Source organism: Pseudochaenichthys georgianus, chromosome 23 (assembly GCF_902827115.2).
Source record: "Pseudochaenichthys georgianus chromosome 23, fPseGeo1.2, whole genome shotgun sequence".
NCBI classification, from domain to species: Eukaryota; Metazoa; Chordata; class Actinopteri; order Perciformes; family Channichthyidae; genus Pseudochaenichthys; species Pseudochaenichthys georgianus.
The window spans coordinates 17,194,367-17,338,545 of NC_047525.1; the positions used below are offsets into that span (position 1 = coordinate 17,194,367).

The window sequence follows — 144,179 nt, forward strand, 5'->3', positions numbered from 1 at the left end:
TAAAATAAAAAGAGATTTGCAAATATCATAGTATGTCGAAATGATCAGAAAAGACAACATGGTATATGTATGTAGAAAAAAAGGTTTAGTATAGTATGTTTTTACATGATTAACTGTGTCATAAAGAAGTCATAGTATGTTGAAATATCATGACAATGGTAAGTCGCATAATAGCCATCTCAGTATGCTGAAAAAAATAAAATTGAAATTTAAGTAAACATAGAAAAATGATAAGAAAAACTGAATGAAGTATTAATATGTGCATTATAATATATGACAATACATATCTAGAAAATAGAAGTAAGAAATATGTCAAAACATGTTCTCTACACAATATACAAAAGTATTAGAATTGCACAGTAGAAATTCACTCAATGTTCAAAATATTTTATTGAAAAGCAAATAAATAAATGGATACAACTGTTAAATAGCCTACAATATCAGATATTAAACCAACTGTAGTCCATTCCACCAGACTCCATGCCTGTGTTTGCGCATGTCACTCTCTCCACCTTTAAAAGCATCAGAATCAGAAAGGGAGGCGACCGCACAAATACAATGATCTCAGAAACTGGGAACGACAATCTGAAGGAAGACTATCTCCAATCGGAAGCGAGCTATTACCCAGAATCCCCCGTCTCCTCTTCTCCGGAAGCCGGGCAGCTGAGCAGGAGGCGGGACACCCTGACCAGCAGCGGCAGCATCATCCCGGAGGAGAGCGGCTCCATCCAGCGTCTGGTCTCCTCAGCCGCGGCCGCCTCCAGCATCATGACATCGGGGGAGTTCATGCAGACCGCTCCCCTGCTGGCGCACAAATCCAAAAGGAGCCTGATGTACAAGGCGCTGTGTTTCCTCCTGCTCGTCTTCCAGGGCGGCATCCTGGACTTCTACCTCATCATATTCACCGACCTGTACTGGTGCTCATGGATCGCCACGGATCTGGTGGTGATCTCGGGCTGGGGGATTTTCTTCATGAAGAACGCGCGGAGCAAGAGGGAGCGGGCCTGCGGCTTCCACCAGAAGAGCTCCATCTTCGGCTGTAACCTCGGGGAGTTCACCTACGCCTACCTGGCCTGGCTCATTTATGTCATCGCCTGCACTCCCAAGGTGGTGCTCATCCTGGAGACGTCTATCCTGGACTTGATCGAGCTCAAAGTGCCGTGCGGAGTGACCGGCTTAAAGATCATCATGCTGCTGTCCGTGCCGCTGCTCTTCTGCCTCATCAACTCCATCATCGAGGATCTGAACGGGGCGACACGGCACCGATCCCAGAGCTGCTTCCTGAGCACTTGCCTGGACCTGCTGGACAGCTTCACGCTGGTGGAAATGCTGCTGAGGAGCGAGATCCCCACGCTGTACCTGAAGTACACCGTCATCTCGGTGTATTTCGTGGCTCTGGCCGTGCCGACGATCTGGCTTTACGAGCTCACCGCGTCCGAGCTGCGCTTCCGGTGGCTGTGGGCCCGCTTCTGTGCGAGCCTGGTGGTCAACGCCCCCCTGCTGGTAGTCAGGTGTTTCCAGGTCTACGTCTACGGGATGCCGGTGTCGGTGTTTATGTTCAAAAACATGTTCTTCTTAGTGTGTAGGTTCTTGGAGCTGGTGGAGCAGTGTGTGGCGGTTCGCGGGGTCCGGAAGCTGGCCGGAGGCGGCAACCCGGCCCAGTTCTCCCACTGCGTGTCCGAGAACGACATGTGTCCGCACGGATACGTCAACACCCTGGCTGTCACCCAGTCCTAGAGCCCGGCCTGGGGCCTGTAGCTGCCTGCGTTCAAGACAAAGCTGCAAATAGGAAAATCCACTTTCAAACTCCTTCTTCCAGATAGACAATAAGGATATCACAATAAACCTAGCCTACTTGAAAGGCAGCCTATTTAGATTGATCATTACACGAAACAGGAATAGGGTACTTTGAAAAATAATAATAAAACAAAAGGAAAAAGTAGAACTATTAATCCATAGGCTATACTTAAAGAGTCACTTTATCCCAGTTACAAAAATAATTATTTTCTTATATATATCCAGGGGCCAACATAGTAGTGAAAAGAAAATGTTAGTACCACTCACAATATAAAAAATGGCATTTGTCCTCGCACAATTTTCGTTGTCAGTGTTCATTACAAAGAAATAGTCTAATTTCTGAAAAGAGATGTGGCTTTTTCGACATATTTCATTATAATTTATTTCATATTTCTCAACAGATATACTATACTCAGCTTTTTGACATATGAAACCTCAAAATGCACCCATTCTTATATATTCAGTATAAAATAACACCATATAGTATGTTGGAAGGCTCCCAAGATACCCTAATGCATGTACACTAGCACTGAAAAATAGTTATTCATGATATGAGCCCTTTAAATGCAAGGCCGAATGAACCATACAGCCATGCAGAAAAAATATGACATGGCTTGTAGCTGCAGCCCTATATAAGATTTTACATCAAATGACCACAAAGTAAAGCAACCGATAGGACCTAAGGTGTTCAAGGACTCTAATAATCCCACCCAATAACCACATTGTAGTTATGATGAATACACAGATTAATAACAACAGGAAAAACTCTTTTTTCAAAGCAGTTGGATTTTGTTGACAGGGTTTTTTGCCACACTGAAATATTGGATAACTTCCTCTTTGACTGATCTTTTTTGAAATTTCTACTTGGAACATTTCACATGACAGGAGAATGGATTTTCCGATTTTTGGACATGTCTGGAACACATGATCTGTACCAGCCTTACAATGCTCTCCTTCCATAATCTACAGGTGCTACAGTCAAACCAAACACCTGCAACAGCCTACAACAAACAGAAGAGCAACTGTAGTGAATTGGACCTTGTTGAGTTGTGTGTTTTCTGTCTGTGAGTTTCACCGCTGCACTTGAATGGAGACGGCAGATGGACTTGGTGTCGTGTTCTGACGTAAAGTGCAATTTTTTGAATCTTCTGGACTGATTGACCAGGACTCTACTCCCTCCTTGTACACCAGTGTTTTCTATTGGTAGAAGTATTACTGAGAGTAGACACATATGTTAGATCCGACAGTGCCATGACAAACAGGTTTTCTACGGCTTTTTCAAATTGACCCCTGGCCAGCAGGACCTTCTGTTGGCCTCACTGGCTGTGCTACTGTTTTAAAACTGTTTTCATTTCTGGGATCAGAAGTCCTCAAAGATCACTGTATTCAACAGCCCTCATTTAAAGAGCCTCAGTTCTCTGGGTCACCTCAGCTCTTAATTTCTTTTTAAACACACCTGTGAGTCATGTCTGGAACTATAGATATTAGTATTCCTGTTTTAGAACTATATGGAATCCCATTTCTCCCAAAATATGTTACAAGTAATAGGAAATTGGTGATGATAAAATATTGTGCTTATGTCTGTAGAGATGATCATTATTGTAACTTTTCTCGAATCCCTCTTTTTTTCATGTCCAGTTCCAGTACCTCCAGACTAGACGAAGTAAAGTACTCCTTTGTAATTGTCATGTACATTGTTGGTGAATGTTTTATAATTTACACAATGTCTGCCAGTGAACCAGCTACCTGCTCGATTGTGTGCGTTGAAATGAACGCAGTAGGAAGTCATTTGGTGTTTTTAGGGGGGTTCAGTGTCAAGAGTTTGAGATTTCCAGTCATAAATGGTAGAATTTAAGCAGTCCAAATCTTAAGTCATTCTTTTTTTCTACAATCTTTTGTTGTCAAAGGTGCCAACACTGCTAATAGTGCAACCATATATTCAATGTTTATTTAGGTAAACTTAAGAAGAAGATACGTTGGAGTTGACACATGCTTGTGTGCAGTGGGTGACTGCATGCACTGAGACAAAACATCTAGACTGTTCCAAATCTGATTATGGAAGCCCTGAGAAGCCTGACTGGTGATCTATTGAACACGTTTTTTAGTTGCTTGTTTTTTTCAGACTTTACCTTAACATTATCGCATAGATACAATCTATATATAACAACCAATATAGGCCTATGAACTTTTGGTTTAGAGAGCTTGAAGAAATGCATACCCACTTGGAGGAAAACATTAATTCCATAAATCCTATAGTGGTGTCTCTCGTGGCTCAAATGACTATTACAACAACACACTAATCTAAAATGTTACCGACATTTTACAAACAAAAACGATACAAATTTAGATAAGACCTTTAAAATGGATCACCAGATTGTTTTGTTCTCACTTGTCTTGCGTCTGAGGGCTTCCTTAAATAATCAATTGAATCGAGTAAAAAGCGACAACATGCTGTAGCCAACCGGTTGTGTTTATCCACCTTGATGTGTCGACGTGTGAACGTTTACCTCATTATGAGTTGAGACAATCTGCTTCCAAGTGTTTGACGGGAACAGCACGCTTGAAGAATGACTGTGGGTACACTATGTGCTAGTGGCAGTGGTAATGTACATAACAAACATGGCAGATTAAAGTATATTATATAATCAAAAAGATGTGACGTGAAGACAGGTGCAATATGGGTCAGAGGAGTCGGAACAGATTTTAGTGCCTATTATTTTGGAGGTCATAGTTTGTGAGTCCCGGAAGTGAGGTAGCATTTTTGCTCTTCAAGTTCCCTCATCTTGAAGTCAATGGGTTTTCTGAATGGAGTTTTGGTTATATGCCTGAAATAAGGCGTGTGATTAACACAAGCTTCAAAGAGTTTTGAGGCTTTTGCATTTTTTTAAAAGAGGGTGTTGCTAGCTAGCGGTTAAATGAGGCTAACGAGTTCATCACCACTAAGATACTGCAGTGCTTGGTGTAGTATGATTATAGCTAGATTGTTATGCTTACAAAACATACAGTGGTGTTCATTTGATAAGTTTATTTAAGTATATTTAACTTGTGTTTCCCACATAACTTGTTTTTTGCATCATGAATCAAAGGAACTAGCGAATGCTAACTTTCGGGTTGTTTTCAAAATGTACATCACCCCTGCAGCACAGTTTTGAGGGGTATCACAGTGAGGGTATACAGGGGTATCACAGTGAGGGTATGTGTGATTTATTTGCCTCTCTGTGAGGGATCAGGTATGCAGGTCAGAGGTTGTGCCTTGTGAGCAGTGCGGCTGCTGAGGGGTCAAGACTGAGGCGGAGGAATGTCCATCATAAAGGAACTGACCAGTGTTGTCAAGTCGTATCCCCTTCAGTACAAATCACAAATAGTTTCAGGTCTCTGCAGGGAATTCTCATGCCGTGTTGAGATCAGTGGATATCTAGGGAAAAGCTAACTTAAAACATGCTCAGAAGTGTGAGACAACAACAACAACTTATTTATAGATGTAACTAATCTAACTTCACTCTTTTTCACACAAAATCAGGCAATTCTCCTTTAAAAGGTCCTGACAAACTAAATTGCTCATGAACAATCCGAAATCTTGTTGCATTTGTTATTTTAAACAATAATAATGGCCATATTTTCGACCAATGAAATGGAGTGATATACACAATTGACAACCTAATCTCAATATAGCTTTTCCCAGAGTTCAGAATGAGCCTTCACTCTTAACACATATATAATGTTAGATGGATAACGTTGGCTGCTGTTATGCATATGATACGAGGTTATCCTGACTTACAGCTTCTATTTGTTTGTTGCTTATCATATATTGCCAAAGTATTTCAGAAATGTTATATTTTATACAATTTTGTGTTATTTCCTTGTTCCAGTAATCTGCAATGCCTTTGCAAATGTATCCTACACGGTTTGTTACAATCTTTTTTGGATTTGCACATGAAGCTCATCACTCAGTTATTATTATGGAGCTCTAAACTGAAGTATGTTTGACCTTTAACCTGCATGGACGAGCACAGTGCAAAGCTACACTGGAACAACCAAAGGCTTTAATAGACGGATATTCAAAAGAAGCCAATCATGCTACTCAGATTTCTATTTCATTCTTTAGCCGAGGTGCAATGAAAAACACTCTCTTGTCTTACATTATATGGGCTTTCTTTTTGATCCTAATTTGTTTACAGGGAAATACCATTGCTGTTGTTTACAGATAGGATTCTACCTGTACTGTAAAGTTGTGTAGTGTATATCTGTACTGATATAATCTATGTACCGTAGATGTAAGACAGAGTATTATGTGGTCGAAACCTGAAATAAATCGGAGGAAAGTGTAAAAAGTGATTTGTGTGGGATGTTTATTATTGATCAGTTGATAACAGATTAAAAGGACCGACCATGAAACCAAGATAAAGGCTTTTTAGAGACCAACTTAATGATTGTTATTACCAAGCAACTTCTCCCGAAGGATAGATTCATTTACTCTCCTTTTGTATTGTGAATGTAATATTGGTGGTAACTTGATTAAGTCAATTCTATACTATGTAAGCACAAAAAATAATAAGTCTTAAAACTGTTGTTAACACAATCTATAAAGCAGTGATTGTACCAGAAAGAAAGTAGAGCTTTCAGACTACCCTTCAGATTTTAAATTTGATAACATTTTTTAAAACATGAATAGATGTTTCTCATATATCCACATGTAAATATAACAACCAGTCGAGGCTGCTGTGAGCGTGCACACAAGAATTATGAAAAAAAGGTATCTTGCGTTTTTAAAAAGACTTTGTGTGTGTGTGTGTGTTATTTCAAAGCTCTCTTTGTGAAGTAGTGCCTCCACGAAGTGAGACAGACATGGCACATGTTTTCAATCCCTAACCAATCACAGACTCTCAAGTGATTTCCCTGCTTTAAATATTGACCAATCAGAATCGTCCCAACTGATTGGAAGGAGTTCAAGAAGATGGAACAGAAATGAGAAAACTGCAACAAAAAAAAGTAATCTTTCTTCTTCCATCTCTTGACTTAGGTTTATAATGTTCTGGTCTCAGCAAACCTGGATCAAACAACACACAATTTATTGGATATGAACAGATCTACATGTATGTCCAAGTGTCCACTTATTTGTCCCTTCAAGGCATGACCTTGTTCAATTGTCTTCATTTGTTATGATCAAACAACATATAAACCCAATTGGTTATTGTGATCAGAAAATCATCAGCAAACATAGGATTTGTAACATGCCCCACACCCCAGAAATACCTCTGTCTCCGGCACGCCCACACCCTCCTACGTTGTGATTGTGCACGTGGTGTCGGTTAAAATCAGTGAGGATTTTGTACTTTTAACTTTGAACTGAGAGCGTAAGTCCTCTTCAGGAATCTATGTCAGGGTATCCCAAATCAAACAGCTGCTCCTGCAGTCTTCTCAGGGCCTCCATTGGATCCTCTTTTAAAGCTGATTCGTTCTGGGAGGACATCTTGGAGATGTAGCCCTGATCAGACCCACTGTTAGGACCCTTTCCTGCGGGCTCCAGAACCTCGTCTTCCTCCTTCTCCACTGGCTGCGAGAGGACGGCTTCAGACGGAGGGAAATGTACACTCTGCATGCTGGTACAAGAGGAGTCTTGAGGTTTTATAACCAGGGAGTTCTGTAAGGCCACACTTCTCTGGTCCGAATGAGAGGAGGGTTGGCTTATGGGTAGCAGGTAATCCCCTTCCTCATCCTCAGTGGGATTTTGACTGAAGGGTTTTTCCTCGAGGGAGACCCAGTTCTGCCTTGGCGGTTGTGGATTGTTCACAACTGGCTCAACTGTGTAGACAGATTCTGGCCAGGGGCTGCGAGGGTACATGTGATCCATCGACTCTTCATCCAGGGTTGACAGACGCCTGCACTCAGGGTTAACTACTGGTGTAAGTTCTGCCACTGACCAAATCTGGCGTTGTGGGTTCAGTTGAGGTGTAAGGACATGAACACCTACTCCATTTGCATTGATTTCTACCTCATTGATGAAGACAGGGAGCCCATCTCTTATTAGAGGAACACACTCGAGGACAGGAGGGATCTGCAGCTGGTCGATGAGCAGGCTGGCCTCAGTTATCACCTCCTCCTCATCGTCCACACATTCCTTCTCAAACCAATCAGGGTTGTCCAACTGGTAGGCCTGGAAGGTTTCAACGGCACACTTCAGATCCCTACCCGAGGGACAGTCAGAGTAATCGTCCGCCCCGATGCCCTTGATGTGGCAGACCTGATCCGGCTGATATTTCTCAACGTCTAAGATGCGGAAGTACAGCTCCTCGAAATGCTTCATCAACTTGTACTTGACGCCGATGTCAAAAACCGACGGTACGTCTTGCTCCCCGCTGATGTCATCGAAGTACGCCACCATGTACTTGCCCAGCATGCCTGTGTGATGCATGTCAGGCAGGAAGAGGTTGAGGAAAGGAGTGAGCATGTCGTCGGTGGGGGACAGAACGTCTTCCCTCAGTTTCACCGGACCTTGGCCGCACATGGCCCTCCACTTGGCCTGAACGCCTCGCGAGCACAGCACCAGGATTTTGTCGGAAGGATTTTTGAGCTGTTGTCGCTGCCACTCGAGCCAGCGAATGCGCCCGACCACGCCAATGGAGGTGGTGTCCAGCAGGTCCACCAGCACCTCGGTGCCACACTGGGCCTGGAGGAAGGCGCACAGTTTCAGCACCACGTCCCTGTAGAGGCGGTGGTCTTGGGAGTAGATGACCAGCACCTTGGGACGTTGTTTAATTTGCTGTGGTTGACGTATTTCATCTCCCACAGGTGGCACGATAACAGCAGGTTTCCCTGAGAGCATAGATAAATGCCATTTGCAAATTAAAAGTAGTTTTTAAACCCATGACATCGAATGCTCAAAAATCAATGTTTAAATGAAGAACTAATGCTTTTAAAGGGGCCCTATTACGCTAGTTTTCAGGTTCATATGTGTATTTTGTTTACATGCTTTAATGATCAAAAAGGTTTTTATTACTCTCATACTGCCTGTGCTGCAGCAGCTCTTTTCACCCTCTGTCTGAAACCAGAGCCCAGTCTGTTCTGATTGGTTAGCTGGACGGCTCTGTTGTGATTGGTCAAACTCAATGTCCTGCCACTTAACCTATCAAGTACAATGTGTTGGATCGCTAGCCAATAGAAGCACAAGTGTTACATACTAGTGATGTCATTATGTTTCAGAAGTAAACAAAGGAGTCCAATTGTGGCGTTTCAGGCAGGAGGGGAGTGTGTTGGAGAGAAACTCCCTCTTGTGTGAGCTTTGGTATTTTAGCCTTAACCGATAGAAAATAACCTCTATAACACACTACTGGAAAGGGAAGTCTCTAAAAAGCATAATGAGGTCTCTTTAAAATGTTCTGTATATGCGACTTACTTGGCTTCCTACAGAGGAGGCACATCATAACGGTCAGCACGACACAGAAAAAGACCACTCCCACAGCGACAAATGTGTACACTTGGACATTGGGGGCTTCTGTTGGCTTCACTGTGGAAATGAAAACACAGATCACTGATTAGCATTTCCTTTGAGGTGCAGTCGCGATGGCTATTGTATTAACTGCCATGGCAAATGTGTACATGTATAGCCCTTTGGTGCCACTAGTTGGTAGAAGGTACCAGTATGGAGTTACAGTATGGTTCATTCAATCTGATTTACTTTAAGTTTAGCCCATAATGGCTCATGATTTAGGTCCAGATTTCACCTAGATGTAGTCTAATTTGTAAATGACATCACATTTTATATCTTGATGAAAACTGGCGTTGTATTTACACAATGCCCAAAACTCACCTTCATATTGTATTAAAGTATGTAGGGTAAAGTTCACATACTTCTTTTTACATACATCCTCATTCCTCACATTCAAGGTAACAAGGAAGAGAAAAAGGAATTGAGAAAACACATATTTGTTAGCTGCATTTCCTTGTATAAGGTGATTAATAACTGTACAAGATGTATGAAAAACACGGTGTGTTGATGAAGGGAGAGTCTATCTATCACCACTTATCTCTCCTGGTTGTTATTCAATATGTATTGCCTTTTTTCAAAGGCTTCGTACCTGCCGAAGGACCAGGACAAATATCCACATTTCTCCTTTTACGGGCACAGTCCGTACCACATTGTAGGAATATAGGTTTGATCTGCAGGCAAGAATAAAGACATGTTAACACATTTGATTATAGAGGGTGCAGAGTCCTACCAGCTGGAAAAAGACAGTTAAGTAAAACATTACCATCACTCAGCAAAACAGATTTGAAAAGATTTACCTCAATGACAAACTGGCAGCAAGTTTTCGGCCAATTGTCAAGTTTGAATGTTGCATTCAGGGTCGTCTGATTTCCCTGGGGAACAGAGAGTGGTGATTGAGGCACGGCATTTAAGAATAGTGAACAAGAAGAAGATGCTATAAGAACACTTAGAGGCAAATGTAAACTCAAAATGTTGATTTGCCTTTAATTTGATTAGGGTGCACCTGATTAAGACTAATGGAGTGTGATCCAACTTCTCTTCAACAAATTCCACCCCCCTATGTATACAATAGACTTTAATCTGTAATACAGACTACAGTTCAGAGGCAGACAATATTATTTGTAACTAATTATCCTCAGAATGCATGTGTTTTACAGGACAATAATGTTTAATATATAAAAGTGTAAACCATTATGACAGTATGTTTCATTATTTTCTCTCGTCTTGGGCGCAGAACCAATCGCTGATCGTTGCTACCAGAAATTTGATTCATAGTTAACCACACTGAAGATTATGGACGTATACCACACTACTCACACAGCTGACAACTATTTCTGTGTGACAATGCACTACTCCGTCTGTAAGAGATGTCATTAAATAACTAGGCTACATCGAGCCAATTTTGATGATTCTTTTGAGGAGTTTTTTTGTAAGGTCAGTACTAAACAGTCAGCAGCCTTTGTAAGCCCTTCTACAACCAGTCAGTGAAAACCCCCCTGCAGTGCCAGTCAGATACTTTGAATCTGTTGATTAGTCTTCTAATACATATATGTTTTTCTTTAAAATTCAAGAGTTGGGTGGTTTGTGTTTTGAAGAAGATAAAACGTACTTTATTTATACAGTATCCCTAGAAAGGACCGATGGAGAACTGCAGCTAATGCCTCAGTGGCTTGCAAATATAATGAGCAGCCTTTTGTACAATAGGCAGAAAATAGGACACACAATTTCCTGTACTGAAAAAAAACTGGGGTGAAAAGTAGGCTAAGGTACAAAACACAGGATGTGGTATTGAGCACAAAGCCAGATACAGTAATCTTCTGGGTCAAATCGCATGTCATCTTCCATGTGAGCTACCCTACTACACATAGTTAGAGAGGCTTGACGTGACCTTACCTTGTATGTATGGGTATCGATAATGATACTGGAGCTGCTAACAATGACTATGTACTCCTCACAGAGTGGGTCAGGAGTGAAGCGCACAGCCAGTGTAGATTCTCCGCTGACTGCAGTGATGCCAGGCCTCCACAGACTTCCTGTAGTACAGCAACAAGACAACAAGTTAGAGGTCATTTATATTATTTATTAACTTCTACTGGTCTTTAGAATATCAGGGACTTACCCCTCTCGATGCAAAAACGGGTAATCTGCATTATAGCATCTTCACATCCTAAAGAAACCATAAAATGTCATCAAAGTCGAGATCTCAAACATTTCCGTTTCACATTTCACCTAAAACATCAAAGTTTAGGAAAAGTGTTCTTGCATCTAAAACTGCTATGGTGAGGTTTTATCAGATATTTCTGTACATATTCTGCATAATCTTCTGGTCCTCAAGGCTCAGTTTAGGGCCCTACACTTTTTTATCGGTTTATGCCTCCACCCGGAGCGTCTTTTAGGAGACACGTCATACGTTTCCATAGTTATGCCAATGACACACAGCTCTAAATTCCTGTTCTTTTGATGACTCAGGACCAATGGATTCCCATCTTAACTGTATTTTAGAAATCGAGTTACGGACGACGGAGAGTTTCCTTAATCTCAACCAGGGCAGCGAGAGAAACTATGTTCAAAACTGAAATGAGGTTTTGACTTCAACTCACCAGGAACGACCACTATTTTGCTGACGTCGTAGTTGCTATGGTTTATCTCTGGTTTGGGGATGTTGAAGACGGAGACCTGGTATGTCTGACCCGGGTCCAGCACCAGCATGTTAGCTGAGAACGACCACTGAAAACATCAATAATAATGTCTGTCAGAACATGTATATTAATCATATTATGTATCTGTTCAAGCAAATAAAAAATTGTCATCATAAATAAAAGTGTTGCTGGGCTAAAAGTATACAAACATTGGTTTTGAGATCATAAAGCAAGGGGAATTAAAGTAAAAATAAATAAAACACAAAAGAACAGGTGATGTCATTTAGACAAACAGATCATTAACTCATACAAAGCAGATACAATGTCAATACACCTCTTCAACTTAAAAACAGAAGCAAATAATTTGGAGCTTGATACAAAAAAACAATAAAAAAAGTCCAATAAAAAAAAGCAAGTTAAGATAATATCTTAGTTGTTGTGAGCCACACACCTTTTCCCCTGATGGACTTCTCATTGGCAGTTGTTTTTTTAAAGAATATCGCACACACACGTTAGCGTTGGTTGACCACATCATAACATTAAGCTCGGTGGCGTTGAGGTCACGAATACCACCTGAGGAGAAACACAGCAGAGGTCACTTCCTGTCTTCAAAATGTCACATCAAGAGAAGCTTCATCTGGCTTATCATTGAATCTTCATTATACTGCTGCTTATTGCATCATTTCTGTGTAAAAGAACAATAGTTACCATCATCCTTCAACTTCCAGCTGGCCTCCAGCACAGGCTGCAGGTGTCCTGACCCGTCCCCCCTGATGTCCACAGAGACCTGCAGGTCCTCTGGATGACTGGGAGTGTACTTATACACTTTCAGCCAGCCCTTGTCCAGACAGTCAACTGCTGAACACAAGCGCTGAATGTCAGAGGGCTGAGAAGTCTAACAACACATCTGATTTTTCATGCATGATCCATCATTTTATTAAACTGCGAGAAGCATCCCAAACAAAGTTAGTTTGGTGTAACATTTAGAAAATTCCAATGTTTACATTTTAAGATTTTGAGAAATTGAGGTGCTTGTAATTTCTTTTCATTGCAAATTATACTTCTATTGCACTCAAATTCAATGAGAAATATTGTACTTTTTGTTTGACTATATTTATTTTACAGCTCAAATAACAAGTTACTTTAAATGAAAGGATTTTTGAGAGTTAAAAAAATGTAAATGTATTTTTATATAGCTTTTGTCATAAATTAAACTAGCCAACTAATTAATTATCGTTAAAATGATTTCCAATAAAAAAATGTGGGGTGTTATTTTATTTCTTTACAATTATCTGAATTCTGTACTTCTACATTTTATACCTTAAGTACATATTGCTGATTCTACTTAATTTTACTTACATTTTCAATGGAGGGCTTTTACTTACGTATTTTTACAGATGTGAATATTTCTACAACTTGCTGACAACATATGTCTGAACATTAGGTTACAGAATAGAAAAGAGCAATCGGCTTTCTCCCTATCCCAATGATGCAATATAGAAGAATTGAATATACTCACAAATGGTGACTTTACACTCCAAACCCTGCGTCAGGAAAAAAAGAGTAAAGTATATTGAAATGAGTTTTTATCAATCTTGTAAATAGAAACTCGACTTGCTTGCCAACTCTTTACAGATAAGGCCATTAACAAAATTAAACATCAACATAGACCAGGTTAATATGTAATGACGAGTTATTAATAATTAAACAGGCTATGCAGTTGTTGAATAGTTGTTGTACCATTAGATAGAAATAATGATTTACATCACATCTCAGTCAGCGAAACCAGTGTGTGTCGCTGTGAACGTTTCTGTGAAAGGAACAGAGCTGATTTTTAGGTTTTAAATCTTGGCATCAATATGCTGTCATATAGCCACGGCCATTGCTTTTTCAAAATGTGTTTTTGTTACCACAGTTTTACAATATATGAAATGACTCAATAGGTTGACAGTTGAACTTTAAGTGGTGTAATTTCCAGATGTTGTTACTTCATGTTACCATATCAATATATAAAATCTGACATTATTATCCGAGCATGCAATGTCTTTTAAGTCATAATACTGGCAACCAACAGTGATGATACAAAACGGAAGATTTTTCAAAAACACATTAAAATAACTTCTTATTGCACATTTAACTTTGACTTCTTATGTTTGTATAAATATTTCATTCAATGTATTGGGCTTTTTTCTTAACCTTTTTATGTTTATATACATTTTGTTATTTTAACTTCTTATGTTTGTATACATATTGTATTACATTTTTGTATCTTGTATTTCATTTTAACATGGAGGAACTATCACCTAACCCACGTTTTCTTTCAAATAAATAAATAAATACTTTTGATTCTGATTAATTAATAAGCAGAATTAATTAATCAGAATCAAAAGTATTTTTTTGGAAATTGTTGTTTATTTATTTAAACCCTTTAAGTCCGCTGGTGGTCAGGATATCACCTGTGTAATTGAAGCTAACCTTGCTAGCTGCTAACAGTGAGCCGTGCTATCTTACCTGTTGAGAGCAGATGAATGGCCCTGCTACACTCCACGCAGCGACACACAGCGACAAACACCCTAACACCAGAACTAGTCGAATAATCATTTTGAAGAAGGAATATCATCAGTCCATGTCTCAGTCTTTAGAAACATTTGAGACGAAGTTTGAAAACGTCTAAACAAAGGCGAGAACTCAACGTCACTGACGCTGAGGAAATTAATGAGAAACTTCCTGCTCTCTATGTAAATCACCGTTCCGTTTACAGTAAGTTACACTGTGCTGCCTTCACGTGGCATGGGAATTTAGTGTACTATTCAATTGATATTGCCTGCTTTTATATTTATTAGATAATGACATTTTCAACAAATTCAGCAAATATGCGTGTAATGTAATGCCATTCGGAATTCAGAGTTCACTTTATAAAATATTAAAATGATAAATGTGTTCGTATTTATCAACAGAGTTTTACATTACTTAAAAACAGGTACACCAGCACAACAGTGTGTGGGGAGTTACATTTCCCTTCCTTTTCAGGGCTGCACATACACACCATAAATAGTATCCATTAAAAATAACATCGGCATATATTATATCATGTATATTCTGGGAGGAAGAAGATCAACAAAGAAGGTAGCATCTGCCAGGAAGTTTTTAACAACATGATTTTCCTGTGGAGTTTGAATGCAACATGAATAATAACACGGATCTCTTCCTTGTGTCGGCTCAGGCAGCTTCAACATGACACATAACAGCTTGAGTTTTTCTCAATAAATGAAGCCATCATATATTTCACCACCTACACCAACAGCATCGCCCACACTATTTTTTTGTTTAATTTACACTTTCTGAATAAATCACAAACAAATAAAGTCAGGCAGTATTGGCAGTGGTGTAAAGTAACTAAGTAGATATACTGTACTTAGCTCAATTTTGAGGTAGCCTATACTTGTACTGTACTTGAATATTTTAATTGGTAGCTACTTTGTACTTCTACTCCAATACATTCAGAGGTGAATTGTGTACTTTTTTTGATTTGTGTAATGTCTGCATAATAAGTTATTCAATTTACTTTAAGTATACTTGTAGGCTATGCTAATACTGTTGTACTTTTACTTGAGTAACTTTTGGATTGCATGACTTTTACTTGTAAGCGAGTAGTCCTACACTCTAGTACTTCTACTTTTACTTAAGTACAAGATCTGAATACTTCTCACATCTGCCTAGTTGTGTAGATTTCAACTTAAAGTGTGGGCCTATACAACAGTGTATTGTTATTATATGGCACATTATAACCATTTTGACTTCCACACATTCACCACCAGAAGGCACCACAAGACTGCAGCATCAGAACACTGTGTGTGTGTGTGTGTGTGTGTGTGTGTGTGTGTGTGTGTGTGTGTGTGTGTGTGTGTGTGTGTGTGTGTGTGTGTGTGTGTGTGTGTGTGTGTGTGTGTGTGTGTGTGTGTGTGTGTGTGTGTGTGTGTGTGTGTGTGTGTGTGTGTGTGTGTGTGTGTGTGTGTGTGTGTGTGTGTGTGTGTGTGTGTGTGTGTGTGTGTGTGTGTGTGTGTGTGTGTGTACAGCTGCAGTCTGTGCATAGGACTCACTGAACAGTGGGATCATGTGCACTTATCTATCATTATTTCATTTAAATCAACAAGGTGAATTCTTAATGCAGAGTCAAAGGAGTAAAGACATCTTACATTTCTTGTCTGGTGCTATGTAGGAACGGTCTGTGACTGAAAAGGCAGTTCACCCCAAAATAAACAAAAACAAACAAACATGTTCCTCTAACCGGCATTTATCAATTTAGATTGTTTTTGATTTATTATATTTGTGTTAGTTGCAGAGGTTAAGAATATCCGCTGTATAGATGTCTGACTCAAATATGATGGAGATATATGGTGCCTGGTCTGTGGTGCTCAAACCTCCTCAAATACATTTGAAAAGGTCAACATTTGTTCCAGAAATCAAGTTTCAATTATTCAAAAACTATCCACAAATTATCATGTTCATTGGAGCCATTAACAATAGAGTCTGTGACACACTTACACTTGACTGCTCGAACTTATCCCACGTTATTTTCCTTTGAATCCATTTAAGACGTGGAAAAACATCTTAACATGTAAAGTAAAGTTACAATTACAACCTTTAGAGTGGTTTGCAAGGGCCCACAGGTATGAAATAAGATTGATAATAACACTATAAAAATGTCAGTTCTTCAAAAAAAGCTGATGGTGTTGTTTGTAAAATATGCCGGAGTTAAAATATACTTAACTTAAATTGTCATACACTGAAATGCAATTAATTTGAACCATTGTTCTTTCTTTGTTGTATATTTAACATATCTTACCTTTTATTTATTTTTAAATGCTCAGATCTATTAAACAAATGTTGTGGGACCATTTAGTTAGGGTAGATTAGTTTAAGATTTAAGGTATTCTGTAATTGTTTTTTCATTTTATAATCACTATCTCCAATTCTAGATGTGTGTAACATATATTTTTCTGTCTTGTGTCTTGTACCTTATTCTCAAGCTTCGGATATTTTGTTGGGGTGTCCCATTATGTCTTATTATTGTACTTAATTTAAATGAGATTCTCAAAGACTCAAAGACCATTTGGGCACAATCACTTTCATTTTAACTACTAAATAAAGTGCATTTTACAACCTGAAGTAATGATTTGGTTCCAACTTGTCTCATCATCTTACTTCTCGGGTGTCTTGACCTTTTAGACAAAACTATGTAAATAAGCCCCATCTTTTTATCTTCTGGAACAAACCTTAAGTATCCTCTTTGAAATATTCTGTCAGCTTCACTAAACCAATGAAGCAGCAGTCCCTCATTTCTCATCCCTGACAGTTTAATGTGCCATGCCTGAATGAACCCCCCCCCACCAGCCTTCAGAGACAGTGTGGTTGGATCAGTGGGGCCCCTCCATGGGGGCCGGGCTGCCTTCAGTGAGTCCAGGTGTGTGTAAGGCAGAGATTAGACCTGCCACAGATAAGATAAAGCTTCTTTACTGGGCTGACAGACAGGATCCTTCAGCACAAGTCTATACTACCACTATACCCTGGTGTCCACATGGGATCAAAACATTTCGAAATAAATCTGTGTGTATTAGTATGTGGGTGTCTTTGCTCTGATCGGATCAAAATTGACAACTTTTTTTCAAATAGAAAACGTTTTGAGATATTGCAAGGACACCCTAATCCTGTTTTACCCTTATATAAAAACATATACAGTACATTTGTACATAATGTACTAAAAACAAATGATTAGATCCAGTTTGAAAACTCTCTCTGTGTTTCCGAATGTTACTCCACCTCCCGATGACCAACTGTATTTGAAGAAGCCGTGAAAAGGTGAGTTTTCCATAATGCTCCCCCCTTTAAATAAGCCAGAATTCAACAAAAACGCCTATTATTAAATAGACTATGAAGGAGGGTCCATTTCACAAGAGATCAATTGGTTACATTTGTCTGTTTTAGCCGAATAAAACAAGAGATTTTATTGTAGAGCCTAAAGTACTTTTGTCTGTGATGTGCGTGGGGGTCAGAAATAAACAACTCACAGTTATCAATCTAAATATAGTTTGTAACAAACCGTTAGAGTGAAAGCTGACCCCAAGGTGGATCATTCGCATCAGCATGGACACTGTTCTCTGAAAGAAATGTTTCTATTTCAAATCTAATTTTCAATGTTTTAAGCACAACAGACTTTCTTCTATTTTCTATAGGAAAACCTTGACACATGAAACCAAAAATATCTGAATGGAAAGATACAGCTAGCGGTGTGATAAAAAGTTTTTTTGGTAAAGAGTAAACTAACACTATAAAAGTGAGGAAGTGAGGGATTAAGATACTTGCTTTATGTTTAGTGAACAGAGCAAATCTGTCTTCATTCCCCTCTCGACCTTTTGAGGTCCCACACAGAGGGCTAATGTCACCGTAATGATGTGCTTTCTCCTGTTGCATAATCAGCCGCTTTTCATCATTATTTACTCTCACTCTGTGACTACTGTTTTTAAGATATCTACAGGATTTCCAGACCTTTCCTTTAATAGCATAGAAGTCAGCTGCCATCCATCAGGGTTGACCCACATCTGCAGGCCTCGGCCTCCGGCTGTCCTCCCTACAGTCAGCTAATGGAGAGGAATGGAGCGCTACCACAGTCTTCACGTTACCTTAAACACTAAACTAGAGCACGGTTATCACATCGATAACAAACAGTGTAAGGGGTGAACAAACAAGACTTTGGTGATGCTGTCCAGCCCTAAAACTGCACATGAGACTTTGTATACACGAAGAAAGTGGATTCAACTTAAACGTCTGTGTATTTCTGTAGCAATCTACAAATCATGCACATGCAACATTCTGGGAAACCAATCATGCTAAATGCTACAGGCCAACCCTTCAATATGACATCATCTGCCTCCACGATAAACAATGATCTTCATAATCTGATAGTGTCAAGGGAAACAGGAAGGACAATAGATAGAAATAACCTCATATCTCACTGCTTATGTGCTCCCTTTAAACTAAAAATGTCATAGCAAAAACCTGCCATAAATGTTACAAAGTTATTAATGGGAAAACTGACCAAGTGCAGAGGGTTTGGCCCCTTACATGGTGCTTAGGAGCAGCGAGCATATATTTTACATTGACCAGAACACATTATTTTTGACAGACTGTGTCATATCTCTTTTAGCCAGATGTAAACTCGACTTATTTACGTCACAAAACTGCTTTACATTCCATGATAAGGTGTGTAATAGTCAGTACACATGGCAGTGATAATGTCATCATTCGTCCTCCGTATCAGCCCACATCATCACACTTGCTTTTATTAGCAGTAACCTGTGAAATGTGTTTGTGTGGGAGCTGCTGGCTGACGTCTTCTTTCGTTTTATACCGCTGATTCACTTGCATTTTCAAACCCCCAAATAGAGAGTGCTTGTGTATTGTTGTTTTGTTTTTAATTGTGTAAAATTGCAGATATACAATATATTCGGAAACATTCTCCATTCACGTGTTGAAGAAGTGAAGTGATCTGTAAAGCCACACACTGCAGGGAAAGGGAATCAAATGCTACAGTTCAAACATGTTGCCTTTATCAGCATATTATATAAGATCAGGATTTACAGCTTTCTAAAATAGGGCTACCAGAGAGGCCTCAGAAATAAGCAATTATGAAGCTGGTTTATATTGAATCCAGATTCACTAAATCACACCTGGACAGGAAAATGATCAACTTGAAATGTTGTAAATGTAACACTTCAGGAAAGATCGAGGAGATTTGTTTGTGCAGGGGAACGAACAAGATTGTTTTCTAATTGAAATGTAGTAAATGACTTTGAATATAATATAGAGAATATGGGTCTATGTTAACCAGTGATGAGCACACATTTGAATGTCAGTCATGTGTAACTTGGCTTTTTTTAAAGAGAGACATGCTGCCAAGGAAAAAGGTGACCCACCAAACTAAACTTCTCACAAATTTACATTTTATAGGGGATACCCTTATCAAAAAAGTGACATTTTATATAAGGGGGGACCCTTATCAACATTTTGTTATAAAAGGGGTAGTATAGTTTGACAGTACAATGTACATGTCATTTTCAAACACTATTGCTCATGAGTCATCTTCGTGGCAGAATAAAAACCCAATTTGTCACGTTAAAACTGACACACACACATATGGGAACACAACAGATTCATCTCAATTCAAACTAATGCACAAGCACTTACAATGGCATAGCTTTAATAAGGGGAATGTGGACTTCTGCTGATTTTTGGTATCTTCATAGTTCTTAAAACTTATTTTAGGTCTCTTTGGATAAAAGCATCAGTTGAGTGAAATGGGTTTTAGGGTCATTTGTTAAAAATAATCCCTGGATCTTTTGGGGGCTTGACTACCACAAGGTACATTGAAAAAAAGAGAAATATGCTGTAAATGAAAAAATGAAATGAGGCTATGACTGAAAAAAAGATTCTGGATGGAGGACACGCCCCCCGCTCTCCTCCGGTGTCACGCCGCTGTGGGAGGGCCGCCCCCCGGCCAGCCTGTAGCGGATGACGCGGGGCAGCACCGGGGCTCCAGGCAGCCCATCAGCTCTGCGGACCCCGGCTCTGACACACAGGTTCGCCTCCTCAGCTCTCCAAAGCATGCCATCTGAGCGATAGGCTGCTTCTGTACGGGAGAAGTCTTGTTTCTACCGCCGACATGAATGAGATCAAGGTTGCTGTGCTGGGCAGTGAAGGGGTCGGGAAATCAGGTAGGAGAGCCGGGCAGCAGGTCACTGCACCTCGGAGGTAAACAAGGGCTCGCTTCTGACTAACCTGTCTGCATGTCTGTATGTCTGTATGTCTTCAGCTCTCATCGTCCGGTTCCTCACCAGACGATTTATTGGGGAGTACGCCTCATCTTCAGGTAATGAGACTGTGGTGCGAACACTAATGAGAAACTGACTTTCACTGTTAAATCGTTACTCCTGATTCACATCTCTGTACACTTTCTACTCATTACACCTGTAAAACCACCAATAATTATATATCTGACACATGTATGGCACCATAGCCTATGAGTGAGACATACAGTAGGATACTTTTTTATACATGATACACTAAGTATTTGACACTAAAATATGTTTTATCTTTGCGATCTCCAGTACTGTATGTCAAATGCAGTTCTGTGCATTGGTTTCAACAAAGTTTGGCTGTGCACAGACTAATGTAGTTAAATGGAAGCAGATTTCTGTGTGTTCAGCCTCTTTTTAACAATTTTGCAGAGCTACAACGTAGCCAGACAAATAGTATTTTGTAGGCTAAATCTTCATGCAAAACAATTGGTTCGTTGCAGCCCAATCAACCAGTCATTTAACTTACATTCTACATCATATTGCTGTTTCAATTACCACACCTCAAACAAAAATGTTGACAAAAATAAAAATGAATATTACGGAGAGGGATGGGGCAAAAAACTGGACATCAGTGGCCTGTCAATGTCCCTATAGGTCAGATACAAATTGCCTCCATGTCTGAAGCAAAACTTTGATTATATTCTGATATCACGCTTTAGTCAAAGTGCACAATTGGATCAGCCCTACTATAACTAAACCTTTACCAAACATTGGCATCAAATGTTAAGATTCATAATATTGTCTCCAATTCATTGATCAGATATTTCAAGGTTTAAATCCTGTTTATTTCACTAAATGTATTCTGTAACTTTCTTATATTGTCATATGCCAACATTCAGTCTGGCTGTTTATATCCCTATCAGAAGCCCTATTCATTTGGAATGTCTGTTATCAGTCTGCTGGTTTCTAGTTTCTATAAACTGTTTATCTTTCTATCCAAGTCCTCTTATCTCATATACTTGTATCGTCTATTGTAATGTATGGTGAAGCCAGCTGGCAAGCCTTTACCTACAGATGGCACATATTCTGTCACATTTAAGAGCATGGCTGAATATTTGAGAGATTCTTAAGATTGTTAGTCAGAATGTGGTCTGAACAGCCATTCTGTTTGATACAATTCTGCAGGGAGAATGACTCACATTAGTCTCTGATAGTGGCTCAATAGGCTATTGTTTCCCTGAGAATAATCGAGTTTCATATGAGCTTGTTTACTTCTGCACTCTCAATGAGTGAAGCAAGGACACTGCCTGAGGTGTGAAAGGAACACGTGCACACAGAGAGAGAGAAATGTGTCCCAGTATTGACAAATACAGTTTTAGAAGTATGAATCCACTGTTTTCAGATACAATTTGAACTCATAATTATTGTCTTTTTGATGATTTTCGTCTTGTTTTCCTGCTGCTGTCTTCCACAGAGTGCATATACCGAAAGCGTCTATCAGTGGATGGGAAACCGATCAATCTCCAGCTCTATGACCCCTGCTCTCAGGTGAGGTTACAGATGGAGCAAATATAACAAAATGCACTATTATTGTATTTTGTTCACCAAAAAATAGGTGGCACAGGGGCAGGGTGCTAGTCGGCATATCAACCAGTCGCACTTATCATCTTGTAAACCAATTGATCGCTACTGTCCATTTGTAAAATCAGAATCACAAACATGGACTCCACACAACACAATGGAGATAAACGCAGTAGGGAATATGCCAAACAAAGCAACCCATACCAAAGTAACAAGGCTACATCTACACTGAACAAAAATATAAATGCAACACTTTTGTTTTTGCTCCCATTTTTCATGAGATGAACTCAAAGATCTAAAACATTTTCTATATACACACAAAATAACCATTTCTCTCAAATATTGTTCACGAATCTGAAAATCTGTGATAGTGAGCACTTCTCCTTTGTCGAGGTAATCCATCCCACCTCACAGGTGTGGTATATCAAGATGCTGATTAGACAGCATGATTATTGTACAGGTGTGCCTTAGGCTGGCCACAATAAAAGGCCACTCTGAAACGTGCAGTTTTGCTTTATTGGGGGGGTCTGGGGGGGGGGTCCGAAAACCAGTCAGTATCTGGTGTGACCACCATTTGCCTCACGCAGTGCAACACATCTTCTTCGCATAGAGTTGATCAGGTTGTTGATTGTGGCCTGTGGAATGTTGGTCCACTCCTCTTCAATGGCTGTGCGAAGTTGCTGGATATTGGCAGGAACTGGAACACGCTGTCGTATACGCCGATCCAGAGCATCCCAAACATGCTCAATGGGTGACATGTCCGGTGAGTATGCTGGCCATGCAAGAACTGGGATGTTTTCAGCCTCCAGGAATTGTGCACAGATCCTTGCAACATGGGGCCGTGCATTATCATGCTGCAACATGAGGTGATGGTTGTGGATGAATGGCACAACAATGGGCCTCAGTATCTCGTCACGGTATCTCTGTGCATTCACAATGCCATCAATAAAATGCACCTGTGTTCGTCGTCCATAACATACGCCTGCCCATACCATAACCCCACCACCACCATGGGCCCCTCGATTCACAACATTGACATCAGAAAACCGCTCACCCACACAACGCCACACACGCTGTCTGCCATCTGCCCTGAACAGTGAAAACCGGGATTCATCCGTGAAGAGAACACCTCTCCAACGTGCCAGACGCTATCGAATGTGAGCGTTTGCCCACTCAAGTCGGTCGAGACCCCGATGAGGACGACGAGCATGCAGATGAGCTTCCCTGAGACGGTTTCTGACAGTTTGTGCAGAAAGTCTTTGGTTATGCAAACCGATTGTTGCAGCAGCTGTCCGAGTGGCTGGTCTCAGGCGATCTTGGAGGTGAACATGCTGGATGTGGAGGTCCTGGGCTGGTGTGGTTACACGTGGTCTGCGGTTGTGAGGCCGGTTGGATGTACTGCCAAATTCTCTGAAACGCCTTTGGAGACGGCTTATGGTAGAGAAATTAACATTCAATTCACGGGCAACAGCTCTGGTGGACATTCCTGCTGTCAGCATGCCAATTGCACGCTCCCTCAAAAGTTGCGACATCTGTGGCATTGTGCTATGTGATAAAACTGAACATTTTAGAGTGGCCTTTTATTGTGGCCAGCCTAAGGCACACCTGTGCAATAATCATGCTGTCTAATCAGCATCTTGATATGCCACACCTGTGAGGTGGGATGGATTATCTCGGCAAAGGAGAAGTGCTCACTATCACAGATCTCTTCAGATTTGTGAACAATATTTGAGAGAAATGGTTATTTTGTGTATATAGAAAATGTTTTAGATCTTTGAGTTCATCTCATGAAAAATGGGAGCAAAAACAAAAGTGTTGCATTTATATTTTTGTTCAGTGTAAATTATAATTACGTGCAAAATTAGCAAACATTAAATATAACTCAAACAGCTTAAACCAAAGCAACCCAAAATATAACTGTAATAAATCAAAAAGAGGGTGACAGGCTGCAGCCTTACACTTGCACGTATAATTTTTAACTACAACATGTATATCTTTTATGTGATGTCTTTAAAAAATCTGTTTTTCAGGCATATGAGGGAAGGTCTACTATAAACGAGCAGATCCAATGGGCTCATGGTTTCATCGTGGTCTACGATATCAGCGACCGCTCCTCCTTCCTCACCGCCAAAGCCATAGTACACCTCATCAGAGAGCTACGCCTGGGAACTGGCAAAAGGTATGGCTAAGATCATCGCACGATAATAATGGCCACCATGCAAAACCACCCCGGTGAAAGTCAATTATTGTTGTGCTTTCTGACCCACAGGAACGTGGACTCGCTCATATTTCTGGTGGGCAACAAGCAGGACCTGTGCCACATGAGAGAGGTGCGGCGTGAGGAAGCTCAGTGTCTCGCTGCCGAGTGTCGCTGCCAGTTCTACGAGCTGTCAGCCGCTGAGCACCACCAGGAAGTGGCGCTCATATTCTTCAAGATGGTGCAAAATGCTAACGTGGGCAGCAAGGCTAAGGAGCGCAGGAGACGCCCCAGCGGCTCCATGGCCAAACTCATCAACAACGTCTTCGGAAAGAGGAGGAAATCAGTGTGACGGGGCAAATACATGGATAGCTGTCAGTCAAGGCTGGATCAGTGGCTTGGCTTTGTGTTTCCAATTGTGTTGGGTGAGATGTTAATCAAACTGATGTCTATAAGTGTTATTGTGAGTAGAAGACATCATGCTCAGTGAGTCTGCTTGCTGATTCATGATTTTGCGATTTCCTTTCCTGTAGTATGTTATATAGGTTTCTGTGCATTTAAATTCTCCAATACATTGTACGTGAAAGTGCGGGACATTTCTAAGCGGTTGATCACAACAGAGCCGGCAAGCTAACCAATCAAAGCAGACTGGATCTAACCTTAGGAAATGTTTGAAAAGTTGTTGACTTTTAATCAAAGACAAACAAATTACTTAAAAACTGTGCTGTACTACTTCACAGTCAGCACTCCAAAATATGATGTTCCAATACAACAGTGGTCATTTGTCCATTAGAGCCTTTTCTGCTTTTTTGACAGACCTTTTGAACAACCTGCGATTTCTGACTAAAAGCAGCCGTAAACTCACGTAATCTGGGTTTACTTAATCTGGTTAACTTTGCTGAGAAAAACATCCAGGTCAGATAAATGTATGTTCCAGATTTGAGGTTGCGCTGGGTTTCATTCACCAGATAACTTGGTGAACCTGATAGCTGGAACAGGCCCCGCGGTCATGAAGGACCCTCAATGAAAATGTGTTAAAGTGCCTGAGAGAGAGAAGGCAAACCACTCCTGCTGCAGCCTCCAGAGTTACAGAGAGGCAGGTACCAGTCAATACAATAACTACAGAAAACTGATGTCTATATGGCACTCCATTCATGCAACCACTTCTATTGTGTTTCTGGAAAAGACAATTCAATGCTATTTTCTTTCCTAAGCAGGACAATTCTACACAGCCAATGGTTGAGGCTCATTTCAACCAAATAATAAAAGCAAACAAACATATGTTTTCATTTATCTCCAGTGTTATTTTTGGGTTTTATATGTCCAGATTTTCATATATTATATGCCTTTAGGGATTACTAAACACCTTTTTTGGAACACAATGGAGGTCAATGTAGCTCACTGTGAATTTTTTTTGGTATGAAATAGCACATTTTGCAGGTTTACTAAACTGCAGGACCGTCAGTATCATTATTTCCCACTGAAGACTAAAACAGAAATACTCCTTTTTAAAGAGTCCTGAAATCCACATTGGTATCCTTCTCCAAATACTTTAAGGGTGAATAAATAAACTAAAAGAAAATCATTTGCAGGAGTTAATTATAAGATGTACTTTATCGGTAATCCAGTGACTTAAAATACATTTAAATTTCTGCACATAATGTACACTAATCGTTTGCATTCATTCTCATGGGTCTGTGCTTCAAGATGAAACGTTTGTCGAATTGATAAAATCGTCAGAGAAAAAAAACATTGACTATGAGCCACAAATGAATGAATGTCTAAATCCTCTGTTGAACTTAAGAAGTATTAAATGTTATTTATCCATTTACAATAACTAGGTTTTAGAAGCTGCAGTTCTCGGTTGTTTCTTTGGTCAACATCAATGACTGAATTGTATTGCAGGTCTTTACATGCTGAACATATCTAAAACCTGGCCGGATCTATCAGAAGGGCTCGGATCTGTTTGATGTAGCTCGCAGCATGATGGCTAACATGTGGCTCTGGTTGGGGTTTGTTGAGCATTGAAACAGTAGAGACCACCAGAGGGCCGCCTCAGGCTGATCCCTCTGTAATATGACATGGGAGTTAACATCAGCGCAGCGCAGTGCATGGAGGCTCCTAATCCGTTCCATCCATTAGAAATCCCTCCAACTTGATCTCACATTACTCTGCAGATCAGCCTGACTGGCAGCTCAATGAAAAGCACCTTTAGCTTACATGGATTCATTGTTCACCTCTGTGGCTGAACATGAAATCCTCAGTGGGATTGAAATAGCAACATGAGGGTGTCTGCAAAGTCTCAGTCACTTCTCAATGTGTGGTTTATACAAATATGTAATATACGTGTGGGAAGAGAGAAAAAAAGGGTAGTTTTAGTGGAGCTGACTAACTAAATATAATTCTGAATTAATTGAGTTGCTGTTATTTGTCATGAATCTTCAATTGGGTCAGTGAAAACAATACAGGTGTGTTTCCGTCCCCCTTCGAAACAAAGAAGAGTGAAATCTATGGATGTATTATGTACGGTGGCTGACAGGTGCCAACGCGCTACAACAACAGCCCAGAACATTTCTGTGAGAGGAAACCCGCTGCAGTTTCAAAAACAAAGCAAATAAAAAACACAAAAACAAATGAAGAAACATCTTCACCAACTTGACAAGACATGCGCAGCGTATACTAAACTTAGCCGACAGTTAGCCAACTTTATATTTTTTTTATATCCCAACATCAACATCAAAGGCGCTCTGGTCCTAGCTGTGTGCATCACTTTTAAGTAACCCATTGTTCCATTGTGTTTTGATCTATAAAACATATAATATATACAAGTACAATTTTAAATGTCATTCAATTGTCCCTCCGAGCTCCCTTACAGTCAAGATGGTGGCGAATAATACCAATCAGTGAATTAAGATGCATGCTTTGAATATTAAACAACAGACAAAACACAACATGACTAAAGGAGGACAGTCGATAGGGTAGCGGAGCGTCCACACTACAGCTTCAAAAAAAGCTTGGAGCTGGGCGTGTCTGAAGCTTGGGGATTTTATTCGAGAAACGCGACCAACAACCAATCACATGAATCTCCCGCCCCCGACATACAAAGCAAAAAACCCCGGGGATTTTATGTGAGCAATATATATATATATATATATAAACTCCCCAAACAGGCAAAAACCTACCAGTTTCCCCCACTGTCTCTGCCACCTCCCTCCATGCCTGGTTCCTCCGGTTTGTATCCCGGTAGGTGAAGAGGGTCTGGTCATACAAAACCGGGTGATTTGCTACGGCGATAATTAGTTTCTCCTCCAACTTTTTTTGAAATATAGAAATGAACGGCGGGATATCTCTCCCAGCTTAGACGCGGTTTGATTGGCTAAGGCTTGAGCTGTCAGATTTTCAGAAACGGGATTTGATTGGCTGACGCCGGAGACGGACCGCTATGCTACCCACAATTCAGTTCGGCGAAAAGCGAGGCAACGTGACGTCACCCCATTCAAAGTGAATGGGCAGACACGTTGGAAACCGTTTTTGAAGCTGTCGAAGCTGTAGTGTGGACGGGCCGTAATCGATAAGTACAGCGCAAGAACATAGACCTATAGCTGAAGATCCAACTTCAGAAGTCTGAAAAGGTGCAGATATAAAAGCTTTTCTTTATCCAGACAGGTAAATATATAACCAGCCTTCTCCTCATCCCCTACAGTCCAGATATCTCAGTATTTCTTAAAACACCTGAACCCTGTGACCTCTGCCATGCAGCTGCCCCTCAGAGCCTCCACACAGTCGCTCTCTGACAGTAGAGATAAGAGCTCCATTCAGAGCGGTGCGGGGGGGCACACTGCCAGCATTCCTGCAGCTCTCAGGAGGCAGACACCTGCGAGGGGCCGGCATGTCAAGAATGTACCAGAGGACATGGGATGGAGAGACCTGCAGGAGGACGGGGGGGCAGACTTAAGTCTATAATTGATACGCTAATAAAGCCAATGAGAGGAGCATGTGTCAAACTCAAATACACAGTGGGCCAAAATGTAAAAATGGGTACTGGTCGAGGGCCGGACTGGTTCAATATTTATTTCAAAACTTATTGAAATGAACTTATTGCACATATTAAACCTGGAACTAACAATGCTTAAATTATTGCCTATAAAAACAACATTAAATAATCAGTTGTATTCATTTCTTATGGCTCTATCTGCAGCTTATCCAGAGTCATTTCTTATGATTACATTTTTCCACAGGCCAACAACAGCTTCAAAAAAGAAAAAACCAAACATGCCCTGTTGTTGCAAGAAAGAAAGTGCAGAAGGAAACATCCATGTAAACTCAGTGTGCTGCTCTGTGATGATAGTTCAAGCCAGATACTTGGCATCTCATCCTGGGTGCAAGTTCATCAATGTTTGGGCTCAGGCTCTGAGCGGAGGAAACCCTCAGGATTGAGTGAAGGTGTGCGTGCAATATACCGGCGGGCCAGATCTAAAAGTAATTACAAATTATCCTTCGGGCCGAAATTAAATCCACCAAGGGCCTGATTTGGCCCCCGGGCCTTGGGTTTGACACATGTGATGGAGGCATTCGCAGCAATATCATGTTCTGTTAAAGGTTCATATTTGTATTTTGTGCCCCTACTGTGACAGGTCTCTATGCTTTGATGTTCAAAAAGGTATTTTCTCATACCGCCTGTGCTGCAGCACCTCTTTTCACCCTCTGTCTGAAAAGTATTTGGACTTTTATTTTTGCCATTTATCCTCAATTATCTTTCAGGAAAATGTGTCTAACCTAAAGGTTTGTTCCTACCCGTTTCTTCCTCTCACTGCTTGTGATGTCAAGGGTTCCAACAGCTGTTCAAGTTTTAAGAACATTGTTATTTGTTAGAGTTCTCCTCTTATGCATTTCTCTCATCTGTAATGTTTGTAACCATGTTGTAAAGACTAAATAATATTAATGATGAGGAGAAGACGTTAATAATGATATGCAACATTTTTCTAAGCATGGTGGGGTTATGAAAGCAGATCACATGTCCACACTGAGAAACAATCCTGTGTGCATTCGGATGCTTTGAACTCCCACACACATGGAGCCGCTTTATGATTTGCTCATCTGAAGCCTTTGAAGTCAGGAAGTGCAGCTTCATTACTTGTATTCAATTAGGCATCATTAGAATTCAAAAGGCTCCTGTGATACCCGGCTCTGATGATGAGGAAGAGAGCATCCCCTGATCCTCTCTGTGGAGTCAGTACGCAGATCAAACAACCTGTGTGTAATCGCAGGAAACTGAATCAACTTTTTTTACAACCTCCCAGTGTTCAGAGTTCCTCCAGCCCCACAGACTCCGAGGGCCACAGATCGTAAAGGGCCCCCTGCTCTGGGATCAGACTGTCAAAAGTCATTAAGGACGTCACCATTTTCTAAAGTCTGCCACCCATCAAACTGACAGATCTCAGTCTCAGATCCAGAATAGCTTTTTTAACCCCCCGGGGGAAATGTGGTTTTGTACTCCCCTTCTGAATAATATAAAATAAAAGATAAATTAATAAAAAATAGAATAAAACAGTTAATAAAGTTCAAGTACGCAATAAAAAGATAACATAATAATATTTATATAAACATGAAGTATAACGCCCAATTTAAGATACATTGAAATGAAGAAAAAATATTAAATTAAATATTAAATTAAAAACAACATTGTTTTCGTGACAGACGCTTCATTTTAGACAAAAATAGAAGATAAATGAATAGAAAAATATCTGTATGAAAATAAGAATTTCAAGCAGAAATGTGTAATAAAAAGATTTTAACAATAGTTTTGTATAACAGGAAGTTAAACTAAAGTAAAAGATATATATCAAATATAATTATTCACATAATACGTTGTTGTTGTTGTTGTTGTTGTTGTTGTTGTTGTTGGTGCTAACTTCAAGTTATTTAAATACTAGTGGGCTATTTTATATCTTTTATAAATAAAATGTTATATATTTAAAAGGCTCAGACAAGACACACGGATACAGATCAAGACTGCAAACAAAACTCGCCCCCCACAGCGTCACGAGGTGGTGTGTTCAGGGACCCTATTGCAGAGATAATAAAGGGTATTAATCATATTGAGAATAAATAGAAGCTGCAATCACCCCCCCACCTGTTTATGTAATACCTTAATAATGGTCATTTAAAGTCGACAGGAGGGCCATTTTGGGTCTTTCAAATGACTGGCATGCATCACTAAGTGCGTCCAATAGATGTAAAAACACAAGGGCGTCTAATCTCTGTGATGATGAAATGGTAGCTAATGACATGAATAACACGTCACAGGCAGCGATACACTGAGAAAAAGAAGGTAAAAACAAGAAGAGCTGGGTATTTAAATAAATGAGTCCAGTTGCTTTTAGTAATACAAGAGATATTTTCGAAATAGGTCAGTAGAGAAACATATGATGCTATGCTATTACAGACACTTTTGAAGATGGTATTTACTGTAGTCACGCTGCTTGTAGAAAATGACGCAGTAGCACATTTACGTTATTACTTTAAAACCTATTTCTAGCAGATTTTGCCAGCAAATTAGACATGCGTGCTTCTTTAAAAAACAAAATGTCAGACATGGTTGACTTCTCCGTTCTGAGCAGGCGGTCTTCACCTTGTACCCAGATAGATGTAATCCAGACATGTCTGGTCTCAGCAGGGCTCACAGGCTCCACATGATGCAGTGACACTGAATAATGTGACTACTTTAACACAGAGAGGAAGCACTGAGGATACACCTGAAGATCTGAGCAAGCAGGACCAAGAATGTACGAACACACACGATGTAATGATGAAAATGTCAGACACGCACCTGTTGAAGGAAAGTCAGATGTCACAGGTCAGGGACAGCAGCTTTTGTCTCCATCTAGTGTTATAAAGCGGTACTGCAGTATGAAGACACCCATCAGTGTGAACAGTTTTACAGAATATGGGTCATCCAGGAATCTTTCTTTAAACGTTAGCCTACTCTTCTCTATTCTCTGCAGTCGGCACTCTCTAAGTCTTAAAATAAAAAGAAGTCTTGTAGCATGTGATAATGATATACTTTTCGATTTGTGAATCCCTTTTACAACATGTTGACCTTAACTTCTGTCATCACGTTTCCTTGTTCCCTCTGGATTGTTACTCAGGGTCGGTCTCCCTTATTTTTCGAGTACATTTGATCAAATATTATCTTTCTTTTTTCTATATTTGAGTGCACTTGTTTCCTAATTTGTTATATTTATCCTGTTTCCTCCTCCCAAGTTTTAAAAATAGTTGTAATTAGTTTTACTTGGAGGGTACACGTTTTGTCACTATCCTTCAGCTCAGCATGGAAACAGTATTGGGACTGTAACGGAGGTGATCTCTGGGGCCATAGATCTCGGCCTCCGTTACGGATAATATAGGTTCATATTTGGCGAAGTATATTGATCTGTTCTACACTAAAACATGACACAGGAAGAATGTGAATATACATGTAATTTATGCATCTATTTCTATTTGTCACGATCTGTCTATGTTTTAGTTTGTCTGTTTCTGTTTCTTGTTTTATTTTTAAAAGTGTTCCCCCTCCCGTCTTGTCTGTTACTGGTGATTGTGGCCACCTGGTGCCCTATGTTGTCTCCTCCCCCCTCACCTGTGTCTTGTTGGTTTGATTAGTCTGTGTGTATTTAGGTTATGTTTGCTTGTGTAGCTGGCACTACTGTTTTCTGGATTAGCTGTCAGATCAATTTTTCACGTGGCTGGGCCGCCACTGCCCCTTTAAGACACCCCCCCCTCCACTTCTTTAGTGAGCTGGCCCTTCCATATAAGGAAAACGCCCCAGCTGTACGTAGTTCAGCATCTCCCGCTACACTTTAAATGCCCACTGACACCTCACCCAAATCAGCTGTGACTATTACGAGTGTGTTCTTGTTCCGGTCATCGTTGTCTGGCTGATAGGCGTGTATTCCCCCTATACGAGGTATCTGTGAAGCTGCTGTTAGGACTTGTAACATTCAGTGTACCACTAAAATGTTAACATGTGGCCTGTAAACGCCAGGCTTCTTGACAGCCCCAGCAGAGACTGTAGAGAATCACCGTTGCGGAGGTGTCCAGTGAGGTGATATTTGAGTGGATGCGTTTGCATCAGAGGACACTTAAGGACAAGTCTTTATACAATTTCTAATCTCCTTTCTCCATTTATTTTAGGATTAGTTTGCTGTTTTGGCTTTCCTTTTCGTGATCTTAGGTTTTAGCTGTATTTTACCATGCCTACAGGCTATTTGTTACCTAAGTGTAGAGTATTCGCATTTGGTCTCTTTGGTCCTTCTGCAGACACCGTACCGGATGTAGGGATCTACATGCGGCACACGAGTAGTGTTGTGATAACTACCAGGTGTATGTATGTTGCTCCGTTGCTATCAAGGTTATTAAACCAAGTTCTATAACAAACATGACTCGTTTATGAGAACATCAAACATGGTGTCAGAATTCAAGTCTCCGGAGTTTTTTTACGGCGGATTTTTCACGTCTGGGTGACGTTTGAGAGGACAACTAAGCCTGCTCCAACACGACGCATGCAGCTAAGCTAACATGGCGGAAGGATTCCGGAGACCCGACCCACTCGTCTTTGACGGTAACATCGCAGAGAACTGGCGAGTATTCGAACAGGAATATGACATTTTCATCGCGGCGGCACACTATGACAAGCCAGCACGGACACGAGCATACATTCTCCTCAATATAGCGGGATCAGAGGCCATCGAGCGCGAGAGGTCTTTCGTCTATGCGGCTGAAGTGAGGGGTCCTGGCGAGGATGCGCCCATCATCACTCATGCCGAGTCTAAAGAAGACCCGGAGTGTCTAAAAAGGAAATTTAGGGAGATGTGTAACCCTCAAACAAATGTCACTATGGAAAGACACAAGTTCAATACAAGGAATCAAAAAATCGGTGAGTCAATTGAATCGTATGTCAGTGCTTTAAGGATCAAGGCAAAGAGCTGCAAATTTGGGAATCTCTATGAAGAACTAACCAGAGATAGACTGGTCTGTGGTATCAGTAATGACAACTTAAGGAAAGTGCTCCTGAGAGACTGTGATTTAACACTAATCAAGGCTGTTAACATATGTCAGACCCATGAGATGACTGAAGAGCACAATAAAACGCTAGCTATGCCACAGCACTCTGCCACAAATGTGGATTCAGTTCAGACTTACCAGAGAAGAGCACGAAAATACGACAACAAAAGGAAACCTCAGGCAAATGGAGCTAGCTCTATTTCCAACTGCTACAACTGTGGAGGTAGTCATGCAGCAAAGAGGGACAACTGTCCAGCAAATGGTCAACAGTGTCATACCTGCAAAAAGTGGAATCATTTCAAGAAGTGTTGCAATTCCATACAACAAGCATACAACAAGCAAGGGCCCAGGAGGATAGTTAATCAACTAGAACCTGATCAAGCTGATACAACTACAGATGAAACATTCTATGTTGAGGGCGTAACACTGCAAGTAAGTGTTGACGCAACTGATGCACAGATCGATAAAAATGATGAGGCTTTTGTCACAGTGCAAATCAATGACAATGTAGTAGAGATGAAAGTAGACACTGGTGCGAAGTGCAATGTTATGTCAAAAATGTCATTCAATGTGATAAAAGGAGATGAAAAAATACAGACGTGTTTTAAATCCACTAATCTTGTTGCATATGGTGGTAGCAAAATCAAAACTGCGGGTGTAGTCAGACTGCAGTGCCACCTAGTGGGAAAAGTCCACACACTGCCATTCTACATTGTGGAAGAGGATGTCCTGCCACTGCTTGGGCTACGAGCGTGCAGACGGATGGGACTAGTTTCATTCAGTGAAGCAGTTCATCAATTAAGCCCCACTGACGATGATTTTTCAGTTGAGATCCAAACAGAATACAGCGATCTCTTCTCTGATGAGCTTGGAAAGCTACCTGTGACGTACTCCATGACTCTCGACCCAGATGTAAAACCAGTCGTTCGTCCTGCACATCGCATACCTGTGGCTATGAAAGACAGAGTCAAAGCTGAACTCGACAAGATGCAGGAACTGGGCGTCATCATTCCTGTCTCAGAGCCCACTGATTGGGTGTCCTCTATGGTAGCCACTAGCAAAAAGGACAAACAAGAAATCAGGATATGCATCAATCCAAGAGATTTGAACACGGCTCTGAAAAGACCACACCATCCTATGCGTACTGTGGAAGAAGTCGCCACACACATGTCAAAAGCAACTATGTTTTCTGTATTAGATGCAAAGAGATCTTTTTGGCAGATTCCACTCGACCATAAGTCTTCCATGTTAACCACTTTCAGCTCCCCTTTTGGTCGTTACAGATTTCTAAGAATGCCATTTGGAATCAATTCTGCCAGTGAGGTGTTCCAGCGCTCCATGGAACAGATTTTCGACGGATACCCCTGTGAAATAATCGTTGATGATATCATTATTGCAGGTAAAGATGTTGCAGAGCACGATGCCAACCTGAGAAAAGTGCTCAACAGGGTCAGGGAGGTAAACTTAAGGCTTAACCCCCTCAAGTGCAAGTTCAGGCTAAGCCAAGTCGGCTATGTCGGCCATGTTTTCACCAGTGAAGGACTCAAAGCAGATCCTTCCAAAACAAGTGCTATTAAGGAGATGCCAGTGCCAGCAGACGTCCCAGCCTTACAAAGATTTCTGGGGATGGTCAACTATCTTGGAAAGTTCATACCAAACTTCAGCCAGCTATCAGCTCCACTACGGCAGCTCACACATAAAGACACAGAATGGACATGGCACGAACAGCAGCAGAAAGCTTTTGAAGATTTAAAGAAACGCATGTCTTGCCCACCGGTGTTGCTGTACTACGACGTTGACAAGCCAGTGACACTTACCTGTGACGCTTCACAGTACGGACTCGGTGCAGCGTGTTTGCAGGAAGGAAAACCTGTAGCGTATGCTTCGCGTACACTAACTGAAACAGAAACCAGATATGCTCAAATCGAAAAAGAGTTGTTGGCAATGGTCTTTGCATGTTCAAAATTCAATGACTATATCTATGGTAAACCAGTCACTATTGAAACAGACCACTAGCCCCTCGTCACCATACTAAAAAAGCCCATACACACAGCACCTGCAAGACTACAAAGAATGATGCTACGACTACAAAAGTACGACATCACTCTTGTGTACAAATGTGGAAAGCAAATGTTCCTGGCTGACACTTTGTCGCGAGCTCCCCGCAGCTCCACAGTTCAGCAAGCTGAAGAAGAGGACAACTTCGACGTGATGACTGTTAACTACATATCTTCTTCTCGCTTAGAAGAGTTGGAGAGGCACACCGCTGAAGACATGACTCTGCAAACACTCAGCACCACTATCAGACACGGGTGGCCCGCTAAACAGCATAATCTTCCACATGCCATTAGACCGTATTTTCCTTTCAGAGACGAACTGATTGTTGAAAATGGAGTCATAATGAAGGGTCACAAAGCAGTTATTCCTCTGTCACTACAGAAAGAATACATCAGCATCATGCACAGAGGACATCCTGGCGAAGAAGCTACAAAGCGGAGAGCACGTGGCATTGTTTTCTGGCCAACTATGACAGACAACATTCACACAGAAATACAGTCATGCTCTGTGTGCAACAGCACAAAACCACACCAGCAGAAAGAACCACTCCATCTGCATCCAGTTCCAGACCTGCCGTGGTCAACTGTAGCAACTGACATCTTTGAGTGGCACAATCAGCAATACTTAGTGCTAGTGGACTCATATTCAGGCTGGTATGAGATCGACATGCTTCGTGATATCACTGCAGCAACAGTCATTGCAAAGCTGAAAAGACATTTCTCAGTTCATGGAGCACCTCACACCCTCATGTCAGACAATGGGAGGCAGTTTACTAGCCAGCGCTTTAAAGACTTTGCTTCACAGTGGGACTTCACTCATATTACCAGCAGCCCTGAGTATCCCCAGTCCAACGGGCTAGCTGAACGAGCTGTGCGCAGTGCTAAGCAGCTCATGGAGAAATCTCAGAGATGGAACTGATGTTTTTCTCAACCTATTAAACATCAGGAATGTACCACGTGACGCAAAATTAGGATCTCCTGCACAGAGACTGATGTCGAGACAAACACGTACAACACTCCCAGTCTCGGTGAAGCTGCTTGAGCCACACATGCGTCATCCACAAGAGGTAAAAGCCCAGCTTCTAAACAAGAGGCTGTATCAAAAACAGTGCTATGATAAGTCAAGCCGACCACTACAACCTTTGATGGAAGGACAGGTTGTTAGGATGCAGACCCCACAAGGTTACAACAGGACTGGAATGATTCAAGAGATTTGCAAGGAACCCCGGTCATACGTCGTCCACTCAGACGGGAAGCTGTACAGAAGGAATCGTAGGCACATTCTGCCTGTAGCTGAGCCCGTCCCGTCACACACCTCCACAAGTGACACTGATCATCAGGACACAGGACTTGAGTTCACAGATTGTAACACACAGGAATCACTGAACAGTGAACACATGAGGGCTGATGTTCCCACAGCTAAACTGCTGCCAGACACTCCTGAGAGTGTCTACAGGACACGCTCAGGTCGTGCTATCAAGCCTAATCCCAAATACAGAGACTGAAACTTTGTCATGTATGCATAAGCATACCACTCTGAGAACAATGACTCTAAACTGTTAGTTCACACAGTTATGCCATATTGAGGCCTAAAGTTTTGTTGCATAGTGCAAATGTATTCTATTCTAGTAATCTACTTGTTACGGTAGTAATTACTGAGTTAAATGCTGCACTCCTTCTTTGAGATAGCCTCTGTGTTCATCAGTTACTAAATGCACACATAGTTTGATGTGTAAATTTGCAGCATCCTGTATGTTCTGTCATATGTGCTCAGTATAACAGTTTTGTTCACTACTGTAGGAAGAGCTAAAGAAAGGGGATGTAGAGTATTCGCATTTGGTCTCTTTGGTCCTTCTGCAGACACCGTACCGGATGTAGGGATCTACATGCGGCACACGAGTAGTGTTGTGATAACTACCAGGTGTATGTATGTTGCTCCGTTGCTATCAAGGTTATTAAACCAAGTTCTATAACAAACATGACTCGTTTATGAGAACATCAAACACTAAGTATTGATTTGCCTGCCTTCTATGTTTTGCTTATAGACTAGTTTCTTGTATTGTGTACAAACTAGGGCTGTCAAGTTAACGCGTTAACGCAAACATTTTTTAACGCCACTAATTATTTTAACGCGATTAACGCATATGTATTTTTTTTTCCTCGGCCGCCCCGTAGTTTCAGAGCGCATCGAGTTTAAAATACCATCTGCTGACAGCCCCGCTCCTGCCGCCCGCTTGTGGCAGACCACACTTCCACGCTCACCGGCAGGCACCGACTGGCCATCGGGAGGACCGGGAGGGTGTGTGTAATGTGGCCCGAGCGAGCGAGAGAGAGAGAGAGACCTTAAGTGCATTGTTGTTGTTGTTAGCATCGGGTGCTAGCTAGCTGCGCTAACGGATATACGGAGCTGTTTAAATGAAAACAGAGGAGCGACATTTCGCCACAACTGCACCGAGCACTTGACTTTATGCAGGAAGCCAGACAGCGGGACATTGTAGGAGAAGTGAGCACACTCATGATTGCAGCAACATGATTTCAGCGTCCAGGCAGCTCCCGTTCGAGCATAGGCCTATATGCCTTGAGTTGCACATAGCTCCAACACACACACACACACACACACACACACACACACACACACACACACACACACACACACACACACACACACACACACACACACACACACACACACACACACACACACACACACACACACACACACACACACAGAGAGAGAGAGTATTGTGAGAGGTTCCAGGTTGAATTGAGGCGAACATTTGTAATGTTCAGAGGTTGTTGTTTAATATTCATGAGAATATTTGTCATTGTTCAAATGATAATAAACATTAGCATAAAGCATATTTGTCCACTCATATGTTGATAGGAGTATTAAAAACTTGAAAAATATTCCTCCTAAGGTACATTTAGAACAGATAAAAAATGTGCGATTAATTTGCGATTAATCGCGATTAACTAGGGACAATCATGCGATTAATCGCGATTACATATTTTAATCGACTGACAGCCCTAATACAAACTAGTGATTAAGTCTTTAAAGCTACAGCACCCTCCTTGTAACGACCCACCCTGTCCCACAAGGTATAATACTGTCTCTGTGGTTATCCTTCTTCAGTGACGATCCTGGCCATACTGTGGAGTGGAGCATGTGGTTTGCTGGCACTTTTTGCATGCAGATAGGTACATGGGTGATTTGCAGTGAGTGTTAATTGAATGCAGCTACACGTGGTGATATTGTGATTTTGGGGAAACCCTCAGCAGTTGACCAGAAGAATCACTTTTTGACTTTAACCAGCACTATGTGTGATATTATAATCCTTCTAGTTATTCTCTCCTTGTCAGAGCCAGCCTTCAATCGTGGGACTTGGGTGTGTCGACTGGGGAAGCTGAACAAGTTTTAATCTGCATTTTATAATACTGAACTTTTACCTGATTATTTATATACACTTTTGTAAAATGTTGAACTTGAGGCCGTGTCCCTGTCCATCCTCTTACTCTTATCTGCGTGACTTGTCCTAAGGGCTCATATTGGGGAACCCAGGTCGTATTTGGACGTTCTGCCTCCTTGCTTGGTCGGGCCGCTCAATTGGTGTCAGAAGTGGGATTTACCAAGTGAGGTGAAAATGACGAGAGGAAAGAAGAGCGACCAAAGAGAGGAGCCAGATGACGGTGTGGCTAGGCCTGGAACTGACCAGGGGGCCACGGCTGTTAAACCAGGGGGCAAGTTTTAGGAACTGACTGAGATGATGAAGTCATTCATGCAGTCTCAGACAGCCAGAGACGAGCAGGAGGAGTGCCGTTTGAGGAGCATGGAGCAGCAGTTCACACGGATACAGGAACAGGTATCCCTGATAAAATAGGAACGGAGACTCCGGAGGCAAGACGGCAGATTGGCTGAAGAGCTCGACTGCATCAACGTCTGGTATGGGGACCAGACCCAAAGGGAAACAAAAGTGATGCAGCTGATTAAAGAGTACCGCATGGAGCTTCGGGAGCAGGACCGTCAGAAGCAACAGAAGGAGGCGAAGCATATCATGGAGCGTCAGCAGCTGGAGAGACAGAGACAGGCAGAGCTCACGGCCCAGAAGACCAGAAAGGAGGAAGAAAAATCGAAGCGGGAGAAGCTGGTAAAAATCCTGGAGGAGAATAACTGGAGCGAGCGGCCGCTGAGAAGCTGGAGAAGCTGGAGAAGGTCAACAGCAGCCTACAGCGTCACCTGCAGCGCAGCACGGAGGAGAAGGAGGAGCGCCAGAGGGAGCTCACCGGGATGAAGGGGCAGATAGCCACTCTGATGCAGGTGCTGCAGTTCCGGGCGGACCCTGCTCAGCTGGAGAGGAAGCTCTACTCATCTGAACGGTGGCTCAAACAGACTCAGAGTGACAAGATCAAACTGCAGCTCAGAGTGGAGGAGCTGCAACACAAGTATGAAGCAAAAGGGAATCAGATCCCGAAGAGGAAGAAAGAGAAGCTTCTTTTCGACATCACGCCCCCCCCTCTGAGGAAACCATGCTGCACAAGGGGAAGCAGAAACACCGGGCGGAGTGGAGACCCATGGAGGAAGCCAAGATTCTTAAAACACTATTTCCTGGGGAGAGGAGTAAGGAAATGTAACGGAGGTGATCTCTGGGGCCATAGATCTCGTCCTCCGTTACGGATAATATAGCGTCATATTTGGCGAAGTATATTGATCTGTTCTACACTAAAACATGGCACAGGAAGAATGTGAATATACATGTCATTTATGCATCTATTTGTCACGATCTGTCTCTGTTTTAGTTTGTCCATCTCTTGTTTTATTTTGAAAAGTGTTCCCCGTCTTGTCTGTTACTGGTGATTGTGGCCACCTGGTGCCCTGTGTTGTCGCCTCCCCCCTCGTGTGTGTGTGCGCGTGTGTGTGAGAGATCCTTGTGGCTGCTGACTGTGTTCAGGTGGACAGCAATATTGAGGCTGTGGATCATGTGTGAATGATGAATAAATGCCCACACCGGGTCGTATTTGGACGTTCTGCCTTCTTGCTTGGTCGGGCCGCTCAATTGTCAGCTTCACAGGGACAAACAAAAGAAGGGAATTTAGTGTTAATAAACCATTGATTTGATTAATTCAACCTGAAGAACACTGATAGTTATTTTGGCCCAGATATTGACTGCTTCAATTTTGTTGTTGGATATAAACAGAGGAATTATTACAGCGAATAGAAAACTGTATTAGTAGTTATTGGTATCTATTGTTTAGGGATTGACTCAAAGTGTACAAATACCTTTAAGACTTAATTTCTGATGAAGTTCTAGGAACCAAGTTGTCTTAGCAGGAAAAGATGACTTGCAGTGTTGGTTGTCCTTTGGGTCTGTCAATAAGACGTACAAGTTGGAAAAACGTGTAACAAAATGTAAAATTAGTCAAATGAATAATGCTGCTGTTCTGTGTCGCCATCTAGTGGTTATTTGGTCAATCCAAGAGACGAAAACAATATGACTTGTTTTAAGAGTTTTATTGGGAAGTTCAAATGATTTGTAACAGCTTTCAAAAGTGTGAATAAAATATATGAAGAGCTTTGCAGTAGAGATGCAAATATATGTTGATTCATTTATAAAGGAAATATATAAAAGGATAAATGTAAATAAAGGACATCATGATAGTAGCATATCTGTAAGCCAGGTTTTCTCGCCTGCACAGACACATAAATCAGTCATCTTTAGAAAACAGTGGAGCTGATTAAAAGCACTGATTCCATTTGAAAATAATTATAATAATCCCTGCATGCAAACAAACAATCAAAAAAGACACCAGTGATTCTACATTTGAACCGATGATCAGATAATTAATCATTTAGGATCTGTCGTATTAAGATGGACAAAACATTCCCAGTCTTAATCATGGATGTCATATGACGCTATTAAATAAAAGAGAATAAGACAATATAAAAAATGTACACTAAATTAAAATAATGAATCACATATTATTGGGAATTTTTATATTATCAGAATCTTTGGTATCTTATTTTTACAGTTTTAACTTTTCCATCTAATTTTTCTAATTTTCTCACCAACACTTTCTGACTCAAAGGTGAGAGGGCATTGAATATATGATATTAAAACTGTCCTGACAAGAGACATGATATTTAAGAGTAACAATAAAAAGGAAAATAAAAAATATATGTGAGAAATAAAAATGGATGAATTGTTTATCTTTAAAAAAGTTGGTCATCCATTTTACTTGATTGATTTTATAATGTTTATATTGTCAGTTTCCCACGTATGAACTGTTTATTTGTTCCTCTATCTAAATCAAATAAAAATAATAAATACACATTTTCATCCTCAAGTCTGTATCTAGTGTAAAATGCCGACAGACTGAGATAATGACTGGGGGAGTGGTGCATTCAGGGACTGCCCGGAAACATGACATCCAGAAGATAAATCATGACTAGTTACCTGCAGTGTGGGGGTTTTGACATTGTATGTTTAGACAAGCAGCAGCGACACAACGCTCCCAGTTAAACATTCATGATATTTGGTCTTTAAAGCAGCTTAGGATTTATACAATAAGTATATAATAAAAAGTGTATATTGCACAGGATGAGCAGAAGCGGACGCTGCTGTTAGTAATAATCAGAATCTCCTGACCTGCACAGTTTAAACGTAATGTTAACAACACAGACATATAGCTTTGTGTGCGTTATGTTTGGCATTAAATCAGTCTGCAGTGAAACTCTCAGACAGCCTGAGTGGGACCCACCCTCATCTGAGACTGAAGACCCCTCAGAGGATCACACAGCTGGAAGGGGACGCCTCTTCACTGCTGGACACAGAATAACATGATGAAAATCCTATTTACTCAAACCATTTCAATGTCAGACAGTCACCATTTTGAAATGTAATAGTTCAATATCTGTCTTAAGTCTCATTTAGCAGGAACCATGGACCAAAAGACAACTGAAAACCCCCCACCTGTGCTCTGGAGCGTCAGTCGGCTTCAGCCTCTTGGGGGCGCTGCCCTCCGGCTCAGACGGGGGCCTCTGACTCTGCTCACTGGTCTCAGAGCCCACCTGAGGAGAGGGACAGAGGTAAACCTCAATATGATGGAAACTGCTTGAGAACTAAAGTCTCAGAAAACTTGGTTTTAAATCTAAATATTTCTCTGGAAAATTAAAATATTTATGACTGAATAAGAAGACACAAAAAGTTGAAAATAACTGTTTAGTTATTGATTAAGAGTCAAACACAAAAAACGAATCTATATCAAGACTATAAAATCCCAAATAGGCAAATAAGGGTGTTTTCTGTTGTAATACATGTTTGGACCACAAGAGGCTGAAACGCACCACTACCCAATGTTCTAAATGTGGCATTCATGTTTTACATTCTCCATGTACTCTGATAACAGAAACATATATTCTGTTTTTTAACATGTGGTAGTACTGTGATGTTTTTATTATACCTATGTACTCTTATATACCTACAGGGGCCATTTTTGGACAAGGTATCTGTGTCATTCTGTGTGTAGGTGACAACATTTAAGGTTGAGTTAGAAACATGGATGTTGTCAGAGCAAGTGCTGGAACTAAGGGTGTAGGTACTGGGAAGGGGCCATTGGACCACCCACTGGCTGGATTTGGTGTGATCCCATTACAAAAAGGTCTTAATCTGTACTAACTGTATTTACCTGTAAAACAAACATCTTTGCCTGTGTTTCAATGTGTGACCCCCACCATGTTTCTCTTCCTGCCGGGAGTGCTGCTGCTGCTGCTGCTCGGCGTGTTGTGGCTGTCAGCGGCCGATCGGAGGGGTCTCCGGCACAACTCATCCCTCTGATGGACCACTGTCTCCTTAGACTGCAGCTTCCTGTACAGAGAATACACTCAATTGATCAGTTTCGACAAAACTACAAATGAAACATACATTTCAAGGGAAAAACATATTTATACGTGTGCGGTAAGGCACAAATTACCTCAAATATACAGTAACATATCACATTTCTCTCCTGACAGGCCTTGTTGCAACTACTCTTTTTTGCCATCTATCTTCTTATCTGTTTTACACCTGCATTCTTCCTAATGGCCAGAAGGGGTCAGCTCAACTGCTTGTAAAAATAAGTCATAATGTATAGAAGTCTATGAGAAAATTACCCAACTTCTCACTTAATCTATTTCCTCAGTAAACATTTTCCTCATGATTGGATGTTCTTATTTGCTAGATTCTTCAATACAACATGACGTTCATTTAGTAAACAATGGACAATTTAGGGTAAAATAGGCCATAAAGCAGGGTAGAGTTAGGGGCGTGGCTACCCTGTGATTGACAAACCGCTACAGTAGCAACCTTTCAGACGGTATCAATCTGTATCCATTGAAATGGGTACATATTAATGGTCACAAGCTTGTTTTTGGGTGCTTTGGTTTGTCATCTTTGAACTGAATCCGTTCACACTTTTTTTAGTTCATAAAATACTTTTTGGCTGGACTGAGAGACACAAGGAGTTGGTGTTTTTTTTGGCAACTTTGCTTATTTGCAAGCCAAAGTAAGCATGCCAACAAATATCCCCCCAGAAATGCGCATCCTAAAAACAGAGGAACAAATATAGACGTCCTATTGCTGTTATGATTATATAAATGTAATCCATGATGCTGTTAGCTACTAGCCACCCTGTGACACAAATACCAATAATATACTTGGTTTGAGATTGTGTTAAAGGTTTCCTCGCTTGATCTGTGATTCCCTATAGCCCATAACAAAATAAAGAAAGTTCTTCAACACAATTTGCAGAATCAATTCACATTCATCTGAACATGTTCCACATCTGACCAGAGGACACATTTGTTACTTCTCAAGAAACAATAACTTTAGCATCAGAATACCTAATGAACGATACTGGCTTCAACATGAACCTTTTTAAAACTCTACCATGATCTCGATGCATTTCCACTTAGTTAATAATGATAATATGTAAATGATTTCCAGCCATATATCCTAAATGTATCTCGTAATGTCAGCTTGAGAAGGGGGAGGGGGTCAGAGTTGTGCAGATCAACTGTCTTTAGCCTCCATGCATCCCTCGTGGACAGCCCCCAGCCTCACCTACTGTCACAGAGCATCGATCTGCACGCTAATTAAGTCCCTTGGCTATGACCTTTTTTTAGTGTGTCAATAACATTTTATTAACAAAAGGAAAAACTCTGCATTAACTACAATCCGTGTAAAACTTTCTTTGGCTAACCGCAGTTTTGTGAAGAAGAGAAAACAATGTCTACCAATGTGATATGACTCCAGCACAGACGATAATAAATGTTTTATAATCATTGAGAGCAACATTCGATAGATTCAGAGATGTCAGTCCAGGCAGTGTGTAGTTAAATCAATAATTTAGCGATGTGTAGACCCCCCCCCCCCCCCTCAACCCTGCTCCCCTCCCCAGTGGTGTGAGTGCTGCTGACCCCCGGTCCTCTCGGCCTGTCCTCTACTCAGTCCTAATTACGCTCCCTGGAGTTTAGAGCCGTCAGCCTGCAGCCCCGGCCCCCCTCGTCTGCTGGGTGGTCCGAGCTCTTTGACAGCCCCCTCTGACAAAGTGATAAACTAATTAGCCTGGCCGGGCATTCTGGGGTCGGGGCCTTCAGCATAGCTGCCCCCCCCCCACAACGCAGGGGGCCCAGACCCTCCTTAGGGGAACCTGGGGCCAGGCGGGCTGGGGAGGGGAGGAGGTGAGACACTGAAGTCTGGTTGATCAATGATGAGAGGCTGCCTGAGAGACAGCCCGAGGTGCAGCTCCAGCCTGCGTCAACGTTTTACTGAGAGACAACCACTGTCCACACACTGCATACGGAGACCCCCACCATTATTTATGGAACTTCTGAGCTGCATGCTCTTCATCAGGGAACAGCATATCTACAACCACGAACACACACCCTGCACTTTCAAAATACTCCTAAGGGCAACAAAGTGGATTAATCCGCACCTGAAAATAGTCCCTAACAGATGCACCTTTCCTACTGTTTGACTTACTTTTGCTAAAAACTACAATGCCTAAATCAGGGGTGTCCAGACCCGGCGTCATGGGCGGGCCCCATGGGGCTGTTTTAATCAGGGCTGAATACAACATTTTAATTGTTTTATTATTATGTTCAGTGGCGGCGCCAGGGTATACTGGGGTAGGCTACAGCCATACCAAGAAATGGCTTAGCCCCACCATGAAAAATGATTTTAAAGTAAGCTAAATAAAGTCCGCCAACTCGCGGAGTAAATTGCACAGACAGCAGTTAGTAAGATTGATTTCAGCAGTCACTTGTCTGGAAATACCGAAGACTAGAAACGGTTTGAAAACTTTTGTCACGTAGTGATCATCTTCTCAATAGAACATCTTTGATAATGTCTTCTGGCCAATCAGAATCAAGATAACGACGTGGTGTTGTTGCAGGAAGTCCCGACGGAGAATACTTTTGCTGGAGTACATCTCTATACATCGATACAACATTACGTGTTGATAGAAATCAACACGTAATTAAATAAGACCACACGGTTTGATGATTGATGTGTGGGCTGTCTTTCATTTTGACACTCAGAACAATGGGGGCAATCCACCCTTATCCACAATGTAAAGTAATTCACAGCCTCTTCCCTCTTCTCTCTGTGAGGAGCAGCAGGTTCAGCTTTCAGAACAAAGTAACAAAAAACTGAAATGGCCTTCATTCGTCTGCCCCCCCCGTTGACAATTCAGTTTTCCCTGGAAATGTAAATTTCGGGGTGGGCTCGCCCTGGTACATCAAATGAGACGTATGTCTGCCGCCGGGTCTGGGGGTGTCCAGACTTTTTTCAAAGAGGGCCGCATACAGACAAATATACAAAGGTCTTGGCCACTAGAGGTGAGGTATATTGCCTCATAAGTTAAGTTATAAGTTATCAAAATCAATCAAAGTAGGTAAATGATGCTTGATAATTGAATATGCTTTAAGAAAACAAAGTGCCTACATCACAGCTCTCCATATAGGTTTCATTCTTTTAGTTACTAAAAGTATTGGCAGCTCATTCCTTAAAACAGAAGCCTCAGATTGCTTATAATAAGGGGAAATATAAAGGGTTACGGGTAAATGGGCTGCAGTTGGCCCCCGGGCTGTCATTTGGACTACCCCCTGGCCGTCATTTGGACCACCCCCTGGCCGTCATTTGGACCAGCCCCTGGCCATAACAAAATACAGGTTTTTGTGCATGTAGGGCTAACATCGTAAAGTTCCCTCCAGAAGGAGTTTCTCTCCCACACACTCCCATTGTTTAGGGGGGATTTAGGCATTTCAATTATTTGTCTATACTTTGGGGAAATCACTGATACAAAAGTATATTATCTTTGTTGCACTGAATTGAGGTTTGAAACTGAATTTGTTTGTTTTATTTAGATTTTTTTATAACATTACATCACATTTCATTTAGCTGACGCTTTTATCCAAAGCGACTTACAATTACCAATTACAGGGACATTCTCCCTGGAGTAACTAAGGACTAAGTGCCTTACTCAATGGCATACTAGTGGTGGTGTTCCTGGCAATTTATTCATGTGCAATGTCTTTTTTACATGCTGCTGCTGTAACAACAAAAGTGCCCAATTCATTCAAGTATATCTAATCTAATCTAATGATGACATTTTACAGACTCAGAGTCACAATGAGGGTGACTTTTAGACTTTAGGAGTGAGCTTTAGGGTTGGAGTTATAGTTCAATTATAGTTGTGATGGTTAGGATTTAGGTAATTCATTCAAGAGGGTACTTACAAATATTGAAATGTGTGTGTGTGTGTGTGTGTGTGTGTGTGTGTGTGTGTGTGTGTGTGTGTGTGTGTGTGTGTGTGTGTGTGTGTAGTAGGAACATACCTGATGGCTGAGCTCAGGCTTTGGTACCAGTCATTGAGATCCTCCTGGTTGCAGGACATCAGCAGAAGACTGGCTTTAGGGAAGGTCAACTGGAAGAAGAGGAGGAACAGGAGGGTAGTTAGGATGTTTGTTGGCAGGTGTGAATGATGAGGAGTTATGGTTTCATGGTGGGTGTTCGGATACAGTGTAATGTCAGCTTTTGGTTGTTGTATTTTAGTAGAAACACCATCTCCAAGTCATCCAAGGCCTCTCGACAGGAGTGCTTAAAACTGCAGTAACATAGTGAAAACAGAAGAGGGCAGGACAAATCAAGCAAAAACCTTCTCCCTGCCAACCAAGTGCTGCTTTTCACGAGCTTTAATCACCTTTACACACTGACATCTGTAGGTAAAGAAAAAAGGGACAAAGTCTAGTACAGTAACAGAATCTGCCACATTTATAATGTCTACTCCATTGTGTCCTGCAGGCAGCTGGACAGAGACATATTCTCAGGTTTACAGAGAGACAGGGTCTTCTTCCTTTGAGTCAACAGTAATTACCAACTTGCCTGAGATTGTACAAGTCAAACAAACCAAAAGGAGTTGTCTGAAGCCCAGACAAAAGGGGCTTTTAGCCACGCGTAATTACACCGGGAAAGCTATTAAATACAGGGGATCAAAATCAGGCCTTCACCATATGAAATGACATTTCACATTTACCTGCAGCTGCCGCCTGTAGACTGGAAGCTAGCTTGTTGAGAAGTGACATATCGATCATATGCGTTTGTATTTGGACAGAACTCGGTATCGACCATCAAACATAATGATGATTTCTATACAGGGAGGGGAGCCTCTCATTATACATTAAATAGATTAAGATTTCAAATGTAATATCATCAAAAGTATTATCTAATTACAGAGTTCAGTGAAAGGGGCCGAAATGAGTGCCGCATGACATTAGGCACTCGCCACTTGGGGGGACTGCGGTTTGATTTATGCACAAATAGATTCCACTTCTATTGCTATGCAGTAATTAGGGATTTGTCAGGAAATGTGACCCTGTTAGGTAGAAATTACTTTGTATAATAAGAACGGCGGAGCCTCATCGGCGCACATAATTTAGCTTGATTATTTATACATCAAAGAGAATCTGTCAGGGATGTGGGAAAAATATTCAAGCGGCAAGGGGATATTAGCGGGAGGAAGACGGCAGACGAGGAGAGAGGCGAGGAAGAGGAAGAAGGTCGACAGATGGAGGGAGAGGAGAACGTAAAGAGGGAAACGTGGGGCGAGACAAATAAAAAGGTAGCTCTCTACAAACAATGTGTGACCAAGAGAAATACAAAAAAAACCACTGGAAATTTTAATAAAAGCTATTTCTTTCCACCCAAACTTTGCATATAGATTGCCATGGCATTTACAGCTATCAAATTTAATTTGGCTTTAATTCTTCATGGCCCTGGATGAGGAGGGCCCTGGAGTGCTGACAGCCCTTTTCTTTGAGCTCAGGTAGGGGCCCGGGATCAATAATGTGTCCTTATGAGAAATTACGTGTAATGCTATTGAGTATGCATTTGGGCCTCGGTGGGATAAGGGGCTAATGAAATGCCATTTCAGCCATTAGATAACGTGTAGCGGAGAGCGGCGACAGGCTTGAGGAAGATGTATTTACTGGAGGGCCGGAAGAGATGGATCTGCAGCCTAATCTGATCCAGCAACTGAGAGATTCTGTTACAGCAGGCAGGCAGCCATCCACACACACACACACACACACACACACACACACACACACACACACACACACACACACACACACAACACACACACACACACACACACACACACACACACACACACACACACACACACACACACACACACACACACACACACACACACACCACACACACACACACCACACACACACACACCACACACACACACACACACACACAACACACACACACACACACACACACACACACACACACACACACACACACACACACACACACACACAAATAATACAGCTCTGACTAATCTCCCCCATCTGCAGCCTTTTCATTAGTCCCTTAAAGGATGCTTTTAATTCACACTGCCTTCAACAAATGAAGTCACACAAGCTGGATGGACACGCTTATGGGGATAACTGGAATTCACCCTCTCATGTGTGTTTTATGCAACACATTATCAAATCAATTCTGTACTTAAACACATTTTAAATCAAGGCCTTTTTCGCTGCTTCGTTTAATGAAATAAACTCTAAATATCTTACATTCGGCTTTATTCTTGGATTTAATACCTGTGTTATTTCTTATTAGCTTGTTTTTGTTTTGAATCGTTTTGAATCAAATGTTATAATGCGTTTCTTTTGCTTATCTTAATGTTTTTGAATTGCCTCGTGGTGGAGATGTGCTATATAAATATAATTAGCCTTACCTTACTGTATGGTTGTCGGTCCCAACGATTGATTGATCTGGCAGGTAAACCGGCTAAAGTGGCGCTAACTAGCTCTGAGCTGTAGCACTGAACGCTGTCAATCATCAGGAACTGGCCTTTAATGTCTGATCAGATGTTAAAACTGTATTTTATTAAGAGCTTAAACTGTGTGTTGATTAAGTGATTAGTCAATCAAGAATGAAAAAATCAAATAACTTGTCAATCCAAAATGTAATAAACCTAAACCTAGGCAAAATGTGAATGAAGACATTAAACTGTTGGTTTGAAAATAAATATTTGTCATGTTATGTTTTATACACAGAACGGTTCATGATGGTGGTACGATTAAAACTGATTAATCAATAAATAATCGTTCACACCTGAAATTAATTACCCTGAAATGTTACTACTGCCTGTTTCCAGACAGTATTTACAATAGAATAATGTTGGGGTCTTGTGTTAAATACATTTAGATTTTCTTTTGGACATATTTCTCTAATTATTGTACATTTAACTTAAACTGACATTACCCGATGATCTCCCTATTAAGTGAAATACAGAAGGTGAATTGTGATGCCATCTATTCTTAAGGGATTGAGATAACAAACCAGTGCCAAAAAACTATTTATGGATGTAACAATAGTTTGTTGACATTATCTAATTATTATTATTTTAAAACCACTTAGATTCACAACTTATCACATCTGTATTTCATTAAATATTTGGATGATTGCCAGAAAATTAATGGGGTTTAATTTGTTAATTAATACAGTTGTCAAGCTAATTTGTCAAATATCTAGTCTTATCTCAAACGTGAGGATTTGCAGCTTTTCTCAGTTTTAAACTGAATAAATGTAGGTTAGACAAAACACAAAATGGTGTAGATGTCAGCTGAGGTTGGATGGATATTTTCCATTTTTGACATTTGATAGACTTAATGATGTTCAAGTTATTGAAGTTAATAATAAGGACATAATCATTTAGTGCAGTCATATTTGAAATGACTGACAGACAGCTTAAACAACCATACAATGTTAGAAATATGAAACATTTGCTGGTCACAGGTTCTTTAGTGTGCTACAATTCATTATTTGGTATCCCTAATGTCCATGTCTTCTTGCTTAATACATGAACAAAATCAGCTATTGGATGATTTATTAGGTCATTTCAGACCTACTGTATACTACTTGTGTTATGTGAATCAAGCTTTAATGTCAAAAAGCATCAACATGCTGCCATTATTTTGGGCAGACAGCAGTGTGAACAGACAGTCGAGTAATGAAACCTCTGCATAGCCACTGTGCATCACAGGAAAACACATTAGCAGCACAACATAAAGAGCTCTTTGAGGGAGAGTGTATCTGCCGAAATGAATATTGATACCACGCAGCATTGGCACTAAACACTCGACTGCATAAACACTTTCGTTACTCATTCAATGACGCGTGACTCCTTCCTTTGAATGTTTCATGACAGCAACTACATCATTTAGACACAATTTGTCAGCCGGCAGCTGTACTGAGACCTGGTACGCTGATCAGACTGAGAGGAGAGGCGCCTTAAAAGTTCAGCTTCTGGGATACTTTAACAACAACCGTTTGAGGTGATTAGGAAGAAGAGGAGGTGAGGGAACACAAGTCTTCTCTGACATGCACAACTAAATGACATTTGTATTCAAGAAGGCTGGAAAACACTCCTCTGTTTGGCAGATTGTAGAACAGCTACTGTCATGGCGATAACTAAGACAAATCAGAGCATCACAAGTGGAAATTAAATAATGCTTCTGTTAAGGACTCACTCATGTGTATATTCATATCAATGAACAGATGTCTTCCCACCTGCTGCCCAACACTCACTCTGAGAATATTCAACTTTTCAACACTTTTATGTTTACATGTTTTTTTATGTTATCCAAAATCCTGCGCCAACTATTGTTAATGGTCTTAGTGCGGGAAACATTCGAAGAGTAGGATCTGCACAAAGAACTTTGTGATATATATTGTACAAAAGGCTCAGTGATAGCCAATGACTTTGTAACTGTGGCATGGTAATCTGAATCTAAATAAAACATGCATTTTGAGTAAAATGGGAAATACCTGATGAACTAACAGCACCAACATATCCTTGTAGATTTAACTACTGATTTTCTTTTTTATTGGATAGTCTTTATTGTTCGGAGACTTAACCATTTTTTGGCTTGTGTAACCATTAGCCAATAACCCCCCCCCCCTTATCACCTGACTCTACTTCTAGAGCACCATTGTGTTCTTTTTAACCAAATCTCTCTCAGAGGGGCGTGGGGAGGGGCTCCTTATTTTCATCTAAAGTAAAAGACAGAGAATCAGCACTTTGGAAACAGAGGGGATTATGGGATGCTACAATGATCCGTTTGGTATTTCGAGCCAAACACTTCAGAGACATGTTTTGTATATATCTGAGACCTATAATATATTGATGAAAAACAGTATAATAGGGGACCTTTAAGTTAGAAATTCCTTCCTGTTTTGTACAGTTTTAGGAATATATGTCTGGAAACATGAATACTCACGCTGAGCAGGCCTCCCTGGCTTCTGGTGTGGCCGAACACCTTCTCCACGATGCACTCCTGCAGGGGGAAGGCGTGCCTGCCGGCGAACTTGTCCCTGTTGGCGAGTTGCATCGGGCCGCAGCGCGTGGCCTGCAGCAGCATGTCGGAGAACAGGAAGAACATCTTGGGCTTGGCGACCGCACCTTTCCGAGGAACCACCTTCAGCCAGCCCTCACGGATGAACCACCTCCCTGTGAGAGAGGAGGAAACGGAAAGAGTCTGAGACACTGTGGTTTATGTCCATTGGACTAAGAGTTTCCAAACCACCTTCTAGGGTTAGGATTCACTGTGTCAAACCAATCACGGAAGCTGTTGTTGCCTTGCTAACTTCCTTCTTACTACACTTCCTTAGTAGATAGTGCAAGCAAGAAACATTAAAAAAGCAAGGGAAAATTGTTGAATATGTTGGCTTGTTTTACATTTAGTCAATCCCTTCATTTTTCTTTTACCTTAGCACAATTGTTTTTGTTTTGCCAATCATAACGTTGTGTAGAAAATTAATCCATTGCCACAGTCGTATATCTACCAAGCATCCAACAACTTCTATGTCCATCCATCCATATATTCATCGTCAATATCAACAATGCTATCCATCCAACTTATCCATAGCCTATACCGTACAAAAACACTAATTCAAGATTGTCCCTTTTAACAACGTTTGTATGTTAGTTTGAGACCATTGGTTGTTTTGTCATTTGACATTACTAAGTGTTTCATAGCATTACGAGAACAGACATGCATTGGAACTGAACTACACCGAACAAAATATAAATGCAACACTTTTGTTTTTGCTCCCATTTTTCATGAGATGAACTCAAAGATCTAAAACATTTTCTATATACACAAAATAACCATTTCTCTCAAATATTGTTCACAAATCTGAAAATCTGTGATAGTGAGCACTTCTCCTTTGCCGAGATAATCCATCCCACCTCACAGGTGTGGCATATCAAGATGCTGATTAGACAGCATGATTATTGCACAGGTGTGCCTTAGGCTGGCCACAATAAAAGGCCACTCTGAAACGTGCAGTTTTGCTTTATTGGGGGGGTCTGGGGGGGTCCGAAAACCAGTCAGTATCTGGTGTGACCACCATTTGCCTCACGCAGTGCAACACATCTCCTTCGCATAGAGTTGATCAGGTTGTTGATTGTGGCCTGTGGAATGTTGGTCCACTCCTCTTCAATGGCTGTGCGAAGTTGCTGGATATTGGCAGGAACTGGAACACGCTGTCGTATACGCCGATCCAGAGCATCCCAAACATGCTCAATGGGTGACATGTCCGGTGAGTATGCTGGCCATGCAAGAACTGGGATGTTTTCAGCCTCCAGGAATTGTGTACAGATCCTTGCAACATGGGGCCGTGCATTATCATGCTGCAACATGAGGTGATGGTCGTGGATGAATGGCACAACAATGGGCCTCAGGATCTCGTCACGGTATCTCTGTGCATTCACAATGCCATCAATAAAATGCACCTGTGTTCGTCGTCCATAACATACGCCTGCCCATACCATAACCCCCCCACCACCATGGGCCACTCGATTCACAACATTGACATCAGAAAACCGCTCACCCACACGACGCCACACACGCTGTCTGCCATCTGCCCTGAACAGTGAAACCCGGGATTCATCCGTGAAGAGAACACCTCTCCAACGTCCCAGACGCCATCGAAGGTGAGCATTTGCCCACTCAAGTCGGTTACGACGACGAACCGGAGTCAGGTCGAGACCCCGATGAGGACGACGAGCATGCAGATGAGCTTCCCTGAGACGGTTTCTGACAGTTATGCAAACCGATTGTTGCAGCAGCTGTCCGAGTGGCTGGTCTCAGGCGATCTTGGAGGTGAACATGCTGGATGTGGAGGTCCTGGGCTGGTGTGGTTACACGTGGTCTGCGGTTGTGAGGCCGGTTGGATGTACTGCCAAATTCTCTGAAACGCCTTTGGAGACGGCTTATGGTAGAGAAATTAACATTCAATTCACGGGCAACAGCTCTGGTGGATATTCCTGCTGTCAGCATGCCAATTGCACGCGCCCTCAAAACTTGCGACATCTGTGGCATTGTGCTGTGTGATAAAACTGAACATTTTAGAGTGGCCTTTTATTGTGGCCAGCCTAAGGCACACCTGTGCAATAATCATGCTGTCTAATCAGCATCTTGATATGCCACACCTGTGAGGTGGGATGGATTATCTCGGCAAAGGAGATGCATTTATATTTTTGTTCAGTGTAGTACTTCCTTTACACAAACGGTATTAGAGGTATCAATGGTGCAGCACAATCCTATTCTCAAGGCTGAAACCCGCTTCCTTTTGTAGAGTGCAAAGGGCATTATGTTACAATAGTCATTCTTTGCCACTGTCATATAGGAAACCCTTGTAAGACAAGCTCCAGTGAACAAGCTGAAAAGCGACATTTGACCCATTCATTGAAGCCTGTTGTCACAAGTTAATCCCTGTTCGCCACCTCTCACACACTGCAGACTACAGCTGTATATCCACACACACAATATGGTTTCTACCACAAAACGACATTGTATTAAGTATATAGATGTTTCAGTTCCAATTCTCTTATATGGTGTGTCTTGAGTAGTTTGTTAAAGCTATTACAATTCAATACCATAAAATATGTGACCCTCCTAAATACAAATTATTTTCTGTTATATCTGAATCGGTCAAAGAAAATGAAGGACCAATAATGCTTTGGGTTGGAGTTGGGTTCAGAATGTAAAATGCTATAGAACCCTACAAATAGCCAACCAATGCTTCTTAAAGGTCCCCTATTATACAGTTTTTCATCAATATATTATAGGTCTCAGATATATACAAAACATGTCTCTGAAGTGTTTGGCTCCAAATACTAAACAGATCATGCATTGTAGCTTCCCATAATCCCCTCTGTTTCAGCCCTGTTTCAAAAGTGCTGATTCTGTGTCTGTTACTTTAGATGAAAATAAGGAGCCACTCCGCACGCCCCTCTGATGCCCCGTTCACACCAACGCGGTTCCAGAGCCAGTTCGGAGCTAGAGCCTGAAAAGCACAGGTTTTTCCTGTTCACACCGCAGCGGAGCCGCCTCTAAGCTCCGAAACCCGGTGCACCAAAACATTGTCGGTCTATGACAAAAGACATGACAAAGTGGATTTTGCATAATAGGTGACCTTAAAACCAACATCCCAATGTCAATGTAACAACTACAACAACTAAGAATACAAATAATTAGACTAACTAAGCCATGCTGTATTTAAAAGATAAATGAGAAATAAATATATCTAGGGCAGTGGTTCCCAACCTTTTTTCCCTTGAGCCCCCCCAAATGAATCCTGTTGGATTCACACACACACAAGGGGGGGGGGGGGGGGCGCGCAACAGCGGTAATTAAAGTTTAAAAGTCTCAAAAATGCTACAACTACTGTCACAAACTGGATGAATGTGACGTATTTTGTTAAAGGAGGATGAAAGCATAATTAAGGAGCACTATTGGAGTGACTTTGATGGTTTTTGGACTCAGGATTAATTAATTTGGATTCCCGCTGTTTGAAGATATTAAAGGACGGCGCAAGTGGAAACAATTCACAAAGGGATTAAACTGTTTAAAACACATGCTCAAAGTAAGCCGGATTTTGCCGATGTGTTTATGTGGATTCAACAGTCGTAAATAATCTACAGAATGGAGGAGACCGATCTGATTGGAGCAACTGTGACAAATAATCCAACTGAAACCGGCATGGACAATGACTATGTTTTAAAAATGCGCTTATCCAGACAAGCCTGGTTTGGACACTTTATGGGCAGAAGAAACATTTCTATTAAAGAAAGAATTATACATTTCTGTCTTTTTATGCCTTTAATACTAACTTGAATTTTTATTAAAATTAATTAGTCAATTATTTTTTATATTTTATTGTAATGTAGAGACAAGGCTTTTAGTGATAATCATGTATTGCCTAACAATTATATGTAAAAAAAAAGTCTAAATATGATATTTGGCCTCAAATCATCTGAGGCCTGGCGCCCCCCCTGCGATCTTTGGCGCCCCCCAGGTTGGGAACCACTGCTCTAGGGAGTACTAAGAAGTAGGTAGACATGTTGGGGTGTGGTTTGCGAGGAATGCTCTCATCTCTCTCCATGATTGGCAGCAGAATAATGATAGCTAATAAGTAAGAGGCTGACATTTGGATAGATAAGATGGAAATTCAGCCTGGGTCCAAGGTGTTTTTGTAATTGCCCCAGCCAGTAGCCTGTGATTGCAGCTAGCCTGAGTGGTCGGAGCTGTGCCTCTGGGGCTCAGAGAGGACATTTTCAGCTACAGACGAGCCCACTGAGATTAAGTGCCGGGGCCAGACGGGGGTCAAATTGCTTTTAAAATGCCATGGGTCTCAAACGGAACAGTCGAGAAACACGCCATGACTCTCAGGTGTTGAGCGGAGATTGGAGAAGTGGTTGTGATCGTTATATTAATTGTATAACTAAAATCCTGCTTGAGATTTATACAAGTCTTTCAAGAAACATGTAGGGAAGTAGGGATTTAAATGTGTCTTAAAAGAACCACCACTGGATAAAAGACAACTGTAGTAAGAAGTGTCCTCATGAAACAGATCCTTTGCACCCTAACTGACATGTTACTGGAGATGCTCATGTAGCAAATATGTGTTCTGGCCATGTTGCTGCATAAAAATGGGCCCTATTGTGCTTTTCAGGGTTTTCCCCCTTTCTTGTAGTAAATATATTTTTTTGTGAATGGTCTGCAAAAGCTAAAATCTCCGAGTTCACCTCAGGGGGTGCTTATATTCTACACAACCCCCCCCCCCCAAAAAAATAAAGCACTTTTTGAACATTGAAGCATGTAAATATGTCACAGTAGAGGCACACATACAAGTATGAACCTGAGAAGCTAATTAACATTGTACTTTTCCCCAGTTAATGTTTGTGTGGTTCAAAAAGCAAAAGTGCAGGACGGGTTAGATGTGTTCACTGTTTCTAAGTTAGATAGAGAGTACAATTTATGTGTTTGTGTTTTAAAGTGTTTTACAGAGCAGGTAGAGTAACATACATAGCATCATTCTGTGATAGCAGAACACCACATTTAATTCATGCATGGGCAGTAATATGTTACATGTTTGCTCAAGCAACATATTGCTGCCAGTGTCCAGTGTTCTGAGACGGATTGTCAGTACACATCAAGTATAGCGATTTAATAAAAATGCTTGGTTCTCCCTCTGCTACTATTACTTTTAAAACTATATCCGACTAGGAAACAAGTTCTTAAAGTTTTCACCTCGATAGCCAGTCATGTGTTTTCGGTTTAGGGGGTGAGTTTTGTACTATAGGAGAAACAATAACCAAGTGTAGAAACAACAGAAGAACAACGGCTTGTTTTTAACAGATGAATACAAACCAAATTCAGCACAATCTGTTCCCTAACCTTTAAAGTCGTATCAGATATTCCCTATCAGACCCCCTAAGAGACGAAGTTGACAGTCATGTTGGAAATGCTCTTTGGTGGACCAGGTTCTCTTCAGACCCCCTGCTCACATCTGACCATCCGCAGAGCTTTGAGGCTGCAGCAGGTTCAAAGAGCAGGAAGTGCCAACACTCCTCTGTATGTCCAGGCCTTTCAGCTTCCCTTGTCAAAGAGCACCTCTGCTCTACTACAAAGACGTTGGGGCTGGCCCAGGTGCGGGGGCAGGAAATACAAAAAAAGATCTACAAAGGGTGCTACTCCCCCCGATGTGTCCGAGGCCAGAGGATGAACAGAGGCAAGCGCTGCGGCAGAATGAGGGTCAGGTTGGGCATCGCTGAGTTTGGAGAGTCAACAGGCTTCTTTCACTTTGTTGGTGACTGCACTATACTGGAGGCAGGGACGAGGTGCAGTGGAAATGAGACTTTTTAGGGTATTGATGATTCAAACGAACAGTGGAACTCATGAGTAGAGAATCAGACAAAAGCAGCAACAAATTATTATTTTCATTTTCTATCAAACCATCTATTATAAGGGTGTTAAAATGACCTAACTTAGCATTGAGACAAAGGCCATATACAAGCCAAACTGAATTTAGCTAAATGTATATGTTGCCTTGCCAATTCACACGTTCCTATTTATTAAACTTGTACCCACATTAAGAAACTACTTAAGAAATATCAGCCTGACATTATATTGCATTTGCAGTCAGTTGAACAGGAAGCAGTATTATAAAAATGTTCTTGCCAAAGCGTGTTTGTTTTTTTCGCTTGATGAATGAGCAAACTGTTTATTAGTTCCATCTTTTTTGTATGAATTGATAAAAGCTGAAACTGACTCACCAATGTTCAAAAGTTTAACATTTAAATTGAATTTGTGCAGTTTTTGAAGTATATTGCAATTCAGATATGATTTCCTTTATTACAAGGAATGATCATTTTTGAAATCTTATTCATAATTTAAATGTTTTTAAATGATCTGTATCAAAAAAGGATTTATTAATAAGTCTGTAGAATACAGATTGTAGGTCGGGACTTCATCGCAGCTCTGACACACATCTCACCGTGTTGCCTTTAAGAAATATTGCGCTTACTTTATTTGGATACAACACTAGTTGAAATTGTGATTTAGATATAATATATAATATAACAATGATGATCATAGAAATCAAGACATAAAATATCATAACTTTAGGTCGAACAGTCAGGAACGTAAAGAGACAAATCGGGGGAAAAATCCATGTATAACAAGATAGAAAATGTGAGACGTCTTTGTTTTAAATTGAAGGAACAGGCAGGCAGACACAAATCTGCGGCCTCCCAGGGAAACAGGCTGACTGTCTGCTGTATCGATGTCCCATTGATTCAGGCTTTGTGTCTCACAATCGCCCCCCCCCCTCATCTCCTACAGAGCTACTTAATATGTTTGAGGGGCTCCGGCGCTTCTCATCTGTAAAAGGCAGAGCACTTTTTCTTTTACCCACATTAGAGGTGGTGTTGGTGGGGGAGGAAGGAGAGTGGGTCGGTGTGGGGCGGGGTGGTGCTGCTCTGAAGTCTGCCTGGTGGGACCGGAGCTTTATTAGCTGGAAAGGAAGACGGCGGAGTTGCGACGGGCCTGAGAACTTAGATTTAGCTTTTGAAACTTCCCATATCGGCATTAGAGAGATGAGCTGCTATTCAGCGCTCGCTCCCAGCCGGAAGTACACCCTTTGAAAAAACTAAAACCTTGCATATCCAAGTAAGAAAGAAAAAACACACACACACACACACACACACACACACACACACACACACACACACACACACACACACACACACACACACACACACACACACACACACACACACACACACACACACACACACACACACACACACACACACACACACACACACACACACACACACACACACACACACACACACACACACACACACACACACACACACACACACACACACACACACACACACACACACACACACACCACACACACACACACACACACACACACACACACACACACACACACACACACACACACACACACACACACACACGGCTTCCTTTTTATGTGCTGGTCGGCAAGATGAGGCTGGGCTCTAATTGGTCCTAGGGGAGATTGGCAGGGCGAACGGAGCAACGCGGAGGCCAGACAAACAACGGGAGGGGGAGTGGCAGGAAGAAGAAGGGCTACCGCTCCACAAGTAGAGAGGGAACCACAATGAGGGGGGATATAAATGAGCAGGGAAGTAGGCAGGATGAAGGAGGAAAGCATATTTACTCGCTTACAGTTAGCAGTAATGCGCTTTTAATACATACGCGCTACATACTTTAGTTTCCTGCAGGAAGTCGGATTACATCAATTGATTAAACACAATGTCTCAATACTTAGCTAATTTCCCTTTAGTTGATTTCTCCCTTCCCCATCCACCCCTGAGTCCCAAAGGACATGGAGCAATAGATGCAGAAGGACGGGAGATGGAGGTGTTGGGGGATGAAAGGAATATGTGATCAGAGGCTCTAACCTGCAGCCAACACCTTGGTCTTTCGCCCCTTCAGCAGCTTCTGCACCCGGCAGAGCTGCAGGTGGTTCTCATGGCGCCGGGTGTTGTCCTGGATGCGCTGGGACACGTCGCATATCGCAGTCACAGCACCTAGAGGAAGCACACACACTTCTATTACCATACAAGTGGTTGGACATTCATCTGAGAGTAAGAATATCATATCTCTCTCCAAATACAGATATTCCTGTCTGCTTACTTTAAACTATTGAAATACATTTTCTGGAAAACTAAGTGTATCACAATAGTTTTTCATACGGCAAGAAAAAAAACGGGTTTGAAGAAAGATGCATGTCTCCCCCAAGAAAAAAACTGCCACAGTTTATTCACGCTGGCCAGCCATTGTTTGGATACTGGCTTTTATCTTACAAAATATATTGTAATTTGAGTCCTACATTTACTTAAAGGGGCATTATTCAGCTTTTTGTGTTTTACCTTCTCTGAAATGTGTTACAAAGGTTTTTAGTGCATGTAAATGGTCTGCAAAGGCCAAAATCCCAAACTTCACACCAGAGGGGGTTTCTCTCTGACACTCTCCCCCCTGCCTCAATTGGACTTCTTTGTTTACTTCTGTAACATAGTGACATCACTTTTTAACACTTGCCCTACACATTGTACGTGATAGGCTAAGGGGCGGGACTCTTAGCAGTTGACCAATCCCAACAGAGCCGGCCAGCTAACCAATCAGAGCAGACTGGGCTCTGGTTTCAGACAGAGGGTGAGAAGAGGTGCTGCAGCACAGGCAGTATGAGACAAATAAAGAGCTTGTTGAACATTAGAGCATGTTGAGAAGTCACAGAGGCAGAACATACAAATATGAACCTTAAAATGAGCATAATATGTCCTCTTTAATTTACTAAGAAATACATGTCAATACACCAAAGTATAAAGCCTCCCACTAAATGCTACAGACACACACATCTGTCAACCAGTTGAAATCTTTGTTGTAGGGACTCTTTCAGCATGGCAGCCTGTTTGAGTTTGATTTCATCTGCAAGAAATTAAAGAGAATGTAGCTGTGCATATTAAAACAATCAAACAGTGCTGATTGGGCCTCATGGTGCCGAGGGGCTCCGGCGGGGTTATGCACTGTGTTTGAATGTGTGCTTGGGGACGCCTAACCCTGGTCATATTCATTAGGAGGGATGCTGGGCCCTTGTAGCCCATAATCCATTGCTGCTTCGCAAATCAGCTGAGCTGTCAAAATGTAATTGTTGGCAAACAACAAGCAGCCCCACATTAGCACAGCACATTTGGTTAAATAAACCTATTTCCTACAAAGTGTTTACCACAACACCAAACCATTCCCACTCCTGTACAACATTGCTCAGAGCATGTTTCCCCAAACCACATTTTGTTTAACATTGAACAAAAGCCAATGCACCTTGGTTTAATGTACTTAGCTTCCTCCTGGTTTTCAATATTGACTTTTTTCTTAATGTTAATACAACTGTTAATGGAATAAGAGTCTACAGTCTCAAAGTTTTTTTGCACAAAGCTTTCAAATCTAACCAGAACAAATAAGCAAATCAGCAGAATAGACAGACGCATCTAATTGCTGTGTGCCAGCCATAATAATGGCTGTAAACATTTAGAACTACATCATTAACGCGTCCAAAATAACAACAAAACAGATGGATTCTAATTTCAGGCCCAACTTTTCCTCCTTTTGTTTCCGAGCAATGAAACTCAGCGGATGAACTCGATCCTCAGGGTGACTTGTCTACACTAAAATAATCACGGCCTAATTGGCTCGCTTAACTTCACAACAATTACAATGTAAACCAAACAAGGCATCCGTGTAGACTTTTTCCCCTTTGTTGTACGTGTTTGGAATACTTTCCATTGCCTGCTTTAGAAAAACAATAACTCCTAATTACAGCATTCTTGGGCTGAGATCTGGCCGAGGCATTAATAATACATCTGGCGCATTAGACATTCTGAAGTCTCCTTCTTAGGGCGCTTTATTCACTATTTAGACACTGTTTGACCACTGCAGGAGGACGTTAACTTTTATTGTTAAAGAGAGTTTACGAGTTGCATCAGGTCGTGGGGGAGAGTATTAAAGCGAGGCTGATGAAAAACTCCTGAAGCAATGCAATTACAACAATTAAATCCAGCCTGAATGCACCGTGGGCTTGGGGGAGAGAAAAAAAAGGAAACAAAGAGGAAGAACAAACTGACACAGAGCAGTACAACAATAGAAAACAACAACAACAACAACAACAACAACAACAAAGCCTCTTGTGATTCTATCTGCTAGTTTGCTTAATCATATACAATGTGATTTGTCTGGAATTTCTTTTTTTAAATAATTCCCTTTACAATACAACCGGGCTGAGTATAGGACGTTTATACACACACACACACGAGTTTTCAGCAGAGTTTAAAAAAAGGATCTCTAATGAGAAGAGGAAGAGGCGATGTTGGAGCACATTTAGATATGTACCTTCATCTTAGAGTCAGGGGCTGTTTTAATTTGTAAGCAAAGGCAGCACACCAGCAATGAGATTTTAATTGATACACATAAATAATTCCTTGTGTACATTCACACTTGAGTCCGATTCGCTGTTTATTTGACGATTGAAATGAGTCATTATCGGGCTCCGTGTTGATGCTGAAGATTTTATTTATTAATATAGCTCCCGCTTAATATCCTCTGATCCGCACCCAATTAATTATGTCAAAATCCACATCAAAACTATAACGTACACGCATATTGAGCTCTGCCTCGCTTTCATTCCTCTGCTAGCCAAGAGCTGCTGTGACAATAACAACAAGTGAGGAATGAAAGCACTTTTTCTTTGTTCCTCAAATGAAGATAATGAGGGTTGTCTCTCCCGGCGACGGAGTCTGACTGCTGAGATGAAAGTCGCCGCAGGTTGGGTTTGTTTTCCAGCTGTTGGAGGAATGGCCTTACATTCTATAATTGTGCAGCTTTACTTAACTCCAAATTGTTTGTCACAGGAAGGAAGAGACTGCACCGTGAGTGAGCCAAAAGGCTTTGTGGCTAGTGATGCAAAACACATCTTCCCACACTCATCACTTGTTGTTAGGTAACAAACCCCAACAATCCTGACAGATTGCAAGAGGAAGAGGTGACAACAACATCAACAACCGCATCTTCACTTGTGTGCACATGTGAGCAAGGCGTCTCTTTGCTCCCCTCTTGAGGTGCATTCACTGCATCCCGTGATTGTGCCTCTACGGTGACATGTCTCCATGCTGTAATGTTCAACAAGCTCTTCATTGTTCTCATACTGCCTGTGCTGCAGACCCTCTTTTCGCCCTCTGTCTGAAACCAGAGCCTAGTCAGCTGTGATTGGCATCTGTGTTGCAGTTTGTCAACAGCCTAGAGATGTCCCGCCCCTCAGCCTATTGTGTCCAGTGTGTTGGAGTGCTAGCCAAAAGAAACGTGTGTTACGCAGTGATGTCATGTATACACTGTAATATTTATCATATATATTTTATTATCATAATTCTATGTTATTCATTTATTAATCCTGGTCATCTACATGACCATCTGAAGCTGTGTGCACTACTTGCTGGTCGAAACTGTCAGCCCTTTTAATCTGTGTTTTAATATGTCTGTTTTTAAAGCACTCGCTGGAGCAGAGACTATAAATCTCGTTGTATTCTGTACAATGACAATAAAAGCTTTTGAATTTGAATGTCACGATGTTACGGAGGTAGAAAAAGGACTCCGATGGAGGCGGTCAGGAAGGGTGGGAGTGTGTTGTAGAGAAACTTTGGGATTTTAGCCTTTGCAGACCATTTACATGCACACAAACCTATATTACACACTACAGGAAAGGGGAAATCCCAAATAGCATAATATGGCCCCTTTAAGTTTTCAGGTAAGGTTCAAGGCTTTTAATGGTCATACGTACATAGCTACACTGTAGTTATGACGATGAAAATCTTAGGACACAGGCTCCACCAACAGTGCAACACAATAAAACCTGAAAAAATAGTGCAAGTAAATACAAAAAAGAAATGTTTTGTTTCTATAGCTACGTTTGCTTCTAGCTTGCGGCACTTCATACAGCTGTCATCTGATTGGTTGCTTGTCAAAATGTCAGCGGTAAAACAGGTCAAAGTTGAAATAATTTGAACGTCAATAGTAGCTCCCTCCATAGAAACACAACGGCAATGTCAGCACGAAGCCGTTTGTCGTGTGAATGCAGCTTTGAAGCACGCATCTGCAGATCATTTATCCTTGAAATACAGAAAATGTATCACAAAGGCAGCAGCATGATCAGAAGAAAAAGAAACCTACTTGAAAGCTGCTGAAACTCTGGGTTGTCTGGACTTGTGTTGGCAGTCAGGTCCTGTAGGAAGTGTTTATACCTGTTAGAAAAGTAGAAAACAAACAAGGTCACCGTGCGCTCAACATCTACACATATCACTGGAAAAAGGGGGTGAGACCGTGACGTGCTCGTGTATACGGATGCAGGAGAATACATGTGGCTGATTTAAACTCCTGAGTGATACAGATGGAGAGAGCAGGTTTTGCTTTGCAGAAGTGTTGATGCTGACAACATCTGACAGAAACAGCTGTAACACATCTGCAGTGGATTTACTTGAGCCCTCTTCAGACACATTGCTTCGAAGAAAACTAAAGTAACACAACAGATTTCTTGCATCTGAAGTAACAGTTTAAGCTTCCGTAGAAATCTTTATCCTTTTAACCAGGGTGATGTGACCTTGAAGTGCATTGACAATCGCCATTGATTTCCACGGTGTCTGTCTGCCTGTGCAGCACCTCTCTCTGTGCAGTCTGGGCTTGTTTGAGAGACATCGTGGTGCCACTGAGAGAGGCTATTAGTGATACTGAAAGACTGTACACCACTGCTACTGGCCCATGTGGTGGCATGAGACGTGTTGGAGAGTGTGATATGGACTGTGTGTAGAGAATATAACAAGACAATGACCATTTTGTAAGCTGCACTAGGACATGTTCTTGCTCGACTGAATGCTTATGATTTCACTGCTTAGTAACTTAGTCTGTAACTCAGCCGATTTCTTAGCTTTAGGATAATCAACTTCCCAGGACAAATACTTACTCAACACCATTATTTCAATTTCATTAGGTCATACAAGTTTCAATGAGATGAATCCAGAGTTGTCCCTTCATTTGATTGAGCCTAATCGGACGTGACACTGCTGTGATGCAGCAGCTATGAGGCATGGTTTTAGGAAAAAGCAAATGAGCATGCTTTCGGCCCAATGATGTGCAAGAGTGACAGAAGAACCAGGGAGCATCTCAGGCCATTTTGGCTTTATGTGCCACCAAGCGCTGCCACCAGGCGCTGCGCCCCTCCAACCGAGCCCCCCCCCCCTTTTTTTTAAAAATATATATATATATATATATATATATATATATAGCACCAAATTTCAACTAATCTATATCTACTGTCACTTTTCACATTGAACATGTGCTCTTTTATTAAATAAACTAAACACTTTCATTTTAAGTTGTGAGTTTAGTGTTTTCGACCCTAAGAAACACTGATGCATTAATCAATAACAATAATCCACAGCTCCTCTCTCTGCTCCAGAGGATTTAACAAATATATATCCCAATGCCACCCCCCCCCCCCTCTGCTCAGGCAGCACCCCCCCAAAGCAGTACACCTAGGGGAAACACTGCACTGTGTATCCTTTACACATCAATGCTCCAGACCAATAGATACAAGAAGTGGTTGGTCAGAAACCCAACCCGACTTAAAAAAAAAAAACCTCTACAGAAGCCGGTTTTTTTAAATCTGCCTGTCCATAGACCAAGATATCTGTGGTTCAACCCTTGCAACAGAACCTGCCCTGGGAGGAAGTGGTGTTTAACATCACTAAAACAGCAAGACGACTCAATTCAGAAACAGACAACCGAAGCTGCTTGTGAACACCAAAATCATTTACTGCATATCAACTTGGAAGAGGTCAAAGGTCAGCGAGTTAAGGGCGGCCAGTCAAAGATCAAGGAGGAAATTCATATCCGACACCTGAGATGACAAAGTCGCTATTCTCCCCACCTTTTCACGAAAACAACTAACCCAGTAGCTCCTTGAAAACATCATCCACTCAAGATAGCCTTGGGGTATGACTAAACACTTGAACTGAAACTAACCTGGTCAGGTGTGCTTGTGAAGCATTACCAATCATTTATAGAGCGGAAGTAGAGAACGGCAGGTTAGCAGGAGGAGGAGGAGGAGGAGGAGGAGGAGGAGGAGGAGGAGGAGGGCATGTAGTCGATTACTCATTGGAAAGAAAACGAAAGCCAAACAAGATCCAATTAAGCCTCCTCCAATTAAGAGACGCTTAAAGAGAGAAATCATTTCACTCCTTTCCCTTCTTGTCTCCTCTTGTACTAACAAATACATTACAGGCATTATTAGCGATGGATGCCCTCGTTCTTATTAAGGAGTGGAGACAACAATCTAATTAAAGCAACTGCGCAACAAAAAGGGAACACTCTAATGAGCATTATCACAGCACATTTCAAATAATGTAAATGGAACTCTCTCATTTAGCTGGCCTGTCCCGCTCATTAGCAGCAAAGCAAAGAGAAGATAATGAGACAATAGCCTAATCTGAACCATATTTATCACAGTTCAGATATTCTAATGAAGAATGCGGCTTTAGAGAAGCATGCGCTGGTGGAGGGAGGTGTTTGCGGCTGCTAATTCCTTTATAATATGCAGATGATATGCAAGGCTTTTCTCTTACTCTCTCCTGGCACACATGTCAGGTCATTTGGGCATTTGCACACACGTCAGTAAAGGAAAAGAGACGGAGGAAATATCTGTCTAATTATTTGTACTTACCATACGTGCATTAAGGATTCAAATGTGTAATTAAGAGACAAGATGCGCTGGCAGGCTTCTGTATGGGTTACTGAACATGGCATGGGCTTCTGGGTAATTACTCAACTTTAATAGCTTAAAAGGAAAGGAATGCACATTCGTGGTGAATGCAGGAGACTAGAGATACTCCACTGTCCAAAATTGAGCAATTAAAATGTAATATGAAGTGATTGTTGAGAGCGTCTTATCTTTCACTGTAAGGGAATTTACTCAAAGAGAAAAGGAAGTAGACATTAGGAAACACTTTTCAGTCAAACTTCAGAAGGACAAGAGCTTTTATTAGCGATTGCTGCTGCATAAGTCAACCTAAATCGGTGAGAAAATTAGAGTCGGGCAGTTTTAAATTAATACAAGCCGGGAAATAATTAGGGCTGCCTCATGAACTTTGATGATTACTATCATCAGTAAAGAATCCTGTCAGTCGAGGCATCAGACTTGTTTTTCTTCACTTTATCATTAGTCGCTTTTCAGCTAAATGTTCCTTCCACAATATGCCTCCCACCCTTTTCTTACACTGAACCAACGCAGGACTACTTTTCACAAACACAGTCTTGTCTCAAATCTGGTTTCTAGTAAGTGGGCTGAGTGATATTCTCTGTTGGGAAATGTACAGCACTCGTAAAGCGTTTTTTTAAAAGGCTCAAACCTATGATTCAGAGTCATCCTTTTGAAATCAGTCTTTCAATAGTGCTATATGGACTATGTGAATAAGACAAAGGATGCATCTTTGAACACAGTATCTACTTCGTATATACTTACCTACTTTAAGTGTATTTAGTGTAAGTATGCTGCTTTCACATGACAGGTAATTAAAGGTACCAACACAAACTGGTATACTTGACATGTTTTAACTTAAAACAGAGTTGGCAGACAAAACAATTATTCAATGAATTAATTGCATTTCAACTTTCAAACACTGGAACAATTTGACATGATTTTATGTTTAGTTTATATTTCTATGATTAGGAAAAGTAGCATGGAACAAAGTTGGTGAGTGAGACTGATGCCTATTAGGTCAAGTTGATCTGTTCTCTGCTTGTCATCATAACTTTATAAAAGCCAACGTTTATATTTTTCATTTAAATTTGTGCTAGGCAGTTCAATATTCGGACAAAAAACAAATACTGTCCCAGACTGATTGAGTTAGAGCCGTGGTTCCCAACCTGGGGGGCACCAAAGATCGCAGGGGGGGGGTGGGGGGGGGTGCCAGGCCTCAGATGGTTTGAGGCTATATATCATATTTAGACTTTTTTTTTTTTTTTTTTATACATATAATTGTAACGCAATACATGATTGTCACTAAAGGCCTTGTCTCTACATTACAATAAAATATAAAAAATAATTGATTCATTCATTTGAATAAAAATTCAAGTTAGTAGCTATTAAAGGCATAAAAAGACAGAAATGTATAATTGTTTCTTTAATAGAAATGTTTCTTCTGTCCGTAAAGTGTCCAAACCAGGCTTTTCTGGATAATCGCATTTTTAAAACATAGCCTTTGTCCATGCCGGTTTCAGTTGCTCCGATCAGATCGGTCTCCTCCATTTTGTAGATTATTTACGACTTTTGAATCCACATAAACACATCGGCAAAATACGGCTTACTTTGAGCATGTGTTTTAAACAGTTTAATCCCTTTGTGAATTGTTTCCACTTGCGCCGTCCTTTAATTTCTGCATACAGCGGGAATCCAAATGAATGAATCCTGAGTCCAATAACCATCAAAGTCACTCCAATAGTGCTCCTTAATTACGCTGTCATCCTCCTTTAACAAAATACGTCACATTCATCCAGTTTGTGACAGTAGTTGTCGCATTTTTGAGACTTTTAAGCTTTAATTACTGCTGTTGGGGGCGCAACTTCCAACAGGAGTCATTTGGGGGGGCCCTTGGGAAAAAAGGTTGGGAACCCCTGTGTTAGAGCATCTCAAACCCAGGGGTTTTTCTAGAAAAATATAGTATGAGGACGTTAATGTCACATCCAGACAAAATGACGGCCCCGCCCACTTCCCGGTGAAGAAAATGCATAGAGCGCCGTCGAAAATTATAGTTTCTTCAGGTCTTGAAGCGGTTGAGTCATATATTGCACCTCAAACAACAAATAAATCCTGAGTAACGTTTTTTTTTACTTCTTCTACAGGGAAAAGGAAGAAACTATCTAATTCAGAAATCACAGTTTTGGAGTAATTATACAGTTTTTGACGAACATAAATATTGTTTTCTGGCATCACTTTAACATTTTGCCGAGATAATCGGCATGTTGGTATGAGGGCGCAGCGCTCCTGTGACCCGGTTTAGACAAAACCCTGATAATCCCAATATTAAACCTTATCGTGAGCTAAGAAATACAGTTTCTACATTCAGGGTGATTTAAATCAATGGATGATTCACAACAGAACAATGTGTCACACCATAATTGAGACACTGCTTCTTTGCAAGCCTCACTTCAAACTTGGCAATGAACTACTGGGCGAATTAACAGACAAAGTAATACAAATCATTGAAAAGGAAACCAAGATGAAGATGAACCATTGAGAGGAAATACTCAAGAAAAAAAACTCCATGCTATATTCAGAATTCTTTCAAAAGAAATTAATCAATGCTCTGACCTTGTGTAGGAGAACCTCATTGTGTTCAGCTGTTTGGAGGGGATGGAACTACCCGAGCACATAAAGTAGTCCATTTTAAATCCCATCTTGACAATTGAAAGACAAAATCAAGCATGGCCAGCGCAGCTCCACACAACACTCGGCAAGTATGACAATGACCCCGAGACCTTTACATTCTCTACAGTGAGACGACCATTGGGCCGTCCCCTTGTTGTATTAAATGGTGCTCAGCGTAGAGCAAATACATCCCAAGGCCTCCAAGTGCTGCCATCTTTATGAGAGCTGCATCTCTATTATCGACACAACACGGCCAACACAGGCGTTAAGGGCTGCTATTCACCGCAACAATCAACTCGAGACCCCATTGCTGTCATAATTGTGATCTCAGCGGGGAGGAGGCCGATCACTGCTCCAGCCGGCTCTAGTGAATGCCACTTAATAAAAGGCAATGATTTTATTCCTCCCCCAGCAGCAACATAAGTATCCACACTCTGGGCTCCTGCTCGCCATCCATCATCCTTGAATGGCGATAAGTGACAACAATTTCCTGCTATTCCCGTCCACGGAGCCGGAGCAAGGTGAGGCGCCAGACGCAGATGATTATCTAGCCTTGCCACTTAAAATCATCCGACAATTAGACACTTCCCTCGAGTCTCCTGAGTTTCACCGAGAACGACAGACAAATCAATGATGATGATAGGTAGTGCAGGGGGGAAAGGCGGAGGGAGAGAAGAGCAGGAGAGAATGAGGCCGACTGATTATGTGTCAGAGTCAAATACAACAGTGGTCAGCATACTCATTGGAGAGTAGTCATTTCCCCTATTGGTCACAAGCAAACAGGCCTCCCACACAGGTCGAGACAATATTGAAAGATATTTTCAAATGCATTAAGACTTGTATATAGCAGACGTAGGGCTGTCACCAAATTTGATAATTATGGCCAAAATACATAGGATAACAATATTACGATATTATCGCGATGGGGCCGACATCGTACACATTTAAGTACACTTCAAATTGTGCTACGGTGATTTTTGTTTGTTAAGGAAATTGTGCAATCAAATGTGTTTAACATTGCTAACCTTAGTTCCCCTGATTAGGTCATCTCTCTGGGAGTGAACCTTAAATGTATGTGTGGTCAACAGACGTGTTTAGGGGGTGAGGTTTTGCATACTGTGTCTGAGGGGTATCTGTATATCCCACTGTCTTGTAGGGTGTGATGGTTTTGCATACAGTGCCAGAGGCGGTATCAGCTGGCCTCCCAGAATGATGTTGTAATGTAAATCTGCTTTGATGTCCTCTTATAAAGAGAGCCTGTTTTACTCAGAACAGTACGTGCTCTTTGGAGGAGATGTCATACTTGCAAGTATAAAGTTCCTTATTGCTTTTAATACGAATATTGTGTTGCTGTACGTTTGTTACCTTACTGATTATTCTCTCTAGACCACAGCTGATTTTAAAGCTGCTACGACATGTTAAAGGGACATTATGAGTCCTATACCAGCTAAGGGAAATACTGATACATAGGTAATATTTGGTTATTTTCCTTTGAAATATAATATGGCTGAGAATATAGTTCCTTTATTGTATCTTTCAAATTGTCCTGTTCTATATTTCCCCCGCGACCCGACCACGGATAAGCGGGAGAAGATGGATGGATGGATATATTTTAAAATCGATTTTAATTCAAAATCTTTGACTTACTTATCCCCAATGGAGATTAATTTTGCCTTCGGGATTAATAAAGGGTCATCTTTTTCTTCTTCATTTGTGTGTAGTATAGAGGGGGCTAAAACGGTGTTTCATTGCATAAACTCTGTCAGTGATGGACAAAATGTCTCAGAAATGTCTCACAATACTCGACTGATTTAAATGTGGCATAGTGACCATCACGCTGATGGCAAATCATTTGTATATCATCAGCATGGACAGTTTCATTCATCAGGATACACATCACTGTGTCGAAAATTGATGTGCACCAAGGCTCCAGAAAAAACACATTTTTATCACATGTGCTTCCAGGATCAGCACATTATCCAGGAAGTCTAATTCTGGCATCTCTGATCCTATCACTGTTACAGAGACACAATAATTGCTAAATATGTTGCTCTGTTTCCAGTTGCAGCCCTTCACAACTAACAGTGGTCTGATCAAATTACCCAAAAAGGAACAGTGGAGTTGATAATGTTTTAGTTGACCAATGATTTGACAACACACCTGAAGTGTACAATTCCTTCTGATAAGGGTTTACAGAAAAACAGAGAACTGGTATTGGGTTTGTTCTCCATATTGGCGACACTATTTGTTTTGTAACATGGGATAACGGTTTGATTGGTTCTAGGGCTGCTCGATTATGGCAAAAATCATAATCTCGATTATTTGGGTCAATAATTGATATCGATTATTAAAAACGATTATCCATTTACTTTGAAAACATCAATTTATTTGAGGTTTTTTTTAACAGTATGTTTTTAACAGTTGATTGCCCTGAACTTTAAGTATAATTCAACTGAAAAACCAATACAAAAAATACAAAAAATAAATATAAATAAAAAATAATCGTTTTATTTCGATTACGTTGTTTTCGTAATCGCCATAATCGTAATTGCGATTAAAATACGATTAATTTAGCAGCCCTAATTGGTTCATCCCTATAACATTTTATAAGGACTGGAAACAAGCATTCCATAGTCCCTCATTCTCCCAGAAGCGTGGGAGCAGTGAGAAAAGGAATGGACAGTGATTGATTGTCGGGGAGAAAGTAAACACAGTAAATACACAGCTAAGTGTCCAGTTGTTAAAGTGAAGGCGGATCTCAGAGAAAACTTCCCTCTTGCATGATGGATGGATGGAACATGTATAGTGCTCAACTGTACATCTGTAGAGATGTGAACACGAGAAGAGCCTAATTAAGATACAAACAAGCAGCTTGACAATCCATTGTCAGATATCCACTGCATTGGTACGCACGTTTCAGCCCATTTCTCCCCGTTCCAATAATTAACAAGCAAAATCAAGACCGCATGAAATTACAGCCAACGGAAACTTATGCTTAACAAAAGAGATTTTTGACAGTTGTGAACAGTTGGAGTACTTAAATGGCTGCTACATCAAATAATAATAATTGCGTCTGTCACAAAGACTATAGATTGTGCGGTGCTGTGGGTGACTAGTGATAGGAAAACATGTAACGGAAGTCAAGCATGGAATCTGTGACCCATCTCCTCCACGGTGGAACAACAACACGAGAACTCCTCCGCAAACACTTGAATGGTGTTTAAGTAAAACAAAGAGATATTTTACATCACTTCAGCATCAATTACAATGACATAATTGAAAACGTGCAGTAAACATTTCCTTTAGCTATATTATATATATATAGATCATCAAGTTGTTGATTTAAAAGACATTACACCAAGGCAACACTGATGAATATGATGTTATATTCATGTATCATAACATAGGAGGCTAGGATAGAATTCGCCCACACTTTGTTTTATGGGGTTTTATATTATATTTTATATATTGTTGCATCGACTCAGTTGTCAATGTCTTGTGTCTTATCTGTCAGAGAGAAACCATTAATTTTTTTTTTTATTATCATACATTTTACTTCCTTATGTCTATTAACCAGATCACATTTTTATATTTCGCTGCATGTACCTGTAAAGTTCTCAACAAATAATCTGAGGGGAATTTCTTGTTTGTTTTTAACTTGTGATGTGTCATTTTGTAAAGCACGTTGAGCTGCATGTGTTGTCTGAAAAGTGCTATATAAATAAAGCTTTATTATTATTATTATACTGACGTGTGTGTGTGTGTGTGTGTGTGTGTGTGTGTGTGTGTGTGTGTGTGGCGACATCAGTCATGTTGAAGTGGTTGATATCATGAATCTTTACAGAGGCCCTATTATGATATTTTGAGGTTTTCCCTTTCCCATGTGTTGTATAGGTTTTAGTGCATGTAAATGGTCTGCAAAGGCTAAAATCCCAAAGTTCACATTTCTCTCCCACACACTCTGCCTGAAACGCCTCCATTGGACTACTTCATTCGGGTCGTCTAATTCAAAGAAAAAAACAAAAATCTTACTGATCAATCCTCAGAACCGGAAGTTGAAGTAGCTCCTCCAGTGTTTGGTCTTTGAACTCTTCTCGGGCTTCCTGCAGTTTCTTAAAGCGTCTGAAGGCCTTGTTTTTCTTCAGCTGGATCTAAAACAAAAAAAGGTTGTGAAGTTATTCTCCGATAGGTACAAAGTAGTGACATTTTCTAGGGATTTCTTGAGCTGTTCCATATTTTGGGATTTCTGATTAGCACATATCACTAAAACCACCATTCCTATCCAAGAGAAATCACATCTAAACAAGGCATAAAGGTCACCTATTATGCAAAATCCATCTTTTCATGTGTTTTCATCAACACGTGTCCCCTCTGTGTAAAGAGATTCTGAAAGTTTCAGGAAAAAATATTCGCTCACTGTTTGTCCTGATCCATTTATATAAAAACCTGTCTGAAATGAGCTGATCAGATTCTGGCCACTTTATGATGTCATAACAATTGTTTGGCTTGTGTAACCATTAGCCAATAACCAACCAAGTTAACACCCCCCCCCACCTTATCACCTGAATCTCCTCCTAGATCACCATTGTGTTGTTTTTAAAACCAATGCATGATCTGTTTGGTATTTCAAGCAAAACACTTCACAGACATGTTTTGTATATATCTATAGACCTATAATATATTGATGAAAAACTGTATAATAGGGGACCTTTAAAATAACATTTTTAAAACTGTACTTCATGTAACTACACCTTTTTTATGAGTCTGTGCCTAGCATTTAATCAGAAATACAGCATCCCATCTGTACTTTCTGCATGTTTTTGGCTCACAGCATCTGCATGCAGCTTGTTGACGAGTAATGTCACATGTCACAACCAGTGAAGACCCCTGAATCTCATGTCACTTTCTGGATGCGTTCTCTCCCTGACAAGACCCCACAATCGTCTCGTTGTCACTCAATATTCTAGATTTCCAGCTGAGGAATGAGGAGGTGAAGGGGAAGGGAGGCTGTGGGCATTATTAAATATGCATTTATACATCATGTCAGCACCAGTGTATGTCAACATTTACACGACAAAAGCCTTATCTTGTCATCCCCGTAAATCATCAAAATAAACATGGCTGCTGAATTTAAATAGATCTGAGGATAGCTAATTCATAACTCGGAAACATCAGTGTATGCCACTTGACTTTAGATGCCATCTGTGGTACGCAGACAGGTGGCGTGTAGGTAGAGTGATGTGGACAATGTGAGAGGAATCCCTTATCAGGTTGAGGAGGTGTAATAGTGACAGAGGGAAGTCAGGGTGTAAATCTGTTTGGATTTAGTGTTGAAGGTTTCCAACTTCGAGTATAAAAACAAATGTTACAGCACTGCATTAGACACACACAGCATCAATCACATTAGATTTCTTTAGCCCAATCTTTTATTACAGCCCTAACGTGATCCGACTGATGTGGGTCATAGATTAATCTTCTTAAGACACTGAGTGGTTTCTACTAGAAGCTTGCTCATTGGTCACCTGAGTAAACGAGCACACCTGTCACGACAACACGCTTCCCTGTTCAGTCAATTACAATGGATGTCGATCTGCAGCAGGATCAATGCAAACTTACAGGGCTTGGTACGTAATCGATGCAATTGGTCAACGTTCCGCCGACACATCATGCCTCATAATTAAGACAATATTATCTTTTCAGCTTTGATGCGAAGCTAGCAAGACGTCGGCATGGCTAATCCACAAACAAAGCAGAACGTTGTACTGTACCAGGGTTCCTTTTATGGAAAGCTATGTTGAAATGTGCTGGGGTAAAGTTTAAAGGAATATTACAACAGTTTGGGAAATATGCTCGTTTGTTTTCTTCTGAGATGTGTGACATCAATCAATCGTGTCTTGTGACAAGTATGTAGATCGAGTCAGGACGTGCTAGCATAAGAACTGGAAGCCCGGGAAACTTTGTATGGAGTTTAAAAGTACACCTACTGACACCTTGTAAGCTCACTGACAATCAATTCAGCATGCGTTACATGCGGAAACGATTTCTCGACAAACAATAAATGCATCCGCCCATTACTTCTAAAGTAAAGTCCACAAAGACTAAAGTTACTACATCCATAACTTGTTCGCCAAGAAATAGTTCCATCATGCAATTTCTAGTAAAACTATTGAGAGTTCATAATAGAACCATATAACCAATTTATTTGGAAAGTGGATTGAACTAGTTCAGCAATGCTATACATGAAAGTGTTGCCATTGCATCAGCTATGTAATGTCATGTGTGAGAGAGCAGTGTGTTTACATGTGGAATTACTGTGTTCCTACCGTGAGCGCTTTTCTGGCTTTGTAGATGTTGTCCGCATACGTGTCGTAGTGGGAAAGGTGGGGACAGAATTGCTCGAAACCTCGGCCAAAGTAGCTGTTCTCCAAATGGACCAGCAGAGATCTGGAAAAAAAAATGAACAACAGTTTACACATAATCAAATACAAAATAATCATACTAGGGCTGAATGACTGCAAAATAATGGAAATAAATAGCTGAGATTATATTATAAATCGGTCATTTTCTTAAGTGCTTCTGGAGATAAAAGGTTTACATCAGCTATTAAAGCATCTAGACACATAGCATCTACTTCATAAAGGAACCACAAGTCCTATAGTTTATTTTACCAAAGGTGTTGCCAGCATTGGTCAGAAACATTAGATGTCTTTACTCCTCAAAGTCCAGTAGGATTAAATAAAAAACATCATACATTTGTACAACACGCTGACCATGGCATGCAAACAGGCAGCCCTCATTACTGAATCAGAAAACACGCCTATTTGAACCCAGGACATGGCAGAGATAAGTCTCTCAATATGTGTGGCATATGTTTGTGCATCAGAGATCTTTGCTGCGTTCATTTTCAAAGTGCCCCCCAGTGAGCACTTAGCCTGCAGTCAAACCGCATTGGACTTTGAGTTAGTGCACATTACTGCCTGACAATGCACTGCTGCTACGCATCAGTGGGAAAAAGGGAGCTCAAATAAGGCGAGATCATATCTGAGGCGTCGTTTTCTGCGAAGACACACTTGTTTAGAAAGAGTGCGGAGGTTGAGCAAAGCTCAGAGGATTGCTTCCCCGTTAATGGGAGGTTTAGCGGGCGAGGCTCCGCGGTTTTCATTTGAAGGCCTCTCCCTGTGGGTGTCGTATTTACTCGGGACCAAGACGGTGGGTCTACCTTCAGGGCCACTTTGTAGTCAGAACACGCCACGCTGAACTCAGGAACAAAACAACTGGATCAAGGCGGAGGCATGGCAGTCGTTCAGCCTGTCAGGCACATTACAGTAACACGGACGCAATTGGTTGGGGGTGTTGACACTTGTGAAGGAGCTTGTTATCCAAACTTAGAGGAAGTACCACACACACAAACACACACACACACGTACACACAATCCTACCCTCTAATGATGTTCCCAGAGACTTCCATTCGTACATACAGAAAGAAGGAGCACTTTGCCGTTGAAGTTGATTTAAATAGATTTTAATGAAGTTGTGCGCCAAGGTAGCCTCTGTTCATAATCAGGAGATGCAGGAGCAGCCGAGAGAGTTCTAACGAGGGCAAAGGGCGGGAAAAACTGTATTTCCGTTTTTTTTTTTCTCCCTCTCACTGCCAGAGGCTATTATGATGAATATGAAATTATGGATTACATTTTTTATGCTTTTTTTCCGCAGCAATTAAATTGTCTGGCCATCAGCAGCAGGACGGAGATAGCATTAGCATTCTGCGCGTGTGGCTATAATCCACATTCATTCCGAGCGGTGGCGACATCTGGGGCGGATGCAACCTCGACCAAACAATTCAGGACAAGGCGCCTTGGTTTGGGGGACGTCTTCAACAGAGGAATACTAATTGTTAGGACACCGTGTCACATAAACGGCTACTTAATGAAATAACGGTTGCCATGTGTCACTGAGAAGAAACAAAGCAGTATAAAAACGTTTTCTTGCTTCACTTTAAATGTAAGATGAGATTCTTGAGACATATTGACTCATGTCACTCTTATGTCGTCTCAACACGACCCTATTTTCATCGTGACCCCCCCTCCTCCCCTTCACATCTATTGCCGATTGTTTTTCCTCCTTACTGGAAGCTATTCCTCCCACTGACAGCTATTTCAAGTAGCTGACTCCTGTGTCCTGTTAGCAGCTGGGGATAATTGGATTGCTCTCCATAAACAGTCAGAAGCAGAATGAATGGCGTGGCATATCAATATATTCACAGCTCCTTTTTCTTATGAAACTCAACAAAGCTTAATGAAGGCAGAATTCATTACTACGATTGCCACTGCACGCCAATCGGAGTCAAGTAAATAAAGAGAGGAACTTCAGATGAATACACCTCCACTGTGCGCACACTGACACACTTGTGTTACTATCAGAGAGCCATTAGGCTGTGCAGGGCTGACGCTCTCACTCTGCCATTCGAGTGGTTTCTTGCTGCCGAGGATCAACAGCTCATCGGAGGAATCAGTGTCCAGCTGCTAAAATCATCGTGCGAATATATTTCTCTCACGGAGACGTCGATTCCCTTCACACCCGCAATATATTTCCCATTCAGCTGGAGTTTAAAGTGAGCTCCATCATAATGTGACCGGCTTGTTAAGCTGTCTGTTGGTGCACTGATTCTGATAACATTTCTTAGGGTTTTGATTTGTTTTACAACAGAATTAAGTTGTAAGAAAGTAGGTAATCGTAGCGGTATGTTTTATTTGTCTTTCGTGTACCATCCAACGTAAAATATAAATATTTTACATCTAACAGGGCTTTGATTACTGGGTTTATGTGTTTAAACCAAACTCATTTTGTTGTCACACAAGCCATAAAAAAAGGTCGAAGTTAAACGGCATTTGAAACACGAGCGATTAAACAAGAATTATTCGGAACAAATAAAATATTCAAATAAGAAACTGTTAAAACAATATAAAATAGTTTCCAAACAGACAATACTGTTTTGGCACATTTGGGTACACACAAGAATATATGTTGGTAGCAGGGCTCCAACATTTGGAAGATTATTTTTGACTGATATTGCAATTACAATATGATCCAAAATATTGGAGGGATAGATCGGTGTGGCATCATTATTCTCATTATCATTGATATGATAAGGTGTGATTCTCTTCAGGAGGATCTATACCAAACATAGATTTCTGTGGAAGTCTGCAGTAAACATCTTGTAGGTCGGGATGTCTCTGCAGCACCGCCACAAGGTTATTATTTCAAAAATAATATGAACACAAATATTACGCCTACTGTGATTAGAATACTGCACTAACCCATTTTGTGATAACATGTCAATGAATTGTGTTGCCTAGTTGCACGGTTTGATTCCCAGCCCTTCGTTTTAAAGAGACAGTGCGCTTCCTGGCTGACACGATAGCAACATGCTACTTGGATACTGTGTATTGCATTAAGATTGACTTACTTGACGTGTCATGTTTTGACAGAGGATTGAGGAAGTCCCCCACATCCATCCATCTTTGATAGCTAATTATCACCACGCTGATTACTCCTGGCTCTACCCTACATATATTCAATGTATACTAAATGTCACTGAAGAAAATGGAAGAATATGGGAAAATCCATAATCAATCACTGAGCAGTGGTAAATCAGTCTAGCACTAACACACCGTCTCTCCATGGACCGCTTTTTAAATGGGTGCTTGCCATTATGTTTCAACCATTGATTCAATAAGGGGCTCATAATGAAGATGTATGGGAACTGCAGAACCATTTATCCAATACATCAGACTGTGTAATGTATGCTTCAATCTTCATCGTAGCACTCTCAACAAGAAAGCCTGTCAGTCTGCAGAGGATGGGAGCCTGAGGGAACGGCACCGCTCATTATTTAGTCTGGAAATGGAACCAAAGGTATCCCAACCACTCGCTCCACTGTTTGTTAAACTGTGTGTTTCTGATAGGGAATTGCATGTTTGTCAGTTAAGCTGTTCTCTGACAATAGAAAGCAAATATGGCGGGTTCCTCGAATTTAGAGGCCGACTGACCGTAATTGTGAAGCCTGGTACCAGCAGCAGCCAATAGGGGTGATTGTTAAAGGGGCCCTTTTATGCTTTTAGGGGTATTCAACTTCCTGTAATGTGTTGTGTTTGTGTGCATGTAAATGGTCTGCAAAGGCTACATCCCAAAGTGCCACCTGGAGGGAGGTTCTCCAATAGATTGTGTGTATCCATTCGTAAAGTGCCTCAGAATCAAGACTAAAATCCAACAAATATAAAAAAGATGTTTCAACACATTGAAAGAAAATAATTCAGTTTTGCTATCAGCATTCAAAAACCCCAAATTGATTTGATTTATATATAACATAGCCGAATGCCCTAGTACAAACACATTCACTAACTTCAAACATAAACCTTTTATTTATATATCCAAGTCTTTCAAGTGTTCTTGGAGATTTGTTTTTTACTGCACCTTGAGAGAAAGATCAATGTAAATTATGTGAGGTCATTTGAACAATTCAAACATTAGACTTTATACATATTTTGATATAAAAATGACCTTTTTCTTGTTGGGAATCATCTAAGTAAGCCTCGGGTGACATCATTCACAAATGAACCGCTTTGGAGTCTGTATGAATTTTAAGGTGGTGCCTTTATGTGATTGGAGTGTAGACAAGAGGCAAATGTGTTTGATAGATGGTACTTTACTGAAATTGTTACATTTAAGTTTTCCTTTCAATCAACCTTCAGTATTGAAAGACAGCAGTTCCAGCTTCCAGCAGTCTCTTTGTGTTTTCCAGTAGTATTTCTCCAAAAATAACTTCAATGTGAAGAGATGTGCTTCTCTCAGCTCTGTCTACTTGCTCTCTGAGACGTTCATAAGCAAATCAGGTAGGCAGCGAGAAGCCATGAACTGTCTATAAGAGAACTTTCTCCAATTAAACAAAGATAAAACTGAGGTAATGGTTTTTGGAGCCAAGGCAGAACGTTTAAAAGTTAGCGCTGAGCTTCAGTCTGCAATGTTCAAAACAACAGATAAAGCCAGAAATCTAGGTGTAGTCATGGACTCTGACCTGAGTTTCAACAGTCACATTAAAACAGTTACTAAATCAGCCTACTATCACCTAAAGAATATATCTAGGATTAAAAGACTAATGTCACAGCAGGATTTGGAAAAACTTGTCCATGCTTTTATCTTCAGTAGACTGGACTACTTTAATGGTGTCTTTACAGGTCTCACTAAAAAATCTATTAGAAAGCTGCAGCTAATTCAGAACGCTGCTGCTCGAGTCCTCACTAACACTAAGAAAGTGGATCACATCACTCCTGTTCTGAAGTCTTTACACTGGCTTCCTGTGTGTCAAAGAATAGATTTCAAAATACTGCTGCTGGTTTATAAAGCTTTGAATGGTTTAGGCCCAAAATACATTTCTGACCTCCTGCTAAATTATGAACCATCCAGATCTCTCAGGTCTTCAGGGACTGGTCAGCTTTTTGTCCCCAGAGTCAGAACTAAACATGGTAAAGCAGCGTTCAGTTATTATGCTCCAAATATCTGGAACAAACTCCCAGAAACCTGCAGGTCCGCTGCAACTCTGACTACTTTTAAATCCAGGCTGAAGACTTTTCTTTTTGTCGCTGCTTTTAATTGAACTATTCACATCTTAAACTGCACTGTAACTTTTATCCATGTATTTTTTCTTTTAATGTTTTAAATTTAAACGTAATTAATTTCTCCATGACATTTATGAGAGGGACTGCTCGAAAGTAGGATATTTGGGATATCCATCGTAGCCAGGGTTTACGATCAGTTTTTAGGTGAGTTGTACTGAGGAACAAGTATCACAGCACTGACGGGTGAAAAATAGTGTTTTGGTAACACGGGGTGTTCAGGTAACACTTAAAGACTTTGTTATGGAACGCAAAGCAGAGTAGGGGGCTAGTACACCCTCCTGAGGGTCCGATTGTGGATGTCATGCGAGCATAACATGGTGAAAACAATCAGTCTAAATTAACAATCGGGACGGAAATGATCGGATTTCCAAAAGGAGGTTCTGTGAATAAATTAAAAATCAAGAACCGAAATAATTGAACTATTCATATCTTAGACTGCACTGTAACTTTTATCTTTTAATGTTTATTTTATTAGCTTTTCTTTTTAATGACTGATTTTAAATGCCATTTTCTTAATGTCTTTCATTTTTTGTTTTTCTTTTAATGTTTCTTTTATTATCTTTTACTGTTTTTAAATGCCTTTGTCTCAATGTCTTTCATTTTTGTCAAGCACCTTGAATTGCCTGGTACTGAAAGGTGCTATATAAATAAACTTGCCTTGCCTTGCCTATAAGAACAATAAAGCTCTTCACTTGTGATACCACCTGGAGTGATTATACCTGATATGCATCCACCGGGGAAAGAGAACATCTCAGCGCTGCAACACAATATCATTGACTCCACTAATGGCGAAGATAAGGAATATGCTTTGGTAAACTAAGAGCTTATCTAGATGGCGTTTCTTAAGAAAGAATGGCTAATCCTCGTGCCAATATCCCACAGATATTGTGTAAATTATTCAGAGGATACTTACTGGTTTACAGAATGAATGGCTTTAATTGAACTGAAGATGCTTTCTCTAATGTCCTGCCTCAGGGTTCCTTTGGCCTTCAAGATCTCCACAAAGAACTGTGGAAAAAAAACAAGCGAGCAGAGATACAATTATGTTATTTATCTGAGTGGATAAGCCTTTGATTTTCTTTTTTAATGAGGTGCAGACATCTCACTCTCCAAACTAAGCAAACAGATGAACAAAACACATACTAACTTAGAGGTTGGTTTGCCTTAAAGCTAAACCCATTATATGTTACCATTACACGGGACTCATCTGCATGAAGCACAGTACAGAGGGATGTTGTTGTACATTAAGGCCCACAACACAGTGACAGCTGTGCCGGTCTCAAGTCATTTGAAGTGAAAATGGGATTAGCAAATTGAATGTGCATTAGGCCTAAAATGCCTCCTAATTGGAGTGAACGGGTGGAGGGTGAGTAATTGTGTAGAAATGAGGTCGCAGTGGTGAGTCTGTTCTCTCCACAGGGAGGACCACTTCCCCCAATGCTACCTTTACTCTGTTAATGTGTTGTTCAGAAAGCGCACTTCACGTGTTTAATGTTGCGGTGGCCTCTGAGAATGTTAAGAATTTCGTTTGTCTTTATTCGCTGTATATACTTTACTGTATATTTCAGGGTTCATACACTTTTTCACAAATGATTTTCCATGACCTTTACCTAATTTCCCATGACCAAAAAAATTACTCTCTCAGCAGTACCACTGAAAATGGTTTATTTTAACATGGAACAGGAAAATAAGGTATGAAACATGTTGTGCCTATCTAAAACAAATCCAATAGTAGGCTTACTAGCTTCTACACGCAGCTCAAATCTCACCAGCAAAATACCTCGACAGTTAAATGCCATTTTACGTTTCATTACTATACAATACAGTATTTATTATTATTATTATAGTATTACTATTTCGGCGATTAGATAAAATATAAATTATATTTGATGCAACTTTAGTTACATTTCCATGACTTTTCCAAAACTTTGGGAAAAATATTGTTTTCCATAACTTTTCCAGGTTTTTAATGACCGTAAGAACCCTGATATTTTCAGTGTGGACAAAATATTTGGGTTGGTATACTCTAATTATGGAAATACACATTTTCGTTTAGTAGTATCCTGCCATGGCGAGAGTGCTCAGGGCAGTAAAAATGACATTCAAATGTAAAAAATATTTATTAAATAGTCCTTTTACGTCATTATTGGTAGTTGCTTTGGATAAAAGTAAATAATGGTAATGTATTTATGTATTTCATCTTGCATGGAAAAACCTCCCTACCCTCAAACCCTGCTTAGTCTGCTGCCAACACATTCCTGCCCGCGATAAGGGGCAGAACATAGTTGGATAAAAGTGAGATAATAGGTCATTTGGCTAAACTGGCCTTTTAGACGAGGTAAACCTTGGTCAGATGTAACAGCAGTCGTAGCATGCTAATATCTTTCTACATTTTAGAAAAGAAGCAGTCATAGATTAATAGTAAGACTGCAGTGAGGAGATTTGTTTTATGATGCTTTGTCCAAAAGAGTGTTGATGCAGATGTTACTTCACAGAGATTTGATCTCAGACTTCCTAAACTCAACTAGGTACCTTTTTGTAGCCATCATACATGTGATTTGTGGTAATGGAAATAGCATGTGGAAGAGGACAGGAGATCGAAGGGAGGGACAGAAAAGGAAAAAGAAGAGAGGATCCAAGGAGAGAAGAGGTCAGGCAAACTCAGGAAGGAATTGAACCTAATCATTTATAAATCAAACCTAAATAAACCCATCATTGCAAAAGGAGATGTCACTGATACTTCAGATCAGGTGGCTCCGAGTGATCAGTACGTACGGTGGTGACCAGCTCCAGCTGCTGGCAGTAGCGTTGTTCCGTCTGCACCAACTCTTTGGCTGTTCGGCTGCGTTTGCGCTCCCAGCGGTCCCTCTGCTCCTGGATATCTGTTCCCCCGGGGGGGCCGACTGGACCAGGGGAGAAACTCATGCTGGTGGTGACGAGGAGGACACTGTAAAGACAGAGACACATTGATTTGCTCACAAGTAGTCCCTTTACAGATGATAGCCAATCCGTTTAGAGACTGCATTTCGGCCAATGTGTTCCCCTTCCTTTGCCCGCTGATACCTGCAGTCAAACAAAGCGCGCTCTAACATGATTGGTCAATACTATTTGGACTAAACAAACTCAAAGTTTTTAATACCAACATCATGTCCCTTCATATTGATACAAGAACAGGGGAGAGTAACAACTCAACTCCACACCCTAACCAGCAGGTCACTTCTAGATTGATCAGTTGGACATGTAAACTGTCTTTCTCTTCTCCTATTTGATGCTGTTTGACTAAGCCAAACAATGTATGCCCTGCTTTACAAAAACAACTCACGTAAACAAATGTTGTCTGTGATACATTATAATTGTGGCATAACAGTAGAAGTGAGAATAGATAGAGATACCTTACAAATTGGGAAATGCTTGAATTCTTGAATCATTAACACAGAGAAAATGGATGACTTGATAAAACAAACACATAAATGAGTCTGTTCATTTTAACCAGCTGTGGTAACCCCCCCCCAGCCGACTTACAGCAGTGTAGCTGCTATCCCCCCTCCCCTCATTAGTGTCATCTCCTCTGTATTAGCAGAGCGAGGAGTGGGCAGAGAGCAGAGCTTTAACAGCAATTAACCCCTGTTCTGTCCCCGAGGAGGATACACTGTAAACAAGAGGGCCTGATCAATGCTACCCAGGGTGCACCTCTCCCACGGGGAGACACTCACATGGTGAGCCTCGCTGTGACTGGAGGACGAGCGAAACTACAGAGCCATCCAACAACACATCTCTCCAGTTAACTATGAAGCTGTAGCCAGAGTCCAGAGCTGCAAACACCTCAGTGTAGAAAGCATGTCCTCACTGTGACCCCATAGACTGACACAAGGACACTCAGCAGACACATCCTTATAAATGTGCATTTCAGCATTAAGACTAGAGCTTGTTAATAGTAATGCAGCACTGTATATATTGTGATATGTGTTATATATTGATATACAATGTGCACATTTTTACTTATTTTCTTATGTGTTTATTATTCATGTTTTATTTTTCTTTGCTTTTGAATGTTTCTAATGTGTTTAATGCTCTTAATGTCTTTCATTTTTGAAAAGCACTTTGAATTGCCTTGTGCTGAAAAGTGCTATATAAATAAACTGACCTTGCCTTGGATATCTTTATTTCATTGTATTTTCTTTTTATTGTACATTTTTACTTTAACTTCTTATGTTTATATACATATTTTGTATCTATTGTATGTTATCTTATTGGACATGTTACTGTAGCTTCTTTGTTAATATTAACAACATTCATTGCAGCTTTTAGCTACAACTTCTTATCTTTACAATATGAATATTTGTATTCCTATTTTATTTTTATTTGATCTCATATTTTATGACGGTATTCAAATGGATCAACTGTTTCTTTTTTTCACTTTAAAATCCAGCAACTGTGCCAACATGTCCCAATTACCCCCCAGGATAAATAAAGTATCATGTTCTGGTTGATTTCAAGGAATCCTCCTTTGATTGTTATTTTTATTTCGCACTGGTAAGACATCTTATACACTTTCTATTTTAACTTTTGTTGTTGTTGTTGTTGTTGTTGTGTTTTTGTAATTAAACTTGCTTAGATTAGGGATTTGGACAACTGTGGATCAATGTAATTGTTTTTCCCTTCAAAGGTTTAATTAAATCTAGCCAATAGACTTCACTCTGACATTCAGGTGAGAAGATCAACATGTTTTAATGATTATATGCGTTGTGTTGTCTTTTGTTGTAGCCTTTTTTTAATAACATTACTTCCGGAAAATCACCCCACAAATAAAATAGGCTACTTAAACAAACACTAGAAAGATATTCTACTACCACGTGTTGCCAGTTATTGCATCTTTAAAGAGGAATATACGGCTTGACACATGCAAAGTAAAAAGATATAACACGTTTCCTTTTTTGCAACGTCGATATCACTTTTTGACGAAAGTATGTTATCGCTTGAATCTGGCAAGAAGCATTATGAGCAACCAATGTATCACGTAAAATAAAACAATAACGTTATTTGTTACACTGAGGTTGATTCGTGTTAGGAACAAGCTGCTGTCGATAACATAAAATGTCTTTACATGGTTTATACTATATACCGTATGTTAAAAAGTACGGCCTTACCTTGAGGTAACGTCTCCACTTTCAACCAAGGCGCTCTTTTTGGTTCGAGCTTCCCTCTTCCGGGTTGCGATGTTGACGTGAGCTCTGATTGGCTGCTCCACGTCGGGACAATGACAGGAAATACCTCCCAGCAGCTCCACTCTGAACTTCCTTTCCTTTTTTTATCCAAGACAAATATGAACTTCACATCAGGAGAACACGTATACAGACAAAGTAACAAGAAAAAGTAAAGAAAGAAAAACAAAATTATATTTCAGATACAAATATTTGTCAAATAAATTCACATTTAGTTTTTATTTACTTCTTATTTTATTTTTATAGTGGTGCCATAGTGCTGTAGTTAATTAAATGTGTCTACAACTTGATTTAGAGTTTTCCAAATGAAGACTTCTTATAGATTTCAATTTTTTCAATAAATAACCAAAATAACCCTACAAAAAAACTAAATGTTTTTCTATTCCATTACCAAGCTCAACTATGAATTATAACATTTTGACATATGAGTAACGGATAATCTATTTTTAACAAGTATTTAAAGATTTTTGGACAAAAAAATATTGAAGTTTTTGTGTAGAAGTAGTCTATGTAAGGTACAATTAAAAAAACGTATCTTTACGTCTTTCAAACATAAAAACATAAATAAATGCTTTAAGAATAAATACAAATGGTATATTATACCGGAAAATAACATTTTCAGTCATAACTATACATAGCTTAAAAGTATTAAGTAATATAACTCCTTGTTGTATACTTAAGAGTGGAACTGTTTGGGTTTATCTGTTTTTCTTCACCCTTCTCAGGACAAATTATTCTCAAACTTTCATTGGATTTGCCTTTGTAAGTGTGTACAGTTATCTTTCTATTTAAAGATACATGTGAACGGGCAACAAGTGGTGCTACTGTAGATGGTGAATTGGCTGATATGAGAGTGGCTCGTGAAGAAAGCGCAGCTCAGCAGTTTGCTGCTCATTATGAGATAAAAGTGATGCCCTCACTAATCAGGTCATGACACAGGAGGCTATAGAATGAAATCCATGAGGAGGACTTTCAAGGGAGAGAAATAGGATGCATTTTCCTCGAGCTGTATATTCATATTGCCTGCAGTTACACAGAGCAGCGAGAACACTGACATCTAGTGCCGGTAGAGGCCAAGTCCTGCTGTAAGTCAGTGGATATCCTGGTATGTCAGGAGTTGTACGTTGTTTCCACCTACGTATTACAAGTACAACAATATTGTTAAACCAGTTGATCAGTACATTTTAAAGTAGCTGGTAACTTAATTAAATTCACATCTAGTTTTAGTTCGACTGGTAATTACAAAACAATCTGTCTCTTTTTGTCTGGCTAAGGACCAATCAGGGGTTTACCTTTGTTATATTACATTACATTACATGTCACTTGTTAGACGCTTTTATCCAAAGCGACTTACATACTCAATACTCTGGGTAATCCCCACAGGAGCAATTTGGGACACAACGACATGCTGACTGCAGTGGGGTTTGAACCTGTGACCCCCTGATCCACAACACCAACGCACAACCCACTGCACCACACGCCTTATATAACGTCTACTTTTTTTATAAATGTGTTTCTTCTCTTTAACTTATTATAAGACTAGAAGTACAAAGTGTAAAGCACGACACAAATACATGATCCAAATATCCACAAATAGCCCGCTACTGTACTTAAGTACGATTGTATTTCTTTCTATTTTCAGGAACCTTACTACTCCAGCACTATTCAGAATTAACCATTTTACCATTTCCACTAATACAATTCTGGTTACTATACAAATTATAATTAACAAAGAAATGAATCAATAAGTAAATAATTTAAATCATCCTCACATTCATACGATTTAAGATTCAAGGCTTTATTGTCATGTGTAAGTAGTAATACAAATGCCACTTCAATCTCATTAGTATGCAGAAAAAGTGACAGGTCGCCCCGCCCCCTTTTGACCGGAAGTCCCGCCTTATTTGACCGGAAGTCCCGCCTTTTTATTTTATTTTGAAACCGGAAGTCCCGCCTCGTTCGACCGGAAGTCCCGCCTCGTTCGACCGGATGTCCCTCCCCCGCTTCCGGCGGATGTCCCGCCCCCGCTTCCGGTTTTCAAAATAAAAATAAAAAATAAATTAAAATTAAAAAAAATGAGAAAAATAAAATGCCGTTGTTTTCAATCAATTAATATGCCTAGGATATATGTCCCGCCTCCTTACCACTTCCTGTGTGGTTAATCCTGTATACAGTATCGAATGTAACTTACAAATACTTGCAAATAACATGAAATTAATCAAAAGTAAGGCATCTTAAAAACATATATTTAAACCTCTCTGTTTTTGCAAACAGGACATGACAGGACATGAGGGGAGAGAACATATGGTGGAGGAGGGGGAACACACACACACACACACACACACACACACACACACACACACACACACACACACACTTTCCCCGCCCCTCACCCTCTCCCTCTGTCTAAATAAAAAGCCATCGTCTTTAGTCACTCTTAAATATTTTTCAAGTCGAGAGAAAATGGCCAAGAGACGTCTTGATATGAATTTAATCAGCGAGACACCGGTGACAACTTACAGCCATCCGTTGGGTGCTCCAATCAAGAAACGAATGCAGTTTGTATGCCGGGTTCAGACGCCTACAGCCGAAGAACTTCACGAAGAATGGATTCTAAAAAATGGCGATGTTTGGGGTTATATATTCAACTATATGGCTAATGAACTGCATTTCTACAATCTGAAGAATGGAGAAACGTATGGACCCCGTAGTGTTAAAGCGACACTGACCTCAACAGATTGGGCTGTGTTAACTCTGGTGTCTTCCCGAGATCTACAAGCAACCATTGTATCGGAAGAAGTAGTGCATCAAGAAACCATCGTGGAACCAGAGGTGTACAAGATATTTGCAAAGAAAAACAAAGAAACACAAACAGCATGCGAGATTAAAGAAGAGCCTGCATCCTTACCCCTCAATGTGGAGGAAGAAGAAGGAGATATTCCCACACAACCAGAGGGGAGAAGAGTCCTGACAGGCACCGTCTGGGAAACTAAAAGCGGACCCTCTGGGCGTTGGTATTACCGCTCAAGCCGTTTGGTGACGTTGGGTAAGGACTCCTCTGATGATTTTGTTTTGGAGTATTTTAATTCTACCTGCGGGGTATTTCAAACGTCCTTGAGGGTGCCTCTGACTGCATGGATGGAAATGATTGATGGAAAAGCTACAAAGCTTAAAGAACTTTTTAAACAAAGTCAGACATCGATGGACATTATACTGGTGAAAAAGACCCTCACATGTAACGGATGTCAAGTCGATCACCCCAGTCAGAGGCAGCACGAGTGTTTATTCCCTACCGATGAATACTATTTGGATCGACACTATGATGAAGTGGTAAAGAGACTGTGGACCGTTCGTTTCATTCCAGCCATTCGGGACGCTCTGCACCAGAACCACCTTCATGTGTCAGAGAGGAGAGTCTTTGGAGCTACCGAGGCGATTCTGCACAACCTCAGAAACACCAGACTCTTTGAGGCTAAAATCGAGAAACTATACGAACAGCTGGTAGAGAACGACGAAACCCAAATGAAGATTACAAGAGCAGCTTGGGCCTTCTGGCAGCATTAGGAAGAGTTTTTATTTTATTTTGATACTTTTTCGTTAAAGTATGTTTTATTTTTGATCTGTTTTTATATTTTACTTCTTTTTGTAACATGTTTTTTCTATACATGGGTGTGACATATCAATAAAATGCATTGTAAGAAAAACTGTTGTACTCATTGTACCCTTTTTTTTTTTTTTGTAGGACTTCAAGATATTTTGCATGTCATACATAAACACGGTGTCATCTTCCTTCAGCCATCACAACAACAATCAAGGTGGATCTGTGAAATGAAACACCTATTCCCAAAGCGTGACTACCCTATTGAGGGCATGCGTCTAGGGCAGTAGGGTCTAAATCGATGGGCCAGATATACTAACATGCGTACGGTATGTTTGAAAAAGACTAACCATTTATCCAGTTCAAGCTGTCTTTAAGATGTGACATCGCGCTCTGACTATTTCCCATAAAATCGTGACAAACTATTACTTGTTCTTACATTTGACCTCTTGCTGCTTGGTTGAAAATTATAGATGAAAAATAACTTTTTTAAAAAAGAGTCAAACCACAAATGTTTTAAGATTGTTACAAAATGTAAAAAATAAAAAAGGTCTGGAGACAAAATTAATTCAGGTGACTCTGGCTTTATTAGGACAACAAACATATAATACAAATGGGTTAGGGGTTAAATATAACCATCGTGGACTTAATAGTCTAACAAAATACTTTTATCTGAATACATTTGTTCTTTTTAAGAGCACTTTTTGAAATTATTTATTTATTATTTCAGTGGAACAATCCAGTGTTTGTTAACATTAACGCTTTCTTCTCTTTTTCTTGTGTTACTAAGATACTTTTAAACACACTTTGGTGTATGCAACACTTGTTCAGATAAACAAGGTTTTTTCTTTTCTGATAAACTTACATATTTTAGTTATTTTATGTTACCAAGATACTTTGAGATACACCCTGATGTACGCAACACTTAACAAAGGGTATAATATGAAGTAGTTGGTAAGGAAGGGGTTTTTCTTTAAGGGTGCAAAACTTTAGAACAGGGTAAAATATTCATTAATTTGTATTGAATTGAGTTTTCTTTTTCTGATTTTCAACATACTATATGACTTTTACATATTTCTGACGTACTATACTTTTTTGACTTTTTTCTGTAGAATCTTGACAAAACTATTACTTGTTCTTAAATGATGACCTATTGCTGGAGATGAGATGAAAAAGCTACAACGCTTAAAGAACTTTTTTCTAAAAACTCTCAATTCTACACTGACTCCCCCCACTCAACGCAATAAGTCCCACCCCACTCAGAAAATCGTCTAAAACGAAGGACCCCATCAAGACGACCGTTGAAAACTAGCCATGGATCTGAGAAAAACCAAGTCTGATGTAGCCTACCCTTATTATCACCAGGATAATGGATATGGGCTTAATGACTGGATGGTACAAAGTAGGAGAGAGGATGTTCCCGAAGAAGAGCTCTCCTCTATATGTAATAGTATTGTAAACGAAACATTTAAAGTGGTCCCGGAATCTTCATTTTTCAGAAACATTCTGTAACATTACCGAAGAAATTACACTTACTCTTTTTCTTGTGTTACCAAGATACTTTTAGATACAGTTTGGTGTCTGCAAACTGAAACTGGGTGAATATAAAGTACTTTATAAGGAATTCGGATTCTTTTAAAGGCAGATTTTGGCTTTTTTCTCTTGCCAAGATACTTTTAGACACACTTTGAGGGATGCAAAACCTTAAAACTAGAAAATGAAGTACAGTCTGATTAGATTTTTTCTTAAAGACTGTTTCTCTAAAAGGTAAGTTTGTGATTTTAACAATGTTCCCTGACACTTGGCAGATTTGTGTGTAATTCTCTCACAAAGGAACTGTAAGATACACTTTTTATGTATGCAAAACCTTAAACTTTTTTTTTTTTTTTGAAAATAAAATACTTTGTCTGAATACATTTTCTTTAAAGGCACTTTTTTATTTTAACGCTATTTCAGTGGAAAAATACAGTTTTGTTGACATCAAGGCTTTTTTTCTCTTTTCTTGTGTTACTAAGATACTTTTAGACACACTTTGATGTATGCAACACTTGTTCAGTTAAACAATGGGTTTTTTTTTCTGATAAACTTACATATTTTAGTTATTTTATGTTACCAAGATACTTTGAGATACACCCTGATGTACGCAACACTTAACAAAAGGGTATAATATGAAGTACTTGGTAAGGAAGGGGTTTTTCTTTAAGGGTGTAAAACTTTAGAACAGGGTAAAATATTCATTAAATTGTATTGAATTGAGTTTTCTTTTTTGATTTTCAACATACTATTTGTACACAATGACTTTTCCATATTTCTGATAAACTATACTTTTTCCGTAAAATCATGACAAACTATTACTTATTCTTAAATTTCACCTATTGCTGGAGATGAGATGAAAAAGCTACAACGCTTAAAGAACTTTTTTTCTAAAAACTCTCAATTCTATAATTGACTCCCCCATTCAACGCAATGAGCCCCACCCTCCACTCAGCAAATCTTCTAAAACGAAGGACCTCACTAAGACGATCGTTGTAAACTAGCCATGAAGCAGAGAAAAGCCAAGACTCCCCCCGCGAGTTGCAGTCAGGAACAGAGTCCACCAGCGACACCACCATGTGGGAAACCCGAATCTTGCAGTACTACTGCTGCTGATGCTACTCCTCGGGTCAAGAAGTCTCGGTTTAGGGACACAGTGAAATCGGAATTGTTTTATATTCTGGAGATGGTGATGTATCGGTACAGAAAAGAAATCTGCAAAGAATGCCGACGCAGTAACCCCGACCAGAGGCAACACGATTGTCGGAATGACATGCCCGATTTCTTCTTCAGAAACAATTACAAAGCGTTAATGAAAAGACTTTGGCTCGCCGACTTCGTTGCAGTGATTGACCAGAGTCTTATTGAAAAAGGCATTTGTGAGGATAAACTGAGGATAGGACGCGCTTCGGAAGCCTTTCTGCACAAGCTTGTAAAATGCAGATGCCTCAAGGAGAGACTTGAAATATCCATACAGAGTTGGATGGAGAAGAAGAAGAAGACTAACAAACAGCAGTCGGATGGAGAAGAAGCCAGGGACTTGTTCAATGCAGTGACTTTTTTCTTTAAGTAAAATAAAAATGGGAAACTACTATGCAAAACGCTCTGTATATATTGATCATAAGGTAGTCCTTACCCGTTTAATAAGTGTGATGATGGGGACGATTGAAAACAGAATGAGTAGTGACCCCCGTGTAAGCAGAATGGCTGAAGTTTGTAAACTAGAAGACATTTTGGATATCGTTCGTTCTGGCAGTACTATTCCGGGTCAATGGGAAATGATTGTAAACGAAACATTTAAAGTGGTCCTGGAATCTTCATTTTCCGAAACATTCTGTAACATTATCTCAGAAATGAAACAAACATCAACAGTGTATCATGTGCTCTCATTGTATGCTCTGTTTGTAGATGTAATGCATCTTTGCGTCGAAAACAGCATAGACGTGAATATTTTGACTGAAGTGAAAAAACTCCATCACGATATCTCCAGTAATATGGGGAATTCTAAGCTGGAGACTGTCCTGGGGATGCTACAATCAGTATAACTATTGATTTTGCGTGTGAAAAAAATAAAAAAAGTGGTTTTTTACATCTAAAAACTGTTGTCATCATTTTAGCAAGGGGAGCGTGTCTGATACATGTGTATTACAGTCCTTCTTGTTGTGTTTTTCAGTGTTTTCTGTGTGTCTGTACACACAAAGCACGCGTCATTATCTACTTTTCAGCTTTTATATACAAAGTGTATATTTCAGTAACTTTACCAGAGAATTTAAGCATAAATCTGTCAAATGTTCAAAACAGCCTTGTTTCACTGAAATACCCTCAAAATGACAAACTGCCATTATTACGAAATCTCCTCAAACAGAGTACTTTCTACAGATGAAGCCTTCCCACTCAACGCAATATGTCCCACCCACTCAGCAAATCATATAAAACTAAGGACGACCGTTAAAAACTAGCCATGGATCTGAGAAAAACCAAGTCTGATGTAGCCTGCCCTTATTATCACCAGGATAATGGATATGGGCTTAATGACTGGATGTTACAAAGTAGGGGAGAGGATGTCCCCGAAGAAGAGCTCTCATCTATATCATATCCATGTAAGGTTTTTAGGACAAAAGAGGACCATGATAACATGACATATGAAGAATATCTTTCTTTAAAAGATGGTATTATAGATAACCTTTATAGAAACAGTATATCTCATACCACTCGCCAAGATCGCAAACGACAATTAGCAGAAAAGAATAGAAAAAGTAAAGAAAAACGAAGAAAAAGAAAAAGCAACATGAAAAGGAGAAGAAAAATTAAAAGCAAACGCAGAATGCGAATGAAAAGAAAGGGACCATAGGACGGAAAACTAAAAAGACAAAAAGAAGGAAGGTGAAAAGAAAAAGAAACAAAGTGAAGAAATTTAAACTAGAGGATGGTGTTGTAGAGCCATTACCGGTTCATAATAATCTTATAGATCATCTCCCGCTAACCGACTGCTGCGAATGTGTTGAACAAATACCAAAAGCAATGTCAAAAAACAGAGCATACAATGAAAGCACATGATACACTATAAATGTTTCGTTTACAATACTATTACTATATATGAAAGCAAAAAATATAAAACACATTTTCATTGTGTAATGGTTGTTTAATTGAAAAAACACAACAATTGAGAGTTTTTAGAAAAAAAGTTCTTTAAGCGTTGTAGCTTTTTCATCTCATCTCCAGCAATAGGTGAAATTTAAGAATAAGTAATAGTTTGTCATGATTTTACGGAAAAAGTATAGTTTATCAGAAATATGGAAAAGTCATTGTGTACAAATAGTATGTTGAAAATCAAAAAAGAAAACTCAATTCAATACAATTTAATGAATATTTTACCCTGTTCTAAAGTTTTACACCCTTAAAGAAAAACCCCTTCCTTACCAAGTACTTCATATTATACCCTTTTGTTAAGTGTTGCGTACATCAGGGTGTATCTCAAAGTATCTTGGTAACATAAAATAACTAAAATATGTAAGTTTATCAGAAAAAAAAACCCATTGTTTAACTGAACAAGTGTTGCATACATCAAAGTGTGTCTAAAAGTATCTTAGTAACACAAGAAAAGAGAAAAAAGCCTTGATGTCAACACAACTGTATTTTTCCACTGAAATAGCGTTAAAATAAAAAAAGTGCCTTTAAAGAAAATGTATTCAGACAAAGTATTTTATTTTCAAAAAAAAAAAAAAAGTTTAAGGTTTTGCATACATAAAAAGTGTATCTTACAGTTCCTTTGTGAGAGAATTACACACAAATCTGCCAAGTGTCAGGGAACATTGTTAAAATCACAAACTTACCTTTTAGAGAAACAGTCTTTAAGAAAAAATCTAATCAGACTGTACTTCAAAGTGTGTCTAAAAGTATCTTGGCAAGAGAAAAAAGACAAAATCTGCCTTTAAAAGAATCCGAATTCCTTATAAAGTACTTTATATTCACCCAGTTTCAGTTTTCAGACACCAAACTGTATCTAAAAGTATCTTGGTAACACAAGAAAAAGAGTAAGTGTAATTTCTTCGGTAATGTTACAGAATGTTTCTGAAAAATGAAGATTCCGGGACCACTTTAAATGTTTCGTTTACAATACTATTACATATAGAGGAGAGCTCTTCTTCGGGAACATCCTCTCCCCTACTTTGTACCATCCAGTCATTAAGCCCATATCCATTATCCTGGTGATAATAAGGGTAGGCTACATCAGACTTGGTTTTTCTCAGATCCATGGCAAGTTTTCAACGGTCGTCTTGATGGGGTCCTTCGTTTTAGATGATTTGCTGAGTGGGGTGGGACTTATTGCGTTGAGTGGGGGGAGTCAGTGTAGAATTGAGAGTTTTTAGAAAAAAGTTCTTTAAGCGTTGTAGCTTTTTCATCTCATCTCCAGCAATAGGTCATCATTTAAGAACAAGTAATAGTTTTGTCAAGATTCTACAGAAAAAAGTCAAAAAAGTATAGTACGTCAGAAATATGTAAAAGTCATATAGTATGTTGAAAATCAGAAAAAGAAAACTCAATTCAATACAAATTAATGAATATTTTACCCTGTTCTAAAGTTTTGCACCCTTAAAGAAAAACCCCTTCCTTACCAACTACTTCATATTATACCCTTTGTTAAGTGTTGCGTACATCAGGGTGTATCTCAAAGTATCTTGGTAACATAAAATAACTAAAATATGTAAGTTTATCAGAAAAGAAAAAACCTTGTTTATCTGAACAAGTGTTGCATACACCAAAGTGTGTTTAAAAGTATCTTAGTAACACAAGAAAAAGAGAAGAAAGCGTTAATGTTAACAAACACTGGATTGTTCCACTGAAATAATAAATAAATAATTTCAAAAAGTGCTCTTAAAAAGAACAAATGTATTCAGATAAAAGTATTTTGTTAGACTATTAAGTCCACGATGGTTATATTTAACCCCTAACCCATTTGTATTATATGTTTGTTGTCCTAATAAAGCCAGAGTCACCTGAATTAATTTTGTCTCCAGACCTTTTTTATTTTTTACATTTTGTAACAATCTTAAAACATTTGTGGTTTGACTCTTTTTTAAAAAAGTTATTTTTCATCTATAATTTTCAACCAAGCAGCAAGAGGTCAAATGTAAGAACAAGTAATAGTTTGTCACGATTTTATGGGAAATAGTCAGAGCGCGATGTCACATCTTAAAGACAGCTTGAACTGGATAAATGGTTAGTCTTTTTCAAACATACCGTACGCATGTTAGTATATCTGGCCCATCGATTTAGACCCTACTGCCCTAGACGCATGCCCTCAATAGGGTAGTCACGCTTTGGGAATAGGTGTTTCATTTCACAGATCCACCTTGATTGTTGTTGTGATGGCTGAAGGAAGATGACACCGTGTTTATGTATGACATGCAAAATATCTTGAAGTCCTACAAAAAAAAAAAAAAGGGTACAATGAGTACAACAGTTTTTCTTACAATGCATTTTATTGATATGTCACACCCATGTATAGAAAAAACATGTTACAAAAAGAAGTAAAATATAAAAACAGATCAAAAATAAAACATACTTTAACGAAAAAGTATCAAAATAAAATAAAAACTCTTCCTAATGCTGCCAGAAGGCCCAAGCTGCTCTTGTAATCTTCATTTGGGTTTCGTCGTTCTCTACCAGCTGTTCGTATAGTTTCTCGATTTTAGCCTCAAAGAGTCTGGTGTTTCTGAGGTTGTGCAGAATCGCCTCGGTAGCTCCAAAGACTCTCCTCTCTGACACATGAAGGTGGTTCTGGTGCAGAGCGTCCCGAATGGCTGGAATGAAACGAACGGTCCACAGTCTCTTTACCACTTCATCATAGTGTCGATCCAAATAGTATTCATCGGTAGGGAATAAACACTCGTGCTGCCTCTGACTGGGGTGATCGACTTGACATCCGTTACATGTGAGGGTCTTTTTCACCAGTATAATGTCCATCGATGTCTGACTTTGTTTAAAAAGTTCTTTAAGCTTTGTAGCTTTTCCATCAATCATTTCCATCCATGCAGTCAGAGGCACCCTCAAGGACGTTTGAAATACCCCGCAGGTAGAATTAAAATACTCCAAAACAAAATCATCAGAGGAGTCCTTACCCAACGTCACCAAACGGCTTGAGCGGTAATACCAACGCCCAGAGGGTCCGCTTTTAGTTTCCCAGACGGTGCCTGTCAGGACTCTTCTCCCCTCTGGTTGTGTGGGAATATCTCCTTCTTCTTCCTCCACATTGAGGGGTAAGGATGCAGGCTCTTCTTTAATCTCGCATGCTGTTTGTGTTTCTTTGTTTTTCTTTGCAAATATCTTGTACACCTCTGGTTCCACGATGGTTTCTTGATGCACTACTTCTTCCGATACAATGGTTGCTTGTAGATCTCGGGAAGACACCAGAGTTAACACAGCCCAATCTGTTGAGGTCAGTGTCGCTTTAACACTACGGGGTCCATACGTTTCTCCATTCTTCAGATTGTAGAAATGCAGTTCATTAGCCATATAGTTGAATATATAACCCCAAACATCGCCATTTTTTAGAATCCATTCTTCGTGAAGTTCTTCGGCTGTAGGCGTCTGAACCCGGCATACAAACTGCATTCGTTTCTTGATTGGAGCACCCAACGGATGGCTGTAAGTTGTCACCGGTGTCTCGCTGATTAAATTCATATCAAGACGTCTCTTGGCCATTTTCTCTCGACTTGAAAAATATTTAAGAGTGACTAAAGACGATGGCTTTTTATTTAGACAGAGGGAGAGGGTGAGGGGCGGGGAAAGTGTGTGTGTGTGTGTGTGTGTGTGTGTGTGTTCCCCCACCTCCACCATATGTTCTCTCCCCTCATGTCCTGTCCTGTTTGCAAAAACAGAGAGGTTTAAATATATGTTTTTAAGATGCCTTACTTTTGATTAATTTCATGTTATTTGCAAGTATTTGTAAGTTACATTCGATACTGTATACAGGATTAGCCACACAGGAAGTGGTAAGGAGGCGGGACATATATCCTAGGCATATTAATTGATTGAAAACAACGGCATTTTATTTTTCTCATTTTTTTAATTTTAATTTATTTTTTATTTTATTTTGAAAACCGGAAGCGGGGGCGGGACATCCGCCGGAAGCGGGGGCGGGACATCCGGTCGAACGAGGCGGGACTTCCGGCCGAACGAGGCGGGACTTCCGGTTTCAAAATAAAAATAAAAAGGCGGGACTTCCGGTCAAATAAGGCGGGACTTCCGGTCAAAAAGGGGCGGGGCGACCTGTCACTTTTTCTGCATACTAATGAGATTGAAGTGGCATTTGTATTACTACTTGTGTAACTTAAGTCACAGCCAGGCTCCTCCAACAGTGCAACATGAATATAATAGGACATAAACCAAATGAAACAGATAAAATAGAGCAAGAGAATGTTTTGAGATGTGCTGAAACAAGTAATGCTTTTACATGAATGCATCAATACTGGTCATGCAACATATATCATTTTTAACCGTGCATAATGAACACTTTTTAGTTTTGACAATTCATTTTGATGCTTAAATCTCCATAATTTATTTCAGGACTTTCTGGGACCCAGGATTTCCCATGTGTTGAGTCAAATGTCATGACTTATGATTGTAGTCTTTGTTGTTATGTTAAAAAGCACTTCCCTTTCAGGTGTTGCTCTTGCTCAGGTGATTTTTTTCCACATGTGCCTTTTCTGTAAAGCAGAAGTGAAGTCCTCCCTGCAGCTCTCTGCACAACAGGAACAGGACGTCCATGTTCTGCAGGTAATGTGGCCGAATGTAAAGAGAGTAAGGCAAAACTCTGCAAATTGCTGAAAAGATAAAATACATTTTTAATGAGGATTATTAAAATGCATGATATTGTTAGGCTCACTCTTTATTGTTTTCAATTTTATTGTGTTTCCAGTACATTTGGTATTATAATAATTGGCCCCAAAACAGACCGGTGCAAATTAGGTCTCTTTTGCCTTCAGGCTATGAAGGCATGAATGTTACAGGAGACCACAGACAAAGGGTCCATTTTTTTTTAACCTGAGGATAGAAAGAAAAAAAAGTAAAAGCGTCAATAATCTACACAAGTGGAGGATCTCTCCCAAGGTTCTGGAGCCCTTCGGTGTATTATTCATACGAGCTATTGCCAGAGGACTCATAATTGACCTCTGCACTTTGTAGAAAAAACTTCATGAGATGAAAGAATGTGATGTTTTGTAATTCAACTTTTGAGTCCCCCTTTCCCCAATTCAATTTTATTGAATTGCAACTCATGAATTATTCAACGCACAGGAGGCAAGGCTACCTTTGCTGGAAGATGTTATATGAAACAAGGTTGCAAGACCAAGAGATTTCAAATGAGTCGGCTCTCAAAGAAAAATAAAACCCAACAACAAATAAAACTTACGTCAAAATAAATAGGAGCACTGTTGGACAGAAATCTCTTAAGTGAATACAGGGAAAAATATTACTGTCAAATAACATTTTTTTCGCAGTATGCTGGCACTTGATGTGAAAAAATGTCTTAAGTGTTTATCGATGTGGAATCCCATTATCTACCTCTGCTGAAGGGGGGCAAAGGCTTCATTTATGTTGTAATGCTTTAGTGCCAGCTCTTCACTTAACTGCAGAGTTGTAATTAACAATGTTTTTGTGAAATGGTAATCATTGCATCAAGTGTTGATACTTGAGCAATTCTTCTGGGTTTCTCATTCTTCATCATTGTATCAGTTGGTCTTAAGTAATACAAACTGTAGTGTCGGGGTATTTTCTGCAATTGTTCAAGAACTCTTTAAGTGTCAGTTGTCATGAGAAGACTCAGAAAGTATATCTGAATAACTGTAAGTAAAGTCTTATCTCCCACAAACCATTTAGAGATGTAATTGACTCATTCGTGAATCTGGTGTTAAAGAATAGATAAAGCATTCTTTTTGAACACGCAAACATATGTAAAGAGAAACAATATAAAGTAAATGTTCTTTTGGCGTTGTTCATAAGCAATTAGCAGTAATTGCCTATTGTCTACCATTGGTTAACACTCTCAATCAGCCTCTAGAACTTTGCACTCCACACCCCAGTACTGCTTTGTGTTTTGTACAATGGTGAGCTCATTAAAGGAAAATGACCATTTGGCCTTGGAAGAGGGGAAAAAAGAAAATCACATGGAAACAAACAGCTGTACAAAATTGAGTGACACTCGAGAAGTGGAGGGCCATCAAAACAGCTATGTGTTTGCAAAACCCAGCGGTTTTCATAGATAATGATAAACTGTCATGCCAATTACTGAAAGCACTGGATGGCAGGATTTTTTGATGTGTGTCAATGAGGTCTGTTTATAATTGACGGTCAGGGACGCTAACTCACTCAAAAGCTCTCGCTCAAGCATCAAACGGTAAAATGGGCCTGTATTGAATTGTTGGACAGATAAGGTCTAGGGGCTAGGGAAAAGGCTCCAGGATATAACAGCACACTATTGGGCCATGTTTGTACTCTGTTCCTTTTAAATCAGTATCAAAAAACTGCACCAAAGTGCTGAAATTTGGTCCAAGAGCTGAAAAAAACCATCAACAGATTCTGAAAGACCTTACAGGATGTTACATAGCTGCAACCTATTCATGTCTTATAATTGTATTGCATTGAAATAAGACTAATAGACTCAATATATAAACTCTGTCATATAATATCAACCAATTCTTACCTAACTATATATATTTACTCTCAGAAATGTTCTCATGTTGTCCTATGTCGTATGCAGCAACACTAGCCATACTCTAGCAAGCTAGATAACATCAGCAACAACGGGACAGCCATCTTGGAATTTGACTTTTCCGACTCTTGCTAATGCTAGCAACAGTTAGCATGTAGCGGTTATCAGTAGAAATAATGAACGCTTTCTAAATAAAACCTGAACTTCTGGTGCAAAATTGTGCCCGCTCCAGAAAGTTACAGTGTATATCTTATTAAATACATTTAAAGGGGCACTCCACTGGTTTTACACATGAAGGTCAGTTTACTTGTCATAAGTGAAAACACACAATGCCTTTCTGTGGCTGAGGAGGAGCTTTCCAAAGTCAAAGATCTAAAAAGAATAATCATGATTTGAAAAGACTTAAAAAGCCATTAAGATTAATAAGCTTAGGCGTGGAGACTTCAGGGGTCATTATCATAAAGTGTCTTATCTTACCACCAGGAATCATAAATGATACTTAAGGATCCTACCATGGTTTCTTCTTAAGAGCTATTCAAAGAGCTGCCGAGAGACACTTTACCTGAAGGAGTGAGAGAACTCCTAAGCCAATAGAATGGGCAGCGCTAAATTCTTGTGTGCTATGGTGGACATCAATGTTCAAAATGAATAAACTCTACAGAGACTTAAGACACAAGCAAATTCCCTGAAATAATCTCACCCTTATGGTGAGGAGTTTACACCGGACGTGAAGCGAAACGTCGCCCAACATGACTCATGCCAGTCTTACTGCATCATCATTGGTCGAACAGTGGCCTGGATTCTCTGGATAAACCCATAGACTGTATATATAAAGGATAAACCATATAATTCACAGAGACAGTTTTCAGTGGAACTAAGTTCTGATAAATAAATGGTTTATTTGTAAACTGTTGAAATCACAGCTACACAGGTAATGTTATGAATGTGTTTGTGGGGTGTTTTGCTTCAATCCACTCAACATAAGCTCTTGCTAATGTTTCGTACGTGTGGTGCCAAGACCAAAGTCAGAGCGATTATCATTTTGTAGAGTTTCAGCAAAACGTCATGTATACAAATGTTGCAAATCTGACCTTAAACCTCACTTATTTACAGTAATGCAAGCTTGCCACATGAAATGAAAAGGAATCCAAACTGCGTTGTTTGTCAAGGAATCTTGTCAGGTCACCGCTGACTGCTTGTTTGCATCATGAAGCGCACCTCTCCCACCCCTTGCCTAATGATTTCTCTCAGCCTCAGAGTATCTCCCCGAAGTGTAATCCCCCAACTGGCACAGTCCTTTTAAACTCAGCAGAAAACCTATTTACCCGCAAATTAAAGCACTGCACTGGTGTGGCGCAGGAATCTGCACTCGCTGAAAAAACAGGGCAATTACTTGGAAAGAGAGAGTCGGGGGAATAGGCCTCATCCAGAGAGAAGGTGCGGTGTGTACTCAAACTCCGTCTTTAAATACCAGCGCGGAGGGGAGACGTTTTATAAGGAGAGGGGTGGGGCACACTCTAAAAACGTATTCTCTGAAACTAAATCAAAAGTGCAGCTAACACAAAAAAAAAACGGTCCTAGAGTGAGAAGAGAAAAAGCCTTGCAGGTTCATTACATCATGGAGAATATTTGTGTGTGTGTGTGTGTGTGTGTGTGTGTGTGTGTGTGTGTGTGTGTGTGTGTGTGTGTGTGTGTGTGTGTGTGTGTGTGTGTGTGTGTGTGTGTGTGTGTGTGTGTGTGTGTGTGTGAGGAAAGAGGAGATAGTTTGAGAGATGGCCGCTCTCTAGTGGGGATTGCTTTGTTGTCTTTGTTTGGTGTGTAGATCGACAGACTCATGGGAGAAAAAAGGGGGCTTGACTGGGTGTTTGTGTCTGCTAGTGTGTGTGTAAGTTGGAAGAAGTGCTCACAAGGAAGTTTTTTCACTACAGCCCCAAACCCCAACCGCACCTATCCTCCTTTCGTCGTTGCACCTTTTCAAGGAAGCTTCCAAGAGACAGGATGCACGAAACTGCTTCCGATGTGTCTTCCCTTTGGAGCTGTTTGCCCGTGGGGAACTCTCAAACATGGAGTCGTCAACATGGGATACCAGTCGCTGAGGGAATGGCAGAACCCGCTGTACTGGCTGCTTGAAAGAAGAAGCTGCGTTTGATAATGTTACTTTGGGTGTGTGCATGCATCCTCCATAGCTTCAGGGCCATATTACCCAATGAAAAGGCAATGAGGAACCTGGATGTACTTTGCTGGAAGTATCTGTAAATACAGGTATACCTTGTATTACATGTAGTTACATTTATCAGATCCGGCAAAAAGCTATCCTCAGTAAATCTGGTTGACTTCAGCCTCTCCTGTCAGAAAACAACTATTTTCTTATTGTGTCTTACGCAAAACTACGAATGTCCAACAAAAGGTATTGGTGCACCTTCGCAACCAACAAAACTGTAACTATGTTTGTTACATAGTTATGTCACAATATATATATATTAGGGCTGTCAGTCGATTAAAATATGTAATCGCGATTAATCACATGATTGTCCATAGTTAATCGCAAATTAATCGCACATTTTTTATCTGTTCTAAATATACCTTAGAGGAATATTTTTCAAGTTTTTAATACTCTTATCAACATATGAGTGGACAAATATGCTTTATGCTAATGTTTATTATCATTTGAACAATGACAAATATTCTCATGAATATTAAACAACAACCTCTGCACATTACAAATATTCGCCTCAATTCAACCTGGAACCTCTCATACAATACTGTGTGTGTGCGTGCGTGCGTGCGTGCGTGTGTGTGTGTGTGTTGGAGCATGTGCAACAGCCTGGACGCTGCAATCATGTTGCGCGCACTATCCGTGCTTAGTGTGCTGACTTCTCCTACAATGTCCCACTGTCTGGCTGCCTGCATAAAGTCAAGTGCTCGGCGCAGTTGTGGCGAAATGTCGCTCCTCTGTTTTCATTTAAACAGCTCCTTATATCCGTTAGCGCAGCTAGCTAGCACCAGATGCTAACAAAAACAATGCACGTAAGGTCGCTCGCTCGGGCCACACATACACACACCCTCCCGGTCCTCCCGATGGCCAGTCGGTGCCTGCCGGTGAGCGTGGAAGTGTGGTCTGCTGCAAGCGGGCAGCAGGAGCGGGCTGTCAGCATCAGCTTGTAGATGGTATATTAAACTCGATACTCTCTTAAACTACGGGGCGGCCGAGGAAAAAAAAATACATGCGTTAATCGCGTTAAAATAATTAGTGGCGTTACATTTTTTTTGCGTTGACAGCCCTAATATATATATATATAATTCAACATGCACCATTGGTTCCAAATGGGATGCAAACAAGAGTCCTGGAGTAAAGTACTGTTTTAGGTTGACCCAGCCGGACCTTTGTCCTTGACACTTATATACAGTGTATCCTGAATTCCTTAAAGGCCTCATTGCGATTACATGAATTATATTGCATTACTTTACGTTGGTACAAACGGTGAATGAGAAAAGCCTGTTTGAAGACAGGCAATGATAGAAGGAGACACCTATACTGTTTAGATAAGGCATCGTTTTTACAAGAAAATAGTATAACAAACAACCTCAACATTTCTTAAAAGAGTTCAAGTTGTTGTGAACAAATGTCTTTGTTTCTATAGTGTTCATTTGCTAAGCCGTGGTGAAGGTATACTTCCTGGTAGTTTTTAGGCACTGACGAAAAACTCTAACAGACTTTTCCATTTCGTTGCGTAACTAAGAATGTTGGACCCAAACATTTTTACATTTTTCAATGTGAAACGTTGGGTTACGTATTGTAACCCTTATTATATTAGCACAGGCGGAGCCCTCTACTGGACTCTATGGGTACTACCCTCTATGCAAGCATTCTCCCACTGAGACTTCTATAGACGTAGCCAGCCTTGGGCGGGCCTACCTGAATGCGCGTGCATCACACCGTATAAAAGGAGGCCTCGCCTCCTGACTATCATCCTACACCTCTCTTCAGTGAGCGGAATAGGACAGACAGTGCCCTGAGTAGAGGGCTACGTCTGTGCTAATATGACAAGGGTTACAATACGTAACCCAACGTTATATCTCTCACAGGCTCCGCCCTCTAATGGACTCTATGGGTACAGTGGGTGGAGCCGCGATATATACGCGCACTGTCGTCCAAAAACAACATTCCACCGTACTGCCCCTGACCGGCTTTTATGGTCAGCAGCTGCTGCCCCACATTATCCTTTAACCCGGTTATAACCGAGGAGAAATCTGGGCTGTGGCTGACGGAGCACACCCTGCTGCGCTTACCTCGCAGAAAGTGTGCTCAAAAAACAGTGCCGGGGGACCCCCCCCCCCCGCCCACAGACGGATGGGGAGAGCCTCCTTGGCCCCGAATGGGCTTACTACACGCCTGCTTCCCTGAATCCCTAAGGATAACAGGAGGAGAGCAGCCCTCCAGCCCTGTAACGGCCGTCTACACTACAGCGTCGAAAGATCCAATCTGCTCCAATCTGCCCATTCACTTTCAATGGGGTGACGTCACGTAGCCGCGCTTTTTCGCCGAACTGAATTGTGGGTAGCAGAGCGAGGCGTCTCAGGCGTCTCAGACGCCGGAGTAGCCAGCGCCAGCCAATCAAATCCCGTTTCCAAAAATCTGACAGCTGAAGCCGTAGCCAATCAAACCGCGTCTAAGCTGGGAGAGATATCCCGCCGTTCATTTCTATATTTCAAAAAAAGTCGGAGGAGAAACTAACTATCGCCGTAGCAAATCACCCGGTTTTGTATGGAGGCATGGAGGGAGGTGGCAGAGACAGTGGGGGAAACTGGTAGGTTTTCGCCTGTTTGGGGAATTTATATATATATTGCTCGCATAAAATCGCCGGGGGTTTTTGCTTTGTATGTCGGGGGTGGGAGATTCATGTGATTGGTTGTTGGTCGTGTTGCTTGAATAAAATCCCCAAGCTCCAGACACGCCCAGCTCCAAGCTATTTTTGGAGCTGTAGTGTGGACGCTCCGTAAGGGGCCAGCGAGCCCATCCCGGGACCCTCAGAGGGCCCGAGAACAGCGAAGGCGCATTACGTCTGGGGAGGGGGTCAGATGCCAACTGACCCACAACCCCCCCCCCCCCATACCAGTCCTGTGTTGCCCCCGCAAGCACAGACGAGGAGAAAGAGCCCGACATGTCCAAGAGATAAAACCTTATAAAGGGGCCTGGCGTCGACCAAGACGCCGCTGTGCATATATCCTCCACACTCACACCGTTGAATAAGGCTGTTGACACAGCTACAGCCCGTGTGGAGTGCGCACGAACCCCCGTAGGGCAGGCTCTCCCTGCCTGTCCGTAGGCATGTGCAATGCACTCGCAGAGCCAGCCTGCCAGGCGTTTCTTGGACAGAGCTTTCCCGATCACACCACCCCCCACACACACGAACAGCTGTTCGGTGCATCTAAGGGCAGCCGTGCACTCCACATAACATGCTAGCGCACGCACCGGGCAGAGGAGGTGTAGTTTAGCTTCCCTGGCCCCACCATGGGGTGGAAGACTAAAACGCTCTAACTGAATAGTCCTCGACCTGAACGCACTCCTTAGGTTTTGGGCACAAAGGAGGGGTTCGGTCTGAGTGTCGCGCCGCTCCGGTCACCCCGAATCAGTAAACAGCTCGGGTGCACCGACAGAGCAGTTAACTCGGACATCCTTTTGGCTGATGTTAAGGCAAGAAGCAAAGCTGTTTTCCACGACAATGCTTTCAGAGAGGAGAGCTCCAGAGGCTCAAACGGCCCAGAGGCCAGAGCCTCGAGCACTAGGGGCAGGTCCCACTGTGGGGTGGAGGCGTGCACTACTGGGCGCAGCCTCCTGACCCCCTGTAAAAACCGCGACATCAGTGGTTGACTAAAGCCTGACCTGCCGCCAAATCCCTCATGGCAGGACGAGATGGCTGCTGCATACACTTTCACTGTTAAATGCGCAAGCCCTCTGTCCACCAGTAACTGTAAGAAGGAAAAAATAGAGCCTAACTCACAAGATAGGGGCTCTATTCTCCGCTCATTACATTACATTACATTGCATTTAGCTGACGCTTTTATCCAAAGCGACTTACAATAAGTACATTCGACTAGGAAGACACAACCTTGAAGAAAACAGAATCATATAAGTACATCAGGTTTCATAGAGCCAAGTATTTCAAGTGCTACTCAACTGGCTATAGATAAGCCAGTCCTTTATTAGTATATAAGTGCTCTCTTAGCAGTTCTTTGTTAGTAATTCTATCGCTCAAGGTGGAGTCGAAAGAGATGAGTTTTCAGTCTGCGCCGGAAGGTGTGTAAGCTTTCTGCCGTCCTGATGTCAATGGGGAGCTCATTCCACCATTTTGGAGCCAGGATAGCAAACCCACGTGTTTTTGCTGATGGGAACTTGGGTCCCCCTCGCAGCGAGGGTGCAGCTCCTCACATCATCGCTGGAATCCCAGCCACCTTGGCCTGTAACAGGCTGTGATGGATCCCGCTCTAGCTGCCTGGATAGACTGAATAACGCTGTCAGACAATCCACCCTGTCTCAGCCTGTCCCTCTCAGGAGCCAAGCCTGGAGAGGACGGTCCAGAGTGGGCAACGCCCCGATTGCACCTGCCTCTTGAGACATCGCCCCCCAGAACTGGGGAACCGCCCAGGGCTGGCCCACCTTCATCTGTGTCATCTCTGAGTACCACGGCGCCCCAACGCGGTCCGGAGCCACTAGGATGACTGACAGACGTTCTCGCCTCACTCTCCCCAGGAGAGGGAGAATGAGAAGCAGCGGTGGAAAGGCATATAGCAGCTTCCTTGGCCATGGCTCGTGTGCAAATGCGTCCACCCCAAGGGCGGGTCGTCGCCCAGGGCCATGGAGAACCACAGGTCACAGTGGTTGTTGCGCCGGCTGGCGAACAGATCCACTTCTGCTCTCCCGAACTGGGCCCAGATCTGCTTCACCACCTCCGGGTGAAGCGTCCATTCGCCTGGCAGGGGGCCGCCCCTCGACATAAGGTGGGCCCCCCTGTTCTCCATTCCCGGGATATGGAGGGCTCTCCGGGCTAACACCACCTCTGAAGCCCATAACCACAGCCTCTCCGCTGTGGTCAACAAGGCGGCGGAGCGGACTCCGCTATGCCTGTTGATATAAGCCACTGTGGTGCTGTTGTCGCTCCTGACCATTACATGTCTCCCTTGAATTAGGGGCATGAAATGATGGAGGACTAACACTACCGCCGTAGCTCTAGGAGGTTGCTGTGTCGAAACTCTGTTAGAGCCCAGCGCCCAACTCTAGCCCTCTTCAGGCAGGTCCCTCCCCATCCTGTTCTGGATGCGTCCGTGAACACTGATGTAGGAGGTCACCTGTCCCAGTGGAGACCCCCTCCGGAGGTGATCCGGGGACCCCCAAAACCGGAGGTTGCCCTCCACTGAGGGGGGGGATGGTCATCAGCCGCCGTTTGTGCCTCTTGGGATCCAAAAGCAGGCTGGAGAACCACCTCTGCAGGCGGCGCATATGGGACCACAATGTGAGCAGCCGCCATGAGACCCAGAGTCTGCATGACAGTTAAAGCTGTCACTGTCGCCCCCTGTCGCAGCCTGTGAACCGCCCGGAGAAGGGACGCACTTCTGCTCTCTGACACGGTGGCGCGTAGCACGCTTGCATCGAGCACCACTCCCAACTACAACGGTGAGGTATGGGGGTGCTCTTTTTTCAATTGATCGCAAAGCCTAATTTGGTTAGGTGTGTGATCAATTGTGCTTTGCAAAACATTGCCTGTTCCCGGGACCCAGCCATGACTATGAGGTCGTCTAGTAAAATAAAACTCTCATGCAGTGGGCGCGCAGCGGTTGAAGCGCTGTGGCCACACATTTGCTGAATGTGCATGGGGATAGGGAATAGCCGAACAGCCTGTTGTACTCGTAGACTATTCCCTGGAAGGCAAAACGCAGACACTTTCTGTGCTCTGGAACAATTTCCACATGAAAGTACGCGTCTTTCAGGTCGATGGTGGTGAACCAATCGCCTGGCTGCACAAGCCCCAGTAACTGTTTCATAGTTAACATGCGGAATTTCCTGCAGGAAATGTGGTGATTCAGGCCGCGGAGATCTAGAATAGGTCTGAATTCCCCTGTCCTCCTGAGAACCATGAAGTACATGGAATAAAGACCCTTTTCTATGTGCTGAGGGTGCACAACAGACACAGCCTGTTTCTGCACCAGAGCCTGAATCTCTGCTGAGAGGAAACAGATATCCTCAGATACCCAGAGGTGGGTGTGGGACACCCATAAGACAGTGGTCCATGTGATACAGTGGTACAGTGTATAGACATGTGGTACAGTGGGACGCTGCAAAACTGGAATGAATAGCCCCTCCTCCTGTCCCTCCACCTTGTTAGCACACAGCTGAGTTTCCATTACCCAGAACATTGTGTTAATGGACAAGTCCTCAGCCGTGGGGCCGCAGCTATGAAGCTGTTGACCCGTTCCGCCACAAAAACTCCCCGCGAAGGGAAGATTTGCCCATGGAGGGTTGACACAGAAAGGGCCGATTATTTACTGAGGACCCTGAACGCACCGCCGCGCGCTCTTGTGTGAGTGCACGCTCCACCCCAATGCTGTTCTCACCACTACGGTAAACAGCATTAATCAGAGTCTTTATTGGCGTAGTGTGTTTTACTAAGGTCCGTGAACGCACCGCCACGCACTCTTGTGTGAGTGCGGGCTCCGCCATAATGCAGCCTTTACCACTACGGGTAAACTACATTGGAGTCTTTGCTCTAGGGCTAGGCGTTAGGCGTAGTGTGTTCTCTGACAGCAATACGCCGGCCATAATGTCCCTGTACCCACATAGCACTCCCTGCGGTTCATCCCTCTCATCTGCGCATGCCCACTAACCACCTCCTTTATAAGAGCTACGGCCCGTCCACACAGCGGCGTGCGCTGACGCTTGCCGGCGGGCGTGTCTGAAACTCGACCAACAACCAATCACATGAATCTCCCGCCCCTGACACACAAGCAGCGGTTTGATTGGCTAGAGCTTGTACTGGCATATGATTCGATTGGCTGACGCCTCGACGAGGCGTCAAAAGTTGAACATTGCTCAACTTTTGCAGCGAGCCACGCCAGCTACGCTCCACGTCGCTTCCCACGATGCATTTCGGCTAAAAGTGACGTCACCCCATTCAAAGTGAATGGGGAAACGTCAACGCATGCCGCTGTGTGGACGGGCCGCTACAGCTGGGGTAGCGAATGGGGAATTTGTACGGTTAACATTGTGTGTAGGCCTAAGTGTAGCCTTTGTGGAAACAAAAGACACTTAGATTTGGATACAGATCAACCTCATTCTTATTAGAAAACGTAGTGATCTGTGCATTATACAGGGAGGAGGCGGGATTCGCCCCCTCGTCCCGGGCGCAGAGATTTTCTCCCCCCGCCAGTCAGATCCATAAAGACCGAAAGCCCGTCCCCGTGAGTGCCGGCACGCCGGTTCCACGGGGTGGGCCCGGGCCGAAGAGGTGGAGGGCGCCGCGGGCACGGGATCTCCATGCCGGCACCTCTCCCTTCGTCTCACCTCTCTACTGAGGTCTTTGAATGCACCGTGGCCCTCGGGGGAGGGGGGCCGCGCGCGCCATCTCTTTGAAACGGACATTATGGGGAAAAGTGGAATTGTGGAGAGAAATGACTCTTACTCTGGGACAAATGCAATAGTCTTTACTGAATGCATTTTTCCCACACACACACACACACACACACACACACACACACACACACACACACACACACACACACACACACACACACACACACACACACACACACACACACACACACACACACACACACACACACACACACACACACACACACACACACACACACACACACACACACACACACACACACACACCTCACTCCAAAAACTACCGTTCTCCTGCAGGGGTCCCTGAACGCCCACGTATTAACGCTGTATTTCCCATTGCAACGGTGAAATGCATTAATCGGAGCTATTATACCAGGCAATGTGTGTTTTCTGACAACAGCACGCCGGCAATAGCGTCTCTTGAACCCTCACAGTGCTTTGACAGCACTCGGTTTATTCCACTCACCTGCTGGCTCCCTATACTGGGGTTTATAGCAGGGTCGGGGAGTGTAGGACAGTGTTTCTTCCTCTGGGGATGGGCAAGAAGCAGCTACGCTGCGACTAATCCTCATCCCGTGAGCAAGGAGATCGATCCAAAGAGCCCTTCCATAAACACGGGGGCTCCCAGGAGATCAACACGATCCTCTTTGGAAAGTGCCACGCAGCGTGATATCCCAGGGACATCACACGGCGGGCAGCGGTGGCGGCCTGTGATGAAGTGGGGTCGACCCTATATCATGTGAAGCCACCGAGCACCGGTCCCCGGGGGAACTGGGCCTGGGGAAAGGCCCGTGGATCAAGCTACTTATTCGGCCTTGCGGCCCAATAATCGCTCTGACCTGGTGAGGCATCTCTAGCAATAAGTGAGTAGCCCACACACCCGCCGCCCTGATCCCAAGGCCGGCTACGTCTATAGAAGTCTCAGTGGGAGAATGCTTGCATAGAGGGTAGTACCCATAGAGTCCAGTAGAGGGCGGAGCCTGTGAGAGATATAACCCTCTTACATGTATACATTTCTCAAGGTGATGTGTAGATGGAGAATTCATGTTTCTCTAATGCCTTCCCTTGATTACAGACAATTTTTCACTAAAAGCTAGCTGTGGCCATACCCGGCTAGAAAATGTTGGTTCTAAAAACATTACTAAGAACGTTACATTCATTGTTCTAGGAATGTTTTCAGCGGGAAGTTTTCTTTTGGTTCCCAGAACGTTCTTCTGAAAGGTAGGATAACGTTCTTTAAAAACATTCTTAAAATGTTTGGTGATAACCTTCCTAAAATGTTTTTGATAACATTGTTAGAACTGAGGTTACCTACTCTAATCCAGCTTCTATGAGTAATGGCGCAGCCCTCTAAGGCTATCGCTATTGGGTTATCCGTCTGCGCCCCCGCGCAGCACTGAAACACTTGTAGTCCACGCCAACCCGCTAGGTGGGCCCCACCCTCGGGCCTCCTTCCGGTATAAATAGGAAGGTAGCCCGGCAATCTGCTCCCATACAATATAACTTTTCTTCAGCTATTCGTAGAGCCAGTGGGGCCCAGCGCTTAGAGGGCTGCGCCATTACACCCCCCTGCCTGTTGTGCCATGCGTAATGGCGCATCACCGTCCCTGGAACATAGCAAAACATGCCTATCTTCCCGACGTGGTGAAGGCTGGGAACTAGGGATGTCCCGATCACCTTTTTTTGCTCCCGATCCGATTCCGATCATTTGATTTTGACAATCTGCCGATACCGATTTTTCCCGATCCGATCTTTATGCAATGCATTAAGAGAGAAAAAGGTAACCGATAACGGCTGGTCATCCAACGCGATGAATTCAGCTATCTTGGCTGTTATTTTTTTTCACTGTTCTGGGGCAGTTTCTCTTTCCTTTTGGAAAGTCTCTGAAAGTGTTGGTTGTTTCAGTGCCGTTACCTGAGTGGCCGCTGTGTACTCGTCGTGTTGTTGTTTGTGTTTGTTTCTCAGGTGGCGTATTAGATTGGTCGTGTTGAACGTAGCTCTGTTATTTCCACCACGCGGAACCTCTGCCTTGCAAACATTGCATCTGGCTGTTACACTGCCTTCGCTTTCAATTTTATAATACTTCCAAACTCCTGACATTTTCTCTGTCCTGACTCCCGAGTCACCAGCTGAACGTAGCCTCTCGTTAGCTTATGCTACTATTAGACACTGCGCCCACTCTTTGAGAGTTGTTGCTTCTTTTGGATGTTGTGTAATTTGTAACCAAAACTAAGGCCTCAGGATGACTTTAAGACTTCAACATGGTCATTTTTGTTTTGTAACATTAAATAAAATAATACAAATATTTTATAAATTTTTAAAAAAAAATCCCAATCCCCGATTTTTTTCTCCCGATTCGGATCTTTTGAAAATCACGTGATCGGCTCCGATCCCCGATCACGTTATCGGATCGGGACATCTCTACGGGAACAATACATACCGGCCGCTGTGAGAAAGTAGAGACGAAGGTCCCACATTATCCTGCGATCATAGAGGGGGAACAGCCGCTCTCCGTGTGCCGAGAGGCAGGAGAGAGGCGCACAGCTGGTGCCAGGCTGAACTGCCATCTCCTTGGATCCGGAGAGCTGACGGAGCCACCGAGAGAGCAGACAAATCATTCACCCTTTTCTCTGATAGAGCCAAAAGCAGTACTACTTTGGCTGAACACAGTTTAAGGGGAACCTGATCAGGTTCAAATGGGGCTTTGCTTTAGTGCGCGTAACACCCAAGCCAAATCCCACTGAGGCGCCAGTGTGCGTGACACAGGTCTGAGTCTCAATACTCCTCGCATACAACGGCTGCTGCGTTCTGTGAGCCCCTCGGTTCAATTTGCCAGGAATATACATTGCTCTGATGGAGAGCAACGTGTGTGCGCGCCCAGAACAGAAGCCGCCTGGCTGCGATCAGAAGCTGCGCAGATTGTACTCCTCCGTGGCGATTGAGGTAGGCTGCTTCCATAGGCGTGGCCTGTTGTCTGTGCACTTTTAGGCAAAAGGGCTGCGAGGGAGTTTCCACACGCTGCATTTCACTCCGTCTCTCATCATGCGTACACGCCCAGAAGATGAGACGTGTGTGTATGCTGTCCACACGAGGCGTTATAACCAACACACTCTCACTCCCTAAGCGTCCAATAGCGACGTTTGGTCAGTGTCCGTGGCGTCCAATTGTGACGCTCCTAGGCTCCTTCAGCGTCATAAAGGGACGCAAATAGCTTTCAACTGATTGCAATGTATTCCCATCTGCGTCGGGATTTGACGCTCATGGAAGCACGGCATTCGTTTATGCCGGCTGCCCTTAAAGGCAATGTGAGCATCCATTCCCATTGGATAACGGAGAATTTTACACCCGGAAGTAAGTACTCCTCTTACTGTCGATTGATTTTACAGTGATATCTGCACTACTCATCGACTAAAAAACACCAGATTATCCTTGTTAATTACACAACATTGATTGGTTTAAATTGTGTACAATGCTTTTGTATTTTTCCCCTTCGATTCGGAGAAACAAATATGTTTTCTGAGTAAAGGATGGCAGAAGACACTACACTACCCAGAATCCCCAGCTATCGTTTGGCCTACACCATGTGCTCTGTTTGACAAACCCCGTTTTTTTCACCATTCATTCCGATGGCTGGCATCTATGTCACGTGATCTTCAAATGTCTCCTATGTCGCCTATTTTAAAGTTAGTTTGGCCATTAAAATGCGTTTTGATGTCATTTGATGCGAGAAATATGAGTTGTTATTTCAGATTATGTGTGCAGTGGATGTACATGATCTTTAGTTTGCTAGTTATTACGAAGATTACTTCAGGAAATCGCGACGTTTTCATTGTTACCAAGGTGGTTGCTAGGGACGCTGCTATCGATATTATTTCTGTTATGTTGTGTAACTGTTTAATGGTGTTATCTTTATTGCTACCCCCTTCCCCGTCAATGTATAGTGTTGGTCCACAGCGCAAACATATTAGTTTAACAAAATCCGCATCTAAAGATAGCCTACGTTATTTCCCCCCTGTGCAATTCCAGTCTCACATCTCAGAGCACACCGTCATTAACAAATACCGGAAACAGACCGAAATAATAATAATACCTTATTCCGAGTGTGCTTGCTTTTCTCTTTGAAAGTCATCACATAACGGCATTGTAATACACGGTTCGGCTGCATTACATATTACATATCTGCCGTAGTTCTGTATTTATAGAGCCCTGATGAGAAGACAAACATGAGGAACTGAAAACGTGACGTGGATCATAAATATATCAGCCATTAAACAACATCTTACATTTATTTTCACACAATGCGTCTCCTTGCAGTATCAACACTAATTCGGCTCACTTTTATATTTGATCCAATTGGTAGATAGGCTGTATTTACACCATAAAGGTGCACAGTTGATATAAAGGGACACCTGGTGGTTAAAGCATGTTATTGAATTTCAATATTTTTATTATTAGATATGAATACGATCCCTATAAAGTATATTCATTACTCGTTATTCTCTACTAATTGTTAATTAAAGACTGTATGTAATGACTATTTTGCACATCCCGTTCAAGATTTCAAGATTTTCTAAGGTTTATTGACATATCATATAGGCCTACACAACTGTGGTGTAGTTCTGCACTGAATGAAAAACTTGGGTTGCAGGTTCCTCAATAGTGCATTACAAGACATCTATCAATATTTGTGCATACCTCCAGCAATGTTAACTATGTTGAAGCACTTATTTTAACTGATATTATACATAATGTATTATACTCTTATAGATGTATGTAGATATTTCATCTCCGGCCTTGTCAGGTATTGAACAATCAATAAAGAAAGAACACAGAATTGTTAAATATAAAACACAGAATTTATGTGATTATACTAAATGATTTTCAAATAAACACAACTGCATATTTAACTGTTACACATGCTGATGTAACGCAAATGTTCCAACTTGGGATCAATAAAGTATATCTTATCTTAAGCTGATCGATGGCTACTGCCATATTTGCAAAATGTGCCTCTGAACCTTGACAAGTGCATGTTTCAGGCTTATCAATTAATGTAATGTAATGTTATCACAGGGGTCACACACATAAGACCAGCTGTTAAATAAAGCTCTTCTGACCTTAGCTGGCATGTGGGTATATATATTAATACTGCCCATATTGGGCACAAGCAATTTTCACCCATTTATTAATTATATGTTTTAAATGTGAGTGTTTCCTGTTCCCTAAACCTCCAGGGATGTACACAGTTTAATACTGGCAACTTCTTATTATGGGAAATACGAAAACGTCTTTTAAAACTACAACTCCCAGTAGAGACGTGCCATAGAGAACATGTTGCGAAACACAATAGCCAGCATGTGTAGTTCTGGGGACGGGGTGGGGGAGGGGGGACGCGGTGGACCCGTTCAAATCCAGTTTTGGACAGTCTGCCGTGGTTCCATCCCATTTCAAGTGCTGTTCGAGAATCGGCTTAACCCTCGGAGCACACTCTCCAATCACAGAGCTTGAGGACTATCACGGTTTGTCAAACAGAGCACATGGTGTAGTCCAAACGATAGCTGGGGATTCTGGGTAGTGTAGTGTCTTCTGCCATCCTTTACTCCTGGGAATGGACGCTCACATTACCTTTAAGGGCAGCCGACATAAACGAATGCCGTGCTTCCATGAGCGTCAAATCCCGACGCAGATGGGAATACATTGCAATCAGTTGAAAGCTATTTGCGTCTCTTTATGACGCTGAAGGAGCCTAGGAGCGTCACAATTGGACGCCACGGACACTGACCAAACGTCGCTATTGGACGCTTAGGGAGTGAGAGTGTGTTGTTATAACAGTGCTCGTGGATTTATTATTAAAACGGCGCTCATGGGTTATTATGACCGTGTGTAGGAGGCATATCTGGGACAGAGGAATGCCACGAGCTCTGCAGTTTATAAACCAATAGGTTTAAAACAGCAGGCTTCTGCAGCAAATGAACCACCTCTGGTGTGTCCCCCTGTTGGAAGAGACCCCGGGGGATCATCACGTGACCAGCTGACGCCAACGCCGAGCAGCTGCATCACAGAGAGGGCTGTGTGGGTTGTGACATGCCGGAGGAGAGCTGTCAGTTTCTCCATTCGCTGCTGCGAGAGCCGCGCTCTGCTGGCTGAGTTTATCTTCTTCCAATTTCTTATGAAACCCAGGCTTTGACAGATGCGATACGAGATGTACCGTCTGTAAAGCGACTTCCTCCCTGGAGCGAGCCAGCAAATAGCAGGTCGTCCAGAGGAAACCACCCTCTCATCCCTCCTCTGTGTAGTGGCTCCAGCCTTCTCTCCACAAAAATGGGAGGAGCCAGGAAATATCCGACGGCAGACGATTGTCTGGTCTGATATTCCCTGAAATGAGAACCGCAGGAATCTCCTGTGTTTCGGGATGAGGGGTATGTGGAAGTATGCATCCTTCAGGTGGAAGTGAACCAGTCGTCCTGGTGAACACATTCCAGCACCTGTTTGATCGTCAGCATGTGGAATACTGACAGATCGAGGATGTCTCATTGCCCCAGTCTTTTTTGGGATTAGAAAAATAACGGGAGTGAAAACCCCTGATTTTCCTCCCTTTGAGGAACCCTGGAAATATCCTCTTTCAACAGGAGTTCCAGCGGCTCGGATTGGAGCGCAAGACATAGCTTCTGGGAGGACAGGAGTGTTTCCTGTATCCCATTGAACTGTGGGGGGGGAGAGGCGAACTGCAGGACGTATCCTCTGCTGATCAGCCTGCTCATCCATCTGTCCATCAGACCCGCGCGCTGCCACTCTGAGAAAAACTCTGAGAGCGGGCGCACGTGCTCGAGATGTGTTTTTGGTCGTCATGGTGACGAGCCCCTGCCACCGCTGCCCGTGAGGCAACCCAAGGCGGGGGCCTCCACACGCTGCGTCTCACTCCGACTCTCATCATGAGGCGCGTACACGCTCAGGGGATGAGTGGAGGTGTGTGCAGTGCTGTCCACATGAGGCGTTTATAACGGCGCTCATGGGTTATTATGACCGTGTGTAGGAGATATCTCTCGGACAGAGGAATGCCGCGAGCTCTGCAGGTTATTAACCGATAGGTTAAAACCGGCAGGCTTCTGCAGGGAGCCCTGCTGTCTACTTAATCAACAGATTAGTGGCAGCCGGCTTAATTAGCGCGCTCTGAAATTTAACCGACAGGTTAAAAACAGGCTTTAGCAATGAGCCCTGCTGGCTATTAACCGACAGGTTATAGGCAGCTGGTTTACCCAGGGCGCGAGGCAACACCAGGTGGGCTGGGACCGAACGGGCTGCGTGGGGCCTCCACACGCTGCGTCTCACTCCGACTCTCATCATGAGGCGCGTACACGCTCAGGGGATGGATGGAGGTGTGTGCAGTGCTGCCCCCATGAGGGGTTATAACGGCGCTCATGGGTTTATTGTGACCGTGTGTAGGAGGCGTATCTCGGACAGAGAAATCCCGCAAGCTCTGCAGGTTATTAACCGAAGTTAAAACCGGCAGGCTTCTGCAGCGAGCCCTGCTGTCTGCTTAATCAACAGATTAGTGGCAGACGCGAAAGGGCTGCGAGGAAGCCTCCACACGCTGCGTTTCACTCCGGCTGTCATCATGAGGCGTGTACACGCTCAGGGGATGAGTGGAGGTGTGTGCAGTGTTGTCCACATGAGGCGTTAAAACGGCGCTCATGGGTTATTATGACCGTGTGTAGGAGGCGTATCTCGGACAGAGGAATGCTGCGAGCTCTGCAGGTTATTAACCGATAGGTTAAAACCAGCAGGCTTCTGCAGGGAGCCCTGCCATACTTAATCAACAGATTAGTGGCAGCCGGCTTAATTACCGGCTCTGCGTCCTCGGAGGCTCTCGCGGAGCAGACCAGGAGCGGGGGAGCCTCCCTCCCCTTGACTCGCCGCCGGGAGACCCTGTCTCTGGGGTGGCCTGGGATCGGAGACGTGGGACGGAGCCCCTGCAGCCGCCGAAGGGTGCTGACGCGGCGGCTGCGGGCGTTGATGCCGGCTGGAGCCAGCTGTACATGCTGGTGAATGTCGTCTCCTGTTCCGCGGCCGTCTTCATGGACTCCACCATGGCGTGGAACTGGGGTCCGAGCAGCCCGTCCGGGGTGATTGGAGCGTCCAGTAGCACTTTTCTGGCCGTCTCCGTAACAGACGCCTATTTCAGCCCGAGGTGGCGCTGGATCTGTGTCACCCATGCGGAAATCCTCGCCTGGGAGACAGCGACGGACGCGCACAGACGCCGTGCTGCCGCCTTGCTGATTTCCTCTGCCTTAGTGGTGGACCGCTCTACCAGTGTTCCCACCGAGTTGGAGAGCCGCGATGTTATTCGCCGCCGCGCTGTGGTGACGGAGAGGGGGAAAGCATGTTCGGCCGCCAAGCTGGCACCCTGCTCCGACTCTTTCTCCCCCGTCCGGGGGAGAGGAGGGAGGGGAGAACCGAACGGTGAACCGTAGAGGGAGACGGGGCAGGAGTTGTTTTTCTTCGGACTTCTGCCCGGCCCTCGGCCCCAGGGACACGAGGCCCCGTCCGTGGGCTCGTAAGCCTGGACGGGCCAATCATCCTCCTCGGCCACAGCAGCAAGAGCGTCCACTCTCCGCTTCCTGTCGCCCGAGGGGAGACGAGCGCTAGTGTGTGCATGCTACCTGCTGGTTTAGAGCCGCGTACGCGTGCTCTGACCCCAGGCAGGATTCGCATACTGTTTTCTGTGCTTCAGTAACTGTGCTGGTTGCTGAAGAAAAGAGGGAACAGATTGCCGGGCCACCTTCCTATTTATACCGGAAGGAGGCCCGAGGGTGGGGCCCACCTAGCGGGTGGGCGTGGACTACAAGTGTTTCAGTGCTGCGCGGGGGCGCAGAGGGATAACCCAATAGCGATAACCCAATAGCGATAGCCTTAGAGGGCGAAGCCATATACGAAATAGAACATTATGCCCTACTATTCTTAAAATGTTTTCAACAGAAGCTTTTATTTTGGTTCCCAGAATGTTCTTCTGAAAGGTCGGATAACGTTCTCTAAAAACATTCTTAAAATGTTTTTGATAACATTGTTAGAACATTATGCCCTACTGTTCTTAAAATGTTTTCAGCTGCAAGTTCGATTTGTTTATGTTGCCAGAATGTTATTATTTTAGAGAAGGATAACATGTTTTATGTTTAAAACATTATGCAAATGTTCTGTGGTAACAATTTACTAAAATATGTTTACATTATTAGAACATAAAGACATAATATTCCTGTAATTGTTCAACTCAAAATTCCTGGGTAAGTGGACTGACCACTGTGGTCATTAGGATGATTTTGATAGTTTACTTAACTATTGGAATTTGACTATTAACACATGTAAAAGGATGAATCGGAATCAGCTGGTGAAAGTAACATTTGTTTGTTAGAAAAGGGGAGCTGGGAGGGGAGGTTGGTTATGGCAGCAGTGGGAAACAGTTGTTCCAGGGTGGAGAGGCCTGGCTGGTCTTGGGAGTGTGGAAGGCCTTGGATTCCTCCTGGGAGAGACATAAAAATGAGTGTGAGGCAAAAGCAGGCAAAGTTGTCAAAGAATATGCTGGTAAAAAGCTAGAGCAGCACGCAACAAACCGTTCACGGCAACAATCCGGCAGGGAATGAGTGCAGGCTGCAGGCTTTCATAGTGTGGTTGATGAGCAGGTTGCAGGTGTGGTTGATTGGAGATTGCTCCCAGCCGTGTCGAGCAGACCAGCAGGCAGAGAGAGAGATACACAGTAATATGCATAAACAGCGGACACTGTTTATACGCAGCCCTCACAAACCACACACGGCCAGATAGCTTATCTAACAGTTAGAACCTACATACGAGACACAACCTTTATAGTCAGAAAAAAGTGTGATTATTTTCGGATATTTTACAAATATGATATTATGAATACTGTGGGCCTACATACCTACATACATATAGTTAAAACGTTATGTCTTAGTTAACCTTAAACCTTATTGAAACATTATTTGAAAAAATAAACATCCTAAAAAGGTTCTTTGAACATCAGATTAAAACATTTATTTAAAACCTTATTAGAACCAATAGGTAACCAGAGCCATATAATAGAAGAGTTACGACAACGGAAGTCCAAAAACGGTTATCGTCACGTGGTTCATGTAGACGAGGATCGTTCCCCGGAAGTTCATGACGGGCAATGTGAATGCATTGATAACAGGAGATAGAACTACGATTTTTTGGTAATTATTAGTGAATAAAGGTTTTGATTTGCAATATTTATACAACAAATCGATATGTGTATGTATTTACATCAACATGTTTTAAAAAATTAAATAGAATTTGCTAATATTAAGTGATAATATTAGGATTAGTGTGAACAACTAGTTTACATGTTAGGCTAACAGTGCCTTGGTTAAAGAGCCTGTTGCTGTTTATTTATAGCTTTGAATTCTTTAAAACCAATATTATCTTCTTAAACTTGTATGGTAGTCAGGAGCATCACTTTCTAATGTTTATTGATACATTTAGAGGGAGGGGATCTAAAGTAATGCTTTAAAATTCAGATTAGATTAATTTCTACCATTTTCTTAAATTCATGGTAGTTTCAGTAATCCCATGGTAATTGAGGACACAAGTTATCTAAATGACTAATGTCATCTTTATGGCTTTCAGAAAGGACAGGAGACCGACAGGTGACTATCAAAGGACTAGCAGCAGCAGCATGATGATGATGATGTTAAATGTGTTGTTTTAGGAACATCCATTGCAAATACATGGAATTCAATAAACATTGAATAGCATATCATGCAGTTTGTCTGTGCCTTTTCCTCCGTGTTGTCCTGGTTTGCTGTGCTGCCTCCTAGTCGCCACCATGGTTTGCTGTGCTGCCTGGGGATGCTCCAATCGCTCCGAGAAAGGAGTACGAATGTATGGCTTCCCCACTGACACAGAGCGGAGGAAGAAATGGCTGGCTCAAGTCAGCAGGAGCAATTTCACGACCAACAGCAAACAAATATGTGATTTATATACAAACACTGCATTTGCACTTTTTCACAAAACAAAAACCACACCATTGGGAAAGCTTAATGTTTTGTTTAATACAAAAAAACAGGGAAAGGTTTGAAAAACACAGAGTTGAGACTCAGGGTGCAGGGTGAGGGTCTCAGTGCAGGTATTCAGGCTCCATTGAATCCCCCTCTGGTTCTTGTGCTGAAAGAGGGATAAACAGACCGGAGAAAGGGTTATACACACCTATATAGCACACCTATTGAATGTGAAATTGCCTTGGGGAGGTGTGGTCTTTGTTCCCAACTGAAGTTATGGAACTTTATTATTTGTGAGTTTAACAAAGTATGACAAATGGCATCAGTAACAGATGTGATATGAATTTCTATAAAGTTGTCTCACATTCTTGGTCATATTTTATATACAGTATGTAATGAGTATAACATGTCCAGTAAGTATAAAGTGTTTCCTAATACTGTGTATTCAACCACTATGGAATATGTATGTGGGCAGACAAGATTCAGACACAGTTGTTCTGTGTGTGAAGTAACCTCAAGTCACTCCACAGGCACATTTTGATGCAGACCAGTTTGTCAAGACAAAAAAGGGCAAGACTAGGCTGAGAGCAGAGGCTATACCCACCATCTTCGTGCATCGCCCTGTGGTCAAAAAGAGAAGGGCCCCTGTATCTACAAAGCCCATAGCTCATGATCACAGCTATAGTGTGAAAGGTGACACAGGTATAATAAGTATGAACTCTTAGTAACAAAAGTAATATTTGTTATTTTTAAGTGGTATAATATTTAAAATGTTCGAAAATGTACAGTGCCATGTCTTCTACTTACATTAGTCTCAAAGATTGAGGGAAGAAGGGATGAGGAGACTGAGAGAAAGGAAAGTGAGGGTGAAGAAAGAGAGGACATGGCTAGTGAGGAGAGACAGGGAGGGCGGACACCACCCACTCAGCCAGCAGCCAGTCAGCATACGAGGGAACCAGCAGCCAGTCAAACAGATCTATTACAACAATTAAAGAGAAAATTAAAGAGCCAAGAAGGAATCACCAAAAAAGCAAAGGCTGCACTAAGAAAAATCAGGAAGGAAAATGCAGCTCTCAAGAAAACAATGAAAATTAGGGACAAGAAATATAAGAAAACGTTTTCAAAAGACCAACTGAAGGCATTAGGCAGACTGACCACAAAGGGGATGAAATGGAGCAATGGGACAATTAAGAAGGCTTTAAAAATGTGCTTTGCGAGCGGACCAACGGGTTACAAAACTCTGCAGGAATTGAAGATTCCCCTTCCAGGAATAAGGACACTGCAAAGAAGGATGCAATGTGTTAAGTTTGAGCCTGGTGTGTTGACAGAGGTCTTTGATTTCCTAAAATTGAAGGCAGATAGATTGACAGACCTTGAAAAGGAGTGGGTGTTGACCTTGGATGAAATGGCAATCACACCAAGTGTGGAGTTAGACATGATTACAGGCAAACTGTACGGTGATGTGACTTTACCAGGTCACACAGGGATGGCAACACATGCTTGTGTGTTTATGTTGGCTGGAAACACAACACGGTGGAAGCAAGTAGTGGCATATCATTACACTGGCAATTCTACCAATGGAGCAGAGTACAGGCCAATCATTATTGATATAATACAGAGGGCAGCATCCATAGAGCTACATGTGCTTGATGTCACCACCGACATGGGTAGCCCTAACCGAGCCATGTGGAAATCCTTTGGTGTGGACCAAAATAAAACATCGGTGCCACATCCAGCAAAACCAGACAGGCAGCTCTATTTCATGCCCGATGTCCCACATCTGGTAACACATTTAAAAAGTGCCCTTGTCCGTGGGCAGGTCTTCATAATTCCTGAGGATATTGTTAACAGAGAGAACCTCCCCTCTAACGAGGTTTCTGTGGTCCCCATTAAGGACTTATTGACCTTTCAGGAAGGGATGGCCTTAAAAATAGCTCCCCATCTTTCAGCTGCAGCCATCGAGCCAAGTCACTTTGATAAGATGAAGGTTGGTCTTGCTCTAAATGTGTTCAGTAAGGCTACAAGTGCTGGGCTGAAATACATGGTGCAGCAAGAAAACCGCCCGCTGTCATACCTGACAACAGCGTGGTTCCTGGAGCAGGTTGATCGTTGGTTTGATCTGATGTCATCTCGCCATCCAATTACAGCCCTGAGCAGGCTCAAGATGGATGAGTACCAAAAGGCCATCACCTTCCTCCAGAACATCGTCCATCTGTTTCGTGGGATAAAGATAGGTCAAAGGGAGGTTGGAAGCCTGGTCAAAGGGAGGTTGGAAGCCTGTTCAAACAGGGGTGATAATGGCAACAACATACATTTTGGCCATACAAGAGGAGATGCGTACACAAGGACACAGGTTTGTGTTAACGTCAAGGTTCACACAAGACTGCCTTGAAAATACATTCAGCTGTGTGAGGTCTAAAAATCCTGTCCCAACTCCAGTGGAATTCCATCATGCACTGAGAATCATATCTGTGGGGCAGTTCCTCACCACCACCAGCTCTGGGAGCTACCAGGAAGACCACAGTAGCTTTTTGGCAGACTTCCTGGACACAGGGGAGCCAAAAATCACTCCATCAGTCAGAGTGGAACAGCTGATGGCGGTGAACAGAGCAGCAGCACCTGACCTCACAAAAACTGAGAAATGTATTCTCTTCCATCTTGCAGGCTACATCGTCCACAAAATCATCAAGTTTGCCAGCATCTGTGAAAAATGCAAAATTGCAACAGAGCACCATGATGAGAGTCCTTCTGGTGACATCAGCTTGTTAGTGGACTTCAAGGCAGGTGCTCTTTGTCGTCCCTCCCAAGAAGCCTTTGACTTCATTCACCAAATTGAGGAACTATTTAGGACCAAGACTGGTTCCTCCCTCATGCAGCTCCCCAACGCAGTGGGTGTCTTGGAGAAAGAAGCTCAGGCACTCTCCAGCAGGCTTCCGTCATGCTGTGGAGTACAACAAAAACTCGTAAAAAGATTCATACGGCTGAGGCTGAGAATTGAGGCCAAACAAATCAGAAATGACAGAAAAAAAATAAAATTAAAAGATGGCCATTTTGGAAGCAAGAGCCAATCCAAAAAGGTGAAAAGGAACAACAGCAGCCAAGCTACCACATCCAGCAACCCCCAAACAGATCCACAGCTGCAATCATTTCCATTAGCCGTTGCAATGGAAATATTTGGACTAAACATTGCTCTTCCACCTGCCAGCACCCAGCTAACATCACTGCCCCTCCACCCGTAACATCACTGCCCCTCCACCTGCCAACATCACTGCCCTCCACCTGCCAGCACCCAGCCAGAGGAGCGCAAACAACAAAAACAAGCAAGGTGTCCCGTCATGTACCTGGAAGTTTGGGTTGGCAAAATGGAGTAAGAGAGGGACTTGAAAAACCTTAGTGGCTCTCTACTCATGTTGTTACAGTTGTCTTGGTTACAGCTCTCAAGTGTTTTTTTTTGTGCCATTTCGACATCTTTAGAAAATATGAAATAAAAAATGGAAGTGAAATCAACCTCTTCTCTGGAGAACAAACTTTGATTTCTCTGTCTTGTGAGTTTTCAGTCTTGCAGTTTTGCTCCTCCACCTGTAACATCACTGCCCCTCCACCTGCCATACAGTAGGTTACTAACAAGATTACTTATATAATACAGTGATAGAATACATGTTTAGTATGCTTACTTATATATAACAGTAGTATTAAACTTACCTTGTGTTTTCACTCTCACTTAAGTCCCTCTCCCTTTGCCATCAATCCAAAATCAGCTGAGCTGCAACATAATACAGACAGGTAATAATCAACATAATCACAAGGACACAATATGGCTCTGCTAAAAACACTCACTCTTACACGCACCAGTTATATTTATCTAATATTTAACTCCCTCCACCCCCGCATACAATCCCGTTTAGAAGCCCCTCTTCTCTAATTCAACAACGTTGAACGAAATGACATTAAGAGAACGGAATTTACCATTAAAAGGCTATTCAACGTCTGTTGCTAACTTGCTTCGGTATCCTAGCTTAATCTGTTATCTGTAAACGTTCCCTAAATCTACTAATTTAGGGATAATCCACTGACATCCTTTAATACACATGTTCATTTTAATCAGATGTACTGATAATATCAGCAATATAAATCTTTAACTTCTTCTTACCTTTAAAAGTCCGTCACGAACGGTCTATTGTGCTGCAACTCCACAGCTCTGCTAGCCTTGGCGCTAACTTCCGGGGAACGATTGAGAGGCTCCACGATCCGCCATTGCTGTAAAAAAGTGGTCCATTGGGGTGAACGGAGATGTCGTAACTCTTCTATTATATGGCTCTGGGTAACGTTAGCCAAAGTTGTGAGAACGTTCCCCGCTAGCTGGGATACTGATTATTTACTCCTAAAACAAGCACCTCTCTACATAGATCCTTGCCTAGACACAAGTGAACTCACAGTGCAGCGCTAAAAGCCTCCAGAGCACTTTTGTGTTCTTGTCATTTTACTAATCTCCATGTTCACTCACTGTTGTATTCAGTAACATAAAGAAGGATGAACTGCTTGCATCACTGGCCTTTCCTTCCCAATCACTGCTTTTGTATGGACTGAAATTACATATCTGCTAACCTGACTGCCCCCTTTCACGCAGCTTTTGACTGTAATAAATTGCCTCCTGAATTGCAGCTTCATAAATGGCTCTTAAAAGGAGATCAGGTGTTAGTCTGATGATGGTTTAATTGTAACTTGCAGAATGTATTAGCCGTGACCTACAGGCTTTTTGTGGCAGCTTCTATTCAATATGTATGTGCGTTCAGACACCTTAGGTTTAGAAAGGTTAATTAACCTCTGGTGGTAGACCTTTCCTTTGCACTTAACTTGGTGTACGTCCTGATAGTGCCATTAACCCGCGCCCTAGCCTCTTAACCTCCTCTATCATTACCCACGTAAAACCTATTAAAACTTCCTATTGATTTTGTTTCATATACAACTTCTACATTTTATGTACGGCTTTGACATATTTCCCTAAACATTAGCATTATATAAGGAAGTAGCTGTATGTTTTAAAATATATAAATAACTGCGTGTGTCATCATGGCAAGTTGTGTTCCTGGAGGCACCTGCAGTAATAACTAACACAGAAGATGTTTTGAATACTTTGCCAGGTGTTTGTATGTGTGTAATGAAACTTTACAGGTGTGAATCTGTTGTGATCACAAGATGGTCTAGTTTTTTCTTTGTTTTTAAAAATAAACACACACGATAAGTGTTATTCATTGAGCCCCAAAATGCAGGGGTTTTGATTAGATTAGCCCTCAGCAGTATATTTTTCCTATTGTCAGTGCAAAATGACAAGTTATCACCAACCCCAAAAAAGATATGTGACTGAGAGATTTGTTATTCATTAATGTGAAAATGATCTTTGCCACTCTAAACTCCACGGCAGGTAGCTGGACACTAAACGTTGTTGTATTTCTCTTTCCAATTTGCCTTCCCGTCTCCCTTTTTACATATGTCAGAAACAATGGAGCACAATTAATAGGGACTCTGCTGTTTGCTCGGTTGCCACAGCAACAGCATTGATTAACACTTCAGCAGTCGCCAAATTAACGAAGTAAAAGCTCCCATAAACAGCTACTTAGAGCAGCAGTGCATCACTTGTCATGTGCAGGTGTTAAAGCAGGAACGGTATCCTGAGATCAGCCTCTTCACAGGTAGATTGGGTCACAATGGCTGGTGTTGACTAACTTTCCTGACTATAATGATTGACAAAAACCCATGCACGCTTTTAATTTGACATAATTGTACAAATAATAGGCAAGGCAAGTTTATTTATATAGCACCTTTCAGCACCAGGCAATTCAAGGTGCTTAATACACTGATTAAGGAGAATTTCTGCTTTCTTCAATGGTAGCATGTTCCCCATTGATATACTCTTGTCTCTCTGTCAGTAAACATTTCCATAGATGCAGTCTTGAAGCTCCACCAATCAATGTTTGCATTTACACTGAAAGGAGTCCCCTGTCGAGACAAACTAAAAGAGAATTCTACTACATGGAGCTTTTTAGCCTCTTATCAACCAAGTTTCCTGCTGCTTTAAGTGAAAAAGCCAGTGAACATATATATGGAGGAGCACTTCACAGCTAAGGATGCATAATGCAGCTGTAATGACCCAGATACTCAATATGATAATGTGTTCAAAGCTTCCAAGCAACAAGGCTGTGCCACAGATTTAAGTCAAAGTCAAACAGGCAGTGGAGCTGAGTCAGAACGTTTCATTTCCTTGAGGCCTGAAAAGTTCTAACTATGATGGTAATAGATTTTCATCCAGAATGTTTTCAGGTTAGTTTGGACCCAATATCACACAGTACATCTAAATACTAAATACATTCATTGTTCTACAGCCATATGACAGGTTGCTCATCATTGACACTTTGTCTCATCATAGCACAGGTGCAACTAATGATTGTTAGCCATTGCCATGACCTACCATACATTGGGATAATGATCAAAACCGGTCTAATGCCCCTCAAATGTTGTCGGTCGAGTCAACATTAAGGCTGCAGCCACACGAGGACGAATTTGGTCGTTTGCGTTACTGTTTAGTGTCATATAGACCGTTCGGCCACACGAGGACGACCGAATATGGCACTAAACGACTGAGGAAACGATAACGGGTCCCAAGGTGGATAGAAAGGCATACGCAACTCTCTGGGGGGTCAAACGGCTCCGTGTGTGCGCCCTATCCGAACATTTTCAGATCACTGATAGTGATTGCGCAATAGCCCCGCCTCTCCCCACCTCTTCTGCTCACCTCCGCTTACCCCGCGCCATTGCTGAAGTGTTTCGCCACCAACAACAACAACAATGGCGGATCGCAGAGTTGCTATCGTGCTCTGGACGCTATTCACCATGCTACAGTTGTTTGTGCAACATCTACAGCAATAATGATGAGGCAATAGCCCCACCTCTCCCCACCTCACCCCCGCGTCAAAGTAAACTGCACCCTGAATTCAGATTATTTATCTTTCTCTCGATATGGACCTAAACGCGAGTGAAGTCTAATCTGACAGGACGGAGACACGCAGCTCTGCTCACCTGCAGCTCCTCCCGCTGCAGCAAAACACACACTTCAAGTCAGATCATCACCCTTAGCTATTTTAATCACCTCTCAAACTCCCTAAACTAGTTATAAATATGTTTATTTTTACTGTCGACCGGGTCACTCATTACTGGATCAGCTGCTGCATGAGACAGACACTGACGCTGTCCGAAGAGAGGGAGGAAAAAGAGAGGCTCCGTGTATTTTATCATTATATTATATAGAGTCGTTATTCATTTGTTTTAAAGCTCAATAAATAACAAAGAAGACCTTTGACCGGCACTTTTATAATTTTGTCCGGAAGATTTAAACTTTAATACACGTTGACTGGCGAAAAACTCTGCCCGGTTCCCTCGGCCCCCACCGCGGAGAATAAACAGAAGGGCAACCATGACAACCATGCTTCTTCGCTGCTTTTGTGGAGGAAGTTACAGCGCCACGTACAGGCTCCTGCATAATTATGTACTGCAGCTTCTCCAGCGGTTGGAGCTAAACGGAGCGGTCTCGTGTGGACAGACACTATCCGGATAACTATTGCGTGTGGACGGAAGCTTGTTTGCGATTGCGTTTGCGTTAATCCTATGTGTTTAGCCGTTTTCGTCCTCGTGTGGCCGCAGCCTAAGGCTGGAGATTACAAGTTTTAAAATGAAGACCTGGGGTTTGGGGTTAGAATTGAATGAGCTCACCCCTGTAGTCTCAGCTTGAAGTCAAATACTATAGTACAAACAGGAAGTGTGTAGGATTTGGCATAATTTCAGTGTGATTCCAACCATCGGCTTAGCCCTCCCTTTACAAGCCACAAGGCCACTGATTGCATAACCTTGGTATCGTCTAAGAAAACATTCAGGAACTTCACCTCTCTCAGAGGTCATCCTAACCATAAAACTTTTAGCAAAGTTTTACAATTGTGTCGGAGAACTATGGCCAGCTTTTGGTAACGTAAAAACACGATCTAGTGCCAGTGTTTGGTTTGTTTGTTCTGAACTGCTGTCGAAACATGGTTAGTATTGGCATTGAAAACACTACTTGCAGCTGATAATACACTTGAGAAACATGAATATCATACTCCGTTTTTGCTAAATACTACATTGGCCCTTTAAATAAAAGTATACAAAAAGGCTCATTCAAATGTTAATGGGGAACATTTAAAAGATTTGATACCACCACCGACAGATTGTCATTCGAATTACCGACTAGAGCAGTGTTTCTCAAAGTAGAGGGAGCTCCCCCCCCTGGGGGGCGCAGAGGCATGACAGGGGGGGGCGCGAGAGACCAGGAGGAAAAATGGTTTAAAAAAAAAGAAAAAAAAAGTGATAATTTGAAAAATGATTGATTCAAAAATAATATGATACAGTACAGTGCAAGTACGTCTGGGTGACGACTGGGTCTCTGTTTCATTGAAGCTCGGCCCTGTGTGTGTGTGTGGAACGAGCCATTTTGTGTGCGTGCACGAGCGAGAGAGAGAGAGTGCACCGGTACCGGAGATCGTTGTTGTTAGATTCTGGTGCTAGCGAGCTTGGCTGGGTCTCAAACGTTTTGGTCACGATTAATGTAAACAATTATTTCCGAGGCACACGTTTATATGATCATTATAGTTATAAGAAAATAAGAGAATACATGAAAAACAGGTATGAAATACTATTTGACAGTAAAACAAGAATACAGTTTAAAAGGGGAGTGATTTGTGAAATATCCATAAAGAAAAAGTTAATCTGTTTACAGTTCTGTTTCAAATAGGTGTCGAGAGATATCCATAGATCACATTTTGCTCTCAAAGTGCATCAGATTGATGCTTTCAACTTCCCCTATGTTAGGTTCACTCCCCACCTATAAAAATAGCACTTGCCGTGAGCTGATTATCGAGCCTTCATTGTAACAGTCGCGGGTACTGTGTATTTGCGCTGGAGTGTTGCAGTAGAAAGTTCCACTGTAGCGCCCGGTACATTAATGGGAACCCCTAAATGTTTGAGCACCCTCTATGAAACGTCAAGCTACCCCACAGCACTCCTAAAAGAAATCTCTGGTGCCGCCACTGAGCCTGCAACCCCGTTTTGAAGAAATGTGCAGTGCAAAACAGGCTCATTGCACAATTGTATTATGCATTTATTTTTTTGACCACACAGACTTATGGAGCATTGTTTTATTATCACTGTTCTAGCAAAGGAATGCTCACGTTCACATTGATGTATTTTAATAACTGTTGGCTCATTACGTGACTATTTGTGTGTTTTTCTCCAAAGGGGGGGCCTGACAGAAAAAGTTTGAGAACCACTGGATTAGAGAATGAAACTGTTTGGTTACAAGTCAATTTTACTTTATCCACACTGAAGCAAACACGAGGCCATGTTTGGTATTTTCTCTTCTCTAATCCCAATTAAAATCCTCGAGGAGGGGAGGAACATATCAAAAGAAAAGCTGTCCCGGAGATGGGTGTAGGCCGAGGGGAGGAGAGGGGGGGGGAGCACAGTGAGGAGGGAGGAGGGGGTAATTATTTTGAAGGGTATTAAGTCATCAGATTTACTTTTATCTTGATTGCATTGTGGAAGTCGTGCATAATTAATGGAGGGAGCTTATTAGGAAAAGATGATTAGGCAAATTACACAGGTGTCTGATGCATTTTTCATGATGAATTTTGCCAGGACAATCCTAGATTTCCATCTGTTCTGCTCCTATCAGAATGTCACTTCAGGGGAAATTAATACGACACAATAAAAACGCAAATTGCTGGCTGGCAAAAAGAGAAAATAAAAATAAGACTTAAGGGCGTGTGCTGAAATAAACATAAATAGGGAATAATAATTTTTAAAGACATTTTCATCCTCAGCAAGCTTTTTTGCAATTGGGACATAATAAGCTGGTTCATTTTAATGGACACTGGAAATTTCATTTTACGATAAAAAAAAAAAGACTTTGTCCTTCACCATTATGTGTGCGAGCTCATTCATTCACCACTATGTGTAGGCCATTACTACAGCTATAATTAAGACTCACCTTTCATTGGTACCTTAATAGTAGAAGGTTTAGAAAGCTCAGTATTATTCCCCCTGCATGGTTTATCACTCCCTAAGCATAGTCTCTGCTCTCTTTCTATTTCTATTAAATGCAGATACTGATGCTTAGACTTTCACTTCAACTGAGTCGTCTTTCAAATATCTTTCTTAAAAGCAGTCATAAAACGAATGGCTCTGACCTAAAGTTCAGCTTTTAATTACACTTTGACACGTTCCGAGTCGTTTTTTCTACATTTTCATAAACAAGATGTTGCAATGAGACAAATTAGACATTTAGCAAAGCACTTTCTCTGGAAGCAAGTTTAATCACTTCAATCATGTTTCTAATTAAACTGTACGTGGTGATCATGGCAACTAGAGAAAAGTGAGAAACTTATAACACAGAGCGTCTCTGCAGGCAAACAGCGTTCTTCCTTTCCAATGATCATCAGCTCCTGCATTATTGAAAGGAAAACTCGTCTTGTCTTGGTGTGGTCCTCTCGCCTTTATTGGGGCTCCCCAAGGACTACTTCAAGGCCCCCTCAGATCATTAGGCTCTCAGGCGGTTGGGTTTTCACCTCTCACACCTGTGAACCTCCTTCATAAATTCCCTTTTCCGACAAGCAAATCAGCTATGCTGTTTGTGTTGCTTTCATCTCAGCCTTTCCTCTTGCTGTTGGTTGTTGAGATGCTCATTTTTATTATGACTGAACAGAACACAGTTAGTTTTATTTTTCCTAATGTTGGTGAGGTCTCCAACCAAATGTATCGCACATTCGAACCAACTTTCCATTACCACCATGCGATTATTAATAACTGGTTTGTCAAGGTTTTCCGTGTAAGTTGACATTCTATATATATATATATATATATATTTATTTGTTCTAATCTTTTTAATAGGTTTTCTGCAGACATACTGAATTCAACACAGCAGTAGCAGTACAAGGCAAGTTGTCTGTAGTTGAAGAAAATGAATAAATACAAATATTTACCCTCCCGTCCCCCAATGTTGGTCCTGGTCACAATATTCAATGAAAGCAAATAACTCCCAAAAACAACAATAATATTCTAAATACAATACATTCAATTGTAGAGGACTAGTCTCACACACATGCATTTCAGTGAGCTGCATTTTTATTCAACAAGAAACATGCAGGTATATTTGCTTAAAATAAGACAAACCATTGTAAGTTGTCATGCATTAGTTTCAAATGGGTTAAACCTGCTTTTTGTCCAATGGTTAATGGCCAAGGTACAATAGAACGTATTATGGACCGCACACAGTTTAGAAGGAGGGAGTTAGGCTTTTGATGACTGCCACTTACAGTCTCACCTCCTTGTATTCCTTCAGTTCATGTAGTGTATTAGAATATCATGGTCTCAGTTTAGTTGTGTTAGTTGGGGTTATTGAAGCATCTGGAAGAGGCGGCGACAAACTGTCAGGACACTTTGGCCTGCCAGGTGGCTTCCTGGTCGTCCTGGATTTCCCCCGAGTCACATTGGATAATGTTGCAGTGAGGGTGATGATGAGGAGGCCGACAGATCAAGAGAAGTTTGAAGGATGGCTGAGTGGACAGACGTGTGACCTGAGAGGAGAAATTGGATTTGGCTCCTGTCTCTTGGCGCTGGCAGAGGGTGGCGACAAGCTCGGTAAACTACCCCCTCTTACACAGACACACACACACACACATTCATGCACCTCCCCTCCACGCCATTTCCATTTCATTTTCCGCAAAGCATGAAATTAAAGCTATTTATAACCTGGCTGATAATTACATTATACTTATTCCATCACGATTAGGTTTCTGGTTTTTATGATACAATGTCACAGTTTTAATTAAACCGTCTCTGGCAGCCTGCTTGGCCAGCCACGCTGTTTATTCACTTCTCACATGCTCCGAGAGCAACTCCGGACCGACATGTCCACCTGATGACACCCTTTACTGTAGCCGCTGATTGACAGCACCGTCGCCAGCGCGCCGCTTTTGATTACACTGGTAATCTGAACAATTTGGCTTGGACATATCCCTATTTGATTGTGAGCCTTAAGGGTGGGAATGATGAAGTTTGACATGGATGGATCATGTCACCTTTAAAAATGTCTCAGTGTCTGTTTAATGGCTAATTACATTATCAAAGCAAAACCCAGACTGGTGGAAGTCCTCCGTCACCTTGGAGGAATTAATGATTGAACTATGAATAAAAAAAATCCCCCGAGGGGAGTAAAAGAAAGTTGAGATCTAATGTTAAGAGTGATACTTTGGAAAGAAAATGAGTGTGAAAGTGTACCCTGTAGGTATTGTGCACAGAGACCTAAGTTACGGGTAAGAAAGGAGAAGTTGGTGAATTATTTACCAGTTTTATACGCTCAATAATAAATAGCCGATAAATAAAATATACAAGCTTGTCTTGATTAAGGTGTGTGTATTCCCCTCCCCTGACACAGACAGGCCTTTGATTCACATATCTGTGTTTGTGCAGTCCTCCTTCCTCCTCATATTCAACATTTCCACTTTGTGTAACACACTTGAAAAGGCATTGGCTCTTGGCTGGAGGGATGTTGTATAGAAAGGAGCCAGAGGAACGCCTTGCCTATGGCATCGACGCAGGGCATAGTTAGAAGCCAGGACCACCCTGGATGCTCATTCATGTTTCATTGTGAAGGGAGAGACTACGAGTGTAAATGTGTCCCACTTGAGTGAATTGTGGTTTTGGCAACAGAAATCGTGGAGACCATTAATTAATACCTTGTGGATCTTTTTTTTCCTTCTGTTGATCGATTAAATCATGCAAAACACTCCTAATTATAAGACTCCCAACAGGATGATTTGTGTCTCGGCGCTGACTGCAAATGTCATGGAAGAGTGTTTGCGGCACCAGCATTGACTCTTAACTCTGCTGGAGACAGATGGGATTGAAATTTGTATTCAGCTCCTCTTCTAAATAAGCCTCCAGCCAGGCCATCTAAACTCGTGTTGGCCCATTTATAAGTGTGCAAATATTGGCCTTTCAATAAAACTCATGGAGTGGACAGTCAATGTGGCCAAATGGAACTGATATGATAGCGGATAGGACATGACTTCAGAGGTGTCAGTCTTTAAAAGCTGTAATAAAACATGCTTCACTGTTCATTTAAGAACACAAATCAACAGTGAGCTAAAAGCATCGTTTGGAGGTTTTGCTGTTTTGGAGCAAACACTGAAGCAACCCTGTCCCCTTGCAGTTCTGTTATAATGCTTACTACAAACGTGTGCACTTCTGATGAAATGCAAGCCAGATTACATGTTTCATCAATTGTGGGAGACAAGTTTGCTAGGAGATGCTAAACCTAATGCTAACCCTAAATCCTGCAACTTTAAAACCAAACAGGAAATACAATTCATTTATAGCAAAAACTAATTATTGTATTTATAGAAAATGGTTGTTAACTGTTTTAAGAGACTATTTTAGTTTGGATTTAGATTTTTCGTTAGTAACCATAGGGTCGAAAGGCAGGTCATGAGATACTTATTCACTTAACAAACTGAATATTTCTTCCAGAAATCAGCCAGATAGGTCAAGAAGGTTTACATGACCTAACCCTGATTCAAATAATATGAAAGTTGAAGTATAGGCATACATTAACAGTAACCATGGTTGAGCAGTAGCATGAATGGTGTCCTCATTAAATTCTCGGAGCAAATTGTGCCATTGTTAATAGGCTTTTTTCTCTCTTTTGTTACTCAGGTGAATAGAGCTGGCAGTATTTGCACAGACTGTCTCACAGTCAAACGTTGTCACCTTATGTTAACATTTGGTTAAAGAAGGTCTGAGGTATTTATAATTTATAGTAACTATATTTGTGACTCAGGAGTGAGTATATTTAAAAACGAAAAGGAAGAAGAAGGGTTTCCTCAAAAAGGAAGATGCATTTTAACACTGTAGTTAAGCAAGACAGTTTGGTTCTTTTATTTACAAAGCAAATGTTCTCTTTGTTTGCTATTTACCATTGTAATTACAGCAAAACGACTGAAAATTCACACACGGTATTCCTTTGGGACTAAATCTTAGACTCAGGGAGATGGAAGACTGCTGTTAATGTTGGTTTCTTTGAAAAATGATCCTACCAAGAACGTAGAACATATTTTAACCCAATCCATAATCTAGCCCATCCCCTCAAAAAGTTGTTTTTCTGCCCAACCCGACTTCAGGACTGACCCACTTCCATTCTTCAATGTCAGGATGGTTTTCTTCTTGTCATCAGCCTTTCCTCTGATCCATGGGTTCATACAGTACCACACTTTAGTCTCATAGCATTTCGTCATCATTGCCACATTTTTCGTCAATAACTTTTAAAGAAAATCCACGTAGTCTTTTCTGTAAAACGCCTACAGTACATAGAAGTGTTTAGAAAAACCTAGAAAACCTGTGTTAATCTTTACATTCTCGAGGGAGTTGTGTGATTTTCTTGCAGCAACATAGCCGGTCAATCACTAAAATTCGCACGTCAAAGTGTCTTTGGAAAGATACAGAAACCCACATTGTCATGGCAATCAGATTTTATGTGTGTGTGTGAATAGGTACATGTATTTTATCTGTCCGTCCATTAATTCCAGGACTGATTTATCAATAAATGCTGTTTTCATTTATCCCTTTTGCTTATGTTTGCCAGAATTATTTTAACCAAAACCCACCTTTGAAATGGGACAGCAAGAAATAAGTCAACGAAAAGCCGTGATCATGCAGTTTGAGTGGGACAAGATGTTACCTCCTGTACTTTCAAAGTGTATCTAAAGTCCTTTGTTCTTGAACTTCAGGATGCTTTCATGCCCTCAGCTGTTATATATAGAGAGTCTGCGTCTGCTCATAAGTATGCTGTTCACACCTCCAGTTAAGGAGACAGCAAACTAAAGGGTAAATGTAAAGTGTAAATAGTACACATGGCCTTTAAAACATGGTAAGGTGAGAGCGCTGGTGCTCCTCAAGACCAGGACACTAAAGGTTGCACACCTCTCTGTTGGCAGAGCCCTCATAGTTCTGACAGTCCCTCAACACGCCACTCTCCCAGTGGCAAAGCAAAACACCACAAACAGTTTTGGGAAGTGCTACGTCTGACCTTTTCTTATCCGTTTATATACGTGTGTGTGTGTTGGTGATGTTGATTGTTGACTGTGGGTCATAAGTACAACTTTAAGGGGTGAATGGCCCTCTGAGGTGAGGCTTTGTTGGCAATGTTTTCTTGTGTAGACACTGGGGGTTAATTACCAACAATAGCTGCCTGACCTTCTCAAGAGTCTTCGCGTGTGGAATGCTGGAGATGTTTGCAAAGCACCAGGCAGGACTGTGGGTGGTAGATCCATGTCTCATCACCTCCTACAGCCAGTATCAACTGGGTTTGAGATGTTATGATCCATACCCCCTGCCATAGCGGGGAGCACTGAAAACATGTGCCATTATTTGCGACTGCTTTATTTAGTTTTTTGCTGACAGCTGTCTATATGACCCTTGGTCTGCATGAATTACTCAAACCGCGTGAATGACGCAAACTAGTGTCACTCACATTGCCAGGTGGGAATTGAATCAATATGCGTCTTGCATTTAATTTATATGTAATTCATGAGCTGTCAAATGTGTATCCAGCTTTCGTGGAAAAACAAAAGTCATTATGCTAATGCTCTTGCACTGACAATGCTTCAATGTTGATATTAAGCATATATAATGGTAATAGAGCCAAGTCTGCTCCGATTGGGCAACCGCTTAGAGATGTCGGGACATATAGCCGCCCCTTCTCAAATCACGACAAATGTGTTGGAGCGCTAGCTAATAGAAGTGTGTGCTCCGAAGCAAAGGAGTACAATTAAAATCAGGGAATCAATAAGATTCATCCTCTGCGCATGAATACATGTTTGGAATTTCATGGCAATCTGTCCAATAGTTGTTGAGGTATTTTAATCTGAGCCAAAGCGGCCACCATTGCCATCCCTATAGCCCTGTTGCTTCTCATTATATATTTTTACCTGCTGTTAAATAAAACAGCACATCCAATCACTAGGGTCTAATAGCTCAATCTGAGAACTGCCAGCGCTCCTATTTCTAAAGGCTGTACCTATACTTTCATTAGTGCACATACAGCCAACTTTTGCCACTGTGGCCCTCTAATGTACTATATGCCATTCACCTTTCATTTGGAGCCCACGCTCCATAGGAGACAATAGAGCTATTCTGCGGCAGGAACAGGTAATCTTTATGGAAGGAAACAATGGGAACCAGGGGGAGTTCACATTGTAATAAGTGGAATTAACTCTGTTGTAATCCCATTGAGTTCAATCAAAGCGAGCAAGTAGTACTTTTAGAATAAAGGGAAAAATAAGGAGCCAAAGGAAATGAATGGCTTTTAGTGCGGAAACTGTAGAAATGGATGCAAGGGACAGCTTCAACAAATGAACCATTTCAGGCACTCAGGAGGCATTTGAACCTGGGTGAAATGCTCACAGAGAAGAAGGAATTTAATCAGCCTGGCTCACTTAAGGTCTCTCGTCATATAACAGTGTGACTCGAAGATTTTGCATCGAGAAAATCAAACCAGACTGGAACGGAGAAATGTCAGGGTTTTCTGGAACCACTTCTTTATAAATCTTTTCTGGTTTTAAAGTGATCTATGAAAGTATCTACTCTAAAAGACAGCCAATAAATATTTTATTTGCTCTCCAGATTCAAAAGCCACAGAAATGTTTAATCAATGAGGAAAGCTTTCATATTTCCTGAAAATTGGTTGGAACGGTTTTCATATGAGCGGGTAACAAGTCTGTCTAGAACAAGCTTTCTACAACATCATTAAAGCGTCATATGAGACAGAAATCCAAATCCAGTTATGGATTTAGTGTTTATTAAAATGAGATGTTTCCAGGATATTTGAATATGTGACCAGACTCTGTCATATAAAGCATGCCCATAAGGAGAGGGGTCAATAGACAATCGTTGTACAGGGAAATACAATGTACATGTGATATTGACTGGAGGGTCTGCTGTTGGAAATTTGGAGACATGAATGTAATGAAAAATCAAAGCGTTCAACAGCATTTGTTTTCTTTGAGGGCAGAATGATCCCAAAATCAATACAACCCAAAGGACTGATCAGAGGGTTGTTTTAGAAACTAATATATTGAGGATGTATCAATTACACTGGTTTGGATATTAAACTAGTCAGGAATGTTGAATTATTATGGGAGTTTTTGACCTTGTTCCTCTTTTTTTTGGCAAGCTTCTGAATATCATTTTTTTTTTTTAAATCAGAACTTATAACACAGCATATCATTTTTTGTCAACCACGATCCTGTCCAACTGACTATCAGCTTCAAAACTACTGCTAACATTACAAATTGTTCTTACTTATTTAACTACACATGTCACCGTTGCTACCCTGATTATTAAAGGGGCCCTATTATATAGAAACTGTGGGTATTTTAGCCTTTGCAGACCATTTACATGCACCAAACCCTATATAACACACAACAGGAAATTCAAAAAAGAAAAACGTAATAGGACCCCTTTAAAAGGCTGCTTTCTGGCAATATGACATTAAATATTGGTTCAAGTTCAATAATCTTAGGGCAAAAAAAAAAAAAAAAAGTTGTAGTCGTTTACCAGGAACCAAGAAACAGTTACTATACAGCTAAGAGCATTTATTTAAAACAGTGATGTACAGTAGATGCCACAAAGAGATGTGCTAATCAGAGTTTGAAGCTCTCTGTAGCCATGAAATAATATAAGTTATCTTGGATATTGATCAGATGATATTATGCTGGTTCGTCAAAAGTGATGGCTTGTAGCAGAGAGTCCCCAGTGTTTCCAGTAAGAGCAGCTAAACGCTGGAGAAGGACAGAGACTGTAGAACAAGGTTACAAGGCCATGGGCGACAGCATTGATAGTATTGATAATATGGGAAATGTGATCGCCTTTAGTCTGCGCTTTTTAATGTGGGGAAGAGAGGACGGGGGAGATAGAGAAATAAGAGGTAAGACAAGTGGAGTGTGTAAGGGATCCTCTTAGCGTCTCGCTGTATTCTCCTACAGTCTGCTTTTGTAATCAGTGAAGCAGCGACAGCCATCCTGTCTTACTGCTGCTTGGCTGCCACTCCACAGCCTATTGATGGGGATATGGGACGGCCCAGACCAGCATCTGCCACTGGAGTCAGGCCGTCTGTCCGGTGCACATCCAAAAATTGGACACTCGAATATGAGAAGAGGAACTGGGGGAGAGGCCTTAGTTTGAGTATCATATGATAGAAGTATTTTACTTTAAGTGAAGAACTGGAAAGTTGAACCAGGTTTGAAGACAGACAGATCAATGGCCCTTATATCTGAGCACAGATGTATTGGGACAAATAATGTATACTCTACTGGTCAGCCTGAAACTAATGGAGTCAGTAGCCTTCATTTCTCATGGGACAATATGTCTCTACAAAACTACCATAGCTGCAATATTTGTTGAGATACTTGAGATGCCATTTTTATAGCACTTATGCTAGCATGGCTAAACACATGAGAGATGCATGCTTAATGATCTGGGGCTGTACTTAGAGGACAAAAGTACCTTCTTTCTTTCAGACACTTTTGTTTTTGAGACTATTTCACTTAGTAATTCACTTGAGCGACAAAACTACCTTAGTCTGGTAATACGTACGTTTCTGACTACAGTGTATCTGTTAATGTTGATATTCGAGCGTCAATATGTGACGCGCAGGAACATTTGTGTCCTTACATTTTGGGAATTTGGATGTTAGTGCTAAGTGTCTATTTAAACATTTTTATTAATAAAAAACATTAATTGCCTTTAACAAACGTAGATACGCCATACTTTAAAAAAGTATAGCATGCTTTGTCATGTCCATTGCGGGACCCCTGGTTCCACACGCCAAGTTAGGTTCGGTTTAAACATGGCTGCACTAAAGCTTAAGTAATGAGGCCCAATTTGACTCAATTAGGTGGTGTTTGTGTTGATGGTTATTGAGTGTGTGTGTCGTTCGACTCGCTGGTCATTCCACTGGGACTCCCTGAGGCCACAGTGTGGATAATTAGAGTTCATCTGAGAGGGTTAACCCACCTCAGTGGGCGCAAGAGAGCAAGACAGCTCGCTGCTGCACCTCGCTTTTGATGTCTGGCCAGCTTTCTCCCCACTATCTACCTGAATGTCAACCAATTGGGACAGTGCAAGGTCTTGACATTATGTCTGCGGGTTATCATTATATGTATTTTTTTTCACCTGATCGATTGGCTCTGGTCTGCAGTGGTGCTTCTGGGGGTAACTGTCACTGCTAGTTAGGGATTGACCAGTGGGTATCATTAAGAGCAAGAGTGCCTGCTTGGGGGAGGCTTTGTTGTGGGTAGGGGTTGTGAAGAAGCCAAGCCTTTCTCTTTTAGCCTCCTGGACTTAGTTGACCTTTCACTTAGGGAGCAGCTGGAGCTGAGAGATATTTAATTGAATGGAGTCTTCAGATGTGTTTTGGAGGGAGCAGAGGAGATACCGCCTTCTCAAGACCAAGCAAAAGTGGGGAGACGGAGAGCGCGGGGAGGGAGAGTTTGCTTGACCTTCAAAGCCTAATTGATAGGCTTTTCATAGACCTTGTTTGAGATGTGCGTGGTCCCTGTTGTTCAGCAGACCCTTACAACTCCTGCAGAAGTACAAAGTCAACCGCAGGTAGGGAGCCCCCAGTGGCCTGCTGCAATCAATAGCCGCCAGCTCGGCTAACGAGAGCTGCAGTCACTCTCCAGCTTTCACAGGCCCCATTAACAAGCAGCGCCAAGCCTAATTCCACAGCCTAAACTCATTAATGTAGAGAAACACGGGGCAAAAACAAAATTATGAAGCAGCCTGGAGAAGAACTGATGCTCGCATTCTGCACAACAAGTCAGGAAAGAACAGCAAAATGATGCATTTGGTGCTTGATTGAATAGGAGAATGTTGAGTTAACAAACAAGGGGATACATCAAAAACAAACGCAGCCTTGCAGTGCTCACTGCTTCACCCAGTATTTCCCCCTCCATGTCTTTCTTTCTCTCCGTCTCCCTGCTTATTAAAGCTCGCTGAATTTTGATAAAACGGGGTGAAGGGCAACACAGGAGGCTAAAACAGATTAATGACAATTCAATTTCCTTCACGCCACGGAGCTGTCGGTAAAAGGCTGAAGCTTAATGTCTGCTGGCGACAGGGGCAGTGCAGGAAGAGGAGGAGGAAGCTCTGGCCTTATTGTCTTTGGAAAGTAATTTAATTAGAGCTCCTTCCACCCTCTTCCTCCATCACCCCCCTCTCCGGCAGAAGCACGAGGCTCCGGCGGAGGCAGCGGCCTTGGATGCGCGGAAAGATTTCTGAGGGATCATGTACGGAGATCAACTGATAAGCAGCTAATTTTGTGTACTTATGGGAGCAAACGATCGCGCAGCCGCCCCCCAATTCCCCCTCCCCTCCTGGAATTCCTCTAGCTGAGAGGATGAAAGCAGGGAGCGGAGCCGAGATCTGAGGCTGTTTCGACCATTAATGCTGATCTCCAAAATTAAAGATTTATACCACTTGATAGAGCTCAGTAGCAGCAGCACACACACAGGATAAAGAAGGACGGGGGTGGGGGTGGGAGGGGAGCGTTCTCCTTTAAGGCTTTCTTTAAAGTATTTGAATGGGAAACGGGGGCGGGCGGGGGAATACAATCATGAAGAACCACTTTTCAGCTAATTGGAATCTCTTGAATAAGTTACCAGTGAAAGATGTTTAATTTGGGAAATGAGTGATCTTCCCGACATTTTGATGGGAAATTAAAGACGATAGGACTCATCAAGTCGGATCTAAAACAGACCGCTGATTGATTCCACATACCTCAAGGCTCCGACGCACGCAGATGACCCACTAAACAAAGTTTATTTAATAATGCATATAAGCTGATATCCCCACATGAAGAAATAGTCAAAGGTTAAGTCCGATGTTATTTAATCTTGTCCACATTCTCACACCAGAACAGGCAATGAGTCTGTGTATAAAAGACTGATATTTCTTATCACTCAGTGCTATAGAGCTTCAATAGAAGCTTATCCAAACCCGCCATTGCAAGCTAGGGCAACAACATGCTGCCTCCATGTAAATATTAGCCATCCCACATTGCCAAAACTATTTAAAAAAGACTGCCGTAAGTAAAATCACCATTTTTAATTACAGCTTGCAATCCATAACAATATAAGGATCAGATGCGTAGTACAAAACCAAACCATATTTACCTTTGTTTTTACAAAAAATATATATGTCTTCAGTAGGAACCAATGTGATAGACAAGGAAGGAAAGACTAAAGCATATATATGAAAATAAAATAATGCTTGCTTTTTTATATTTTTCAGCATCTTACGTCCTGTAGAATGAAATTCACTGTTTCTATGCCGTTTCCCTCACATCACTTTACAGTGTCTATGACAAATTCCCTTATATCTGCTAGCTAACTTTTATTCTTTTTATTTCCCATTTTTCAAGTCTGTCACTCTTTTCTTCCTCTGGGGTTAGCCAATCTTTGTGACATGATTATGCATATCAAACAAATGTAACACGGGGAAAAACAATCTAAATTACCCATGAAGCAATACTTTGAGCCTACCACTCATTGTTTTA

The 144,179-nt window shown here is 41.6% G+C and overlaps 4 protein-coding genes across 8 annotated transcripts; 2 read left to right on the top strand and 2 right to left on the bottom strand.

Annotated features, from left to right (window-relative positions):
* Positions 1–480: 480 nt before the first annotated feature.
* tmem121b (transmembrane protein 121B) lies at positions 481–6,132 on the top strand. Its single transcript, XM_034074787.2, has one exon. The coding sequence runs from the start codon at positions 481–483 to the stop codon at positions 1,735–1,737; it is 1,257 nt and encodes a 418-aa protein (XP_033930678.2). The 3' UTR covers positions 1,738–6,132.
* On the bottom strand, positions 6,130–14,650 carry il17ra1a (interleukin 17 receptor A1a). 4 transcript variants are annotated; one of them, XM_071201753.1, is made up of 12 exons: positions 14,434–14,503; positions 13,663–13,732; positions 13,442–13,466; positions 12,631–12,777; positions 12,374–12,495; positions 11,884–12,010; positions 11,403–11,450; positions 11,177–11,316; positions 10,081–10,155; positions 9,873–9,954; positions 9,191–9,301; positions 6,130–8,610 (listed from the first exon to the last, which is right to left on the bottom strand). In XM_071201753.1, exons 2-12 carry the CDS (start codon positions 13,663–13,665, stop codon positions 7,163–7,165), a joined length of 2,328 nt encoding a protein of 775 aa, XP_071057854.1. In that variant the 5' UTR covers positions 13,666–13,732; positions 14,434–14,503; the 3' UTR covers positions 6,130–7,162. The 4 variants fall into 4 exon arrangements, with proteins under 4 accessions (XP_071057854.1, XP_071057853.1, XP_033930677.1 ...); XM_071201752.1 differs by having other exon boundaries at positions 12,631–12,780; XM_034074786.2 differs by lacking the exon at positions 13,663–13,732 and having other exon boundaries at positions 14,434–14,650.
* Positions 14,651–20,492: 5,842 nt separating this feature from the next.
* On the top strand, positions 20,493–25,836 carry rergla (RERG/RAS-like a). Its single transcript, XM_034074986.2, has 5 exons — positions 20,493–20,693; positions 20,792–20,848; positions 22,252–22,325; positions 24,389–24,537; positions 24,628–25,836. The coding sequence occupies exons 1-5, from the start codon at positions 20,642–20,644 to the stop codon at positions 24,905–24,907; spliced, it is 612 nt and encodes a 203-aa protein (XP_033930877.1). The 5' UTR covers positions 20,493–20,641; the 3' UTR covers positions 24,908–25,836.
* A 15,337-nt stretch (positions 25,837–41,173) lies between these two features.
* arhgef39 (Rho guanine nucleotide exchange factor (GEF) 39) lies at positions 41,174–87,030 on the bottom strand. 2 transcript variants are annotated; one of them, XM_034074873.2, is made up of 12 exons: positions 86,922–87,030; positions 84,550–84,721; positions 82,688–82,782; positions 76,423–76,543; positions 74,132–74,250; positions 64,852–64,922; positions 60,537–60,665; positions 52,507–52,736; positions 47,542–47,630; positions 43,399–43,531; positions 42,638–42,735; positions 41,174–42,485 (listed from the first exon to the last, which is right to left on the bottom strand). In XM_034074873.2, exons 2-12 carry the CDS (start codon positions 84,697–84,699, stop codon positions 42,449–42,451), a joined length of 1,272 nt encoding a protein of 423 aa, XP_033930764.1. In that variant the 5' UTR covers positions 84,700–84,721; positions 86,922–87,030; the 3' UTR covers positions 41,174–42,448. The 2 variants fall into 2 exon arrangements, with proteins under 2 accessions (XP_033930764.1, XP_033930763.1); XM_034074872.2 differs by having other exon boundaries at positions 41,174–42,488.
* Positions 87,031–144,179: the final 57,149 nt, after the last annotated feature.

Bases quoted from the DNA above. Each gene is read 5' to 3' on its own strand.
- rergla (XM_034074986.2), top strand. From the start codon at position 20,642: ATGAATGAGATCAAGGTTGCTGTGCTGGGCAGTGAAGGGGTCGGGAAA. The intron at 20,694-20,791 runs GTAGGAGAGCCG...GTATGTCTTCAG, and splicing joins TGAAGGGGTCGGGAAATCAG to CTCTCATCGTCCGGTTCCTC. The intron at 22,326-24,388 runs GTGAGGTTACAG...TCTGTTTTTCAG, and splicing joins TCTATGACCCCTGCTCTCAG to GCATATGAGGGAAGGTCTAC.
- tmem121b (XM_034074787.2), top strand. From the start codon at position 481: ATGCCTGTGTTTGCGCATGTCACTCTCTCCACCTTTAAAAGCATCAGA.
- il17ra1a (XM_034074785.2), bottom strand. From the start codon at position 14,523: ATGATTATTCGACTAGTTCTGGTGTTAGGGTGTTTGTCGCTGTGTGTC. The intron at 13,467-14,433 runs GTAAGATAGCAC...TTCCTGACGCAG, and splicing joins CATTCATCTGCTCTCAACAG to GGTTTGGAGTGTAAAGTCAC. The intron at 12,496-12,630 runs GTAACTATTGTT...GTTTCTCCTCAG, and splicing joins CTGGAAGTTGAAGGATGATG to GTGGTATTCGTGACCTCAAC.
- arhgef39 (XM_034074872.2), bottom strand. From the start codon at position 84,699: ATGAGTTTCTCCCCTGGTCCAGTCGGCCCCCCCGGGGGAACAGATATC. The intron at 76,544-82,687 runs GTAAGTATCCTC...TTTTTTTTCCAG, and splicing joins GCCATTCATTCTGTAAACCA to ATCTCTGCTGGTCCATTTGG. The intron at 64,923-74,131 runs GTAAGATTTTTG...CTTTTCTAACAG, and splicing joins CCGGTTCTGAGGATTGATCA to GTATAAACACTTCCTACAGG.